The following is a 144179-nucleotide window of genomic DNA, read 5'->3' as shown; positions in this document are numbered from 1 at the left end:
TCCCAGGCTAGGCTTAAAACATTCCTCATCCTTCCTCACACTCCCAGAGTGCTGGGATTACAGGTGTACATTATCCTGCATTGGCAATTGGTAGCAATGCTTGTATTCATGGACTAAAATGTTCAGCTTGGTCTTTAGACACGTTGCAGAAAGAGTCCATCTAGTTAAACTATCTGGTCCCTTCCTAGCCTGCAGTTTCTTTCACAGAGAGTACGACTGAAAATCCCATTAAACCTGCTGTAGATTCTGTGCTTTTTAACTGTGGTCAGCACGTGCTTCAGAGCATCACTCCAAATGCCTTCTGCACTGGGAATGAGGCTTGGCGTCCTTGAAGTACATTTTCTTTTTCTTTGATCACTCTTGGAATTTGATGATTATTTGAATTCAGACCCCAGAAAAGTGTGAAAGTTATAGCTACTTGGGGCATACTGCCCTCCCGAAGGCCAGGCCAGTGTAAAACATTATTTTTCCTTTAGTCCTACTTTCCAAGGGTTTGTTTCAGTTTTTTGGCTTTTGGATATTGATTTTTATTTCTATTTTTTGTTCAGTTTCTAGGGATTTGAATACAGAGTTTTTGCACTTCGTTCCTTTGCCTTCTCCCTTTAAAACTCTTCTTACTTTAAGCCAGGTTCTAAGTAAGTGGCTAAATAGCTGAGGCTCTCCTTAAATTTGTGATGTTTCCAGGTCAGCATTTCAGACTGCTAGGCTGACAACTCCAGCATACCTGGTTTCATCATAGCGATGTAAAAAACTCATTGGCTGAGCAAGGAATGGTGAAAATGCCTGCAATGCCTTCACTCAGCCTGCTGAGGCAGCAGGATTCCTGGGAGTTCCAGACAAGCCTGCAACACATTCTGAGTTCAGCTCAGGCCTTAACCACACAAGGAGATCCTGACCAGAAAAAGAAATGAAAAAATATAGGAACAGAAAGAAGAAACAAACAAAACTCCTGGTGACTGAATGACTTGGTTTGTCTCTGGGGCAGATGTGTTAATCTGCAGCCATGTTCTTGCATTATAAGACCCTTTTGAGTGTTGTCACTTTATAATAGACCAGAAAACCATATACTTTGGTATCTCTACCTATAATGTTCTTTACATGGCTGTCAGAAGACTCCTTGTACTTCCTTGTGAATTTTCATTTTGTTTTTCCATTTCTAGGAAAATAGCATTGATATTTTGACAGCAATGGCATTGAAACACCTGGTTGCTCTGGGTAGCATGTACATTATAACAACATTAATCCTTCCCTCCCTCATCATTGTCTGTCATTTCTTCTGTTAGTGCTGCTTCACTCATTTCATCAATTTCTACAATTTTCAAAGAGTTTGATTAAATTTTATCTAAGCATTACCCATTTTTGATGAATCATAAAATGAAATATATTCCTTGTAATTGAGACTGCCGTTTGTTTGAAGTTCATAGAAATGAATTGATTAGGACATGTGGATCTTGTACCCTGAAACTTAAAATATTTGTGAGTTTGTTCTAAAAGGTTTTCTCTGGATTTTTAAGTTTCTTATATGAAAAGATGCAGCCTCAGGAAACAGAGACAAACCTCAAAACTTCTGTTCTGTTTTGTAAGTATTTGATTTCTTATTCTTGTCTGAATTCTATGTCTAGGACTTGTGTACTGTGTTGAAAAGAATTTCAAGCCTTGTCTCCTTTCTGACCTGAGAAGAAAAGCTTGCAGCTTGTCAGCCTCTGAGCACCATGTTCGGGATGGGCTCAGTGTTTTCTGTACTTGTTGCCATTGTGGTGATTGCCTTTGAATGACAAGAATTTCTCACTTCTCTCACAAAGTGGACTCTTGAGACATCTTTCACACCTGTAATAACAATCATCTATCTGAATATTGGTTGTATGGAAAGGTTTCCTGCTGTGGTCTCTACATTAGTCTTGTTTCTGTTTTTCAAATGTGATGTATCAGAACTTTCAATCTCACTTCTGTCACTGAAATCACTGGAAAGCTTTTCCAACATGAAAAGATAAGTATATACAAAATGGTCTCTACATTTTCCCTGTAGACTTTGTCTATCTGGTATTTTCTCTTCTATCAAAGAGCAATAACAGCCAGTCTCTTCCAGTAATGTTTGAACAGAATCTGATGCACTGATATGAAAGATTCAGAGTAGCAAATCACATTGAGCAAAATGTTAGAAGCACATGGGGACTAGCAGGAGAGTACAGGCCTATGGATGGGTCCAAAACTGAGCAGAAAGCTGAAACTCGACAGATGTGAAGATTGTACAAATTGGCGATGTGCTTATGGGCTACTGAGTTGAACATGTTGAAAGTAATGAAATATTAAATGTTAATTTAAATTAACTTAGAATTTAATGTTTAGCAGGATTACAGACATAAGAGTAGAAATGAAGTCTGAAAGAAGTACAAGGCATACAAGGGGAGGGAGGGAATGGCAAGTACTTTGCAGGACTCGGCCCCATGCAGAGCTCAGGACATCTACCGTGGAGCCAGCAAAAGCCCCAGCTCTGAAATTCATAAAGACGTGGTGCTAAACTGGGCATAGCTATCACATTGATCCCAGAGCTGGTGAGGTCACTGGAGGTGGAGCTGGCACAAGCTCAGCAAATAGGACTTGAACTCATTCAGGTACCAGCCCTGACTCAGAGGAGGGAGAAAAATCACCAAATGTCCTTGATCCTTGCAGGCACCAAAGCCTCCTAGGGCCACTCAGAGACAACTCTGTGCACAAATCCACCCCAGGAAAGCTTCCTGTTCTGCCTCACCCCACTCACTTGTGCATGCCTCAGTTGCAGAAGGTCTCAAGTTTGAGAGTCTTTCTCCATGTAAAGTGACACATGCCCTCCCCAGAGAATGATAGAACGAGGTCAAACCTTGCTTACTACAATTCTCAGCTTCAGTGAGCTCAGGTTGTTCCAAAAGACCCAGGTTAGTTTGGACTGGGTGTCCCAACTTGGCAAGCAACATCTGCAAGGAGTCAGTAGAGGAAGCGCTGGTCCTAGGGAGGACAGCTGTCAGCAGCAGTACAGGTCCGGGCTCCCTCCCAAACTGCCCTCCCAAGGCATCCTGTGGAGCTGGACACCAGCCTCTTGCTCCAGCTACAGAGAGCCCAGCCCCAGCCATCACTATGCCCTGAGTGGGGCAATGCTCACCCAGGCAGCCCTCATGTGCTAATGGAAGTCCCTGGCCAGTGCTGTGACCACCTGTTCTCCATTCTTTAGGAACCCTGAAATGCATCTCCCTTTCCCGACCTCATGGCATGTTGCCTCTGTGAGAAAGAGAGTGGGGTCTTCAATGTTACTCTACTCATAGATACTCTACAAGGTGCTGATCTCTAACTATCTGAGAGGTGATCTGATGCAGTGTGTCCTGCCTGCCTTTCATTCATCTTTAGTTCATATAGTGATGCATCACCCCATTCTGTGTGCCTTCCCATGACATCCCTCCTCTATTTTGTGTCCCCATGTACAGAGGCCAGGAACGTAGTCTATACTATTGGTAGCATTTGGTCCAAGTTGATTGTGTGCCTGGACAAAATGGAAGCACAGGAGAGCAGTAGTTGCATCTGCTCTTGGCATTACATCATGGTCAGTGCCTGGTACACTCATGATTTAAGGCACCCTCCAGCTCCTTCGATGATGTCTGTGTGGACCTGAGTCCTCTTATATCCCCCAGAGATTACTGCTCTGCATACCACAGAAACACATGGAATGACCCTCTGGTGTCCTTCACAGTGAAGAGAACAGCTTCACGGAGGCAAGGGCTGCTTGGTAGAAGGCAAAGCTTCCGCATAGGAAAGAAAAAAACAGCAGTGTAGCCAGGGTGCCACTTCTTAGGAGAAAGACCTTCGTTTAGACCTAACTCCTCCTTCTGACTTCCTGTGTAAACCTAGATAAGACATCATGCACTCTGGAGGTCATACTGTCATCTGCTTCCTAGGGGCATCATCAGAGGTGTGAGATGACATTTGTGTAAATTGGCAGCTGGTATCCCAGGTATATAGTGTATAGAAATAGAGGAGAAATCCGGGAAGGGTTGGGATGGAGGTGAATACAGTGCACTGTGGGCTGGTACCTCCTTGCTGGTGGTGGAAATGACACTCACCTCTGGACATGTTTCCCTGGTGGCATCATGAGGAGACAGAAGTTCATCAGTTTGGCCATCCTTATGTTCCCTAAGCAGTGCAATTGCTTCTATGTATTGGTATTGTAGCTTCAAGTGCAGAAAGTTATTGACATCTCATAGAATGACGCCTGGGTACAGCCTGGAGAGAGATAGCCATCAACCATGTTCTAAAGGTGGTCAGCCAGACTACAGCAGTAGATTTGGAGTTGGTTTTTAAAAAACTCCTAGAGAAACCAGTTGAGGACTGAGTCTCTGTAATCCTAATGCTCTACCAGACTAGGGCAAGAGGGTCACATATTTTGAACCCAGACTTAACAACTTAGCTGCACAGTGAGACTCAGTGTCAAATTAAATATCAAAAATTAAAGTGGCTGGGGATGTCGCTCTGTAGAGAAGCCCTCAGTTCAATCCTTTTATATAAATACAAAACTTATTACCTTGTGAAGAAGCTGAATCAAGAGGATTCTACAACTTCCTTGGGGCAATATGAAAGGAAATTCCCCTAGGAACCTTAAGCCCCGATTGTCCAAAATGGTCTGAGATTCAGTAATTTGTAAGAGAATGTGAGTCAAGTTGTAGGCAATGTTCATCCATCGTCAAGAAGCAGAGTTGAGACCACGTCATGATGTTGTGCTGTCTGCTGAGATGTCTTAGGGATGCAGTGTCCCCATGGGAACACCACAGCTTGTAGAGCTGCATTTGCCAGAGGTCACCATGAAGCTCTGTGCATGAACACTGTATATGCAGACCCATGGACAGTAACTGGTCCTATCCGAGCTTCTATGACTGTGACAGAAAAATTCCACTGCTACGAATCTAACATACAAAATGAGATTTACAAAGGTGGCTGCTTCACATGGGATAGAGTCTGACAAGACTCTGTCTCCACATCCTAGATGCAATCCGTGAGGAGCTGTTCCCTGAGACACAATCCCCACCCAACAATTAAAACACTCAGGCTGCCCCTAAAATGAGACCAAAAGAGTAGCACCTAGGAGGGAGGCCACTTTTCCTGGATGGAACAACAGCCAATATATCCTATATTATTCACTCATATTGCATTGTGTATTTAACCATAATATGTATTTCTTGCCCCAGAAAAGAATACTGGATAATTTACTGAATGTGTGATTGACTAACCAAGGACATTAGCTTAAGATTCTGTCTTCTCACAAAAAAAGCAACATTAAAAGTCAAATTTAGCATCCTCTGGATGAAGAGAAACTTGATTGCATAGATGTGGAAAATGTAGCAGAGGTAAATTATGAGGACATAAGATGAGTGGTGGCTGGGATGGAGCAGGATGGTGAAAAAAATGAAACACTTTTCTGTACAAAATTGAGGAGGAAAATGTTCTGGAGGTGGACAGTGATGAAATTTGCAAAACATTGGGAATACACAGAATGCTACCAGGCTGATTATTTTAAACATGACTGAAATCTTAAACTTTATTTATATTAGTTCCATTACTGCCATACCTCTGGGAAATAAGGGTAGCAATGAATACACTGATAAGTAAATCTGTAAGAGAGGGGAATTGCAGGTGTGGGGCAAGGGTTCCCTGCAGGTAGAACTCAAGAGATGACTCCTGCTGGGAAGCCAGCAGGAGGTCCAGCTCTGCAGCTGTTGGAAAACTGAATCCAGGTGCCAGCTCTTGCTCTGGGGCCAGAGCTGGTGAGGGAGCTGCAGGTGGAGCTGGCACGAGTTCTGTGGGTGCAACTTCAGCATGCACTGGAATTGCCTCTGCAGTTGCAGGAGGAGAAAACATCACTGACATTCCAGGGACCTCTCAGGACCAAACCTTGCCACTGCTTCTCAGAGGCAGCTGTGTGCATGAACACAGCCCCAGTAAAGCCTCCCAGACTGCACCCCCAAAATGACTGCTGAGGGGCTCATGTTCCTGGTCTCCCAACATCTGGACAAATTGCTGAGTTCCCTAGCACATTCCCTCCCCTCAGGGCCATAGCCCACATCCCAGGGCTCCTTATCCTGTGACGTAGGCTCCAGGGCCTTAGGAAGCTCCAGATGGTCCATGAGAAGCTTTTCCTGGGAATCCACCTTGGAGTTCAGCTCCAGTGAGGAGTCAAGGACAGGAGATGTGGACCTGGAGCAGCCCGGAAGGCAGCAGAGCTAGAGGTCTGGCCTCTCTTCTCACACTACCTACAAATGTAACCTTAAGGAGGGTGCATGGGCCACTAGCCCAGCAAGTGCAGTATCCGCTCCCACTGACACCCAACTAGTGTGGCACTGTGAACCTTGGGAGCCCTGAGAGGCTGAAAGAATGCTCCATAGGAGGCAGTCCTTGCTTAGTGACATGACACCACTCCCTTCTTCAGGGAAGCCTGACACAGTGTCTCCCTCTTCTTCCCCACTGCAGGTCAGCTCAATAAAGGCAAAGACTGATATCTGCCATGTTTTTGCACTCAAGGGCTCAGGGCTGATGCTACATGAATGCCTGAGAAGTAAGGGGTCATCAGTGTCTGTCCTGCTTTTCTGCAATGTCTAGGTCAGGCAAAGATCTCTTGCCTAGTTCTCTTTGCCTCTGTACAACTCCTCCTGCATGGTCCGTGGACACTTTGCCATCCCCAAGAATTCCTGTTCTAAGCACACCCTGAGCTCACTACAGTGCCTCTCCAATCTCCTTTCCAATGAACAGAACAGCTTCCCGCGAGTGTGGGTCAGTGAGAGGGGTGAAGGTCATCCCTGGGAATCAGCATAGCCTCTGCACTGGGGCTAAGGCCACAGCTATCCCCTTGCCATGGAGCCCCCATTTCCTCCTCAGTTACGCTGCACTCTGCATCCACTCAGAACCCCATTGTTCAGTGTTGTAAACAGGCTGAGGCGCTTGCTCATGTCCACAACTTGAATGCACAGGTAGCCAAGTTGCACGGGGATGTTCAGGTAAGAACTTACCTTTCCAGTATCTGAATTTGTCCTAGACTCAGTGTCTCTGAGTGGCTGGTGAGTGAGCCTGGGGATAACTGTCCTGGGCTCCCTCTTGTCTCTGGGAGCCTCTGGCCTGGGGCTGGTGAGTCCTGGCCTGAGCTGCCCATGATGGTTTGGTGTTTCCAGGTGAGCTTCCTGAAGCATCTGGGCCAAGTGAATCATCCTCTTATATGTTCCCACGTGGTTCAGTGACACAGGGTCCTGATGCTGGAGCTGTGAGGCCTGGGAAAGCAGCACAGCATGTTCCTTATTCACTCTCTCAAACCAACGGTCTGTGATGGCCAACTGTCACCAGAATAATGTGCCTGGTTACCAGAGCCTTCTGAGTTCTGTTTGGACCTGTCACCAAGGAAGTGAGGTCATGTGCTGGGGTCCACAGTTTATCCTCTCCCTCTGATGCCTCCTTTGTTTTTATTGTGAGTTCATTTTCTTAGAAATAGCAAGTTAAAAGACTAGAAAAATAGGTATGTTTTTAGACTTTTCTGCACTTTGAAGATTTTAATGCAACAACCATATAGATGTTTCAGATGTGGCAAGCAGGGTGCCAAACACACTTTTTTTATCCAAAAGATCGTTTCCCTTGAGGATAAGGTGCACAGGGTCTTCACTTAGAGATTTCACCAATTTTATTTTGACTGTGTTTTCTGGGCTTATTTTATTTTTATGTCAATTTCATTAAGGAGCATGGAGATGTTCCCAGAATGCCCACTATAATTTTCCTTGAAGGATATGAAATGTTTCATGTTATAACACCCATGTGTCCAGGGGAGGAGGATTCATAGCAAGTTTTACACTCACATGCCTATGAGTGATCACTTGTTCATCCTTAGATGTTTCCCTCAGCCACACACTCTAGTACTCTGTACTCTGAACTCCTGTTAGGAGTGACAGCAGGTGGTGAGTGCAAGGGGAGGCTTTGCAAGGTTGTGGACATCATCACCCAATGCTGATGAAGGACACATGAGCATCACTATTGGGGAACTTGTCTCCAAGCCACTGATTTCACTTTCTGTCCTCCCATCCCAAACATACCATGGATTTTGTGTCCCTGATGGGTAGTTTGCCTTTCCTAGCAGTAATGGTTCTGAGCCTGTTCAGTCTCGATGCCCTTGGTTGGTCTCCTTCAAGCAGCATCTCTGTACTGGGCTCCCCCTGTGCTGCTTCTTATTGGTTGTGGAACCACCACACACTCTCATGGAGCTGAACCAACCAAGTGTGGCTTGTTCATGCATCTGTCACCCATCTGCTGATCTCATTTGTTCTGTTTCTGGGTTGGACCTGGAAAGCCAGTTGCCATAGCCATTCTTATGCATGGTCTTCAGTGGACACAGACTTTTATTTCAAGAAAAATACTTAGATGTGAAATTGCCGATTATATATCCTGTGTATGGTTAACTTAAAAATTGTTAAGGTACCCTTGGAAGCATTTTTTTAAAATCAGAGTTAGGTGGTTGTTTTCAGTTTGGTACTGGGGATTGAACTTATGACCAAGTGGGCACTTACACTGCTGAATTAAAACTCTATCCTTGTTTTCTTATTTTGTTGTGCTTTATTTGGTTGTGTTTTTTATGCTATATTGTGTTATGTTATGTTATGTTATGTTACACTATGTTTTCTGTTGGTGAGGATTTTGAATTTCCTTCAGTGTATTTTCAGTCCTTTCTGATTTCATTTTGTATAACTCACCTGATAAACTATGAGAATATCACATTATCCTGGGTAATTTTATTTTGGAGCTAATTTAAAAAGGAAATGAGAGCCAGGTTGGGTAGTAAACATCTGTAATGTCAGAAGTTACAAGGCTGAGACAGCAAGATTGCTGTGAGTTGAGGTCAGCCTGGGCTACAACGTGAGTTCAAGGCAGTCTGAACTTCATAGCAAAATGCTGTCTCAAAAATAAAAAAGTAAATCACAATGAAAATACATTTAAAAATGTTAAAAATGAGACAAAAATCATCTATCAATCAACAAATCAAATCTTTGTGAATTTTTCTTACATATGTACTTTAATCAGCACACTGAACTTTAGGTTTACCATCTGCTAGGTATGATCTACTGCCAAGAAGTTGAACTGTTTCAATTTGTTTGACCTTTTAACTGAGATGAGTGTAAATATGCTACTAAATGTACCCTCTCAGGATTTGGAGAGCTTAGTATGAAGAAAATTTGATGGTTCTTTTCATTTTTGAACTAAATTTATATATGGAAGTAGGATTTGAGCAAAGGGTTACAATACTGTTTTTTTTTTTTTAAAACCTCCTTGTCTTATTTTAATGTAATTCATGTACATATAACTAAGGACCACATAAAATATGCTATTTTTAAGCCTATAAAAGGATAAAAAATTATACAAAATAATAATGAGAGAATAACATTAGCTAATGTATTCTGCACAATGATTTCTTGGATTTTTAAATGATCTATATTGTCATACATTTGTAAAATTTGTTAATGTTTTTAAAATTTCAAAGAATGATCTCACTAAGATTGTGAGTTTCCCAGGTCAGGCTTAAACCTTTCCTTATTCAGTCCCCCTCCCCTCCCAGAGTGCTAGGATTGCAAGTGTACATTATCATGAGTTGGTAGTCAGCAGTAATTTTGTGCATTCATAGAATGCAATAATTGGCTTTGATCTTTAGACACTTTGCAGAAAGAGTGGATCTAGGTAAGCTATCTACCACCTTCCTGACTGGCAGTTTCTTTCACAGTGATTATGATTGAAAATCCCATTAACACTGTTGGTAGATTCTCTGCTTTATAACTGTGGTCATCATGCACTTCAGAATATCACTGCAAATGACATCTGCACTAGGACTGAGGCTTGGTGTCCTTGAAGCACTTTCCATATTGTTTTTTATCCTTCATGGATTTTGATGATTGTTTGAAGTCAAACCCCAAGAAAGGTGTGAAAGTTAAAGCTACTTGGTAACACTGCCCTCCAGAAGGCTAGAACAGTGTAAAATATTATTTCCTCTACCATCAGGCTTTCCAAGCTTTTTGGTTTGCATTCAATTTCTACAGTTTGAATCCTGAAGTTTGCACTTAGCTCCATGACCTTTCACATTTAAAATTCTTTTTATTTTCATCCAGATTCTTGATGAGTGGCTATATTGCTGAGGCTGTCTTTAAATTTGTGGTGTTGCTGCCTCAGCCTTCCAGATTGCTGGCATTACAAGCCACACCACCAGACCTTGTTTCATCACAGTGCTCTTAAAAACTCATTGGCTGAGCAAGGGATGTTGAAAATGCCTGAAATGCCTGCACTCAGGAGTCTGAGGCAGCAGGATTCCTGGGAGTTCCAGACAAGCCTGCAACACACGCTGAGTTCAGCTCAGGCTAGAGCTACACAGGAAGACCTTGACCAAAAAAAAGAAAAAGAAAAATAAAGAAAACTAGTGAAAATGAAAGCAAACTAAAGCGGAGTGGAGGGAGAAAGGGAAGGGGGTGAGGAGAGGAGAGGAGAGGAAAAGAGAGGAGAGGAGAGGAAAGGAGAGGACAGGAGAGGAGAGGAGAGGAGAGGAGAGGAGAGGAGAGGAGAGAAGGAGGGGAGGGGATGGAAGGGGAGTGGAGGGGAGGGGGGAGAGGAGAGGAGAGGAGAGAAGGAGGGGAGGGGAAGGAAGGGGAGTGGAGGGGAGGGGGAGAGGAGAGGAGAGGAGAGGAGAGGAGAGGAGAGGAGAGGGGAGGGAAGGACTCAAGAAGCAAAGCTTGCAGCTTGTCAGCCTCTGAGCAGGATGTCAGGGATGGGCTTGTCATTTTGTTCTTTGCTGTGCTGAGATTCATTCCTCCTACGCATGGTGTATGAATGGTTCCTACCAAGAAAGGATGGTGAACTTTTGAATTTCTCAGAATGATTTTTACAAATCTCTTGAGAGGTTCATTGTGCCTCATGCTGTGAATGTGGCAAGTGACACTGAATGATTTGTGCAAGTGGAACCATTCTAGCACCACTGAGATTTAACCCAGTGTTTATTGTGGTGTTTGACTTTTGCATGTGCTGCTGAATTTAGCTGATGAGCATTTAGTTGAATATTTTTGTGTATGTTCATTAAGAATATTGGGCATGACTCCGGGAGATCATGGCGGACAGACAACAGCAACTACTGGAGGCTCTCTGAAAGGCTCGGCTCAGAGGCCAGGAATGATGCGGACTAAGGAGACACGAACCAGTAGAGATATGCTCTGCTGACTCAGGAATGAACTGGGCTGAGAGAAACCAACTTAGAATACAGTCCTGGCGCTAAAATAGGAACAGAAAAGACTCGGTGTAGAGGCTCGACCCCGCGCCATTGGAAACCGCGATTTGGGTTTCCCGCCACCCAGCGGCTGGCTGCCTCGACTGCAGCTCGGCAAGGAGAGAGACGCGCAGAGCTCTGGGAACGGGAGTCTGCAAACGGAGTCGAAAACAGGACGGACAAGGAGGTGTACACGAAAACTGACTGGTGGCGAGGTGAGTGAGAAACTGACTCCCTACCACAGTTTGACTCCAGCGGAGGACTTTCTGGGCTCAGGCAGTCCTGTAAGAGCAGGGCGCGGTGGCAACTCCAGCCACACATTTTCCTCTCGGATGGGATTGGTGAAAAGTGCCTGGCCTGAGTGACACTGCTGGCGGACTCCCTAGGCTGGCCTAACCCAGATCCCAGAGCCTGACGGTGGCCCGGAGGAGCAACTGACTCCCGCGTAGGCTGCCTCCTCCGCAACTCCCTGGTGCACAGCGGTGGGCGGGAACTCCTAGCCAGCGCAATTTGATCAGGCTGTGGATGACAGGCAGGGAAGCCGGGCCTCCTATGTAAGCTTGCATTTTATAAGGAACAGAAAATATGGGGAAGGGAAGCAACAAAAAAGGCTCCTTGGCCCCCAATCCTGAGAAACAGGCAATAGTGGACACCACACAAATATACATTAAGCGCCATATAGAGAGCCTCATAGACCAATTCAGGAATGAAGTTATCAACGACCTGAAGCTAGAAGTATGCAGAATAGTTAGAGAAATGCTAAGCACCACCCAGGAAAAAACAGATGGTGGAATGGAAGAACAGAAAAAGAGGGGAGAATTGCTTGATGGAGAAAACAGAGAAAGCATTGAGTATGTGAAGCAGGTTCAAAGGGACTATCAAGAAATTAAGAAGTCTATCCAAGACTGGCATAACAGCTTGAAAGAAACTAAGGACAGACTATCTGAACTGGAGGGCAGACTTGTAATATGGGAGAATGTAATGAAAAACTTCTTAAAAATAACAAAGAAACAAACAACAATAATACAAAGACAAGAAAATGATAAGAGTAGCCATAACTTAAGGATTAAGAACACAAAAGAAGAAGTAGGGACACAAACAAGTGAACTACAAAAGCTACTCACAGAAATAATCCAGGAGAATTTTCCTAATTTAGCAAAAGGTAAAGATACTCAGATGTATGAGGCATACAGGACCCCAGCTACCTACAACCCTAACAGAGAAACACCCAGGCATATAATAATAAAAATTCCAGAAATTCAATACAAGAACAGAATATTAAAAGCTGTAAGAGACAAGAAACAGATCACTTACAAGGGAACACCCATCAGAATTACAGCAGATTTCTCTTCACAAACCATCAAATCACGAAGAGCATGGGGGGAAATAATTCAAGCTTTGAAAGATAATAATCTCCAGCCAAGATTGAGATATCCTGCACAACTGTCCCTGGAAATTGATGGAAAAACGAGGTGCTTCCAGGATAAAGAGGAACTGGGGGAATTTGCAACCACCAATTCAACCCTACAGAAAGTATTGCAGGATATTCTAAAAAACGAAAAATACAAAGAACCCAGAAATAGTGGCGGGGAGGCCACAACGAATGGAGCAGAGAACAAAATGAAGAAGACAAACTGACAGCTACTGACAGAAAAAGAGCTCAACAGAAATGAGACAGAGAAGATTGGATGATAGGAACAGCTATTTTGGAGAAAATGACATCTTAATAGGTAATGCTGATTTAGTACCATCTTGTTTTGAAGTCTCATCTAGCTTTTGTTCTTCTGTCTCCAATGGTCTAAACAGGTTGTATCTTATTGGATTTTGTTATGTACAATAGTATAAGCAAAAACCTTTTAAAGACAAGGAGATTATACAGAGACCATTGTTCATTTTCTGTTAGTCGATTCTAAATACTCTATAATGCTATCATTCTCTTAAATGGTTTTACATTGTTTTGATATACTTAATGCTACAGTATATGAAGTTGTACTCAAGGACTTCAGGGAGGGAGTCAATATGGTAACTACTTTTGGGTCGGAAATATCTGGTGGTGAAACACTATTCTGCTTAAATGGTTATGTTTTGATCTGCCCTGTTTCGCTGTTATGCCCTCTTTTTTCTCAATCTCCACTCCATTATTTACTTTTTTATTTTTGTCCATTTAATTAAAGGGAAAAATAGCAGGATATAATATAGTAACCCACTTTGACTTTCTATTAACTCGATTTGAAGCCCTGTATTACTCTCACCATCTTGTTTTTGACTGAGGTTCCTCTATTCTGTTTTGCTGGATAGTATCAGGTTCGAAAGTTTAGGCATCAGCTGAGAAGATAATGAGATTCATTATAACGCCTATTCTCGTTGACTTTTATCTACTTTTGAAGACCTACAATATCTCCAATGTTTTGGTTTTGTCGGTTTTATTCTTTACTGTTTTGTTCAATTGTATTACAACTAATGATATAGGCAATTCTATTAGAAATAGCGGGAGGCATTATGGTAACCATTGTTGATCACCTTGTATTATGTTTTTATATTATCTATTATATCCACCCTTTTGACTTGACCGATTCTGTTCTGTTATGTCACATTTGGTTTTACTCTCTTCCAAAAAAGCAATAAGAACCGTGGGAGCAATGAAACCCAAAATGTGTAATAGTCACTGTACAAAAGAGAGGAAAAGAAAGTGCTCTAAACTATATAACTGCATGTATATTTAAATGTATAAGATAGAAAATGACATCACAGAGTTTTTTTGGATCATTGAACAGAACTGTTTGCAGTATCATTGTTGGAATGTCCACTCTACAAGCTTTAATTTTGTGACTTGAACAATTATTTCTAAGATGGCAATATGTAATCCATTAACTAGTGATTTCCTACTGCGCATTTTTTTCTACGGTAAATCTCTATAACTTGTACCACTTCACTGTTTTTTTTTCTTTCTTTTCTTTTCTCCTTAAATAAAAAAAAAGAATATTGGGCATTAGAATATTACCATTTTTTAATGCATAATGGTCTGGCTTTGTTATGAGGGTGACTTCATCATCTACAAGGAGTTGGGGGTGGTTCCCTTCCCTTGAAAGACATGAAAGATGATTAGTACTTATTCTTTTTGAAAATTTTATTTTGAAGTTAGTAAAGTACAACAGAGCAAGACAGAACAAACAAATGGAGACAAGGGGTTGGGGATTTAGCTCAGTGGCATAAGTGCCTGCCTTGCAAGCAGGCAGTCATGAGTTTGATCCCCAGTACTGATAAAAACAAAAATGACCAAAAAAAAAAAAACCCAAAAAAACAACTGGAGACAATTCAGTGAAATTGATACAGAACTTCACAACAGGGTACCATGATAACAAGTAAGAGGTAACATAGTATATCTCGTTATCTTCACAGTAATTTTCCACTCAATAAGTTATAGCATAATCAATCCAAAAAAGAACATTTAAAAACCAGTCAAAAGAGAATATTGAATAGAGCAAAACAATTAATCATAACAAAGCAAAAGATTAAAGATGACATTTGTTTTCAAACAGAAGATAAAATGAAATCCCCCATATTTTCTGTGTTGCACAAAGTCATATTTCTAAAACGTGCTCAGAACTCAGCCTCTTGTTACTAAACAGGGGGTGAGCAAGTGGGATGTATATTTCTCAGTCCCTGCACCAGTAGGATCACTGGAGATGGTGACTGGTTCTCCTCTTGGATCCCACCAGGGATACTTGCCAGAAAGGCCTGAGAATTTTTTTCTTATTCAGCTGCCTAAGTCCCAACATGGCCAGATCCAGTATTTATTCTTTAGTATACACTTCATAAAATTCAGTAGGGCATTTATGGTATCCTGGCATTTATTTTTGTTATTAACTGCTTAATTGCGTATGTTTGTTATAGCTCTGTGAAATGGTGTGTTTTCTCCTGGGGGTGTGGGTCAGGGAAACCAAAGGAGATCATGTACCCACTAAGGATCATGTCTCTTTTTACTTAGGGACATAGGCATTTATTTTGTATCTTCAAACTTCCCCTACAGTATATATTTTTGTCAGTAATATGTTAAGTTATTTAGTCTTTTAATGCATTTTGTTGCAGGGTGCAGTTACTATTTGAGGACACTGGGGCAAGCTAGGACAAGGTCTCTTATTTCAGGCTTTTTACCCTTACCTGCCTGAGGAGTGTCCCCACCTCCGCATTGCTCCATTTAAACACCTGTCCTGCTCCACAGCTGTGGTGAGTCCACATCGGCAGTTAAGATCTCACCTGGGTGGAAGATGTGCGGTCAAGGTGGGCTCTGTAACAGGCTGACCTTCTCATATAGAACTCCCCCGAGTGAGACAGGTGCTCTCAGGCCTGCAGGGAGTAACTCTGGCAGCAGGACCATTCCAGCCCTCTCTTATTCACCGTACTGTGTGTGCTGTCTTGCTGAGAAGCTGACTGATGGATCAGAAGGCCTGGACCTGGGCCTTTCTTGCCCATGATTACCTACTAGGTACCCGGGTGTCCTCCAACTCTGCCTGGTCCTTCTTCCCTGGACTTCAGATCTCCACAGAGACCTGAGCATCCTCGTGCTTCCCCTTCCAGGCTCCAACTCTGTGCTTAGTTCTAGTGTGAATTCCAAGACCAAGAAATTCAATTTACATACATTTAACCTTGAAATTCCACTTCTCATGCCTCAGGATAATAAAATGTGATTGACAGACACCTGTAATCTCTTCTTCCTCAGTTATGAGTGTGGATAGTTAGAAACCATGAATGCGTCACAGCAGAGCTGCTGGGTCAATTATAAAATTGCAGTTACAGAAAATGCTGAAACAAGGCCTTGCCCTAGGCTGCTGAAAATGTGGAAAGAAAGTCAATTCCTTGGCCATGTCCCCAGTCCTACCTGAGATGATAGAAGTGCTCATAGGGTGGCCTCTATCCACCCAGCAGTGAACAGACACAGACCCAAATTGCAGGCGAGGAGAAAAGAGAGGACCTCCTAGAGGGCAGCCCATTGATCTTGGGCCTTGGTGGAGTTTTTTCTATTTTCCATTCCATTGCATTATTTATATTGTTCTATTCAATATTCCTTTTATTCAATTCAGTTAATATTTAATAGTGGCTAATTTCTCGAATGGGTATGTGAAAATGGTTGATTTAATTTCATTATACATAATGAAAGTTATGCGCAATACAGACACTTCGAATACAACTATATATATGTATATATATATATATATATATATATATATATATATGTGTGTGTGTGTGTGTGTGTATATATATAAAATAAGGAGATTTGATATTCAGCAAGCCAACACATCGTTCATGACTAACTTTTAAAAATTCCAACACATAAAGCCATGAGGATCCCACTGTGGTGTGTGTTGCTGCCCTCCCTACCTTAGAAGCCATCGTGCTCACCTGTGCCTGCAACTGCCAGAGGACAGCAAGAGTTTTTTTCAGAGTCTGTTTTTCCTGCAAGGAAATCCTGAACCTTCCTGCTTTCAGGTAGTGCAGGGAGTGTGCAGCATGCAGAGGAGCCCAGCGCAGCCTGCATTATACCTCTTTCCCCCACCACATCCATGATGTAGCCCTGCAGGCACTGGAAGGCATAACAGCCAGGATGCAGCAAAGACTCTGCCACCTCAGCCCCAGGGGCTTCAGTTACGGGGTCCTGGTCTCAGCCTCAACCAAGATTCAAGTACTGCCCTGCATTAATCTCGCTTAGTGGGCTGGGCACACCCTCTAGCCTTCAGGAGAGGAAGACTACTGAAACAGTGACCCTTCCAATCTGCAAATTTTGAGTATCTCTTTCTGACTGAGGCCATGGCACTGGAACAAAGCACAGCATTGTCATTACATTTCTTTTTCTTCTCCTTTTTTTTCTGGTTTCTGTGTTTATTTAAGCATATATTTAGAACTGCATTTTGCCTGAAAAGCATTTCCTTGTCTTTTCACTCCTCAGTTGACAGAAGTTTTTACAGATTTCTAGTGTAGTTCAAACTCTATGTGCTTGAATACTGAGAATCCACTCTCCAGCTTGGTAGAATGAGGGAATCAAAGCAGAAACTAAACTTGGGGACATTGCTGTGCCTTCCAGCATTTTGTACAGCAAACCCTGACTCATACATGTTACCCACAAAATATGTGCTTCAGTAGCAACTGAATCTCCCACTGACAAATAATAAGTTTCCTGCGTTTACTTCAAACAATCTGACTTCCCCTCAACTGGCTATGCACATTGTGTAAGGTTTATTATGCCTAAACTTGAAAAATAATTTCCAATAAACAAGACGCTGTCACCCATCCTGAAATCATGATGGGATTTTATGTAAACAAAGTCTCATCCACATCCTGGCATCCATGAGCTGAGAGAGGCAGCGATGGCTTATGCAGATAGAAACAACCTGCAAATTGTCCACCAGCAGCAGCATCTAGCAGGGAGCAGAGCTAATGAGCCTTCACAGTTGTGTGATGGAATCATCTGGTGGGTTTTGCCCTGGATTTACTGAGATGGCTCAGTAAATCTAGAATGCTGCTTGGATTTTCCTTCCTATAGTGCAGTGCCAAAGGGAAATCATGTACATGTAGCATTTATTTGTAGTTTTTCTTTTGCAATTGTAAAACCTGCATGCATGTGATTTCACACATCTGCCATAGCAGACCCAACCATGGGCATTATTTTCTTGACTTGTAAAGGGTCAGTTTATTTATACAACATGCAGAATGCATGTTTTAGTTTTACTTAGACTTGTGCATTTTCAATCATTTCTTCAAAGAAAGCTAAATAATTTAGTCTGAGCAAAGTTCAGTTGTGTTGCTTTGCTTCTGTGTGAAATCCTAGGTGACAGACCTGAAGCAGGAAGTGAGGTGGAAGCCATCAGAGACATATTACTGAGTGTAGGAGAAGAATCTGATGTGCACAGTCAGGAGATGGGAAGTTTTAACTGTAAGTTCTGTCTTTTGAGTGATATATGGGATCTGTGTTATGATTAGGACCTGGGAGAGTATTAATCCTCAAAATGTGAACAGGGTGTCAAAAAATTGTCCCTGAATTCACTCATCTCTTCTGTCCAATTTATCATCTCCTATCTACTATTGAAAATATGTTTTAATATGCACAACACAAAATCCACTAATTTTGTCAGTGAGTTAAGAACATTTGCCTTGTGTAATTATCAGCACCGTACTGCTCCAAAACACTGTTTCTGAACAGAAACTGTGAACCCTCCCAACAATAGCATCATTTCGCTACCTTCAACTCCCAGAAATACCATTATACTGTCTGTCTCCATGAAATGGACTCTTCTGGGCCATCACATATTTGGAATCAGGTAACATTTCCTTTTCTCTCCGTTTTATTTCCCTTAATATAATATTACAGAATATATACCTAGCACATTTTTTTTCATCCACCATTTGGGTTTTTTTTTCCCCATGTTTTGGCTCTTAGGAATAATCCTATTTTGAACATGGGAATGCATATATCTGCTTGAGCTCCTGATTTCCGTTAAGCTGTATAAATATATTTAGAATTATTGAATCATAGAATGATTCTATAGAATTTGGAGAAGAAGGCTATGTTTTCTCTACAGAAGTCAGTCCATTTTACAACCCCATCAACAGGACATGTGGTTTGGGCTTCTCACTGAGATCCTCTGGGGCAGGGAGCAGTCACAGAATCTAATCAAGCTGCTGTCCCTGATCCTTGGTCTGGGGAGCCTCAGACTACACTCCACCTGATGGGTTTGTGTGGCACATGAGGCAGTAGGAACAAAGAGGGAATGGATCCAAGCCACACCCAATTTAGGGTCAGTTCTGCAGTGATGTGAACTCTTTAGAGACTGTCCCCTTCTACCCCATTGAAACCAGTAGCCTAGTGACCCACACCTTGCAGCTCCCCACTCCCCAATGAAGCCCAGATGCCCCACAAAGCTGACCCTTTGCAGGGTGAATGTGTGGATGCTCCACTTTCTGTGTTTTAGGAGAAAGACGTAGATGAATCAGCTGTTGCTCCTTCAAGTTCAGCAGAACTCTGATTGGCTGTGTCCCAAACTTAGTTGCTGACTCTCACAGTTTCCAGTGAACTGATGTTCAGGCTGGGATCTGCCTTGCATGAGCTGAGGAATCAGACCCTGTTTGAATGCCCTGTCCATGCCTGGGACCCCAGTGAGTGCCAGAGGCCAGACAGGAGACCTGGGCATAGAATCCTCACCCTTCAGGTCTCCTGGATCAGTTAGGGGAAAACTTTTAGAGAACAAGGGCCCACACTGCAAGCCAAAACCCACTTATTTATTGTACTGCCTACACTGCAATTAGATCTGAATACTGAACTGAAGTTTTAGTTTAGAAAAATCTGCTCATCCATTGACATGTTTTGCTTGAGAGAAAAACACAATCACAAAGCTTTCAATGATACAACCTTTTATTGAAAAGTGAAGTTTTGCATTTGGTATGCTTTCACACAATTAATGTTATCTTGCTGTTGCATGCACACTGATAGTTTGTCAAAGGTTGGCTCATACTGCATTCGTTTCAGACCAACACATGCAATACTCAAGTCATCTGTTGGTCTGTTTCATGTAACAGATTTAATACAATTCAAAACTGAAAACAGTGGCCCAAAAGCATTAGATGATCCACAGTAACAAATGCAATCCCCAGTGTTTTCACTGACTTAATGGTTTTTTGACTTTTTGAGACAGAGTCTCACTATACAGTTCAAAATGGCAATCAACCTGTGAGGAGAAGAGAACAGCCAGGAGAAGGAACAAATGAAGGTGAGAAACAGAGAGCCATGAGAAGAAAGACATCTACAACTACATGAAGCAGGTCATAAATGTAATGGCTTTGTGAATGAGTCAGTGTGTAAATCTTGCAAACATAAAGATAAATGAAAAAGTCAGATCCTCAAAAAACACAAACTGTAAGAGTACATATATGGATATAAATGCACATGCATATGTATAACTGATAAAAACAGGACAAACTAAGCACTGGATAGGATTTATCTTGGGGGAGGAGATGAGAAGAAGCCAGAAAAGAGCATAAAAGGTGAATGTTCATTTCATTTGTGAAAATTCATTGAATTCAACATTTTCCTTTATTATTCCTTGTTACCAAAGCTTCACTTTCCTTGCTGCCTTCCTACAAAACTTGTCAAAGTTGACTTGCTGCTCCGTCGCCACCTCCTGGCCATTCTGTGAACTACAATGCTGGACTAGAGAGGCCCCCGGTGCAGCTGGGCTGAGTGAAAGGGGTGCTGCTTAATACTTTTTGCAGAAGACAAAGCCAGCCAAACAACAAATTCCTGTCACTGTGCAAACATCACTTTAGGAACCTTGTGCAAACAGCATCTCTCTGACCCAAACCCTCATGTGCACACAAATGGAGTGTGACAAAGTCATCAACCTAATCACTTTCCTATGGTTGCCATCTCTCCTACGTACCCCAGATCTCACCTACAACTGTAGTTTAGAGTCATCAATATGATAAGATGTCTTTCTCACATGCTATATCATCTAAAACCCTACATCCTTGATAAAAGAAATGTATTTGATATTCCGTGAGGTTAGCAATAATTAATTTCAATGCCATATAAAAACTCTGTGTACATTTACTTAGATTTTACACTTTAGGAAAAATTTAGATTTTTTAACAGACATCTGTAGAAATCTAATAAATTTAGCATAGAGCATTAATGACTATATATATATATATAGTTATTAACTAATACAATTATATCTTATTTACGCAATAACAAAATGCTTATTTAATAAATTCCTATAGATGTAGATCAAACTTTAAGTAGCATGACCAACTTTAAAGAGATGTTGAAATATTTTACTGCTGTTTAACCTTTAGATGTACACTGTGTGACAGAGAGCACTTGTTATTTTTGTATGCTCGAAACATATGCAGTCTTAACTCTGTACCTGAGATTCTCCTGATCTCGACAAAAACTGTCCTGGGACAGGGACAGTACAACCAACCATGGAAGAAGTAGGCAGCTACACCCAGGGCTTTTCTTGACTTAGTTCCTTTAGGAAGTTGCCACAGTCTTCTGTGCCACCACTTTGGGCTGCGGTTGTGTTGTCAAGAAGTTTCTCACAATATAGGGACCTTCCTGAAAGAGGCAGGTGCCACTGTGAGGGGTTCACCAGTGGAGGACAGAGAACTCTACCTGCACCTAGCAAAATTAGGGATGTACAGCTGCAGGCCAGGGTCAGGTCAGGGAGCTGACAACACTAAGAGTGAGCAGCAGATGGAAGGGAGCTCTTTCCTGACAGCCTAATGGAATGCTTGCAGTGGGCAAGCCAGGCTGAACAGGCATGAGCTGCGTGATGGTTGAGGATGAGGAGCCAATCAGATTTTAAGGGTGATTAGACATCAGGGATGGAGGCTTGTGGCCAGCTGCCTTAGCAGGACACTTGCTAAAACCGGATAATGCAGATAAGAACACAGAAGCCAAAAATGAACTGAGAGTGAGAAATATGAAATAAATATAGGTGAAAAATTAAAACAACACTGAGATTCCACCTCACCTGAAAAGGATGTTTATATATAGAAATCAACCAATAAGAAATGCTAGAGGTGTTGTGGGCAAAAAGGAAGCTTCTCCACTGCTGGTGGGGGCATAGACTGGTGCATCCACTGTGGAAATCAGTGTGGAGATTCCTCAAAAAACTAGGATTGCTGGTCCCATTTGACCCAGATATGGATAACAGATTAACTTAAACTAGATTAACTTCTGGTCACCCTAGGGACTTTGTGCTATACTAGGCCATATGAGTGTTTGTTCTGGAGGAAGTTTTACAAATGCATTGTGTTTAAGGTATGCAGAACCCAGAGTCTCAATGGAATGCTGCTGGGACAGCACAATTTGGTTTGTGAAGATGTGTCCAGAGGACTGGTAAATGTGAAGGCCAGGTTTAGCCAGAGATGGTTCCTGGGTAATCCCAGCTTCAGGATACAAATGTATCCAAAGTTACAATGTCTTTTTTTCCTTCCAAGAAACTCACTGAAAAAAAATCCACTCTCTTAAAGATAAAATAAGGCCTTAAACAGGGCCTTCTTTTGCCTTTTACCTAGAAAATGGGCCATTGCCTGTTGCCTGTAATTTGAGCCCCTGCCTTCTATAGATTCACAAATTCCACAGATTTCTATCCCCCATAACACAGAAGCTGCCCAGCCCTAGACCATAATGGGCCTCATTCTCTGAGCACCTGCACTCTGTTCTGACTGCCTGCATCTTTGAATCTGCTCACTAAATTTACCTGAGCCTCTCCTAGGGATACATAGCAATTCTCCTCCATGACAAGACTGGAACCTCTGCACCAGTCCCAGGATGAGTGGAGGTTTCCATCTCCTCTTTGTGGAGTCTTCTCAGACACTGGCAGGTGACCAGAGGATCCTGACTAGGGTTTGGGCAAGGAGAGAATAGTTGTCAGACACGAATGCAAGTGACACATGTCACTACCCACTAGAAGCCTTAAGAGTAAGGGCTGTGAAAGACAATAAAACAAAATCAGGAAAGCTAAGACTTTCTGAAGTAAGTCAGGAAATGGCTACAGGACAGTATGCAAACCCGCTGAAGGTGAAACTGAAGGATGTTCCCTAGACTTAGAGAACAAATGAACATCTTTACCTCCTCCTCCAACACCTCTCACTCAGGAACATCCTTGTTAACTAAAAGTCAGATGCACATGTGACTCAGGAGTCTGTGTAATCATGGAGCTGTCTCTGAATATAACTCTGGGAATCCTCTACAACAAACTTCACTGCATTTGTTTTATGGGGCTGCTCTGAGGGGGTGCACCTGAATTGCAGCATGGTTTCCCATGTACCTTTTCTTTAGACATCTATATTTTGTAGTTGATATTGAATAATTAGTAAAAATTCTTTTTCCTCTGCTGTAAGAAGTGCAGTGTCCCACTGAGGGGAAGGAAGTGAAGGCAACATGAGTTGGACACCACTATTGGCCCCTGAGTGATGCACACATGAGAAACTCTTCTTGTTTGTGTGTGTGAGGCTTTGGATTATAATTGTCCCTCAGCAATCCTTAAGGTAGAGGTTTGGTCATCAGCCTGTGGCACCACTGGGAGGCCAGCATTCAAGAATGTAAACATAACAACATATACAGAGGCTGAACGATAAAGACACAACTCTCCCTGCCTGCTGCCTGCTGCTGCTGATGTGCTGAGGTCTGCCTCACTGCTGTCTTTGGGTCCTTCACAAGCAATTTACCCCTTACCCTCCTCCTCTCTGATAAATATAAAGACAAGGGAGTAAAATTCCCACCAGCAAGGAGGGGGTTCTGAGTAGGATACCCATGAGGGAGTCTTTATCTAGAAATTGTTAATGGATTTAGAAAAGAGCTACCCTATGGAAGACTACCTACTTTTCAGGGTTCAATCTATGTAGTGTTGTGGGGAACCACTCAGACTGCTTCACAGTTCAGGGACATCTAAAGACAACTGAGTACATGACCCTGCTTGTCTGCACAGGCACACAGTGGGGTACAGTTATGTAACCATGACTTAGCACAGATGAACTCCCATGAACAGGTTAAAACACTACACAAGAATGTAAACATGAGATAACAACCTGTGTAAGAATTATACATCAAGAACAGTGGTTTTCTGCTCTGTTCCACTCTGCCTACCACTGTTGTTGATGTCTACAACATGTACATTCTCTAATTTTGTGATCTCACCCAACAAAATCTTCATTGAGTCCACAAAACAGGCCAACAAGTGTTCACACAGTGCCCATGCACAGCCCATGTACCCTTCAGCCAATGTCCTGCATGATCATGCTCTGAACAGGTCCCAAAAAACTGCAGGACAGTCAGCAGATGTTTTTTGAAGGTCCCTGGAAGGTCCCAACTCAGAAGGCTCCATTTTGGACTTCCTGACTCCATTTTGGGGCTGCTGCCCTTAATGCCTGGCAGAATCCTAATTCGTATTTCACTGATTCCTGTTACAGTGATGTAAACCTAAATTAATCACCCTGGAACCACATGTACAATAAATCATTGACAGGAAAAGGGAGGCTAAAAATGTACCAAAGATAGTTACCTCTCTACATAGAAAAAGAGCAAATATTTCTAGATTTTTTTCCTTGTTTATTGTACTTTTTGAAATGTTAATATTACCATAATTACCAAAACAATGCTTGAGAGACAAACAGAAAAAGAAAAATTAGAAGATTCAATGATGAAACTTCAAAGCATGGTGACCTGATTTCGGGCTCTGCTGCCTCCTACTGCAAGACAACCCATTGTCCTCTTGTTTTCCTTAGGTAAACAAGAGCCTTGTTCTTCATCCTTGATGGCCAGAGATGCAAGGCTGAAGAAGATGCTGCAAAACAGTTTCCTCTGGCCACCTCTAACTCATGAACACCGTGGAAATGCTGTTTCTCACCTCCATTCTCTATACTGCTGCTAACATAAGTGATCATTTGTAAGTGAGAAAACTAAGTGTGGAAAAGTGACCAGACCTCTTCAAGGTCATTTCTACAAATGGAGAGTCAGCATGCAGACCCTGCTTCTGGTGTCTGACAGCTACCTCCCTGCCATATGAAGGCAGGTGATCTTTTTGCTATAGTACATGACTTGGGGGGAGGGGACCTTCTATCAAATGATAGCAAGCTTCTTAGCCTTGGGCCTCTTGATTCATGTTCCACATGCAAGTGTCTGAGCCTTGAATATGGCCAATGATGTTTTCCCAGCAATCACTGCACTCCTATTATCTGCAAACGCCCCAAGTTCATGGCATTAGCAAGGGGTTAAGCAATGTATGCATTAGCGTGTACCTGCCCACATGCTTTAAAATTTGTTCCATCTCTTTTCCTTTTTACACATTATAATTATTGATGCATATTAGTTGTATAGAGTAAGGGGATTCATTATGATATTTTCATATATGCATATACTGTGTGTTGGTCAAGTTTGTCAAGCCCTCTCCTATCTTCTCGCTCTCTCCTAACTCTCCTCCCAGGCCTATATAGCCCCTTTTCTACTTTACTTTTTAGTTTTCACATATGAGAGAAAACATGCAGTATTTGTCTGTCTGAATTATTTTGTTTAACATGATATCCTCCACTTCCCTGAATTTTTCTGCATATGATTGGATTTCATTTTTCTTTATGGTTGAATAGGGTGTGTGTGTGTGTGTGTGTGTGTGTGTGTGTGTGTGTGTGCCTGCATGTGTGCACATGTGAATGCCATTTTTGCTTTGCCCATTCTCTTGCTGTCACATACCTAGACTGATTGCTTGCCTTGGTTATTGTGAATAGTGCCTCGCTTGCTCCTATCTTGCTCATTAGCCATTGTTGTATAACAAAGCATTCTCAAACTCAGTGCCTTATTGCAAAATTTTATAATTGGCACTCAATTTTCTGGTTTTACTAGGCTCAGTTGGGTAGTTATTGATTACAGGGTTCTGTCAAATAACTTCAGTCAGCTTGGGGCTAAAACTGCAGTACATTCCCATAGCCTAAAGTCCAGCAATAAGAAAAGGAGGACTGGAACTTATCTTGAGGATAGAGCACTTGCCTAGCATGCAGGAGGTCCTGACTTCCATGCCCAGCATGAGATTGTATAACAGCTTACAATTTTTAAGACCATAGGGAGAATGGAACATGGACAGAGGAGCATTATTTGCTATAATAAAGCAAAAGAAATGACAAGCTTAGTGCTTACAGAGAGGAAAACTGATGAGACCTCATTTCAATGCAGAGCCTTGGAAGCAGTGAAATTCTGTGTGATACAAATCTATAATTGTTTTCTACTGCTGGTTTTCTTTCTGTCAACAAGAGTGCATCATTCTTGTGTCAGGCATTGAGTTGAGAAACACTGATTACCAGTTGTGTGAGTTACTTTTCATTGGTTGTTGAGACAAAGTACCTGACACCCAACATGCAAGAAAGAAAAGTTTATTTCTTACAGATCAGAGGTTTCATCCCATACTCATTTGGCTCCAAGGCAAAGTGACATGATTGAGGGGAAGCAGTTAATCGTGTCTGCAAACAGCAAGCATGAACAGCAAAAGAGTGAGACACGCCTTCTTCCTCTGGTACACTATATGCTGGCTCCACTCCTGGGCAGGTGTAGCACTCATACCACCTATGTGAGTGCTAGACAATGAACCAATCGGAAATACTGGATTTGGCCACATTCATTATTGCATGATGCTTGGGAGGGGCACCGACATATACTATGACACCAGTAGAGGCAAAGAGACTCCTCTCATACTCTCAGCATGAAGCTTATGGTCTACTGAGGTAGGGGGATACTTGTCAAATCACTATCCAAGTATAGGCTGAAAATTCCTAATCTGAAATCTGAAGTCTGAAATGCTTCAAAATCCAAAACTTTTGAGTACTGATGTAGTGCCAAATTCAGAAATTCCACAAAAAGAAATTTTGTTTCAAACACAAAATGTTATTTAATTAAGATTATTGGTACATTTTAGATGTAAATAATGATCATGTTAATCGTGGGAAATTTGTACCACACATGATATGAATGTTTTTTTTCCTCCATTCCTGTACCTTTCCTTCAACTCTCTTTCCTTCCTTATTTATGGAACGCTTGCTTCCTTCTTTTATCATCATTTTTTTCATTTCCCTTCTTCCTTTCTCCCTCCGCCATCCATAATTCCCCTTCTCATTAGAAAATGTTCAAATATCTATTTTATTTTAGTCCTTATCTACATTTTCAGTTTCCCACACCAGAGAAACAACACAATACACATGTTAACCACAAAATTAATACAAATATTGTATAAAATTATCTTCAGGCTTGGAGTATGAAGTATATATGAACTATAAATAAATTTCATGTTAGACCTGGGTCACATCCTAAAGACAACTTACTATTTCTATGCAAGTTCTACAATAAATAAAAAAATCAGAAATTTAAAACACTTCTTGTCCCAATCATTTTGTATAAATGACACTGAATATGCAGATGTTTAATTAATAACCTCAAGGAAGAAGTACAAGGGCTGATGAAAATATACAGCTAACATTCAAATTCTTTAAATTTTTACAATAATAGATACATACTCATTAATCCTCCTTAAAAAATACATTCTGAAAATAAATTAAATAAAATACAACTCCTTGCTTCAAACACACTTCTCCATTTGTTCTTGCAATTTTTGGAGCAGTTTGGAAGTCCTCTTTTGCGAGTGTCTTTACAAATTGAGAAAAAAATATAGTGAGTACTGCTGCTGAGTGCCATCCAGTGGGAAGAATGTTTCATAAATACGTTATGGTGTGCCCTTATCCACCTGATTCACCAGATCTGGACCCTGTGACTTCTGACTCTTCTCCAAAATCAAAATGATCATGAAAAGTAAATAGTTTGAACTGCTTCAAATATTGAGGCAGCCACAACAGCAAAACTAAAGATCCTTATAAGAGGACATCCAGGATTGATTCAGAAGAAAATGGCAAGAATGATGGAATCAGTGTATTCAAATGAAGGAGGAACTGGGTGTGGTCGTGCACAACTGTAAACTCAGCACTTGGGAGGCTGAGGCAGAAAAATCTGAGTTTGAGACTAGCTTGAGCAACACAGTGAGTTCAAGGCCAGCCTGAACTACAAAGAAAATCCGGTCTCAAAAAAGTAACAGCCAACAAGCAAAGAACACCTAGGAGATTGTTTTATCACAGTTTTGTGTTTGTGTGTAGATTACTGACTCATTGAAGATGGAAGACCTTCCCTGTGTGTGGTGGGCAAACAACAGTCCTGCATCCAGGAGGCAGTAAAAAGGGAAAGGAGAAAGTCTGGCTTCTGCCTCTTCAGAAGAGTTTGAGTCCTTGCCATCAACTTAGGTGTCATTTCCAGGATCCTAGCACAGATTCTTTTGCTTCCTGCAAGAGACTCTCCCAGGACTCTGCTGTGAGCTCCAGGTCTTAGACTTATGTGTTGATCTTTTGCATCTCAAATGAGCACCTGGCACTTTTGCGTTCTTCTCCACCAGGCTCTGCAGATGGCCTTCCTAAGCCTCCTTTGTAAATCCTTATCAGTCACACACACACACAAATTAATAGTGCACCTTGACACAAAATGCCTCTAGCTACCTGTGCAACCTCCCACGAACAATTTCATGCCTCACTCATGTGAAAAATCCAAAGCAGAACTGCAGCAGTGCTGTGCTAATTATGGGTTAGTTAACAGAGAAGTTGGTGTTGGGCCCATTGGGTTAAAATTCTGTCCACTGCTTTGTTATTGGAAAAGGTAATTAATGTTGGTGTCTAGGCTCACACAGCTATGAAAATGAAGATAATTCCTAACTCACACTCTTGTAAGAATTAACATATGTAAAGCATCTCAAAGGGGCCCTGGCCTGACACCTATAAGTGCTACATATGCTTATTAATATGTTATATTAACATGTAAAGATACTTTTTTAAAATTGGTACGGGTATCAAACTCACTACCGCCTACTTGCAAGGCAGGTTCTTATGCTGCTGAGCTAAATCGCCAGCCCCCAGGTAAAGATACTTTTAAGATATAAAGAAATCAGACGATGGATACTGAAAGCACTCATTTCTCTGTAATAAAAGGACAACAACACAAATAACAATTGTATCTGAGCACTTGCTATATGCTAGGAACCATGGGAAGATCTCTTCTTTGGATCTTCACAGCAGTGCCAAGAGATGAGTATTGCCTTTCATAACGCTTTGTTTTTTTAATGGAAAAAACCCCACAATATTTCAAAGCAAAACAATAGGAGAATAACAATAGTGGAAACTGAGGCACCCAGGGGAGAAGCAGTGTGCCTAAGGTGGCAGGCCTGGGAAGATTTGAGTCCAGACATCCATAAATTCCAAGCCTCAGACTCAGTCCACTGCGCTGCTTCCTGTCATAGCAGGCCTGGGGTTCAGAGTCTTCCACAAGCCTCATGAGAGACCTGCAACCACACCTCCCTTCAGCCTGACCCAACCCCCAAAACCACGCCCCTTTCCTCATCCCTCCCCCCCCCCCCGCCACAGGAGGACTACATACCTATTGGGTCCCAACTTTCTGGCCACACCCCTTGCCCCGCCTCCCAAGCCGCTGAGCCCTATCACTGGCCTCAAGCGAAGATTACACTCCACCTGGCCCAATCTGCGCGTGCCGCGCCCACGGACTGTCCCTCGCCTTGCGCCTGCACATCCCGCTCAGTCCCGTGCCGGCCCTGGCCTCGCCCTCACAGTGGATGCCTGTCTTGTGCACGGAGTCGCCATTTTGCCGCTAGAGAAGCTCTCAGGAGACCTGAACGCTCTTTCTTCAGTGGCCTAGCCTGCGACTGCGCCTGGACTGGGTCTGGGCCAGGTAGGTGGGCGGGAGCCGGCTGTGAGCTGCGGCGCGGCCCGGTGGCCCCGAGGTTAGCGGGCACAGGTGTCTCGGCGGGGAGTACTGCTGGCGGGGTCGTGGGACCAGGGTGGCAGGCGCGGCTCTGGAGGCGACCCGGCCTCAGCCCCCAAGGCCCCTCTCTCCCTTCCTCCCTCCTCTCCTTCAGGGGTCTGCACAGCCAGGACTGGCGCGCAGCCTGGAGTCCCTGGCCCCCGCCAGGCCCTAGTGTGGGACCTGCAGGAGGTGGCTCAGGTCTCACATGGCCTCTGCTGTCACTGAGCCTGGCTGTGCTGAGTCGGGGACATTTACCCCCAAAACGATGATTTCATTACATTCCGAGCTCCTCCCTGCAGAGACTGAGAGAGGACCGAGATATTACAGTAAGATAGCAGTTATTATTCTACCTGCACATGCTTTGGCTCAAGTCCCTTCCATTGATAAGGGTTTTCTGCTTCTTTTAATATTGGTGCCACTTGGGTGTTTATGTTTTGTAAACATAAGGAGACTGAATGCAGCATGGGGCTTTGACAACAAGGCAAAGGGTGATCAGTAGGGTTTAAAAATTTAAATCCACAAATAAAAATAATTCACACACATTGTTGAACCCTGCTACAGAATATCCAGCTTGCCCATATTCGGCTGTCTCTAACCACTACTACACAGTTCTGCTCATATGACTTATATATTTGCATAGTGTTGAATATTTATATGCATAGGAAGAGGTTTATTTAGTTATCCAGTTACTGACCATGTACAGAAGTCTAGTTCCTCTTAGAAAAATTGCATTGAGCATATAGCATTTTTTCTTGGGATAAGTTCCATAATTTGGAAATACTAATTCAGAGTTCTCTGTTCTTTCCCTGACACTTGACATGAACTGGTGCCTAAACAAGCCATTGTTACATCTTTCAAAATCTAGGTATTTGTCCAATTATCTTGGAAAATTTGGAGTTCAGCAAGATGTTGAGTCATTTTCTGTGCAGGCTGAGAGGAAGGCCACACAACCTACTGTAGGATTTTGTTTTTAAGTCATGTAAAATGTTCATGTTTTTGTTTTGATTGACTATTCTGTTTTGTTTCATTTGGTTTTATTCTCTTTAAAATAAAAAAATTAAAAAAAAACATTTTCTTGCTGGGCATGGTGGTTCATGCTTGTAATTGTAGCACTCTGGAGAGTTAGACAGGGGCATCACAGGGAATGCCATGCTAGCCTGAAATACTTGATGAGTTCAAGGTCAAGCTGCAGTACATAGAAGGACCTTGTCTCAGAACAAAACAACCTCTTTTTTGTCTTTTCTTATTTTAATGTAGCATAAGTAGATACTAATAAAGAAAATATGAAAATACTTTTATAAATAGATTAAAGTTTTCATACCATGCAGTTTATATACTATGAAACTATAATATACTTTATATAACTATGTAATATGAAACAGCATAGTAGTTTCATACTATGCAGTTTTCATGCTATGCGGTTTATATACTATGTTCCATTATCCTGGGGATTTCTGCATGAGCTATATGGCTCTGCAATTTAAAAAAAATTTTTTTTAAGTTTTGAGACAAGGTCTAAATAATTCACTCAATTCCCCAGGTTGGATTTAAATTTGTGGTCTTCCTTCCTTAGCCTCCCAGATGGCTGGGAATCTACAGGCTATCCTTACTTAGAAATTAGCAATCATTATATATGTTTATGGGATAAAATGTGCCTTTGATCTATGGCTCCTTTGTAGTAAGAATCAATCTAGTTAATGTGTCTACCACCTTCCCAACCTACAAATTCTTTCACAGTGACTGGGACTGTAAATCTCACTGTTTAGCAGTTTTGAAAGTTATCCTTCTTATTAACTGTGGTCACCATGCAGTTTAGTAGAGAGTTGAAAATTTGTTCTCCACCGTGCCTGAGATTTTGTATTCTTAGGTGAACATCTTCCTTTCCCCATCCCTCATGGAATTGATCATATTAAGAATCAGAGTGCCCAAGAAAGGTGTGAAAGTACTTGGGGCACACTGCTCTTCAGAACGACCAGGCAGTGGTACCCTGTATCACTTCACCTTGCTCCCAGTTTTTATTTTTTTGTTTTGTTTTTTTCTTTAACTCAGTTCTGGGAATTGAATGCAGGGCTGGCTTCATTACTTTTTCCTGGTTGCAGAGACAACATACCTGATGCCAAAAGTTGGCAAATGAAAGCTTTATTTCTTACAGTTTTTGGAGGTATCAGTCCATACTCAGTTGGCTCCAAGGCAGGCTGGCATGGTCGGGTGACAGTTTATGGCTGCTGCAAACAGCAAGGAGGAAACAGGCAAAAGAGCAAGACAGGCCTTCTTTCTACCATTACATCACACCCTGGCTCCACCCCTAGGTCAGTGTAGCACTCACACCCCAACCAGTCACAAATGCATAATATAAATGCATGAGGCCTGGGGGCCACAGACATAAATTGTGACAAGGGCCTTGCACTGAACTAGACTAACTTCTGTTTTTAAAATTCTTTTTCATTTTGAGCCAGGGTCACCACAAGGAACTACAGTGCTGAGACACCATTCTTGGACATAGATTCTTACATGCCTATGTGTGGATGTACCTTGATGTCATATTGGAATCTACTAGGAGGTGAAGCGGCTCTGAGCAGGATTTAAATTTTACTAATTGGCTTTAAATGTTTAGCTGTGAATCTGTCCTAGGCCCAGGCCCCTTGCCTGGAGATGGGAGCTGATTCATAGTAAGTGAACCTCTATGAATTCCATAGCAGGTCCTGACTGAGGCCTGTAGTGGCTTGTGAGGCCAGAGATACCTCAAAAGGTAAGATAAGGCCACACTGTGGACAGTCTAGCTCCAACACCAATTAACTAGGTAGAGACTGCAGCTGCAAAGTTTACTCCTACAGATCACTTCTACCATGTCTTCATGATAAGACAGTGCTACTGAATTGACTTGGTTCATTACTTGGAGAGATCCTTGAAGTGACTCCCAAGGTCCTGCTCATAGCTTGTACTTTCCTCAGTTTCTCTGCCCTTTGTCCTTGGTCCTAATGTAAGTGGACTGACACAGAGAATCCTTTGTCTTTTTCCTCACAGTGGAGCCCTACATATCATATAATTTCTCACTTTTTATTTAACCTCCACCATAAACTAGTTTGGGAGATCCAAGATATAGGACAGAACCCCATAATTTCAGAGACATTTCACTTTGAAAACTCAGATCCTTGTTCTCGTATTCATGTATTATTTCATGATCAGATTCTGTGGCTTCTTTTCCTGTGGACCCAGAGAGAACAACCTCAGCATCCCCCCAGCTTTCCCTATTTCCTGTGGCCCACACTGATGCCCCACACCCTTTATGTGGAAGATAGGGATGGTCCCAGGTCCTTCCTGCTTCAAACAGCTGTGAATCAAACTCCTGAAAAGAAATCTTGCAAAGTTGTGCAGCTCTCTGTCAGTTATAAACCTCTATTTTTAACCCTCCCAGGTCCAGGGACACCTGTGTAGTGCTCTGATGGGAGCTGCCAGAAGGGGCTCTGCTCTGCTCCCCTTGTTCTCCCCAGTGCTGTTCAGCACCTGCCTTTAAACCTGCCATCAGATGGAGACATAGCACATATCAGGGATGTGTGCCTGCATGAATCAGCTTTGGAGGCTCAGTGTTTTCTACCCTTGTTGGCCACCTGTGGTGATTCTCTTTTGATTTATAAGAATTTTTCATCTCTCACAGAATGGACTCATGACACCTCTTTTACACCTGTATCACAAACTATCTGTCTGACTATGGCGTGTAAGGAAAGGTTTCTTGTTGTAGTTTCTACAGTATTCTTTTTTCTGTTTTTGAAATGCAATGAATCAGACCTCTCTAGCTCCCTTCTATCACTGAAGTCATGGCAACACTTTTCCAACATGAAAAGAAGAGTAGATACAAAATGCTCTCTACATTTTCCTGATAAATTGTCTACCTGGGATTTTGTTTTCTATCAAAGAGCAACATCAGCCACTGTCTTTCAGTAAAATTTGACTGAACAGAGTCTCATAAATGATTATTAAAGACCCAGAGTTCTAAATCACAGTGAGAAAAAGGTCAGAGGTGGCTGGGTATAGCAGGAGAGGACAGGTGTATGGGCAATTCCAATACTGAGCAGAGAGCTGGAAATCAACAGATGTGGAAATTGTACAAATAGATGATGTACTTATATGCTACTGAATTGAACATAGTGAAACTAATGGTATCTTAACTTTTAAGGTAAATTGTACTAGAATTTAATGTCTAGAAGAATTAGAGACTTAGCAGTAGAAATGTAAACTGAAAATAATACAAGGTGTACAAGGAGAGGCGAAAGGAAAGGGAGGTGCTTTGCAGGAGTGGCCCTAACTGGAGCTCAGGATGCTTGCTGTGGAGCCAGTAAAAGCCTCAGCTCTAGAATTCCTCAAGACAGGCTGCCTGGCCTTAGTTTTCGCTTTGAGCCCAAAGCTGGTGAGGTCACTGGAGATGGATCTAGCATAAACTCTGCATGTGGGGCTTGAGCTCAGTTAGCTACTCCCCTGTGTCAGCAGAAGGAGAAAAACCACCAACTATCCTTGTTCCTTGCAGGCCCTAGAACTTCCCAGTGCCTGTCACAGACAGTTCTGTGCACAAATCCACCCCAGGAAAGCTTTCCATTCTTCTTCAACCCACTCATTTCTGCATGTCTCAGTGTTGCAGGAGGCCCCAAATCTTGGAGTCTTTGTCTGTGTAAAGTGTCCCATGCACTCCCCAGAGGCCCACAGACCCAGGCCAAACACTTCTGACTGCAGTTCTCATGTTCAGTGAGCTCAGGTTGGTCCAACTCAACTGGGCATCTTATAGATTTGGAAATCAACCTCCTGCTGCAGTTGCAGAGCCCTGCCCCAGTCTTTTCTTTGCCTTGAATGGGGTAGTGCTGGCCCAGGTGGTCCTCACATGCTGACAGAAGTCCCTAATAGTGGGGGCTGGGGATTTAGCTCAGCGGCATAAGCGCCTGTCTTACAAGCAGGCAGTCGTGAGTTCGATCCCCAGTACCGATAAAAAGGAAAAAGACCAAAAAAAAAAAAAAAAAAAAAAGAAGTCCCTAATAGTGCTGTGACCACCTGTTCTCCCTTCTTCAGGTAAGCTTAACATAAACCTCCCTTTCCAGCCCTTGTGGCCTGTTGTCTCTGAGCAAGAGTGGTGGCTGCAGTGTTACTCTACTCATGGTCACTCTACAGGGGTGCTGTACTATATATACCTGCAAAGTGAGTGGACAGAGAGTGTGGGTTCTGTCTGCCTTTCCTCCATCTTCAGTTTATATAATGATGCATCACTGCATTCTGTGTGCCTTAGGGGAAATCCCCTTACCCTATTATGTGTTCACATGTACAGAGGCCAGGAAGTTAGGCACATTCACAGTAATGTGGGTATTACATGGTGTTCTCTCCAGGGTGACTGTGTGGCCTGCACAATATTAAAGCACAAGACAACAGTGTTTATGTTTAATCTGGTCATTACATCTGTCAGAGCCTAAAAATTGATAATTAAATGCACCCACCAGCTTCCTGCATGATTTCTGTGTGGACCATGATATCTCACAGAAATTCCTGCTCTAGATAATAGGGAATCCCTCAGAATGACTCTCCATTGTCCTTCACAATAAACAACAGCTTTTTCACTCAAGTGATGGATCCTTGGCCGGAGGCAACGCTTTCCCAAGGCTAAGAAAAAACAGCAGTGCAGGAAGTGTCTCACCTCTGAGGCAAAAGTCAGGGATTTGGATAGAACTTGTTTTTCTGGTTTCCTATGTCAACCTAGACGGGACACCATGTCTCTCAGGACCTTCCCAATGTGTTAGTGTCCTCTATGGATCTCATCCTGGTATCTGCCACCTGGGAACTTTAGCAGTGGTGTGAGATGACATTTGTAAAATCTGTGGGCTGGTGTCATGTATACCTAGAGCAGAGAATTAGAAGTGAAATCCAGGAAAGGGTAGGATGGAGGTGGAACACAGTGCACAAAATGCTGGCTCCTGCTGTGTGGTGGTAGAAATGAGACTCACCTCCTGGACATGTTTGCCTGGTGGCTTCATGAGGATGTGGAAATGCATTGATTCAGCCATCCATATTTTCCCTAACCATCTCAATTTCTTCTATATATTGATGCTGTGGAATCAAGTCAGGACCTCACACAGGCTGAGCAAGCACTATGGATGGAGCTACATCCCCATATCTAAGTCCATAGTTCCTATATTCACACCTGTGTGAGCCACCAGGCCTATGGCCTGTGCTTCTACTCAGTAGCTGAAAGTTCATCTTGTGATGGTCATATCCTGAGTAGCCTGTTGCCTATATTATGGTCCTAACTTTTTTTTCTTGTCTTTTTCCTTTTTATCAGTACCAGAGATTGAACTCACAACTGCCTGCTTGCAAGGCAGGCGCTTATGCCACTGAGCGAAATCCCCAGCCCTATGGTCCTAACTTTGTGGCTTATTATTATTATTATTTTAATTTTGCATTAGCAGTGCTGAAACTGAGCCCAGGGCCTCATGCATGGTAAGCAAGTATTGTATCATGAGCTCTCTCCAGTTCCTGACTCACTCTTAAATAACTGAATATGGCAGAGGTTGTGTGATGGTACTACTAAGGTTCACACAAAATAACTGTGAGCAATCTCCTGATCTTTTCCTTTGTTCTCCCCAGTATGGTGTTGTTTTTTTTTTTTTTTTTTTTTTTTTTTTTTTTTTTTTGTCCATCTCTCTATCTCTGGCTCCAAAGAAGTTGCTTCTATCTCTGCAGCTTTCCTGAGGAGATACTGATGAACCTTGAGTGACAAAAGGGAAAACAGACAGAGGAGACATTAGGCTTTTGTCCTGAGTCCTTCCTGTAGACAAAAGACAAAGCCTGAGAGCAAATTCTGCCCTAGCGGAATGTTCACTGAGTATGTAGCTCTGTGCACCAAACTACTATGGTAGCAGCCTCAGAAAAGCCTCCTGGATTCCTGATCCACAGCAACTCTTATTAGAACAGAGTATTATTTCGTGTATCAGATAGGCACAGACTGACCTGCCTTGTATTTTTTAATATTTTGAAAATGTATGTAATGACTGGACAAAATTTGTCCTCTCTTCTTTCTTTCACCAATCAATCATTCTGAGGTTTTAGTACAGTGTTTTTATATTTTTATTAGAATTTCAAGTCATGGCTTGCTGTATTTTCTTTATTCATTTAGATGTTATTGGATATTCACATTGTAGTTTTCAGTTATTGAAAACAAACCTGATGTGAATATCTTGTGAAATTCTCTTCATGACATAGAGAGGACTGGATGCACAGAATGTTAAGGTAGTCAGATGTGTTACTCTTAAATTAACTACCAAATTGATTTCTAAAATGAATATACCACTAGCAATGCAAAAGGAGTCTCCTTCCTCACCAGTACCAGTATACTTTGACCTAAAAACAAAGTCGGCTCTTAGTGTTCTTCAATACATGAGCAGGGTTTTTCCTTGTGAGATGAATATTCACTTACCTGATTACTGATAATGTTGAGACTGGGAAGAGTCCATATGACTCCCAAGAGAATGTGGAAGGCCTTCAGAAGTGATAGACATGTGGATCCCACAGAGGCCTTCGAATCACTGCAGGCTCCTGCTGAAGTCACACTGCATGAACCAGGGAGCTCTGCCTCCTTCTGAGGTTAAGGTTCCATGACCAGGACAGTCTCTGTGAGTTCCCTCAGACCTGCTACTTGACAGAAGGAGGAGGTGGAGGAACCCCTAACCCAAGGAGGGGGACTTGAGGGACTGCTCCTCTCTACCCATGATATACATATACAATCTGTTTAGCCCTGGAATATGGGAGCTGGTGAAACATTTGAATTAAAATGTGAGTGAAACTGTCCCAACATGGGTGTTATAGCTATGTGAAAATGGGGCTGATAACAAAAAGTTGAGCTCACAGAAGATGTGCCAAATTTATTCCAGGCAGCACTGCTTCTATGTGACAAGTTCTACAGAATGTGAAAAGGACAACCTGTGAGCAGATAAGCATACTTTGATTACTTGTTGACAGCAGCAGCTGGGATCAGAGATGCCAGACTGGCAAGGTGCTGATATGGAGAGCATGACTGCACCACATGGCCTGGGGTCTGTTATGTACAGTGTCTGGGGTTGGATAACAGGGAACTAAGGAGCATAACTGGATGCAGCCCCACTTTTGTTCAACAGATAAATGCAGCGTTGGAGCACCCCATTGTGGTACGGATATGACTTCACCTGTGTAACTGTGTATCACTGAAAAATGATTTAGACATTTGGGGTCTCAACAAGCTCATCAGGGTGGTGCCCACTGATTGGCTTACTGTGGAAGCCTCTTAAGTCTGTGTCAGCTAGGGCTGATCATAACTATCCTACACTGACCAGGACACCACCTGGGTATTCCCATATATCCACTACACCATCAAACCCATTATTATGGACACACTGCAATATTGTGAAACTGTTCTATAGGTGACACCATATTGTACAGATGGCCTGGTGGTTTGCCCTAGTGGCTGTGTTGCTACCAGTTACAAAAATCATGGACCTAAACCCTTATTAATGCAGGGCCCACGCCATTAACTTTACTTGCTAGGCTTTGTGTTGCTCATGGATGAAAATTCTCAAATGTGAAAGGTGGTTTTGCAAAACCACATGAGCCTTGATTTGGGAACCACAACCCAACAAGGTACTTGTGTTGTCTTTCATTAGAATATGACATTTATATCTCTGACCAATAAAGATAGGAACAAGAGGCCCTCCAATAAATGGATGTTCAGCTGAGACTCCCGGACTGCCACCACGGGTCTGCCCCACAACCCAGCAACCAAGGACGTGCTGGACTGCCACTCAGGCCCACACAGTTGAAAACTCCCCCACCTCCTGGACCTAGTATTACAGTTGATCTTTGGCTCTGACTCTTTCTCTTAAAACCTAGGACTACAGTGGATTACCATGCTGGCTCAATGAGAGACTCAAGAACCCCTCACGCAAACAGAAGCTGTCAGCATGCTCCACCCAGTGTGGTGAGTGTGCCCCTAAAATAGAGGTTTGCAGTGGGTAAATAGGAACAGAAATGAAGCTTCCTCCAACTACAAGCCCTTGGCAAACCTGGCAAGAGAGTGAGTAACATTTAACACAGAGAACATCAGACAAGTTGAGGAGCACACCAATAAGGCCTCCCCTCGCTTGGAGAAAATTAAAAGAGCTTATAAAACACCCAGTGACACAATAGGGCCTCAGCTAACACAAACACTATAGACAGGGAGATCTGGTGACCTGCAACAACTTGAAGACATAGCAATAGCAAGAACTAGATCTATTCTTTTAGGCTAGTTAGTCCAGGAAGAATATAGAACTCACAAAACAGGCACTGCAGGAGGAATTCAGGTGACGGGCTCTCCTTTTCATTTTGGTACCCAGCAATTGCACAAACATCAACCACACAATAGGACCCTAAAATCCACACTGTGTTGCGATTGGAAGACCGAATATGTACCCAAAGGATGAAAATGACAAGGTGAAATGGCAAAATGCAATCTCAAACATCTAGTCAATCAGGAGCAAGTACAGGTAACACTGAAATAGAGGATCTTAAAAATTATATACCAGAAATCTCTGGAAAGATAGCAACTGAAGTAAAGAGAGAAATCCATGAGGCTGTAGCAGAAATCAAATTAGAAAGAATGTCCCATGTAAAGACAGAAATACCAACCTTATTAAACTAGTTGCACAACATAGCTAGAGAAGAAATAGATTTTAAAAAAGACAAGAGCATGGGAATTTGATTGAAACTTTGAATGAATAATGTAGAAAATAAGCAGAATCCATGAAACAAGTGGAAGGAGATATCCAAGACAAAAAACTATTGAAAGCTGGTAAAGCTATTTATAAGAAGCTGAGGATAGCTTGAGAACAGTGTCATACATAGTGATCATGATAGGGTAGAACTTCTAAAAACAACAGAGCAACATAAAATAACAATTCAGTAGCTTCAAGATGATGTGAAGAGAAACATAACAGTAATAGACATCAGTGAAGGTGCAGGAGTTGATACTAATGACGTAACTAAACTATTCAGAGAAATAATAGTAGTACATTTCCCAAAGGCAGTAAAAGTCTGATATACAAAAAAGTGATGCATACAGACTGTCAAACAGTCACAACCAACATAAATCTACACCCAGATATATAATAATTAAGATTGAGACACACAGCATAGAGACAGAATACTGAAAACTGTTAGAAAAAAAGACACAGCTCACCTACCAAGGAAAGCCTATTAGAATCACACCAGAATTTTCAGCACAAGTCTAAAGGTTAAGGATCAGCTTGGTGTGAAGTATTTCATGCCCTACAAGAAAACAACTTTCAGACCAGAATGACATATCCAGCAAAACTTTCATTCAAATTTAATGGAGAAACAAGATAGTTCCATGATAAAGAACAACTGAAAAAATTCAGGTCCACCAAACCAACCCTAGAAAGAATACTGAAAGACATGTTAGATAGAGATAAAAATGACCACAATTTGTAGAACAACAGAAAGAAATGACCAGGCTGGACAGAAAACTAACCAATGGAGGAAAGCAGGAAACCAAAAACAAGAACACGAATTCAAGCCAGTACATATCAGTGATATCCATAAATGTAAATGTGCTCAACTCACCCATCAAAAGAAACAGATTGATAGAATGGATCAAGAAATAAAATCCCACAGTATGCTGCATAAAAGAAACACATCTGACTCAAAAAGAAACTCAGATTAAAAATCAAAGCATGGAAAACAGTTTCCATGCAACAGGAAACCAGAAAAGAGCAGGGGTAGCTATTCTGTTTGCAGACAAAGTGAATTTCAAACCTAAAATGATTGAAAGAGTTAATGAAGGCCACTACAAACTTCTATATTGAAAAATACAACAGGAAATACTAACAATTATAAGTATATATGCACCAAATATAGAAGAACCCAACTATGTAAGACAAATCCTAATGGACAAGAAGAACTAAACAAATAAGAACACAGTTGCAATAGGAAACCTTAACACCCCACTGTCACAAAGAGATAGATCAACTAGACAAAAGTCAACAAAGAAACAACAGAACTGAATCATACCTATGAGTGAATAAACTTAGTGAATGTTTATATAGTATTGCACTCAACCACATCAGAACATACATTCTTCTCAGCTCTACATGGGATATTCTCCAAAATAGACCATATATTATACCATAAAATATTTTTAAGTAAATGCAAATGGAGCAAAATTATCCCATGTGTACTATGGGACCATAGTGCACTAAAATTGGAAACCAGTGGCAAAAAGTCTGCAAAACCTGCATAAATACGTGGATATTAAATAACAAACTTCTGAACAACCAATGGGTTACAGATGAAATTAAAGAAGAAATAAAACAATACTTATAAGACAATAAAAATGCAGAATAACATACCAAAACCTATGGGGCACAAAACAGTCCTAAGTGGGAAACACATAGTAATAAGTAGTCACATCAAGAAAATGGAATGAACACAAATAACCTAATGCTACATCTCAAGCTTCTAGAAAAGGAAGAGCAAATAAAACCCTACTTTCATAGAAGAGTGGAAATTCTAAAGATTAGAGAAGAAATTAATGAATTTGAAATAAAAAAACAGTACAAAGAATAAATGAATCAATGAATTGGTTTTTTGAGAGAATAAAATTGATAAAATTCTAGCCAAGCTTATCAAGAAAAAAACACACATTAAGGACTGAAAGGGAAATTACCATAGATCCCATGGAAATTCAAAACATCATGAACAGCTACTTTGAACATCTCTACTCACATAGGGTGGAAAACAGAAGAAATAGATTTCTAGAAACATGTGACCTATCAATGCTCAATCAAGAATATATACCAATTTTGAATAACCCCGTATCAGCTACTTTAATCAAAAGCATGATTGAAAACTTACCAACAAAGAAAAACCCAGATCCTGCTGGACTCAGGGCTGAATTACATAAGGAATTCAGAGAAGATCTGACTCCAATACTCCTTAAACTCTTCAATGAGATTGAAACAGAAGCAGTCCTCCCTAACTCATTCTTGGAAGCAAGTGTCACTCTGATACCAAAACCAGAGAGAGATCCAAACAAATAGTGAGCTATAGACTAATCCCACTAATAAGCATTGATGTAAAGATTCTCAATAAAATATAGGGAAATAGAATGTAGCAAATCATCAAGAAGATTTTACAACATAACCAAGTAGGATTTATTCCAAGAATGCAGGGATGGTTCCACATACACAAATCAGTGAATGTAATAAACCACATCAATAGAGCCAAAAATAAAAATCATGTAATCATCACAATGCATGCAGAAAAAGCTTCTGATAACATACAACACCTGTTCATGATAAAAAAAAAACCCTTCAGTAACTCAGAATAGATGCTATATCCTCAATGTCATAAAGACCATTTATTACAAACCTACAGCCAATGTTATACTAAATGGACAAACCTGAAAGGCTTAATTCTTAAATCAGGAACAAGACAATGATGTCCACTGTCACCACTCCTAGTCAATATAGTTCTGGAAATATTAGCCAGAGCAATCAGACAAGAGGGAGAAATAAAAAGAATAAAAATAGAGAAAGAAGAAGTTAAATTATCATTATTTGCACATGACATGATACTTTACATAGAAGACCCCAAAAACTCAAATGAAAGACTACAGAGTTTAGAAACAAATTAAGCAGAATAGCTGGATACAAAGTCAGCAGTCACAAAACAATAGCATCCCTGTACACAAAAAACTCCATGAGAAACAAATTACTGAAATGTAGCCTTTCACAATAGCATCCAAGAAATGAAATACTTAGAAATCAACCTAACTAAGCATGAAAAAGTCCTGTATGCTGAAAATTATACTACTCTGATAGTAGAGATTCAAGAGGATATTGGAAAATGGAAGGATATTTCTTGCTCTTGTTTAGGAAGAGTCAATATTGTGAAAATGGCCATACTTCGAAAACTGTTATACATATTCAATGCAATCCCAATCAAAATATCATTACATACCTTCAGATCTAGAGAAAATATTTCTGAAATTCATCTGGTAACAGAAGAAAACAAGAATAACAAAAGCATTTCTGGTCAACAGTGGAAAGACAGGAGGCATCTCAATTCCTGACTTGAAACTGTACTACAAAGCCACAGTAATAAAATCAGCATGGTATTGGCAAAGAAATAGACCTCAGGATCAATGGAAGGGATTAGAAGATGCAAACACTACTAGAAAGACACAGAGCCACCTTACATTTGTCAAAGGTGCTAAACATGTTCACTGGAAAAAGATAGCCTCATTAATAAATGCTGTTGGAAATATTGAGTTTACATGCCAAAGACTGAAACTAGACCCATAACTATCACCATACACTAAACTTAAGTCCAATGGATCAAGGATCTAAATATTAAAAAAGAAACAAAATCTACTGGAGGACAAGGTAGGTAGCAATCTTGGAGATATAGGAGTAGACCGAGAATTCATGAATAAAATGCAAAGTGCATAGGAAATATTTCAAAGAATCAACAACTGGGATGTCATATTACTAAAAGTTTTTATACTTCAAAAGAAATCAGACAAGTGAGGAAAAAAAAAACCCATCAGATTGAGAAAGCATCTGGATATAAGACACAGGACTTAAATGCAGAACATATAAAGCATTGAAAAACATCAACCCTTTCCAATAATGAACATCAGAGATGAGCACACAGTTCTAAGATGAAGATATACAAATGGCAAACAAATATATGAAGAAATGTTCACCATAACTGGTCATTTGAAAAATGCAAATTAAGACAGCCCTGAGGTTTCATCTTACTCTGGGAAGAATGGCTGCCATCAAAAATAAACTGAAACAAATGTTGGCAAGCATGAAGGGAAAAAGTAACTTCTCCACTATTGGAGGGAATGCAGACTGGTGAAAGCACTATCAAAATCAATGTGGAAATTCCTCAAAAAACTAGGATGTAAGTTTCATTTAATCCAGCTGTTCCATTCCTGGGTATTTTCCCAGAAAAATTGAAAATATCATGTCACAGTGATGTATGTGCACACATATGTGGAGCACAGTTGTGATAGCTAAATCTTGGAAACAACCAAACTGCCCATCAACCACAAGTGGATGAAAAAATTGTATTTTTACACAATGGAATACTACTCAGCTATAGAAAAGGATGATCCTGAGGCCTTTATAGGTAAATGAAGGTAACAAGAATATCCTCATTAGTAAAATAAATAAGACTCACATTAGAAAATCTCACATTGTCTCTCTAGTGTAAAAAATAATAAAAACTGACAAAGTAATGGGACCCAAAAACGTATAATAGATATTATAAAAAAGAAAGGGAAGAAAAGTGCTCTAAATGATATAATGGTATATATAGCATGTAAGATAGATGACCATATTGCTAAATTTCTGTTAGATCATTAAACAGGAGGGTTTGCACTGTCAATGTTTCAGTGTTCAGCGACTTTTTATGCTTTATTTTTGTAACTTTAACAATTATTTTAAAGACAACAATAAATAATATATCAATTAGTGATTTTATGATGTTAATTTTTTTGAATTCTATATTTTTTACCTTTTTTCTTTTTTGTATTTTGTTTTCTTTCTTTAAATAAAAAAAAAGAAAAAAATAATGGACCTGGAGTTTTGTGCCTTTTATTCCTTGAAGCAGGACCTGCTCATGCAGTGGTGGGAATCCTTGGGATCCACCTAGCTTTGCATTGCCATAACCTGCACTGCGGTGGGATTAGTGGTATTATGCTGTACATTTACTGTTGTCGTGTTCTTTGCATACGTGATTCCACCCTATGAGTTACTTATAATAAGCACATTTTCTCTGATTTTTGAGTTGGTGAAATGAGAAAAACCACTGCATATTGTTTCAATGTCAAAGGGTATGAGGACCTGTATGGACCTCACCCAACCGATTGGCATGTGCACACCATGGACATAGTTATATAAGCATGAGATAGCATAGATGGCCATGAATGTGCTTAGGCTTGTGACAGTATGCAAGAAATAATGCCTGAGGATGACTGATATATACAGGCTGGATAATAAAAATGCTTGCTTACTACTGTTGCTAATGTTGGCTCTGTGTGGTTTCTTCTCCCTGGGGATCTTACCCACTAAAATACCCACTCACCTCCCTAACTCTAAGAAAATATCATACCACAGACACAGGGCACTTTAATACCCCACAAAAATAAATCCCTGTGCCCTGTTCCAAGACAATCATCACATCCAAAAGCCCAATCCTCTGTTGGGATACAGCTTAAGAATGTAGACCGAGTTTTATGCCTGTGTCTTGGTGATCACTTCCTAAGCCCTGTGATGGACATTTGCCCCACTTCCATCCCTCCTCTGTACTGCACAGGGCATTAATATTCCCAAATGTTCTGACCTGGAAGTGGAACAAAGCTCCCCTAGCAGCAGATGTGCAGTTCTCAAGCAGCTTGGTCAGACCATGGTCTGAGGTGAGTCAGTCCCAGGCTGTAGGCCAGGACAATAGGGTCCATTGGCCCCTCTCTCACATGGGTGGAGCTACTTGCCAGCATATCTTAGACTCTCTTGATCCCTGAACACATGGAGACTCAGTTTTCCTTTGTATCATAGTGTGTTAAAACCAGGCCCAGCATTAACGCATGATAGGGAGAGCCCATGTCCAGCACAAACCCTTCTGAAGGCAGCTCCCCATGTACTCTGCAAGCCATCTGTTCTTAATATGTGGCACCCCGTTGTAGCTGAGTGCTATGAGGGAGAGCACAAAGCAAGGGCAGGATTGGGTGCTATGGAACCCATAGAGTTGGGCAGCCCTTCTCAGATATGTGTGGACCCCAGTGTCTGTCAGGATATAGGGATGGCCCTCTTGAATAGCTAGGGATATCCCTTTGTGGGAGTGTTGGGTCAGGGTGGCAGTGGACACTGGCTATGTCTGGCAGCCACGTTGGGCAACACAGAGTGTGTACCACTGCCACATGCCCAGGACATCCTCACACAAGGTCATTCTTTTGTCATTCCCCTACCAGACTTTGTATACCCAGGGCCGCCCTTTTCCACTCCAGTCTTCACTGGACCTTTGAATGGAGTCACAGGAGGAAGCAATGCACATTCAGCTGCCCAAAATCCATTGTCACTGGTGTCTGCTGTCACGCAAAACTTATGGTGGGTAACAAAATCACTGAAGGTTGTCCATCACTGAGTAATTTGGGGCCTTTTTCTAATCTTCCTTCTTCCATTCCCTCATTCCTCAGGCATCCCTCCCTCCTCCTTCTATACTCTATTCTCCTTCTAAGATCACATAGCTGGGCTTGTGCTAGCTCTGGCTGGCCTAGGAGCTGCTCTATGCCCCTTCCATCCTTTTTTGTCCCAGAGAGAATCCTGTTCCCACAAGTATTGGTTATCACCTAGAAAAAGCTTAATCCAACCTGTGTTGCACTTGGCCCAAGGCATAGGATTGAGGTTACTAGAAGCCCTTAATGTTGGCTCACAGCTCTAGAAGTTCTCAGAATATGGTGCTTAGAATAGAGGTCTGAAAGTCAGTCTGCAAACTCCAATCTGTGGATCATCGAAGGAGCTGATCTAAACTGTGAGTTGCCATGTGATGCATGTGTATCTGGATATGTGGGGAGATAAATGCAGATGCTCCTGTCTGGCACAATTCAAGTAGAAACAGTAACTTTGAAATAGCTCCTGTAGGATGAGCAGAATTGGATCTGGCCAGGGAACAAAAGCTGTGTGCACCAGACCTTGAAGCAAGACCCTGAGATCTGGACCATGCATTGGAAGGAAGGGAAATAAGGGTGCCCAAGCCCAACTGTGTCTGGGGACAAATTCTTCCCAACTGTTACAGTACATCTCTGTTCTGACCAAATGATCATGTTATAAGGCCTGGAATTGTCATCACCCTGTTATTGGTATATCTCAGGGCCCCTCAGGAGTGGACAGCACCTGGAAAGGAGATGGCCCAAGGCTCACCTGTGCATAATGTACCTCTCAGTGACCGACCTTCAGGTAAGGTGGTCATGGCCATTGTCATCTCTTTTTTTCTGTCTGGCCAGTTAGTTGCCAGGCACTGCTGTGTTCTCACTTTCCTGCTCATTGGATCATGAGGGAAATACCTAGTGTTCGAGTTCTGGTGTCCATGAGAATTTAGTCAAGTGTGGTGGGGTGTGATCAGCAATGGCACAGCTGAGTTTTGAGTGGCCATGGAGTGGGGCAAGAATCCCATACATTTCCTTCCCCACCACATTGATGTGGGTATCTTGGTGTATAAAGCAGGGTTCCTTCCAACTAACTGTCACTTTTTACTACATCTTTCCATCTCATGATAATTTACTGGAAAACTGACTGTATGTGACACAGTATGTCACATATAAAAGTATGTTGATAAAAGTATTGAAGGCCCTGCTGAGCATCTCTTTCCAGACTGCTGGGCAGCAGCTCAGCCTTCGAAACTTAGTGGGAGAGACAGGGGAGGAAGGAGGAGGAAGACAAGGGGCTTTCTGCTCAAAGATAGCAGTTTCAGAGGGGCAAGTGTCACCTCCAGCTGTCACTGTTAGACCCACTTTTGAGCCTGTATTCTGAGGCTAAAAAGGAAATAGCAGTTTTGACCACTTTGCTAGAAGTCAGGGGTCTGAACCGAGTTACAAAGGCAGGACTTGGGAGCCAGACTGAGGGCTCCTACAGAAGACTTTTCTGTGATGGTTTTGACTTTCTGTTCCATGACTCAGTCATCACCAGCTGTTGGCAGTATGGATTCACTTGTCTCCCCAAGATTGAGCTGCTTCTGTAGATCTCTGGTACTCAGCACACAGTGAGTCCTCTATGTGTCTCTGTTAGGTTGTGCATAGACAAAAGTATAAAAGTGCATATTCCTATGATAGGAAGGTTAGCCCCAGAAATTCCATTAGCGAGGATGTAGATTGAGGACAGCTGATGCTTTGCTCTACAGGTCTGCATCTGCATGAAGGACCCACTGCTGACCAGTTAGAGCATGTCCTCCCTGTGTGAGGTTTTTCATCAGTTGCTGTTTTTTTCCCACATGTCTGAATGGATTTTCTTGCATTGTGTTTTGTTTACAGATTATTGTATACTTTATTAGTACCTATATACCGTGTATGCTGATTACATTGGTGATAGGTCCATTGCAAATGTGATGCATAGAATGGAAATTAGGCCCCATCTTGTGCACAGTGGTACAATCCAACAACCAGTCACTGTTCTCAAAGTTTTGTGCATTGAGCACACATCTCAGGACTAAGACATTTGCAACACAAGGTGCTGCTATGTCTTGATTGTCCTTTCTTTATGACCAGTACTGTGGGTAATGATGCAATATTTGGGAGCTTAGCCCAACCCTAACCTTAAAAGTCTAGCTTAAACCCTAAACCTACTCTGACCCTAGAAAGTCATTACCAGCATTCTCTGGCCAAATTGAACTTTATGGCACTGATGTGGGACATGTAATATAGGTTAATTATGAGAGTATACAATCTGTGGTGGCTGGGATGGTGCAAGAGGGGAAAGAAAAGAAAACACCATTGTGTAAATATTTGAAGAATGTATTCTGGAAGTGGACATTGGGGAAATTAGCTTCAAATTGAGATTGCACTGAATGCCAGCAAGCTGATTTTAAACAACATTAAAATCTTAAATTTTATCTGTTTGTTCTATCACTAACATATCTCTGGTAAATAAGTATAGCAGTGAATATAGTAATAAGTAAATCTGGAAAAGAGGGGAATGGAAAGTGTGGGTCAAGAGCTGCCCACAGGTAGACCTCAAGAGATGACTCCTGTGTGGAGGCACCAGGAGGCTTAGATCTGCAGCTGCTGGACAAAATAATCCAGGTTCTGGATCTTGCTCTTGGATCACAGATGGTGAGGGAGTTTCAGGTGAAGCTGGCAAGTGGTCTGCAGGTGCAACTTCTTCATCGGCTGAACCTGGCCCTGTAGTTGCAGGAAGTGAAAAGATCGCCAACTGTCCATGGGCTTCCTGAGCAAAACCTTCCCACTGCCTGTCCAGGCAGCCATGTGCACCAACACAGCCTCAGCAAAGCCTCCCTGACTGTATTCACACACTGACTGCTGAGTGTGTCGTGCTCCTGGGCCACCAAGCATATGGGCACTTTGTTGAGTTCCAAACCATCACCTCCCAAAAGCCCACATACCACACTTCAGGACTACTTATTTTAGAGCTCAGTCCCTGGTGGTTCAGGAGGCTCCAGCTGTTCCAGGACAAGCTCAGCCTGAGGATCCACATGGGCATACATTTCCAATGGGGCATCAAGCACAGAAGACCTGGGGAGACAGGGAGCTAGCAGAGTGAGAGGCCTGGCCTTTCCTGCGACAATGTCAGCACAGCTCACTTGTACGGAGGGGTGCATGGGCCTCCTGTCCAGTCTGTACAACATCCATCCCCATCCTTACCCACCCATAATTGGTCAGTTACAGCCCAAGGAGCTCTTAGAGGCTGACAGAAGTCTCAGTGGGTGGGAGTTCTTGCTCAATTGAATCATACCTCTGCTTTGTACAGGGAATCCTGACACAGTTTCTCCCTGTCTGTCCCCAGTGCAATTCAGTGTGGTGAACACAGAGAGTGGAATCTTCCCTGTCTTTGCACTCAAGGGCTGAGGGCTGCCTCTGCATAAATATCTGAGAAGTGAAGGATCAATCAGTGTCTGTCCTGTGTCACAGCAGTCTCTAGCTCAGGCAGTGATGCATTTCCCAGTTCTCTTAGCCTCCATATAACTCCTTGTTTATGGTCTGTCCCCACATCTAGGGAGGCCTGGGGACCAAAACAATGGCCTTGAGGTGAGCAATATCTGTTCTGCTGCCAAGGGTGACTCTGTGGCCTCCAAAGAACATCAAAATTCAAAAGGGCAGTGGTTGCACAGGCTCTGCTTATAGGATCATGGTCAATGCCCAGAAAAGTGTCTGCACACAGTGTGTCTTCATGTACATTTGTGGGTTGATGACATCTATCTGCTCTTCCATGACATCTGACAGCCATGGAAAATTTGCTGTTCTTAAGATTTAACATGTTGAACAAATCCTGAAGTCCACAAAGTGACACTCCAATCTTTCCAATGAACTGCAACCACCAAGTATTGGTCAGTGAATGAGATGGAAGATCATCCATCAGAATCATCACAGCCTCCACAGTAGGTCTTCATGGGGCCAAGGCCACACTTGGCATGGAGCCCCCATTTCATCCTTAGTAACCCTGAGGTCTGAATCGACTCAGACCCCACCCATTCAGCATTGTAAACTAGGGTTGATTGTGGCCCTTGCATATGGCCAGGACCTGAATCCAAAGTGGCCAAGTCCCACTGGGCTGTTAAGGTAAGAACTCCCCTTTTCAGCCTTGGTGCTTGTGGGGTAGAGATGTGATCCTTGGAGGAGTCCAGGGATCTGGATAGATCTGGGAGATCTATCCAGAAGGCCAGCTCCATAGGCTCCTTCAGGCTGTGAGGCCCATCTGCCTGCACCGTGCTTCCTGTACAGACCTCTGCCAGGCTCTCTGCTGCCTGACTTCTGAGAATGTAGTGAGACTGTGGCTGGATATCGAATTGGTGTCCTGCATGTGGCTTCTCAGGAAGGTTTGGGGATGAAAGCAAAGCCCACACTCCAATTGGTCCACAGAGGCTCGTGGCAATGGGCTCACAGGATGGTCCTTGCAGAAAAGGAATTCTCATATTAAAAGTTACATTTCACAAGGGACACTTAGGAATACTAGTATGCTCAGATCACATCGATAGGTTGAAAAGAAGTCTATGTGTGAACAAAAGCTAGGAGTCCTAAGATAGCCCCCAATTTTAGAGATGAGAAAAAGAGACTCATTCTGGATGCCCAGGTCCATTAATGAGACACCACAGAATATTCTCAGTTTTCTGATGAAAAGTTCCCTGGAAGGAATTAAGTTCCTCTTCCATTGCCATGGGAGGCTGAGCAGCTGTGTTCACTGATCTCTTCTTGTGCTCATTTGCCCAGAGGCTCCTGCAATAGTAATTTCAGAGCCTGACAACTCCCATGAGACAAGTGCCAGAGAAATGGACAGAGTGGACTGACATTTGAGGTGAGCACATCTCTAGCAAGGTGATGCTGTGTAAGAGCTGGAGACAGCGGGGGAAAGACAGCTCACTGATTGTCCTCGAACACCAGGCCCAGGACTGACATTAAGGTGCAATGGCAGAATTCAATCATGACAGGAAATGAAATGACTTTCATCTGTCCCCTTTCTCCTGCTCCCACTGATATGTGTACAGTGACCTTGCCTGTGACAAGGTAGAGACAGAGTTGAGAGTGTATGGTATTTGAGCAGTTGGAGTCAAGATTCCTTTGGAGCAGGACCATGGGCCCAGTGTTTGAAAAACCCTGGAGGGAGGTGCTGGAAGGATTGATCTGACACAAAGTTCCTCTCAGTCATCTGTGGGTCTCCATACAGTCCCTTCTGCTCACACACCCTGCACCAGAGCCAATATATGTTGTTACTGTGGGTACCATGTCTGGATCAGGGATGTGGCCCACAGGTTCCAGGGTCCCTCTCCATGCTAATGTTCTGTATGCAGCTCGGATGGGGCAGTGCCCAGCCATCAACACGAAGCCTGAGAATCAGACACCACAGGTTTCACTTTGTGAACCCAGATAACCTTATGTTCCTTAAAGACAGACAGATCTGTACCAGACATCTACCCAGGAGGACAAGAGATGACTCTGGAGGCTGTGGATAAACATGAGCTCTGCCCTTCTCCTTGAGGCTGCTGGGTCCTGGGTGGGAACTTGACAGGAGCACAGGCTCATGCATCCCAGCACCTGCCCGTTCTGCAGAGCATCTGCCCTTGTTGTCTGTCCTGAGAGCCCTTTCACTGATGATTTAGAATGGGAAATGTTTAGGAGAACTCACAGAGGCGGCCAGGCTTTAATGTACCTATCCTGTACTTGGTGTCTCTGAGTGGCAATTGGCTGAGCCTAGAGACACCTGTCCTGGGCTCCCTCTTGTCTCTGGTCTCTTGGGAAGCCTATGCTGCCCTTGACATTTGAGCAGTTCCTGGTAAGCATCCTGTAGCACATTGGCCAGGTGAACCATCCTTTCCTTCATTCCCATGTTGTTTTCCTATGTGGGATCTTGAGGCTGGTGCTTCAAGGCCTTGGAAAGCAGCACAGTATAGTTACTGGTCACTCTCTTGACCCAAATGCCTGTGAAGGTCAACTGTTGCCAGAACAAGGTGCCTGGTGACCAGAGCCTTCAGAGTTCTGTTTAGACCTGTTGCCAAGGAAGTTGTGTCATGTGCTGGGGTCCGTAGCTGCCCTGTCCCCTCTGATGCCCCCTTTCTTTTTATTGTGTTCCTTAGAAACGGCAAGTGAAAAACTAGAAAATTGAGTGTACTTTTACACTTTTCTTCACTTTGAAATTTTTAATACAACAAACATGTAGATGCCTCAGATGTGGCAGGTTGGGAGCCAAGTGCACATTTCCATCCAAAAGTTCTTTTCATTGAGAATTAGGTTTCACTTAGAGATCTGTCAAATTTTAGGATGAGATTCTTTCCTGGCTTCATGTTAGTTTCATTTCAATTCCATTAGAGAGTATGGAGAAGTTTCCAGAATACCCATAATAATTTTCCCAAAGGATGTAAATGTTCCATGTGATTAGCCCATATGTCCAGGGGAGGATTCCTAGCAAGTTTTACTCTCACGTGCATATGAATGATTACTCATCCTTAGATGTTTAACTCGGCCACACACTGTAGTGCTCTGCCCTCTCACATCCTGTGGAGGGGTCAGCAGGTGGTGATTGCAAGGGGTGGCTTTCAAGTCCATGGACATCATCGCTCTGTGCTGAGAAAAGACAAATACACATGCCTCCTGGGGAACTTGTCTCATAGCAACTGATATAAATTCCTGTCCTCCCATCCCATATAGACCATGGGCTTTGTGTCCTTGCTAGGTGTTTTACTTTTCCTAGAGGTGATGGCCCTTAGGCTGATCAGGTGCCATGCTCTTTGGTTGATCTCCTTCAAGCAGTGTCTCCATGCTGAGCTCCCACTGTGCTGCCCGCTGGGAGGCTGAACCAAAAGCAGCTGTGACTTGTTCATGCACCTCTCACCCTTCTGCTGATGGCCATTTCTTCTGTTTCTGGGTGAACCGGTGAAAACGAGCTGCCATAGCCATTCTTATACATGGGTATGAGTCGATGCAGACGTTTATTTTAAAGAAAAACTACTTAAATGTGAAATTACTGGATCATATTGCTGGTTTATGGCTAACTTAGAAATTCTTAAATTATCATTGGAAGCAGTTGTTTAGCAGAGTTAGGTGGTTGCTTTTCATTTTATTTTGATTTGTTTTATTATGGTATACTGTGCTATGCTATGTTATTTTACATTATGTTATATGTTGCTGAGAATTTTGAAACTGTATTTTCTGTGGTTTCTGATTTGATTTTGTATAATCAACCTGAGAAAATACAAGAATATCACATAACTCTGAGTAAGTATTTTTTGGAGAAAATTTAAAAAGGAAGACACAGTCAGCAATGTTGGTACACACCTGTCATTCCAGTATTCAGAGGTTGAGGCAGGGGGATATTTATAAGTTTGAGGTCATCTTGGGATACAAGGGAAGATCAAGGCCAGCCTCAAATGCATAGCAGAACCCTATCTCAAACAAAGAATCAAAGAAAGAAAGAGTGGAAGAAAAAAAAAAACAATTAAAACTACAAAGTCCAATATTGCCTGTGAATTCTGAATAAAAACATATGTGAGTTTTTCTAGCAAGTGTACTTTAGTCAGCGCACCTAGCATAAGGTTTACCATCATGTAGACCCTGATGTGTTACCAGGTTTGCATTGTTTCAATTTTTTTGAATGTTTTACTGAGATGACTGCAGATATGCTAATGAATATACCATCTTAGGATTTGGGTAGCTCAGTACTAAGAGAATATGATCATTGCTTTTTTTCATCTCCTAAATTTATATTTAGAATAGAAGTTGATCAAGCAATTGCTATTTTTTAAAATAAAAATAAGGACCATATAAAAGACACTCTTCTTAAGTCTATGGAAAGATAAAAATAATTGTAGAATAACAGTGGTTAAAGTACCTTGCACAGTGATTTTCAGGATTTCTTAATGATCAATAATTTCATACATTCGTAAGTTTTTTTTTTTATTTAAGGAGAAAAGAAAAGAAAAAAAACAGTGAAGGGGTACAAGTTACACAGATTTACAGAAGAAAAAAATGCGCAGTAGGAAATCACTAGTTAATGGATTACATATTGCCATCTTAGAAATAATTGTTCAAGTCACAAAATTAAAGCTTGTAGAGTGGACATTCCAACAATGATACTGCAAACAGTTCTGTTCAATGATCCAATAAAACTCTGTGATATCATTTTCTATCTTATACATTTAAATATACATGCAGTTATATAGTTTAGAGCACTTTCTTTTTCTCTCTTTTGTACAGTGACTATTACACATTTTGGGTTTCATTGCTCCCATGGTTCTTATTGCTTTTTTGGAAGAGAGTAAAACCAAATGTGACATAACAGAACAGAATCGGTCAAGTCAAAAGGGTGGATATAATAGATAATATAAAAACATAATACAAGGTGATCAACAATGGTTACCATAATGCCTCCCGCTATTTCTAATAGAATTGCCTATATTAATAGTTGTATGTTTTTAAAAAAGATTTTAGGACATGGTCTCACCTGTTCGCTGAGTTTCCCAGGCTAGAGTTAAACCCTTCCTCATTGTTCCTCTAACTCCCAGAGGGCTGGAATTACAGGTGTACATTATCCTGAGTTGACAATTGGCAGTAATTTTGTGTATTCATGGAATACTTGGCTTTGATCTTTAGACTCTTTGTAGAAAGAATTCATCTAGTTAAGCTATTTCTTACCTAATCCACAGTTTCTTTCATAGTGAGTAAGACTCAAAATCCCATTAACAATATTAGTAGAGTCACTGCTTTTTAACTGTAACACTGGTCAGCCTGGGATTCAGGAGATCACTCCAAATGTCTTCTGCTGTGGGACTGAGGCTTGGTATCCTTGAAGCACAGTTTCTTTTTCTCTGATCACTCATGGCAATTGATGACCGATGTCAAATCCCAAGAAAGATGTGAACATTAAAGCTACTTGGGGCCCACTGCCCTCCAGAAGGTCGGGCCAGGGTAAAACGTTTTTGCCTTCCCCTTCTTCTTTCCAAAAAAAAATTTTTTTTTTGGTTTCTAGACTTGAATACAGAGATTTTGTATTTGGTTCCATTACCGTCCACTTTTAAAAGTCTTCCTTTTTTGAGGAGTTTCTTAATAAGTTGCTAACTTGGTGAGTCTCTCCTTGAATTTATGATGTTCCTGTTTTAGTCTTCCAGATTCGTAAGTTACAAGCCACACCACCAGATGTGGTTTCATCATGGTGTTCTTAAAAACTCATTGGCTGTGCAGGGATTGGTGAAAATGCCTGTCATGTCAGCATTCAAGCCACTGAGGCAGCAGGATTCCTGGGCTTTCCAGACAAGCCTGCAACATACTCTGATTTCAGCTCAGGCCAGAGTGACAGAGGGAGTCCCTGACCATAAAAAGAAAAGGAAAATATAGGAAAGGACAGGAATGGAAGAAAGATACAATAGCAAATTCCTGGTGATGCTATGAGTTCTTTTGTATCTGGGCTGGTCATTTTTAATCTGCGGTCCTATTGCAGTATAAGACCTTTTGGACTGTTGTCACTTTAAAATATACCTTGACACCAGGGATTTTGGTACTTCTAAGTTTAATGTTCTTTACATGGCTAGAGGATGTTGTACTTCTTTGTGAATTTTCATATTTATTTTTTCGATTTTTAGGAAAATATCAGTGGTATTTTGACAGGAATGCTTTGAAATGGCTGGTTGCTCTGCGATGCACATATATTATAACAACATGAATTCTTCCTATCCACCATCATGCTATGTGTTTTCTTCTGTTAGTGCTATTTCACTGATTGCATCAATTTCTACAAATTTTAAACAACTGGTGAGTTTCATTAAATTTATCCTAAGTGTTAATTCTATTTGATGAATTAAGTGAATTGTGTTCTTTGTATTTTAGGCTGCAGTTTGTTTGAAGCACATAGATATGAATTGTTTAAGACATGTGGATCTTGTACCCTGCACCCTATATGATTTGTGAATTTGTTCTAAAAGTTTTTCAGTGAGATATAAGTTTCTTATATGAAAGGTTGTGTCCTCTGGAAACAGAGACCATGCTTAATTCTTGCTTTCTGGTACAGAATCCTTTGATTTCTTATTCTTGAGTAAATTCTAGGGATAGGACTTGGAGTACTGTGTTGAAAGGCTTTGCAAGCCTTGTCTGGTACCTGATCTGAGAAGAAAATTTTGCAGCTCGTCAGCCTCTGAGCGCAATGTCTGGGATGGGCTTCTCATGCATGATCTTTGATGTGCTGAGGTCCAGTCTTCCAATACATGGTGTGTGGGTAGTTCTTACAATGTGAAAATGTTGAAACTCAGTAATTTTCAAAGTTTTTCCAAATCTATTGAGAGGTTACTTCTGTCTCATTCTATGAGAGTGACAAGTGACACTGAATGGTTTTTACAGTGAGACAGTTCTTGCATCACTGAGATTGAGCCGAGTGTTGTTCGTGGTGCTTAACTTTTGCATGTGCTGGCAAATTTAGCTGACAAGTATTTAGCTGAGTAATTTTGCTTATGTTCATTAGGAATATTGGTCAGTAGGGTGCTTTCATTTATTTTATTTTTCAATACATTATTGTCTGGCTACATTCTCAGGGTGACTTTGTCATCTAAAAGAAGTTGGTGTTGGATTTTTCCCTTCAATTTCCTGGAAGAATCCAAAAATGATTACTATTTATTTTTTATTATACACTAGAAAAAATTCATTGTGTCATCTGTCTTATCCTGGTTTTGTTGTTATTAATGAGTTTTGATTGTTGACCCATCACCTATATTAATTTTTGCTCTGTTCATCAGTGTGTTCCTTATGGGTGTGGGTCAGTGACACCAAAAGAGACCACATTCCCATTAAGGGTCACATCTCATTTTACTTAGGGATGCAGCCATTTACTTTTGTATTTTAAATATTTTTGTCAGTAACTCCTTTCATTTACTTAGTCTTTAATTCATACTGTTCTTGTAGGGAGTTTACTGCTGAAGGAAACTGGAGCTAGTCAGTGCCCATATCCTATTTCAGGCTTCATACTCTGGCCTACCTGCGGTGTCCCCATCTCCTGATTTCCTCCCTGCAAACACCTGTCCTGCTCCATAGCTGTGGTGAGTCCACATGGGGCAGTTGAAATCTGCACCTGGGTGGAAGACATTCTGTCAAGATGGGCTCTGTAACAGGCTGACCTTCTTGTATAGTGCTTCCCTGAGTCAGCCAAGGGGCCGAGGACCTTCAGGAAGGAGTTCTGGGAGCAGGGCCACACCAGCCCTCTTCTGTCCAGCGTGCAGTGTATGCTGTTTTGCTGGAAGCTGACTTGTGGATCAGGAGGCCAGTACCTGGGCCTTTCTTGCCCCTGGTGCCACAGTGCCCTCTACGTCTGCCTGGACCATTTTCCACTGACATCAGATCTCCACAGGGATCTGAGCAACCCCTAGACTTGCTCTTCCAGGCTCCAACTCAATGTGGAGACTTCAGGTGTGAAATCTGTCTCTATGAAATTCAACATGTATACAGTTTTCCTGGAACGCCCAGTGCTAAGTCTTCATAACAAAATGTGAGATTTACAGTTTCCGATATTCTATTCTTACTCAGTTAAAGTGTGAAAAGTTAGAAGCCATGAACCTATGACAGCAAAGCTGCTGAGTGAATTATAAACTTACAGGCACTGAAAATGCTGAAAGAAGGCCATGTCCTAGGCCATGTCCCCAGTCTAACTTGAGATGACAGGAGCTTGTGGCCTGGCCCTCTCTCCACCCAGCAGTGAAGAGACACAGGCCAGCACAGCAGGAAAGGACAGGAGAGAGGAGCTGGTCAGTGGCAGACCACTCATCCTCGGAGGGATGCTTTTGTGGTTTTTCAATTTTTAATTTCTGTTGAATTATTGCTAGTGTCCAACTCACTATTTTTTCTCTTGTACCCAATATAGTTAAGAAAAAAAATAGTATGTAATTTCTCAAACAGATGAGTGAAAATGGATGACTTAATTTTCCTTTATGTAAAATGAAGGATATGCACAGTACAGAAACTTCAAACGTCACCTTTTAGATATATAAAATAAGGAGTCTTGTTATTCAGAAAAACAACACATCATTTATGACTAATTTTTACAACCTTAACACATGCAGAGCCCTTCCATGGTGGGGTGGTGCTGCCCTCCTCCCCTAGAAAGCACCGGTTCACCTGTGCCAATAACTCTCAGAGGACAACAAGAGTTTTTCTTCAGAGTCTCTTTTACCAGTGAGGAGGACCTGAATCTTCCTGCTGCCAGACTGAACACGGAGTGCAGTGTGCAGAGGAGCCCACCACCACCTGCTTTACACTCCTCTCCCCCACCACATCCATGCTGCAGCCCTGCAGGGACAGCAAGGCAGAGCTGCCAGGTTGCAGGCAGGACTCTGCCACATCAGTCCTAAGTCCGCCTCCACCAGGTGCCTGATACTGCCTGGGTGTTGCTTGCATAGTGGGTCTACACACCCTCAGCCTCCTAGGCCAAGTGCGTTCACCACAGTGACCCTTCCAGTCTGCAAATTTCACTTGTCTCCTTTCTGACTATGGCTGCAGCATTGGAACAAAACACAGCATTAACATTACCTTTTCTTCTTCTTTGTTTTTTTTTTTTTTCATTTTGGGTTTTTCTTTATTTATTTAACCATATATTTAAAACTGCATTTTGCCAAAAAAAAGCTTTTCTTTTGTTTTTACTCTCCATTTGCCTGAGGTTTTACAGATTTCTACTGCAGTTCAAACCTTAAGTTCTTGGATGCTCAAAATCTACTCTGCAACTTGGTAGAATGAGTGAAGCGAAGCAGAAAGTGAACTTGGGCACATTTCTGTGCCTCCCAGCATCTTGTACAGCAAACCCTGACTCATGTCTTTTTATCCCCAAAATATGGGCTTCATTAGATTCAGTAGCTTGAATCTGCCACTGCAAAATGTGTTTCCTAGATTTTTCCAAATAATGTCATTTCTGCTTAACTGGCTAAGCACATTGTCTAAGGTTTTTTATGCTCAAACTTGAAAAATAATTTCCAGTAGACAAGAGGCTGCCACCCATCCTGAAATCATGATGGGATTTTATGTAAACACATAGTGCAATCCGTAGTCTGAGAGCATGGTGCCAGGGCAGGGTTCTCTCCAGCAACCGTGCACAGCATGCTCCACACACTCTCCTACTTCCACCTTACCCGTGGTCTGTGACTTGTGGGAGGGGCCACCCTGACACCTCATTATAGGAGTACTGAGGCTGGTAAACATTCCCAGAGCCACCAGAGCCTGGCTGTGCTAATGACAGAATCTTCAAATTCTCTTTCCCTTCCAGGAAAAGAGCAGACATTGTCTCTCCCCTGTGTCAACGCCATTTTCTCAGTAACTGTATTCAGCTTAAGTCCTCATATTTCTACACTGAAGGATTTTTAATGAGGGGAACCTACAGCAAGACCATTCATATCTGTGGAGCAGCTGAGTGGTACACGGCTTCCCACCTTTCCTACAGAACTAGCCAATGTCAAAACAGCTGACATGTAAATACTTTTTAAAAATTTAACATGGTTCTATTGTTCATATCTCTGGTGGCTCCTTTTACAGAGACTCTTCTCACCTGGTAGTTGTGTTGTTTTATGGTTAGTTTTTAACTGCAGAAGAAAAGCAGAGACAAAGTGGCCTGTAGGCATACTGTGATCCCCTTTCCCACAGCTGAGCACAGGTCTTCTTCCAACCCAGCCCTGTACCCTGTGCTGCGTCCCCGCCCTCCCCCCTACACACTGCAAGTGGTTGCATCTCTCTTTGATTTAAGTAAGGAGTCTCAGGTGACATTTTTTTCAACAAAGGTTAAACCCCATTTCCCCCTTTATATGGACCTCCCTTCCCTTCACTCACCCTTCTGTTTTCTGAGTCTGCTATGACAAGCCCATGGATGACTCTGCTACTGGAGAACTATCTGTATGTCATTAATATATTCTCTCTTATTGTAAATACCATATTTAGAAAACGAAAAACCACCTTGTTGCTGGAGTCATGATGTACCCAGCAAGATTCCTGCCACTCAGATATCACTTTTCACTATAACTTTCCTTCCCATGATAAGTTACTCAGAAGCTGTGTGCCAGATAAATATATGTTCAAGGCCCTGCTAAGCATCTCCACCCAGAGTGTCTGGTAGCAGCTCAGCCTTCAAAGCTGGGTGGGAAAGGAAGGGGAGGTTGCTGGAGGAAGACAAGTGGCTTTATCCTCCAAGACAGCAGTTACAGAGGGGCAGGCCTTCAGCTGTCACTGATACATCCACTTCTGAGACTGTAGCCTGTGGTCAGAGAAGAGAGAGCAGTTTTGAACACTTTGCTAGAATCAGTGATCTGAACAGAGCTACAAAGGCAGGACATTGCAGCCAGACTGAAGGCTCCTCCAGAAGATTTGTCTGCTTTTCATTTTTTGCTTTCTGTTCCGTGACACAGTCATCACCAGATAGTGGCAGTGTGGATTCACTCGTCTCCAAAAGAGTGGGCTGCTTCTGGGGATCTGGGGCAGTCAGCACACAGTGAGATCTCCATGTGTCTCTGTTAGGTTGTGTATATAGCAAAGTATAAATGTGCATATTTCTATGATAGAAAGATTGGTCCCAGAAACACATTTAATGAGGTCTTAACCTGAGGACAGTTGATGCTTTGTTCGTGAGCCTGCATTTGCCTGAAGGACCCCTTGCCTGATGCAATATATACTTTTTTGCAATGTATATTGATTACACTGACGATTGGCACATGGTTTATTTATTATGCAGAATGCATATTAGATCCTATGTGGTGCATGACAGTGCAACTCATCAGCTAGAGCCTGTTCTCAAAATTGTTTGCATTGATCACCCAGAACTGAAAAAATGTGGAAAAGTTTACAGAGAAAATCTTTCAGATACAAAAACATACTTTAAGTCAAATATATTAGAGAACACACAAATAAAAGAATAGATGAGCATAGGAAAACAATGAAAAACAAAGGTTGCCCAACATAGCGAAGAAATGGAATACATGAAAGAGATCCAAACAAGAGTTCAACAAGTTCAATGCTATATGAAAGAAATATAAAACCTATAAGAGATTAAAATTATATGCACAGACTGAACAAAAGTTAGGTTTAGAATTTCAGATCTTGAAGACAAAATTGTAGCTAGTTGTCATGAGAACAATGCTATCTTCAAAGTAGCAAGAGACTATGAGAGATCAATCCAACAGGCACAAAATGCATCAAAGAAGAATTGCATGATATTGATTGGGGTCAGTGATAAAGCCGGAGACAACACAAATACCATAAAAAAAGCTTAACAAAATAATGGGATACAACTTCCCAAGCATGATTAAAGAACTTGCCATACAAATAAGTGAAGCATACAGAACTCCAAACAGACATAACCAAAATAAAACTACACCAAAATATATAATATTCAAGATTCCAGAAATACAGCAAAGAACACAGTATAAAATGCTGTTAAGGAAAAGTCACAGATCACTTATAATTGAAAGCACATCAAATTCTTAGCAGTCTTTGTTGTAGCTTGGCATAACTGGCATCATCTTGAGCCCTGCTTTTAACTGGTGGCCTATATTTAACACAAGAGAATGGAAAGTGATGCATACTAGTCCTTTGAGAAAATCAGAATGAGCAGCATCACCTGGAGGAAAATTACCCTGCTCAATAAAAGAAACATGATACAGGTGTCAACTAAAAATTAATGTAAAAATCTAGCTCAATTGTTTCCAATAGGATGTCACTTTGTGGTTCTCTGTTTAAAAGCTTTGTAAGTCTCCAGTTCAGCCACTTGTTTGGAAACTGAAATTGGCAGGTAATCTATATGAGTGGTCCTGAACTCTATTAATCAAAGTTCGAATTTATCAATTTGTACACTTTGATTTCTTTATTATTGTTCATGAACCTACCTCAGTCTTCTCAACACAAATATCCAAATAAAGAAGAAAGCTGTAGTTGAAACAGAAGAACAAGTCCTGAAGTTGGACAGAAGTACAAGTCCTGAAAGGAAAGAACATTCAATCCAGATTGATGTATCCTGCAAAACTTTGAAAATTAATGGAAACATAAGATACTTCCATGACAAAAAACTGAAGAAATATATGAATGCAAAACTGACTGTAGAAAAAGTAATGAAAGTTATACTAGAGAGAGATAAAAATGGCCACAATTCCAAGAAAAACACAGAAACAATCAGGCAGGACAAGTAATTAAACAGAGGAGAAAAGCAGAGAATCAACAGCAGAACAATATTACAACAAAGACAAACCAATGCATATCATTGTTAATGGTCACACCTCATCAACCAAAAGAAATAGATGGGTGGAATGGGTCAAGAAAAAAGATACAAAAATATGCTGTATACAGAAAAAAATGTTTAATTCAAAAAGAAATTCAGAGACTGAAAGTCAAGGGACAGAAAACAATCTTCCATGCAACAGAGGCCCAGCAAAAAGCATGAATAGCTATGCTCTTTGCAAACAATATGAATTTCAAACCAAGAATGACCAAAAAGACAAAGAGCCTCAATGCATACATGTTAATGGAAAGTTTTAAAAGGATAAGATAAAAATCATAAATATGTGTGCATCTAATACAATTGCACCCAACAATATAAGGCAATTGTTAAAAGACATGAAAATAATGCAAACAAAAAATAACACAATTGACCCAAGAGACTTTAATATCCTACTATCACAAATATGTGACCGAGACTAATAATCAGCAAACAAATAAGAAAGTAGAATTGAATCTGTGAACAAATGAACTGAATAGATGTTTACTAAGTATGTGACACCACATATTCAGAATAAACATTCTTCTCAGCTGTGCAGGGGAGGTTCTCTAAAACATGCCATATGAACTAGTCCACAGAACATGCTGAAGTAAATGCAAAGAAACTGAAGTTACCCCATACATTTTACCTGATCATAGTGCAATACAATTGGGAAATAATAGTAAAATAAGATACAAAATCCTCATAAATATTTGGAAATTAAGTAACACTCAGCCAAACAATCAGTAGGTCACAGATGAAATAAAGGAAGAAACCTGAAATTATCTATAACACAACAACAATATAGATGCAAACCTTGGTTCTCATGGGATTCAATGAAAGCAGTTCAAAGTGGGACATTAATAGTACTCAAATTACTCTTCAGGGAATGGAAAGAGCATAAATAAAGATATATTGTTATAATTTATACATACATACATAGTTATCACATTCATCATGGAATTTGGACCTGTACATGGTATATCTCCTGATTCCTTTTTCCCCCTCAATTGTGTCCCCTCCCTTCAACCCATCTTCCCCTCCTTAATTTGTTTCTATTTTATCTTTCTTTTATCATTTTCTCTTTCATTCCTCTCTTCTCTCCCTGCTTGCCCTTCCTTTTGAACAGTTCCTTCCAATAAACTTAAGAATTTTTAAAAATCAATAACATCCCTGTACATAAATAGCAAACTCACTAAGAGAAAGAGTAGGGAAACAACACCTTTCACAATAGCACCCAAAATGAAATATCAAAGAGCCAATCTATTGAAGGAAGTAAAAGCCTGAAAACTATAGTACTCTGAAAAAAGAGATCAAAATAGATATCGGAAAATGGAAAGATATCCCTTGTTCTTGAGAAACAGAACTAAGAGAGAAAGAAAGAAAGAAAGAAAGAAAGAAAGAAAGAAAGAAAGAAAGAAAAAGAAAATACACAAAGTGAACAAAATCAAACACAAAAGACATATATAATTCCATTTATATGACATGCCTATATGGTACAGATCCATGGAGACAGAAAGATTAACTGGGACAGGGATAAAGAATAAACTCTAAAGGTATGATGTGTCCTATAGAGGTAAAAAAAAATTCTAGTATTTCATAAAGATGAAGGATGCACAACTCTGTGAATATACTAGGAACTACTGAAGGATATATTTTGTGAAAATACTAAAAACTACTAAAGGATATACTTTAAAAAGGTAAACATCATGTAAACGAAGTACATCTCAATTTATTAAAGCTATATGACAAAAAAAAAAAAGATATATTGTTGTGCCTCACACTTCCAGAAAAAAAAAATGCATGAAAGTCCCAAAGCCAATAAAAGGGAGGAAACTATAGTTTTGTTGTTGTTATTAATGAGTTTTGATTGTTGACCCATTGCCTATATTAATTTTTGCTCTGTTCCTCAGTGTGTTTGTTCCTTATGGGTGTGGGTCAGTGACACCAAAGGAGACCACATTCCCATTAAGGGTCACATCTCATTTTACTTAGGGATGCAGCCATTTACTTTTGTATTTTATATATTTTTGTCAGTAACTCCTTTCAGTTACTTAGTCTTTAATGCATACTGTTCTTGTCGGGAGTTTACCACTTAAGGAAACTGGAGCTGGTCAGGTGCCCCTATATTATTTCTGGCTTCATACTCTGGCCTGCCTGCAGTGTCCCCATCTCCTGATTTGCTCCCTGTAAACACCTGTCCTGCTCCATAGCTGTGGTGAGTCCACATGGGGCAGTTGAAATCTGCACATGGGTGGAAGACATTCTGTTGAGGTGGGCTCTGTAACAGGCTGACTTTCTTGTACAGTGCTTCCCTGAGTCAGCCAAGGGGCCTAGGGCCTTCAGGAGGGAGTCCAGCCCTCTTCTGTCCAGCGTGCAGTGTATGCTGTTTTGCTGGAAGCTGACTTGTGGATCAGGAGGCCTGAATCTGGGCCTTTTCCTGGTGCCACAGTGTCCTCTACATCTGCCTGGACCATTTTCCACTGACATCAGATCTCCACAAGGATCTGAGCACCCCCTAGACTTGCTATTCCAGGCTTCAACTCAATGTGGAGACTTCAGGTGTGAAATCTGTCAATATGAAATTCAGCATGTATACATTTTTCTTGGAACATCCACTGCTAAGTCTTCATAAAAAAGTGAGATTTACAGTTTCCCATATTCTATTCTTACTCAGTAAAGTGTGAAAAGTTAGAAGCTATGAACCTATGACAGCAAAGCTGCTGAGTGAATTATAAACTTACAGGCACTGAAAATGCTGAAAGAAGGCCATGTCGTAGGCCATGTCCCCAGTCTTACTTGTGGCCTGGCCCTCTCTCCACCCAACAGTGAAGAGACACAGGCCAGCACAGCAGGCAAGGACAGGAGAGAGGAGCTGGTCAGTGGCAGACCACTCATTCTCAGAGGGATGCTTTTGTGGTTTTTGAATTTTTAATTTCCATTGAATTATTGCTAGTGTCCAACTCACTATTTCTTCTCTTGTAACCAACCTAGTTAAGAAAAAAATAGTATGTAATTTCTCAAACAGATGAGTGAAAATGGATGACTTAATTGTCATTTATGTAAAATGAAGCATATGCACAGTACAGAAACTTCAAACGTCAGCTTTTTATAGATTTATTTATCACCTATTTATAGATATATAAAATAAGGAGTTTTGTTATTAGAAAAACAACACATCATTTATGACTAATTTTTACAACCTTAACACATGCGGAGCCCTTCCATGGTGGGGTGGTGCTGCCCTCCTACCCTAGAAAGCACCGGTTGACCTGTGCCAATAACTCTCAGAGGACAACAAGAGTTTTTCTTCCTTCTCTTTTACCAGTGAGGGGGACCTGAATCTTCCTGCTGCCAGACTGAACATGGAGTGTGCAGTGTGCAGAGGAGCCCAGCACTGCCTGCTTTACACTCCTCTCCCCCACCACATCCATGCTGCAGCCCTGCAGGGACAGCAAGGCAGAGCTGCCAGGATGCAGGCAAGACTCTGCCACATCAGTCCTAAGTCCGCCTCCACCAGGTGCCTGATACTGCCTGGGTGTTGCTCGCATAGTGGGTCTACACATCCTCAGCCTCCTAGGCCAAGGGCATTCACCACAGTGACCTTTCCAGTCTGCAAATTTCACTCGTCTCCTTTCTGACTATGGCTGCAGCATTGGAACAAAACACAGCATTAACATTACCTTTTCTTCTTCTTTGGTTTTTTTTTTTTTTTTTCATTTTGGGTTTTTCTTTATTTATTTAACCATATATTTAAAACTGCATTTTGCCAAAAAAAGCTTTTCTTTTGTTTTTACTCTCCACTTGCCTGAGTTTTTACAGATTTCTACTGCAGTTCAAACCTTAAGTTCTTGGATGCTCAGAATCTACTCTGCAGCTTGTTAGAATAAGTGAAGTGAAGCAGAAACTGAACTTGGGCACATTTCTGTGCCGCCCAGCAGCTTGTACAGCAAACCCTGACTCATGTCTTTTTATCCCCAAAATATGGGCTTCATTAGATTCAGTAGCTTGAATCTGCCACTGCAAAATATGTTTCCTAGATTTTTCCAAATAATGTCATTTCTGCTTAACTGGCTAAGCACATTGTCTAAGGCTTTTTATGCTCAAACTTGAAAAATAATTTCCAGTAGACAAGAGGCTGCCACCCATCCTGAAATCATGATGGGATTTTATGTAAACACATAGTGCAATCCGTAGTCTGAGAGCATGGTGCCAGGGCAGGGTTCTCTCCAGCAACCGTGCACAGCATGCTCCACACACTCTCCTACTCCCACCTTACCCGTGGTCTGTGACTTGGGGGAGGGGCCACCCTGACACATCACTGTAGGAGTACTGAGGCTGGTAGACATTCCCAGAGCTGCTAATGACACAATCTTCAAGTTCTCTTCCTTTCCAGGGGAAGAGGTGACAATGACTCTCCCCTGTGTCAATGCCATTATCTCAGTGACTGTATTCAGCTTAAGTCCTCATATTTCTACACTGAAGGATTTTTAGTGAGGGGAACCTACAGCAAGACCATTCATATCTGTGGAGCAGCTGAGTGGTACACGGCTTCCCACCTTTCCTACAGAACTAGCCAATGTCCAAACAGCTGACATGTAAATAGTTTTTAAAAAATTTAACATGGTTCTATTGTTCATGTCTCTGGCGGCTCCTTTTTCAGAAACTCTTCTCAGCTGGTAGTCGGGTTGTTTTCTTGTTAGTTTTTAACTGCAGAAAAAAAGCAGAGACATGGTGGCCCTGTAGGGATACTGTGATCCCCTCTCCCACAGCTGAGCCCTGGTCTTCTTCCAACCCAGCCTTGTACTTTGTGCTGCATCCCCGCCATCCCCTCTACACACTGGGAAGTGGTGGCATCTCTCTTTGATTTAAGTAAGGAGTCTCAGGTGACATTTTTTCAACTAAGGTTAAACCCCATTTCCTCCTTTATATGGACCTCCCTTTCCTTCCTTCACCCTTCTGACTTCTGAGTCTGCTAATGACAAGCCCATGAATGACTCTGCTACTGGAGAGCTATTTGTATGTCATTAATATATTCTCTCTTATTGTAAATGCCATTTTCAGATCCTTTGTGAGCAAAGAAAAAAGAAAATCTTGGTATAATTATCTATTTCTCCAGGTTCCTGATACTTCCCTGTGCCACTTCCCCACCCAAAGATGTCATTGTACAATAAAGAACATTGAGTGTAAAACCAAGAAGAGCATTCACATTTTCCATCCTCTGCAGCTGAACTTCATTAAGTGATGGGCAAGTCTCCCAGGCTCTGCCTCACTCTCATCTGTCACTCTGCCTCACACACATCTCTGTGTGTATGCACATTGATGTCAGAGGTATTTCATTGTAAAAACTGAGACCTTCCTCACACACATCCATCTTGCATCCATGGTTATTTCATGACCAGATTCCTTGGCCTCTTTCCCTGTGGGCACAGAGAGACTGAGCTCAGCATTCCTGCAGCTTCCCCTGGATCCCATGGCCCACACTGGTGCCCGCACCATCTACCTGCAGGGTAGGGAGGGTCCCAGTTCCTTTCTGCTTCTAACAGTGCTAACAATCTTGAAAGGAAAGCTAAGAAGTTATGCAGCCTTTTCATTATTTTTTGGTGTTGTTGTTGTGTAGCTCTCTGTGTGGAAGAAGCCTCTATGCTTAGCTAAACGAGGTCCAGGGACCTGTGTAGAGGTCTGATGGGAGCTGAGGGAAAGGGCTCTACTCTGCCCCTCCATTTTCTCCTCACTGCTCTTCCCCACCTGCCTTTAAAACCTGAAGTCAAATGGGGACACAGCACATCTCAGTGACATGTCCGTGAATGTATCTGCAGTGGGATACTGTGTATTTTATACACTTGTTGGCCATATAAGCAGATCCCCTTTTGAATTGTAAGAGTTCATCTTATATCTCACATAACAAATGGAAAGGTAATTCCAACCTCAAAGATGAATGTATTTAATTTTTACTTATACCCTATAGTCTATCTAGGATAGTCACCTTTATCAAAGACAAATATCAGTAAATCTCTTCCAGTACTGCTTGGCCAAACAGAGCTGTGATGCACTGATGTGAAAACCTGCGGTAATAAATCACAGAGGCAGAAAGATTAGTGGTGGCTGGGATGTTCAGGGAAGAGAGGGAATGGTGTCCAAATGGGAATGGAGTTGGGGAAACATTCTGGAAGTGGGCAGAAATGAAGGCTGTGCACATTGAGAATGTGATAGTGCCAATTCCCTGAGGATTTTAATTAAAATGAATGAAATCCTATAGTTTGTTTAAAATTAATTCATGCCATAATATTTAAAAAGAGTATAGAGGTAAGTGCAAGAAAATGGAAAAAATAGTGGAGGAGATTGGAAAGTCAGGTTTTCAGCAGGAGCTGGCCTCAGTGGAGTTGAGGAGCTGACAACGGCTGTGGAGCCACTGTTAATCATACATCTGAGATGACAGAGAAGGGCTTCCTGGTGCTGCCTCTTCCTGTGGTCCCAGAACTGATGAAGGCACTGGAAATGAATCAGGTACAAACTCTTCAGCTGGTCCTTGAGCTTGGTGTCCAGCCGACACTTCAACAGCAAAAGGAGGAGAGATAATCAATTTCCCATGTTCCTTGCAGAGCAAACAAACTTCCCAGTGCCTGTCAGAGACAGCTCTATTCAAAAATCCACTATCAGGAAGTTTCCCACACTGCATCCACCCACTGACTGCTGTGTCTCAGAGTTGCAAGGTGGTCCCTTCGCTTTGTCCTCCTCACATACCCTCAAGCCTATACCCAGTTCTTCTCACCCTTGTTTCTGCCTCAGTGGGTTCATAGTGCACCAGCTCAGAGAAGTGGAGTTGCATTGGAGGGTCCATGTGTGTTTGCAGCTGCTGCTTAGAGGTAAGAAGCAGGGCTGTGGTTCTGGAGGAGACAGGTGTGGGGAGCTGAGTGTGAGGTCTGGTCTTCCCTCCCAAACTGCTCACCCAAGAAAACCTGCTGAGTTCAACACCTGCCTGCTGCTCCAGCAGTGGAGAGCTGACTTCACTCTATCTCCACCACCAGTGAAGCAGTGCTGGCCCAGACAGCCCTGAGAGACTGACAGATGACTCCATGGCAGAGTATGTGGACACTGGGGTGACCATCTCTCCCTTCTTCAGGGAAGCTGTACACACATCTGTCTAGTGCTCCCCAGTGGCATGTTGCATTCATTAGGGATGGAAAATGTCTGCTCTGGAACAGGGGTTGTCTTCCATAAAGATGTGAGAAGTGAGGGGACAGAGGGATGTGTCCTGTTCCACCTTTCCTCATTTGTTAGATTGCGCAGTGACTTGCCACCCAGTATTCTGTGCTTCCTCTGGGCTCCTCTTTCAGTGCTGTACATCCTTGTCTAGGGAAGCCAAGAGGGGGTCTCATGTACCATAATGTCAGTGATACATGATCTGCCATTCAGGGTAGCCCCCACTAGTGTGAAAGGTCAAGAGAGGAGTAGATACATATTTCCTGGTCATTGGATCATGGTCAGTGCCTGGAAAAGTGTCTGTGCATGGTGTAGCTCTATGTATATTCATGTACTCATGGTACCAACTGGTTCGTGCCCTGATGTCTAAAAGGGCCTGATGCCTCTGCCAGTCCCCAGAGAATATGGATCTGAATAATACATCCCAAAGCCCATAGAGCAACTCTCCAATCTCCTCTACAATGAAGAGAGAATGTTTATTCAGTGTAGGGATCAGTGCAGGAGAAACAAATCTTTACCCTGGAGAGAGCAGCTCAATGGAAAATAAACATGGCTACTCAAACAGGCCTTCCACAGAGCCTTGGCTGGGGTCAGCAATTGCCTGGAAACCCCATTTTGTTCCATAGCGACCCTGTAAGATTGGCCTTAGGTGCAATTCACTGTTGTGAGAATTTTACTGCTACTGGATGCAATTCTCAATTCTCAGTGAACTGAGGCTGGGAGATATAAGCACATTTCAAAGACTCAGCTCTAGGTGAGGCTTTGGGGGTACAACCAGACACAAAATGTAATGTGTGCAATATGTACTACCATTGAGAGATGGTACAGCCTTCTGACCTGGCTCTAATGCAGAAACTTCAATCCAGAATCTAGGGACTCACTGCTTAATTTCTAAAGAACCTTCCTGTGTACATAAGAAGCTCAGTTACCCAAGTGCTCACTCAGGTGGCCATGAGTCCCCAGCAGGAAACAGGAATAGAGATGGGTTTTTTCAGGCCTCAGATTCAAAGCAGAGGCCAGGCAACCCTGTGCACCTGAGAGCAAACTCACCTTCCCACCTGTGGGGTGGAAATGTTGGCCCTTGAGGGATCTGGGAAGGAAGAGCTGTGGATAGGGCAGCTGTGCAGAAAGTCCTGCTCCAGGGATTCCATCAGGCTGTGCAGTCCTTTTGCCTGTGTCACCCTCACTGTGCAGACCACTGCCAGCTTCTCCACTGACTGATTTCCAGTCTGTGATGAGACAGTGGGAAGCCTGAAGTTACTGGCGGAGCCATGCCCCACCGTGAGTGCTGGAAGCTGTAGTGATACTCAAAGTTAAATTTCATAAGGAGCAGTTAGAAATAATAGCATTTTCAGTTTAGTTGTGAGCAAATACGTCATTAGCTTCCTACATGAAGAGTATCATCCCACAGGTCCTGTGACAACCACACATTCGGGAGATGAGAAAACAGGATTGTCCTGGGTGTGGAAATGTGGACCTGTATGTGATGACAGAGTAACTTCCCTGTGGTGGCTTCTGAAGAAATTGGGTCCAGTTTCCTTAGCCATGAAAGGCTGAGTGGCTGAGTTCACTCTCTCCTTGTACAATGTCATTTAGCCTAGTGGGGCCTCAACCTCTGACCTGAGGGGCCTAGACCTTTTCCCTGAGACATGGACAAAGTAGCAAGGGCCTAGGTTTTGGGGGAGTGCACCCCTGCTGATGTGATGATGTGTCAGAGCTGGGGACAGGGTAGAGGCACAGTCACACCAGTGCCAATGGGATAAATGGGCCCAGGCGTTACAGTGAACTAAAACAGCAGAAGTAAATCATGACAGGAGGTGAAGTGACTTAGTGTCCATGTCCCTATTCTGATGCTCCCACTAATGTGTGGACAGTGACCTGGCACCTGGCTGAGTTGGCTGAGCAGAGAGGAGGTGATAGTTTAAGACTTAGACCCCAGTTTCCTTTGGGGGACAGGACCACAGGCCTGCTCTTTACACACCCTTTTGGGAAGTGCTGAAAATGTAATCTGACCCTGAATATCCCTTCCTCTTTGTGCCTTATTACAGAATCCCCTTAGCTCACTCTCTCCCTCTGCTGGCATCTGCTGTTATTGCGAGGCCCCACTGTGGTACAGGTATGTGGATTGCATCCCTGCAGGGACCTGCTCCAGGCTGATGTATGGGGCAGCACTGTTGGTGCAGTGACTAGTAGTGTGCAAGAAGCTTCTGAGATCTCAGACAAGCAGAGAATGTGGCCATCAGGACTCGCCTAAAGCCTCCCAGAAGTCTGAGTGTAGCGCAGAGAGACATGGGAGCTTCTGGAAGCACAGGCTGCACATAAAGCTGCAGGGTCTGCCCTTCACAGTGAGCTGGGAGAGGCCATGCCCTGTTTCATAAGCCTGCTCCCCCATGGTAGGGATGATAGGGACACCCAGGCCCACAGAGCAGATAGTCACTAAGGGGTGTTCACCAGCATTTATGATCCAGGAAATCCTCAAAGCCACCAGACAGCCAGGACAGAAACTAGAAGGTCTCACTTTGTCTGTTTTGGGATTGCCTAAGTGGGAAAGGATTCACCTTTCTAGTGACAGCACAGAAGCCACCAGCCATGTGATGAACCAGGTCCTTTAGTACAGTTCCCCATGACAGTCTTTCAGACAGCACCTGGGGCTTGCTGGCCTGGTGGGGAAGCCAGGCTGGGTCCTTCTGGAAGCTGATCTCACCCACCTTCCCCTCCCCATTTAGAATTTATTCTCACCCTGTGGTTACCCAAACCCTGGACCAGCTTAGGCTCACTTATCAGCCCCCAGATGGCCTTTCTCAGAGCACTAGTGAAACTCCCTCTACCTGGGTTGCCTGGCCTCTGCTTTGCATCTGAGGCCTGAAAAATCCCATCTCTATTCCTGTTTCCTGCTGGGGACTCATGGCCACCTGAGTGAGCACTTGTGTAACAGAGCTTCTTATGTACACAGGAAGGTTCTTTAGAAATTAAGCAGTGAGTCCCTAGCTTCTGGATTGAAGTTTCTGCATTAGAGCCAGGTCAGAAGGCTGTACCATCTCTCACTGGTAGTACATATTGCACACATTACATTTTGTGTCTGGTTGTACCCCCAAAGCCTCATCTAGTTACAGGAGAAGGGTTTTTTCAAAAGTTGCTGAAACTAAGTTTGTGATGGATTCATGGTCTAATGCTGAGATTAAGGGTGTTTGTGGCACACCTGCCCTAGTGTTGTTACCTGCTTACATTGTAAGGGATGGAGGGAGACTTCCTCTGCCCTCCTCACCTGCTGTTTTTACTGTTTTCCACTGCAGTGGACTGTTGCCCTCTGCCATGTCCCACCCTGCCTTGAAGCCAGCAAGTAATGGACTGAAACCTCTCCAAACTGTGAACTAAAACACCCTCCCCTTTTTAAATTTGGGTGTCTGTTATTTTGCCTCACCAGCAAGAGAAAAATAACTAAGACAGCACACAAGAGACCCAACCTGCTATATGGTCCCATGCTGTTAGCCTCAGGAATTCTTGCTCACATTGCTGAATTCAGCTGAGTATAACCAATTTCCCTTATAGACCACGCATCTGATACCCAAAGGTGCAGTGCTGGCCCTGTGTAATTAGAGATCTGCACTTGACCTTGTGTCTCACAGGCCACCTTTTGAGCCTTGTGCCATCTGAGACCAGGCCTTTCACCTGTGAGATCACGGTGAACCTGGACTGATGAAATCCCACACCAAAAAAATCCAGGCTAAGGGCTGCTCAGCTCCAAAAATTAAGCTTCTGTCAAAGTCAGACTCCTGACTTTGTGTTTGGGGTTGATTATTAGTAGGAAAAGTCCATTCAGAGAGTGAGCTTCATGCTCCATGGGAGCTATGCTGAGCAAAAGAGAACAATATGATGCAGTCTGCAGCCAGGAGCTGGGCAGTGGCTTCTTCCCCACCACAAGGCTCTGTCTACACAGGAAGGAATCTGCCCTCATCCTGGGTGCACAGAATAGAGTGTTGGGATCAGCAACCAAGACACTGCATGTGATCCTCTCAAACCGTGCTCTCTATGGCTGCTCAAACTGGTGACCTAGCACTTGGTCATGGCCAAGGCCATGACTGTCTGTGTTGAAGCTGCCTCACAGTCTCAGAATAACAGAGCAGCACTTAATGAAGGTTCCAACAGGGGAGGGGTGAACCTAGGCCCCAAGAGGCAGAGGTATCTATAGAAGCTGTGCTCAGTGGGAACCATACCCTAGGGTACGATATTCTGTCACTTGGAGCGTGAACCCCATGTCAGGCAGGGTGTGGTGGGTCCCAGGCACAAGATACTGTGGATTCCAGTATGTGGTCAAGGTTTGGGAGGGAGGTAGCGTGTCTGCCCAGGGAGGTTACTCTGCACCATTTCACTTCCTGCCAGGCTCCCATGGACAGGCAGAGAGACCTGGCAGATGTCAGGAACCTCCCTTTCTGTTCTGTGAGCCTCAGGCCACAGACAAGGGAGGCAGCAGCATCCCACCCCCTGCTCTTCCAGAGGGCACTAATTTCATGGACTAGTGGCTAAATGACCTCATGACTGGAAAGTATTTGACTGAGAGCAGAATCATCATTGGTTGGCATCTGCCTGCATTTTCAGAATTCCAGGCTGCCAGTTGACATCCTTGCACCTGGCCATCAACCTAGTTGGTTGATTGTTCCCAGCCCAAGAGGCAGGATTATGGAAGGCTCATCTCTCAAAAGAGTCTTGACAATCATGATAAATGTTCAGTATTCCATATCTCTGGGCCCTTTGTTTTGCTGACACTGTTTCCTAACTACTAAAGGAACAGCGTTGGGGGTGCACCCTGCAGAGTTCAATGCCAAAAGCATACACTGCCAGAGAATAGCAGAGTGAAGACAGATTCGTGACTATTGACAATTAAGAGAGCTGCTGGGGTAAGTGTCAAAACTGCCTCCCCAACACAAGGGCAGCTGGATTGTACTGGAGAGACCTATCACACCCATATGGGGAGGACTGGTCCTCACCTCTAGAGGGAGACACTTTCCTGTTCTCCTGGAATCACATTTTAGATCCTGCTGCATTGTGCACTCTGCATCAAAACTGGTGGATTAGGTGGCTCATCTCTTTGAGCACCCACATTCCACGCTTGAGTACATTTTGTGTCTCCCTCTAGCAAACCTTTCTGAAGCCTGTGCTTTAAAAAAATAGTGGAAGCAGGGCATGGTGTTGCACACCTGTAATTCCAGCACTCAAGAGGATGAGTCAGGATTCTTGAAAGTTTGAGACCAACCTAGGTTACACAGTGAGCTCAAGTCTAGCCTGAACTGCAAAGTGAGACCTTGTTTCAAAAAGACAAAATTGAACTAAACAAATGGTGGATTAGAACACTTCTGAGTAGAGATTTGGGTATTATAATGTGTGCATAGCTTCTTTTTCTGTTTAACTTCTCTCTCTCTCTCTCTCTCTCTCTCTCTCTCTCACTCACTGTGGATTGAACTCATGGCCTTATGAGTCTTGCAGTCTTGCTTCCTTCCTTGCTTTTTCTATCTCTGTCTCTGTCTCTGTCTCTGTCTCTGTCTCTGTATCTGTCTCTGTCTCTCTCTCTCTCCATTTTTTTGACTTTCCATATTCTTCAGCCTAGGCTTGAACTTCTGATGTTCCTGTCTCAGATTCCTACAGTATGGGAATTGCCGCTGTGCACAACTGTGCAAGTTTCATAGGGTGATTGTAACAAAAACTGTTTACTCTAGATGACTTACAAGAGTGTGTGTGTGTGTGTGTGTGTGCTCTTTTGGTTGGTTTAAAGTAATTTCCCATTTTTTGTTTTGGTTTTTTCAGTAGCATGGATCAAACTTGCAATGTTGCATTTTCTAAGCAGGTGCTGAATCTGCTGAGTGAAGTCCTCAGCCTAAAGCAGAGACTTCTGTGGTTCTCATTATCTTGAGGATGTCATCTGAAATAAGTAAACAATTTAAAGGGGTGTTTGCAGTTACTAGTAGTATTTTCCTTAACCCCACCTTCCCAAAGAATGAATGCTTAACCCTATCCCCTCCTGCATAGCAGCTAACTGCTTTGGGAATGTCTCCTCCTGGGCCACCAGTAAACTGGGAGGGCTGGAGGCTTTTCTTGACTGAATTGTCCATTGAGGCAACTGCATCCTCTTTGGTCATTGTTACCAAGTGCCTGCAAGGACTGTCATACCTCAGACACAGTGAACAAACCCAAATGCCCTGTGCCCTGATCCATGGCATTGATGACTAACTAAAGCCCAAATCCCTGTTGAGTACACCCTTTGAGAGGAGACTGAGTTTCATTATTCTTCCCTGGCATCATTTCCTAAACCCTGTGATGACATTTACCTCACTTCCATCCAGCCCCTGTGCCACACAGGTTACTGAGGGTCTCAGCTGTCCTGACCTGGACTGGAACATGGTTCTCCAAGCAGCAGATGTGCCGTTCCCCTGCTTGCTGCTCTGACCACCTTCTGATGGGCATCATTCTTGTGCTGAAAGTCCAGGGCAATAGCATCTCTTGGCCCCACTTTCACACATGGCAGCAATATAACTGGGAGTGTGGCCTCCCTTACTCCCTGAGCCTGGGGGGAGTCACTTGAACTGGTACTGTGCACAGCAAGCTGAAGCACAGGATCAGTGCCAGGTAGCATGGAAAAATCCAGGCCCCTCTGTGTGGCACCATGTGGGAGCTGAGCACCATGAGGGAGAGCACAAAACAAGGGCAGGGACAGGTTCTGTGGAAACCACAGAGGTGGGCAGCCCTTCTCTGATGTGTGGACCCCAGTGCAGGTGAGGGCATCAGGATGGGCCTCTTGCATTGAACAAGGGAGTTCCTGGCCGGCTATTTCTGGATCAGTGTGGCAGTGGACATTGGCTCTGTCTGGCATTGAATTTGCACAACACAGATTGTGTGACTGCTTGACTTTTTCTACCCAGGACATTCCTTGTACACCCCAGTCTTCTCTGAACCTTTCAGTGGAGCCACAAGAGGAGACACTGCATGCGTAACTGCCCAAAATATAGCTGGTGCAGTTTGACGCTATCAGCCAAAAGGGTTTCACACATGATGGGTGACAAAATGAAGGGCCAACCATTGTGCAGCTCAGGGACTTCTTAGCCTTCTTCTTCCAGCTTTCATTCTCTCTTTCCCCAGGTATCCCTCCATCCTCCTCTTATACACCCTTCTCCTCTCAAGAGCACACATCTGGGCTTGTGCTATCACTGGCTGGACTGGGAGCTGCTCTGCACTCCCCAGACACTTTTGACAAAGAGAGAATCCAGTACCCACAGGTATGGCTGATTTGTTGTCACCCACAACAAACTAGAACCAAAATGTGTTGTCCTTGATTCACAATGAGGGACTGAGGCTACCAGGAACTCTATTCTTGGCTCTAAGCTCTAGAGTGCTCCTCAGGACACGGTGGTCAGAACTGGGGGATCAAGATCAGTCTGATTGTGGAGCAACCCAGGACCTGACCTAAGGTTTGGATCCCTGTGTGATGCATGTGTTCCTGGATATGTGGGGAGACAAATGCAGGTGCTCCTGTCTGGCAGAATCCAGGTAGATACAGTATGTTTGAAATGGCTCATATGATATGGGCAGAATTGTATCTGCTCAGGGAACAAAGGCTGGGTGAACCAGACCATGAAGCAGGACCCTCAGATATGTGCTACACTTTGGAATAAAGGCAAATAAGTGTGCCCCAGCCCAAATGTGTCTGCGTGCAAATTCCTGCCCCCTGGGCTCATGCATTTTGGTCCTGTCCTAAGAGCAATGGAAGGTATTATAAGGTGTGACAGTGTGGTCACTCTTCTAATGGCCCAGCCTCTGGGCCCCTGAGGAGCTGGACAGCACCTGAACAGGAGCGAGGTGCAAGCCTCACTTATGTACAATGGGGACCAGCCTCAGGTTATGGCCACCATCAATTCTTCTTTTGTTTTGGTTGCCTAGTTGCCAGGCTTCCATTGTGTTCTCACCTGAAACACAGCAGAATTGATTTCCCAAGTCCTGCTGCACAGTGAGGTTGTAGGCCAGTGTGCTGGTGTGAGGCAAGCACCTGTGCCACCAGCAATTCTGTGTTGTGAAAAGCTGTGGATTGTGGCAAGAACCCTATGAGTTTTGATCTCCACCACATCATTGCTGGGGTCATGATGTACAGAGCAATATTCCTGCCACTCAGATGTCACTTTTTACTATAACTTTCCTTCCTGTGATAAGTCACTCAGAAGCTGTGTGCCAGATAAGTATATGTTCAAGGCCCTGCTAAGCATCTCCACCCAGACTGTCTGGTAGAAGCTCTGCCTTCAAAGCTGGGTCGGAGAGGTGGGGAGGGAGGCGGAGGAGGACAAGTGGCTTTGTCCTCCAATACAGCAGCTACAGAGGGGAAGGGGGCACCTTCAGCTGTCACTGTTACACCCACTTCTGATCCTGTAGCCTGTGGTCAGAGAGGAGACAGCAGTTTTGAACACTTTGCTAGAATCAGAAATCTGAACAGAGCTACAAAGGCAGGACATTGGAGCCAGACTGAGGGCTCCTCCAGAAGATTTGCCTACTTTTCATTTATGCTTTCTGTTCCATGACTCAGTCATCACCAGATATTGGCAGTGTGGATTCACTTTTCTCCAACAGAGTGGGCTGCTTCTGGGGATCTGGGGCAGTCAGCACACAGTGAGATCTCCATGTGTCTCTGTTAGGTTGTATATACAGCAAAGTATAAATTTACATGTTCCTATGATACAAAAATTGGTCCCAGAAACTCCATTTAGTGAGGTTTTAACTTGAGGACAGTTGATGCTTTGTTCGTGAGCCTGCATTTGCCTGAAGGACCCCTTGCCTGATACAATATACACTTCTTTGCAGTGTATATTGATTACACTGATGATAGGCATATGGTTTATTTATTATGCAGAGTGCATATTAGATCCTATGTGGTGCATGACAGTGCAACCCAGCAACTAGAGACTGTTCTCAAAATTGTTTGCATGGATCACCCAGAATTGAAAAAAAGTGGAAAATTTTACAGAGAAAATCTTTCAGATACAAAAACATACTTTAAGTCAAATATATTAGAGAACACACAAATAAAAGAATAGATGAGCATAGGAAAACAATGAAAAACAATGGTTGCCCAACATAGTGAAGAAATGGAATACATGAAAGAGATCCAAACAAGAGTTCAACAAGTTCAATGCTATATGAAAGATATATAAAACCTATAAGAGATTAAAATTATATGCACAGACTGAGCAAAAGTTACGTTTAGAATTTCAGATCTTGAAGACAAAATTATAACTAGTTGTCATGAAAACAATGCTATCTTAAAAGTAGCAAGGGACTATGAGAGATCAATCCAACATGTACAAAATGCATCAAAGACGAATTGCATGAGATTGATTGGGGTCAATGAGAAAGCCAGAAACAACACAAATACCATTAAAAAATTCACAAAATAATGGAATAAAACTTCCCGAGCATGATTAAAGAACTTGCCATACAGATAAGTGAAGTATATAGAACTCCAAACAGACATAACCAAAATAAAACTACACCAAGATACATAATATTCAAGATTCTAGAAATATAGCACAAGATCACAGTATAAAATGCTGTTAAGGAAAAGTCACAGATCACTTAGTATTGAAAGCACATCAAATTCCTAGCAATCTTTGTTGTAGCTTGGCATAACTGACATCATCTTTAGGCCTGCTTTTAACTGGTGGCATATATTTAACCCAAGAGAATGGAAAATGGCTTAGAGTACAAGTCCTGTGAGAAAAGCAGAATGAGCTGTGTCACCTGGAGAAAAATTACCCTGCTCAACAAAAGAAACATGATACAGGTGTCAACTAAAAATTAATGTAAGATTCTAGCTCAATTGCTTCCAATAGGATGTCACTTTGTGGTTCTCTGTTTAAAAGCTTTGTAAATCTCCAGTTCAGCCCCTCGTTTGGACTCTAAAATTGTCAGGTAATCTATATGAGTGGTCCTGAACTCTATTAATCAAATTCCAAATTTATCAATTTGTACACTTTGATTTCTTTATTATTGTTCATGAACCTGAAGAGACGAAGAAAGCTCGTTCCATCTGCTGCTTCCCCTCCCCTTCTCCCTTCAAATCCAACTAGGTTAAGTTTTAACTTCCTAAAGGCCATAAAACAAAGGCCTGAGGTACTAGCTCCTGACATCCTGGGTCTTCCCTATCTGGTAGCCCCGTCACAAATTGTGTTAATTGCATCAGATTGTATTAGATTGTACATTCTTCACAGAAATAGCTTCGTTTATATCATAGTAATACCTGTAACTGTAAATGTGTGTCTTCCTTTTTCCCTGGGTAAAAGATTGATATGTTAATCAATGCTCTCTTCTGTAAAGAATTGTAAAATCTTACCCAATTGATATGTTAACCATTGTTGCCCTCTACAAATAGAAAGGTTGTGGTGCTAAAGTAAGGTAATTATGTCAGGAAATTCAGAAATAAAGTCTGCTGACTATGCTAATCAAGATTGAAAAGTATGTCAAAACCAAGCCACACAGGAGCTAGGTGACCTAAAAATAAGCTGTACAAAACAAGACAGTTAATCAACTCTGACCCACTGGTCGCCCCTCATGATCTGACCAATCACAAAAGGACAAATCACCAACTGTTCTGCTCTAACTGCTATGATTGGCTTCTGTAACAATGCTTGCTTGCTTTGCGGTTTTCATCCTTAAAAACACCAGCCTTGCCCCAACTCAGGGTTCTCCGTTTCCACCTGTTTGGAGGACCCCGTGTACACGGAATAATAAAAACCCCATTGTTTTTACATGAGAGCGAGGCCCTTGGAGTCTTCCTCGCGACACCGGTCTAACAAACCTACCTCAGTCTTCTCAACACAAATATCCAAGTAAAGAAGAAAGCTGTAGTTGAAACAGAAGAACAAGTCCTGAAGTTGGACAGAAGTACAAGTCCTGAAAGGAAAGAACATCCAGTCCAGATTGATGTATCCTGCAAAACTTTCAAAATTAATGGAAAAATTAGATACTTCCATGACAAATAAAAACTGAAGAAATAGATGACTGCAAAACTGACTGTAGAAAAAGTAATGAACGTTATACTATAGAGAGGTAAAAATGGCCACAATTCCAAGAAAAACAGAAACACCCAGGCAGGACAAGTAATTAAACAGAGGAGAAAAGCAGAACAATATTACAACAAAGACAAACCAATACATATCATTGTTAATGGGCACACCTCATCAACCAAATGAAAGACATGGGTGAAATGAATCAAGAAACAAGGTACAAAAATATGCTTTATACAGAAAACAATGTTTAATTCAAAAAGAAATTCAGAGACTGAAAGTCAAAGGACAGAAAACAATTTTCCATGCAACAGAGGCCCAGAAAAAAGCATGAGTAGCTACTCTCTTTGCAGACAATATGAACTTCAAACCAAGAATGACCAAAGAGATAAAGAGCCTCACTGCATACATTTCAATGGAAAGTTTTTAAAAGGTTAAGATAGCAATCATAAATATGTGTGCATCTAATACAAGAGCACCAACAATATAAGGCAATTGTTAAAAGACATGAAAATAATGCAAACAAAAAATAACAAAATTGACCTGAGCCTTCAATATCCCATTATCACAAATAGATGAACTAGACTAATAATCAGCAAACAAATAAGAAAGTAGAACTGAATCTGTGAACAAATTAACTGAATAGATGTTTACCAAGTATGTGACCCCACATATTCAGAATAAACATTTTTCTCAGCTGTTCAGGGGAGGTCCTCTAAAACATGCCATATAAACTAGTCCACAGAACATGCTGAAGTAAATGCAAAGAAACTGAAGTTACCCCATGCATTTTACCTGACCATAGTGCAATACAATTGGGAAATAATTGTAAAAGAAGGTACAAAATCATTATAAATATATGGAAATTAAGTAACACTCTACCAAACAATCAATAGAATCACAGATGAAATAAAGGAAGAAACCTGAAAGTATCTACAACACAACAAAAATATAGATGCAAACCTTGGTTCTCATGCAATTCAATGAAAGCATTTCAAAGTGGGAAATTAATAGTACTCAAATTTCACTTCAGGGAATAGAAAGAGCATAAATAAATACTGTTGCACCTCACACTTCCATAAAAAAAATGGCATGAAAACCCCAAAGCCAATAAAAGTGAGGCAACTATAGTGATCAGAGAAGAAAGTAATGCAGTGCAGAACATAAAAACAATAAAATGTTTTAATGAATCAAAGAGTTTGTTCATTGAAAGAATAAATAAAATTGATAAACCTTTAGCCAACCACATGAAAAGAAGAAAAGAACCACTCAAAACAATTCATCTAAGAATGAAAACAGTAAGATAACTACAGATTGTGTAAAAATTAAGAAGATCATCATTTTCTACTTCAAAAACTCATGCTTCCCTAGGTTGCATAACAGAAATGAATCAATTCCTAGATTCATATGAATTGCCAGAGCTGACTGAAGAAGATATAAAAGTTGTAGATAATGCAGTATCTGTCAATGAGACTGAAGATCTAATTAAATTTTATTGGGTACTGGCCGGGTGGTGCATGCCTGTAACCCCAGAACTTGGGAGGCTGAGGTAGAAGGATTGTTGTGTTTGAAACTAACCAGGGCTACAATGTGAGCTCAAGGTCACTCCAGTGCATAATAAGACCCTCTGCAAAACACATTAAAATGAAACAAACAATGACAAAAAAAGGCAACTGACCAACATATAGAAGTCCAAATCTTCAGGGATTTACTGCTGAATTTTATAAGAAATGTACAGAAAATTGAAGGCCCCTACTCTTTAATGAAATTGAAAGAGAAGCAGTTCTCCCTATCTCTTTCCTGGAGGCCAGCATTACACTGATACTAATACCAGAGAAAGACACAACCAGAAAAAGAGAACTACAGGGAAGTTTTCCTAATAAACATAGTTGCAAAAATCCTTAATAAGATACTAGCAAAGTGAATGTAGCAAATTATCAAGAAGACTTTAAAACCTGACAACTTGGATTCATCCCAGGAAGACAGGGATGTTTCAGTACATGCAAATCAACAAATTTAAATGTTGTATCAACACAGGTAAAAACAAAAGCCACATGGTGATTATCTCAATAAGTGCATGATAAGCTTTTGATAAAATCAAGCACTGATTTGTAATAAAACCTGCAGTATTTAACAATAGAAGTCTTTACCTCAATCTGATAAAACAAGCAAGGACAAAAATACACCCAGCATCATACTAAATGGTGAAAAACTAACAACTTTCACACTACAATTAAGAACAAGAAAAGGATGATTACTATCACCACTCTTATTCAATATAGCTCTGGAAACACTAGGGAGAATAATTTGAGATAAGAGACAAATAAGAATAATCATATAACAGAAAGTAAACCATCATTATTCACAGATGACATGATATTCTATGTGGAAGATGTCAATTACTCCACCAAAAGACTTCTAGACTTAACCAAATTCAATAATGTAGCTGGAGACAAATTTGATAATCAAAAATCAAGAGCATTCCTATACACAATAAACTCACTAAGAGAGAAGTTACAGAAAACACACCCTTTACAATACCCTCCAAGAAAATGAAATACTTGGAATGAACCTAACAAAGAAAGTCAAGAACTTACATATTGAAAATCACAGTACTTTGTAAAAGGATACTGAAGAGATTATTAGAAAGTGGAAAGATATCCCTTGCCCAAACTGTGCATTGTCTTTTCACTGTGTTAGTGATTCATTTTTGATGTACACATATTTTTTAATAAGATGGAGTCCCAGTGATTGATTCTTTGAGTTGATTCTTCAAATTTTGTGTTTTGTTCATGAAGCCTCATTAGTGTTTCTGTTGTAATATTTAGATCTCCAAGATAGTTTGACTTTAGTCTATTTCATGGTGATAGGCGTAGACCCAGTTTAAGTCTTCAGTATGGCAAAAGTCAATTTCTTCAGCATTATTGAAGAGGCCATCTCTTTTCCAGTGAACATATTTGGCTCCTTTATCAAAGACATGGTAGCAGAGCGTGTTTGCAGTCATATCTCCATCTCCAGTCTGTTTGATAGATTATTGGGTCTGTTTTTCTGCCAGGACTCTGGTGATTTTGTGAGAGTAGCTTTCTAGTATTATAGCAAGTGAAGAATTGTGATGCCTCCTGACTTGCCTCTGTTGCCCAGGAATGTCTTTGGTATTCTAGATCTTTTCTATTTCCAAATGAATTTTAGAAAAATTTTCTCTATATTTGTGAGCTATACTAATAGTATTTGGATGGGCATTGCATTAAATCTGTATAAGAGTTTGCAATATGATATTTTTTGAGTTTCCATATCCTTAAACATATTCTTACTGGTTTTTATACTCACCTGATGTATTCTAAAAGGTATGATCCTAAGAATTTCAATCAATTGAGTTCTTCTTCTCAAGGATATAAGCAATAATAGATACTTTTTTCCTATTTGTTTCAGACAGGGTTTCCCTATGCAGTTCAGGCTGACTGTGGACTCACATCTTAGTCCAGTAAATTCACACTGCTAATCCTACCTCAGCATTCCAAGTTTGGGATTACACATGGGCACCTGACACCTGAAAGAATTCCTGGTGTTATTTGAAAGATGAGAAAACAGTCATGAGAAACACATGTATTCATTAACTGTCATTTGCTTAAAGGAAAAGTGTTCAAATTAACACATAATACCATTGGAGTGTAGGGAATCAGAAGACGTGTTTCTATCTCTTATGGTCTGAGGATAACAGACTACACTACTGCAAGAATGGGAGACACCACAGCTAGGAATATGTGTCAAATTTGAGCACCAGTATTATGAATTAAGAGAGTATTTATGGAAAATGAGTGAAAAGACCAGTGGAAAATAATGGGAGACCTGGTGACTTTAGCCTTTCATGACTCTAGATCAGGCTTTATTATAATGCTGACTGTCACAAATATTGAAATAGTCAAATATTATGTGTGTTTTTACCTAGAAAATATTAAGGCTTGGCACTGTATCCTAGCTGTCTTGTAGCCTGGCATAAATCATACAATCTTCAGCCCTACATTTAATTAGTGCCTTGTATTTGAGCCAGGAAAATGGAAAATGACTCAGCATATAAGTACAATGAGAAAAGCAAAATGAGCTGTACCCAAGGATAAAAATTTAACCTGCTAAAAAAAAAAAAAAAAACAAAACAAAACAAACAAACAAAAAAAAAAAACAGTATACAGTTGTCAACCAAAAATTAACTTAAGATTGTAGCTACAATGTTTGCAATAGGATGTTCTTTGTGATTCTCTCTTTTAAAAACTCTTAACATTCCAGTCCAGGATCACTTGTTTAGATTTTGAAATGGGGGAGGTTTTGAAATGGGAGAAGTGGTTCTGAGCGCAGCTACTTAAATTCCAAATTTATAGTTTGTCTGTGTGGATTTCAATATTGTTGTTCACAAACTGACCTCAAGCTCCAGAAAGGTTTACTGACACAAGCAGGAACCTAGATTAAATACAGTGTCACCTTAATGAAAGAATAATAGTGAAAAGGAGGGAAGAAAAAAGACAAACACCACGTGTTATGATACCCACCTCTTTACCCGGCATTTAAGAGGCTGAAACAGGAGAATGTCCATGTATTCAAGGACAGACTACCCGACATAGTGAGTGCAAGGTGAGCCAGAACTACAAAGTGGGACTATGTCTTTAAAAACAAAAAACAAATATGAAAAAATATAAAAACCGAGGAACAGAGAAAGACTATTAAAAGAAAACAAAAATATTAGAGCTGAATGAAAGTAGACTTAACTAAAATGGGAATTATGGAATGATATTGCAAAGGAAAGCTGGTCATGAAGTGGCACCAGGAGGCAGTGTAAAATACAGTTATGAATGGGGCCTATTGTGCTACATCACAATAGTGACCTCCTTCCTCCAATACATCTGCAGTCTACTAGACAGGAGGTCCAAAAGTTCATGGAAATGTCAAACTCAGAGCAAATAAGCAGCTTGAAATCAAGGCTTTGAATCATGGGCTTTAGCAGATGTTTGATATTCAAGTTGAAATAGGAGAAATATAATCCTACCTGGTTTGATGGCAAATTCAGCAAGTTGGTTGGCTCACAGCATTGAAGAATGAAGTCACAAATCAAAAGAAGTTCAAAAAGTTTTCTTGGAAAAAAAAGACAGAATAGCCCTGCCTTTGCAGGAGGGGTCTTCAGTGTTTAGCCCACAGATCTATTGTCAGGGGTCATTTATACAGCAAAGTCAGAATGTGAGTACAGTGTGCGTCTCAAACTACAAACTACCTATAAGTGTATAGCTGCTTAACTAATATTATTCAAAAGGTCAGCAAGTCACCCAGAAAAGGTATGCAGAAAGAGCCAAGGAATTTTGTGGGAACAATAGCCCAGGTGTTCATTGAGTATGGTAATAGATGCCTACCTGGACTTCCTGGGGAAGGTGGTGGTAAATGTAGTACATTTCAAGCTATTGTTTTTCTCTTTAAGAGGCATGTAGACATGGTCACTGCATCTTCACCTTCAGGTCTGGATTTCTTCAGCTGTGCCTCTAGCAGGGATTGTTGTATTTAGTTTTTTACATTTATTACTTTGAGGTTCCATTTCCTCTCTTACTGTATATCAATTTCTGTCTACCTTGGCCTCCTGTAGTAAAATCACAGTACTATTTGAATGGATAAAGTGATATTTATACATTTAAGAAAATATTATTTAATAGGAACCTGGGTTTTAGCTCAGCAAACAAAAGTACCTGCCTGGCAAAAGTCGGGTTGTGATTTTGATCCCCAGTACCTAAAAAAAAAAAAAAAAAACAAAAAAAAAAAAACGTGATTTAAAATGCAAGGAAAGAAAATAATTTCATTTGTGAAGATGTAGATGAACAAAATTTTCAATTAAATCTGTCAATGACAAATTAAAGAGTGATAATAGTCATATTTAGAATCTAAGGTTCTTCAGGCTGGGGATTTAGCTCAGTGGTACAAGGACCAACCAGGCAAGCACAAGGTCAGGTGTTCAACCCCTGGTATGAAAAATAAAATTTCTAGAGTTGTCAAACATGAAATGCTGTGAGCACAATTATTGAAATTGACAGATGTTCATTCAGTAGCTCAATTTTTCTTTTGTGTTCTACAAAATATCTACAGATAACATGGTAAATACAGTGAACGATATACTGTCCCCTATACCATGAGTATTTGCTGAGAGTTGTTTTTTAGTTTTTATTTTTTCACTTGAAACCTGAAAATATTTGGTGATGCTAGATAGAGAAACTGTGATAATTATTTTTTCATTTTAATCATATATTTCACTATATCCATTAAGTACATTTTATTTGCTGCAATTATGCTAAGAGAAGTTGACAAATGATTCTTAATGTTATGAGCAGCTGAGTTAGTTAGAAATATAAGCAGTCAGACAGTGATATAGGGGAATGCAACTCCTGACCTACTATGTTGGGTGTGAGTTTAGGTTCTCTAAAAGTGAAGAATGAATAATTAGGAAGAATGGAGGTAAGAGCAGAATATATTTTTGAGAGAAATAAATTGACAGGATTTTGCTCTAGATGGGACATTTCAGCACTGGGAGGTGAGACCAGGGGACATTTACCTTGAGGTCACTTTCCCCTCTCCTATGCAACTTACCTGTGGCATGAAAAAAGTCCTAATCAGCTACTTGCACATAAGCAATGCCACCTTTAAGCACCATCACACTGGAAACTATATGTATGCCCCTACATGACATTTTTACTGTGTATTCTCTCTTTTACCATGCCAAAAATCCTATCATTTGGTTCCGTGACCAGTAAGGCAGATTGAATGTCTCCTGGGAATCCCTCCCATTTTGAGTCCCTTTGCTTTAAAACCACCTGTTTCTTCCTCCTGGATGGTTTACTTGCAACTGCTAATATGCATGCAACAGCAACCTTACTCACTGAACATGGGTGAGATACCGTCTATTTTTTTGTGTTTTTGTTTTTGTTTTGTTTGTTTCTGTTCCTTAGCAAGCTTCTGACAGAAAACACATCCTGCCATCCCCAAACAGGGTTACTAGTTTCCATACTCCTTAGGCCACACAGCTGGAGGTAACGCTGAGATTTTTAATTGCTGGGACCACACCCTGCTCTCTTTGGCTACCTGCCAAGAAGAATTGGTGTTGGGACTTTGCCTGTCACACTTTCAAAATAGATTACGATCTCTTATGCTGTGTGTGACCAAGCACAGCTTCCATGTTCCTTGGGGGAGCTACAGCTCTTAGTTCCTAAGGTGAAATTGTTCTTTCAGCTCCCTTATAATTTGGTCATGGGGACCACTTCCTGCCCTTAAGAAAACACACCTCTGTGGTGCCTGGTTCATAACCTTGATGCTTTTGGCCTCTAAAAGGCTACAACAACCAAAAAGCTGATCTTTTATTAATGCTCTTGTAACAATGGTGACAAGTTGGCCCAAACCCTTCATCTTTAGGCCTTCTTCACTTTAAGGACGTGGTTTTCTCTCACTCTGTCTTCTGTGATGGCCCAAGTACTCCTGACTCACTCTGCTCCACCAGGATCTCTCCCTTCCCCTCTCTTATGATGCCGCTCCTGTCTTTATAGCTTCTCCCCATATCTTTCATACCAAATCCCACTGCTTTCTCAGCCAAAGGTTTCTTCACCCCCTGCATCACCCCACCTCCTCCTTCACTCCCCAAAGTCTTCAATCCTCCCTCTAGGGTCTCCAGTCTTTCCCCTAGGGTCTCTAATCCTTCCCCTAGCATTTCTCACAAGGCTCTGACTTCTCAATCCCCCTGCTCTAGCCGTCTGGCCTGCTGAGGGTTCTTTTTCTCCTTCCCCTGCATCACCATTTTCTCTGCCTGCCCACCATACTGGGTCTCAGGGATTGCAGTCTTTTGGCAGGCAACATGGTTGCCAGCAGCCATGTTGATTACACACATGCCCCTGCTGGGCTCATCTCTACTGCTGCTTTGGGAACAGGCTGGACCTAAAAGATTAACTAATGGTTGTGTTCCTTCTTTTTAACTTTCTGAGCTACCTCAGGTTAACCATCAATTAGGTTCCTTTTCTGGTATTCTTATTTCAAGAGATCTCTATTAATTGATCTATAAGAAGGTTCACTATATTCTATTTATCATAGTTCAAGTTGGGCAAATATATTTGAGTGCATTCTAATTTTATAAGATGATTGTCAGTTTATATATCTGTTGTCCATTTGTCCAATTGTCTGCTCTGTTAGCAGCTTTTTCTTTTTACTTGAGCTCAACAATGTTTTCCTCAACATTTATATTTTCAGATCATGTAATAAAGATTTATTTGGGTAACAGATTTAAAAGACATGCTTCCACCTAAGTTGCCAGCTGGTCAAAATGATGCTAAAATTGGTTAAACAAAATCCCTTGGGATGAGGCAACATTAGACAGCACTCCAAGTGATAAACAAGAAAGTGGCCACCTGGGAACTTTTTAAAATTTTATTTTAATTTCAAAGAGATTAAAATAAAAGAGGACTTAACAAATGAAATTGGAAGGGGCTGGGATTTAGCTCAGCGGCATAAGCGTCTGCCTTGCAAGCAGGCAGTCGTGAGTTCGATCCCCGGTACCGATAAAAAGGAAAAAGGCAAAAAAAAAAAACAAATGAAATTGGAGCACAACAATTTAAGCAACACAGCATTTCAACACAATACAACCTGACATATCAGTAGCTACCTTAGTGTCTCTTTCCTTGAAGTAGTTGATTATATCTTCATACACAATAGTATGAAACATAACAAAATATTATAAAACCATTAAAGAGCATGAAAGTATTACAGGTTATTTAGAACCAAATAACACAAAATGAACAGTGGTTACTATATTATCTCATTGTCCATAAAATATTTGTTTATACTATCACACATAATAGAATCCAATAAGATATAACAAGATAGAACCAAGGAAACAAGATTAAAAGCATGTTAGCACTTCAAAACAAGATGATATTAAATCAGCACTAGCTATTATAATGTCTTATTTTCTTCAAAATAGCTGTTCAAATAATGATAGATAATAAAATCAAACAACTCAGGATAGAACTATTCTGAGTAATGAATGGGAATATTATAAGGCTCCAAAGCAGTGTAATGGGGAAGCAGGATTACCGCAAACTCTTATATACTCTTACCATTTCTCACACTAGGAAGACAATATGGTATTTACACATGAACTATCAGGTACTTTAACCAGGTCAGGTTCACTGAGGGGAGGTCCAAATAAACTCTTTAGCTTCATGGGAAAAAGTTCAAGTAAAGTTCATATTACTAAGATAATTCATTGTTGCTGATCTGATGGTATATTCATGCCTTCAAATATAAAATTGCGATTGTTTATGATGACAAATGTTTTCTTTCATATCTAGATGTCTTATGCCTTTTTCTTGTGTTCCAGCCTGGTGATTTAGATCAGGCCAATAAAGGTCACCAGTCAAATAATAATTTTTAACAAAAATTTATGTAATGTAATAGTGAGTAGTCCAAAATATGTCACAAATTTTTTCAGTGTTCAAATGTCAAAACACCCATGGTTAATAGAAAATAACACTTCCATTTAACGTTCTATATTAACTTTTCTGCTTGTCCTATACTATATCTTATTAATCTTCTGGATGTTTAACAGCTACAGTTAAGAGATAATTATAAATTATCTTTGGATTCCTTTTGCTATGATCCACCAGTATTTCTAGAAAAAAAAAAGGTTATATGATGTAGCGGGCAACAGAACAATGAGACCAGAAGTGGGGCTGAGACTGGGGCAGCAGCAAGGTCAGAGCCAGTCCAAGACTGTCTGTCACCTCTGGCTCAGCCCTTAGGATAGGGATGCATTTGCTTGATGTTTTGTCTTGAGGCCTGACCCACAACAGGAGGTTTCCATCTCCCCCATGGTTGCAAGGTATCTGGGCTTTTGCATAGGCAATTTCTAGGACGTAGTCCTGTCACACTGCCTATATATTTCTAACTAACTCAGCTGCCTGTAACAACAGGGCTGGGACTTCAAAGGAGCACGAGGATAAATTCAGATTGCTTATAGCCTTGGAAGAGACAATCACCTCTGGGCCAAATCTCAAGACAAATGCCAACAGAAATACAATCAAGTGCTAAGAACCAATAGTCCAAAGAGTTCTGTATCACCCTGAAGAAGTCAAGAGTCACCATCCCAACCCCCTACAGGAAGACTCCCTGCTGTTAAGCAAGCCCACTTATTATGTGACATGCTCCCCCATTTGTTCCTAAGTGAATCAATTTTACCTGAGCAACTGACCCTATTGGTTGAGCACAGTTCTATCCCACCTTATGCTCACCTTGCAAATTCCCATTTCCCCCCTATTTTGACCCATCTAACCTCCTGTTTTTACTCTATAAATACAGTGTCTTTGGCAACCCACTCAGGACCCCTTCTGTCTCTCAGACAGAAGCTTATTTCTCTCAATAAATATATTCCATTCTTAAACTCCATCATTCTAAACATTATTCTTCTATTTTAGAGAACACACACTCATATCAGACATATAGTAGGTCAGGAGTTTCATTCTCCTCTATCATTAACATGAGCCAAATTAACATAAATATCTTTATGATTTGTCTGAATGCTTTTCCTTTTTCATGCAGTTTTAAGTGATCAATACAACTCACAGTGGTTGTATTCCTGGCAATGTATAAAGTTGTATATATCAGTCATTATAAATGTAAAGTAATTGGTTTGAGTGTATAATTTAGCAAGAACTAGATATTGCCATTGCAGTAGGTTATCTCATATAAAAGTGAATGTTCAAATAAAATAGTTACGAACAATTTCTACATTACTGGCTGCTTCAACAATTTTAAGATACATGAAGTATGTATTTTTTCCTTTTTGTAGAAGGCTTCTATTATGTTATTGAAAGAAGTCTGTACATCTGTAGGACCCTGTTTATATTTTGATGCTTTTTCTGCATTTAAGTTTATATGAAGATTTATTTTTATCATAGGCTTAAACTCAATGCATTGACACTGATGGAGTGAAGCAACATTCCACTACATTAATTTCAATTATATATTCATGGCATTGATCATATGAATTACGGAGGAGTTAAATTAGATACATACATAGACAAGAATCGGTACTGTTAGGATTTTCTGGTGCAATAGAGAAGCAGAATATAAGAAAAAGTAAAAGTGGCCTTTCTATTTAAGGAATGTGAGGAGGAGCCCAAAAAAAATCAAGTTTTTTTTTTTTTTTTTTTTTTTTTTTTTTTTTTTTTTACTATGGGGTTAGGGGTATGTGTGACTTTTGCCTGGATGTGGAGATTGGATCAGACATTTCTGTCATGTGAGGAGCTGATTGGAATTTTCTTCAGGCCCCTGGGAAAGGAATGAGGAGGTTGTAATCAGGGAAAAAGAGGAAGTGGACATATGGTTAGCATCCCTGATTGTGCCTTCCACCCGGTTCAACTACAACCAGGAGGTCCTGTAACTCATTCTAGGGCAAAACTCTTTCAAGTACATCCCTCAGTTTGAATGACGAAATGAAAATAAAGAAGTTTTGCTATGTGTCTTCCTCCAAGGCTGGTGGTAACCATTCACAAGAAATATTTTAAGTCATAGCCTTAATAAATTGTAGATACCATAACCAAAATTACCGATCAGTTCACTTTCAGAAAACAGAAGCAGCACTTAAATGCAGGCATAAAGGCCTTCAATGAGAGGTGAGATCCCTGAAGAGGTGAGATCAACTTTACAGAACACAAACTACTACTCATTTATCTGAGTTCACTAAAGAGAAAAATTTACAATGGTATTGCTACAGGGGAAAGAAACTCCTGACCTACTATGTCCAGTGTGATTTTGTGCTCTCTAAAATTAAAGCATAAATTTTAGGAACAACAGAATTTAAGAGTAGAATATATTTATTGGGAGAAAGAAAGCTGTCTGAGAGAGAGAAGGGGTCCTGAGTGGGTTGCCAAAGACTGTCTTTTCTAGGGACTTCTATAGAGTAAAATCATTTTGTGGGATGGATTTAAGGTGGAAATACTGGGAGCTCACAAGGCAGATAAACAAAAGATGGGACAGAAATATTGGAGCCAATAAAATTAATAGTTCAGGTAAAAGTGTTTAAATTGGGATCAAATGGGGAAGCCTGTCACACAGAAAGTAGGCATTTATATGCAATACTGACTTTTCAATTAAGGGGTTCAGAAGGTGACTCATGACTTCACCAGGATGATAGAAATTATTTGGAATATCAGGCTTTAGTGGAATGGTAACTGCTGACTTCCTCAGAGTGCTGGAGAACCATTTCAAATATCAATCCTTACAATATGAATACATTTGCTTAATCTTTTGTCCTGAAGTCTGACGCTTAGCAGGAAGTGTCTGCCTTCCCTATAGTTGAAGGTATCTTGGCTTCTGCATGGGATCCTTGGGGAACCCAGCCCTGTCTCACTGCCAAAATTATTTGACTAACTCAGCTGCCCATTACGGTATTGTTTGGAAAATTGAATACAAATGTCTTGTGCTCTGGGTTAATAATCTGGCGATGAGAGTATGCAAAATATTTACCATTGTTGTCCCCTGATTGACATGTTTTGAAATTTAGTTTTAGTTTATTTTTATCCTTGGAATCAAATGGAATTGGAAATAAAAACCCTGAGGTAAATCTCTTTGGTACAAGCACTTCTCTGTGGATATCAGCACTGTAGAAGACATTCAGCTCCAGAAGTCTACACTACAATCTATCATTTGGAATCCACTCTTGCAGGGAGGGGTTCTTTTCCCTGTTTATTCTTGACTCAGAAGGAGAGCAGTAGAGCAAGACAGAATCACTGATGAAGAGGTGGGCTATATGAACTGTCCAATCAGATGGGCCACAGCAGGCGGTCTCTTAGGTCTTCCTATCTGGGCATTATTGACCTGTTGTGAGCACAGTACTGGAGCAGAATGTTTGCTGGATCTCATTTAGTGGTTTCAATGTCATATGGCCTGATTAGCAAATAACCTGGGAGATCTTCAAGCCACAGAATGCTGAGGTTGTGGATGGGAGCCCAGAAATACGGTGCAAATGGGCTAAACCAGTTACAAGTGGTTACAAGCAGTTCCGGTGTCTCGATCCTCAGGTATTTGGTTAGCTTCAGCTCCCGAGGTCCTCCAGCATTGGCTGTGGGTCATCCATTGTGCATTTTGCCTCTTTCTGGTGTCAAGAGTGACTCTATCTTCAGTTTGACAGCAGCAGATTCCAGTATCATTTTTGAAATTCTCTGCTGCCTTGGCACCTCCATAAGCTCAGCGAGGGAAGGAGCTTGGGGACACCCTGACTCTGATGTATTTTGTAGCTGCTGCAAAAGTACTGAGGAAGGTCTCTGCCCTCATTGCTGTGAGAAGCAGACCTGGAGGGTCTAATATTTATTAATGTCTGTGATACAGGGTCTCATAGCCACAACTGCTCTCCTTAAACTTGTGTGTTTTTTTTTTTTTTTTGTATTTAGAGTGATCTCCTAAATTTATAGTATGTTCTTGTGTTTCCATCCTCATGACAGGTGTTGACAAAGGTACTGAGTATTTGAAGATGTGTAGTAATGTGACTCAGTTGAGAAAGGCTTCTCAAACACCTGGTGAACTCCTGTATATCATACAGGACAATACAAAAGAATTTTGAACATAATTATTTAGGTGACACCTCTGCTCACAGACTGTTTGTGAGAACAGCCATGGATTTTTGAATTCTCAGAAAAATGAGGCATATATGAAAGTGTTATCAAGGGTAGGGTAAAGTGTGCTTGCTAAAGACAAATTCCAGAATCACCTGCCTGTTAAACCCTCAATGAAAAATGCCAAAATTATGCATTTGCATGGACACATACACATGGTATCCTTCTGAATGGAAAGGAATAGGCATGTCATCTCTGAATTAACAGCTGATTTAACACCTTGGCTGATAATATACATTGTTTATCTATAGAAATTCTCAGCAATGGACTTTACTAAGTGGAGTAAAATAGAATCCCTAAATAGAAGTTGTGCTGCAGGGATATCCATAGTTAGGCATTAAGGGTTTTCTCTGTAGTGTGCAAGTGATTGGCATGATACAAGGTGCCAATAGCAGGATTTACAAGTGAGAAGATCTTCACTGAAAATTGAGTAGTTCTTAGGGTAAGCATGAAGTTAAATTTGGCTTCTGATTTCTTACTTGAGATGAATAACACCAACTCTGTCAATATTCAGTATTCCACATACCTGTTAACCCATGAATTATGGGTTCCAAACTTGAGATCTAATTTTGATTTTCTCTAATTATGTGGCATTGTCATGATGCAGGAATTTGAATCTTTTTTTTATTTTTTGTACCAATGATTGAACTCATTAGCTCATGTTTGCCAGACAGGTGTTTATGCCAGTGAGAGAAATACCCAAACATGAATGTGTTTTCTCTATATTACGGAAAGTATCAACATTCTTCCTCAGAATGTCTTGAATGTTCTTGGAATGTTACTATATTGTATGGATATAATTTTTAAAACAAACCAATGGTGTTTTATGCAGTCAATTTTCAAGTTTCATTTTTTGTGGGGTTTTTCAGTCAAGGTTTTTCTCTCTATTTCAGACAGCTCTGTAACTGAGGCTGACCTCTAACTCAATGCAGTTCTCTTGCATCAGCCTCCCAAGATATATTTCTTATTTCTGAGTGAAAGTTGATCACTTTGTGACACTGAGCTCTAATTTGCAACTTGTGCCTTGTTTCATTGTTTATACATTGTTTGCATACTCAGTTTTCCATTATCATTTGAGTTATTATGTATGTACCAAACTTGATGTTATTTATGTTTTGTTATATGAAACTAAATTCAAATTTCAAAATGCTGCTTACGTATATTAAAAACAAAGGACTCAGGGACCTAAATGAGATTTGAAGAGATGTCATCTGTAGTCTATCAAATTGATTCACGAGATATTTGCCTACCCCTTTGCTTTGTGGATGCTGGTCCAGCAGGACCCCACTGTGAGCTCTGCTTTAGAGACAGTGGGGACACAGAGACCATTGCAGTGACTCAGCACAAAAATCAGTGCTCCCATTTGGCTGTGAATTGCAAATTGCATCCAAATTGCTTTTTGAAAAAATGTGTCTATACATAAAATTAATCACCAAGACATGGAATTAAGCTTTGAAGAATTCAGTCTCCATTCAGCTGTGATGTTTGGTTCTACTTGTTTAGTTTAGTTTTGTTTTATTGAGACAGGATTTCACTATGTATATCATGGGATTTGAAACCTGTATGGTGCTTACAATTTCCTTGACTTCACAATAGCCCTCCTCTCTCAGCCTCTTGAGTCCTGGGATTATAAATATGCACTGACTCTGCTTTTGATTCAGATTTTTATGAGAGAATTTAAGATATACCAGGCCGTGAGTCTCACTCTTCCTTTGAGAAATATATGTATGAATTTTTTGGATCGTACTTTTATCACTTGTCCACTCAGCAGTTATCCCCCTAACATCACTTGGGAAGCACATTTGCTTATGCACTGACTATACTGAGCGTCACCGGGGCAGTTGTCATTTTAACCAGTTGATTCTTGTATTGAACACATTACAATAGTCACTTTTATATTTGTTATTTTAGAAAAACTAACAAATGTATGCAATTTTTAATTATCTTTTATTTAAATAATTGCACTGGTAAGGACTTACATATAAAGCCTTAGGCTAAGTGTGATTCCTTTACTCCCAGCATCAGCAGAGGATGAGATAGAACAATCATGGCTTTGAAGCTGACTTTGGGAGGAAATTTTGCTAGATGATTTAGCAGAATGTGTGGTAGTTGTTTTTATACCTGCATTTGAAGTTTAAGGAAACAGGTAAGTTTAGGTCAAGAATATAAATGTAGGATAGGATAGCTGAATCATGAAAATCATGATTTCTTTTTTTTTGGCCCAGGAAATGTGCTTTTCATGGTAATTTGTGCAGCAGTCTTAAATATGCCTGTATTAGAGTTAAACATAGTGAAACACGAATGAGGCAGACATTTTAGGTTCTGAAAGTACAGGCATTATCAAAACATTTTTACTCAATGCTATTGCTGGTGCTTTTTATAGAAAATAAGATTGGGCAACAAAACACAAAAAAATGATTATATAATATTTTAATACTTGTGCACAAATGAAGAGACCAAAAAACAAACAAACAAAAGAAAATCAAATAAAAAAGGATGAAGAAACCATCTACAGGATAGGAGAAGATTGCATGTTTCTCCCTGACAGCTAACATGTAAATCCAATAGAAATGTGAAATGAATACACACTTTTCAGAACAGGTACAAATTGTCAAGAAATACCTGAAGAACTATTGAGCATTTATGCACAATAGAGAAATGCAAATCAGTACACCATCTCATTGCTCAGACAAATCACCACAAGATCAAAAGAACACTCAAGAGACAGCAGGAGAAAAGAAACTATATAACTTTGTTGGTGGAAATGTTAGCAAGTACTTCAACCACTACTGAAGTCATTTTTTAAAGTATTGAAATGATTAAACATAGTAAGTCCACTAAGTGCAATGCTTCCTTTAATGGGTCTCATACTCAAAGATCTAAGGACCCATTGCAGTGATTCATGCATATTCCTGTTTACTGCAGCAATAGTCATTTTTCTGTGGAGAGCAGCAGCAAGCACTGCTCCATCACCACCAAATGCCAATGATGAAGAACAAATAATTACCAGTGTACTCTGTTTAGTAAATGATATGGTATTTTATTATGAAATGGGCTCTAAGTTAGGTTTTCATAGTGTGATAAGCATGATATAAGCATGATAGTCATGCTAATGTAACAAGGCCATCACTATTACACTCGTGTTCATTAGATTTGAACTGTTTATCTTTTGGAGGCAACATCTTGGTATGAAGTCCAGGTTGGCTTTGAGATCACTTTATAACCCAGAGTGCTCTCAAACAGTTCTCCTGCTTCAGCCTCTCAAGTACGTGGCTTACACACACATGCCATCAGGCCCAGTTTTGATTTGGTATGTTAAATGCATATTCAGTATTTTTTTTATCTCAACTGTTTTGGTTGTTAAATTATTTCCACATTTTACCTCCAGCATCTATAACCACTGTGACCTTATTGAGGTGGTAATGTACATACCACCAGCCTCATGGCATTCTCTCTTGTGTTCAGTGCTGTCAATGTACTACAGTGAGACTTATGTATACAAATGTATATAACTGTTTGTTTTTTCCTTCAAAAAGATTTTAAAATTGCCTTATATAATCAATAACCTTGCCTAGAGTTTGATGCAAATGTCCACAATTAAGCAGAGTGTAGCACACACACACAGGAAATAGACCACATAGTTCCCATGAGAGGTTTGTCAAGGAACATGAGATGAAAACTCTCTGGAGGTATGTGTTCCTGATTATTACAGTTGAATTCGCCTCAGGTTTTCTCACTGTTGTTTATGTGAGGTAGACCAGATGACTACTTTAAGATATGGAGTTATGTAATGTCCCCCCTTTTTTTTAGTACAGAGGTTCAAACTCATGACCTTAAGCTTGCTAAGCAGATGCTTATGCCACTGAGATCAATCCTCAGCACCTCATAAAGTCTGTTTTGGAATTTAAGTATCTAAAGATCTGCTTTGGTGGTGTGGCCCACTTAGTAATGTCAACTTGCATCACCCAGTGCACTGAGGCACCATGGTTTTGGGCATAGAGCATCCATTGAAGGGTTGTTGCAAACACCGTCAAAGGAGAAATGGAGGGGAATGCACTGGGCTGTTAATTCTCATGGAGAAGCTGGTATCAATTTTCCAGATATGAGCACAGAAATCATCATCATCAGAGGAGGAGGAGCTCAGGACCTCATTAGTACTGTGCATGGTTACTGTTTTCTTTTGCAGATCTCTGGCCCTCATCCTGAGCTTTTTGTCTTGGCTCCAGTATTGATCACTCAGTCTGATGGCACACATGCTGTGCCCAAGTGCACAGACTTTGTAGTTTCCAACACTGAACTTTGACTCTACCTAGTACACAACCTTCATAGAGACTTGCATGAGACATTGGCAGTGCCTCTAGGTCTGCAGGTAAACTTGTGGTGGTCCTTGCCATGGGCTCTAGATGTTCAGCAGGACTTAAGAAGTATATTGTCATAGGATTCAGATTCTCAGCTGGATTCTTTAGGTATCTAGTATGTGGACAGATCTACACCTGTCTAAATCTGACTTTTTGGGAGTAAATATTTTAATACAATCTTATCAATTATAAGTTGCATATTAGATCTCTTTCCTTGCAAACCCTGACTAGAACATATGGGAAAGGGTAAGAGGTGACATTTTTCAGACATGACAACATTCTTTAGTTAGCCAATGTTCCATGAGAATTTTCTCATGTGGAGAAGCCCAGCTATATCAATAGCTTGGTTTTGAAGACTGTTGTAGATTCTCTACGGATATTAAGCCATTACATTCTGTGTTGCATGATCAAGAAGCACATGGTTTAGGAACCCACATGGTGCTTCCTGTCACCTGAACCTACCTTTCTGGCCTATGCTGTCTGGCCTTTGTGTGCCTGAATTGCCAATAAAGGATGCACTCACAGATGCAGTCATTTTATATTGACAATTAATTTGCAAGTCTATTGACATGTTATATCCTCCTGTTGCATCTTTAACTTTCATGACAAAGAACATCTAAAGAAATTTATGACCACCAACCTAACCCTGCAAATAATACTGAAAGACAGTTTGGACACTCATGAATAAAACTACTAAGCAAGCCAGACAATTAACCAGTACGGAAAGATAACATGTCAACAGTAAACCAATATATAACAGTTATAAACTTTAATGTGAGTGGCCTCAATTCACCAATTAAAAGAAACAGACAGGTAGAATGGATCAAGAAACAATGACCAATCACATGCTGTCTACAAGAAACCCATCTAACCCAAAATGAAACTCACAGACAGAAAGTCAAAGGATGGAAAACAATGCATCAGGCAACAGAAAGTGAAAAAAAAACAAGGGTAGCTATTTTTTGGCAGACAATGTGAACTTCAAACCAAGAGTGATTCTAAGACATAAAGAAGGTCACTACATACTGGTTAGGGGAAAAATTCAAGAGGAAGAGATAACTATCTTAAATATATATGCACCAAATTTCAAAACACAAAGTTATCCAAAGCAAGTATGTATAGAAATGAAAAATCAAATAAGCCATAACACAATTCTAACAGGAGAACTTAACACACCATGGACACCAAGACACAGATCAACCAGACATAAGTCAGCAAAGCAATAACAGAACTGAATCATACCTGAAAACTAATGTACCTGCTTGATATATACAGAGTGTTCCACATGACAAAATCAGAATATATATGCTTATCAGCATTACATGGGATATTCTCTAAAATAGACCATATACTAGCCCACATAACATTTTAAAATAAATGCAAAAAAGTTGAAATTATCTCATGCATGTTATCAGATCATAGTGCCATAAATCTACTAACTAATGATAAAAGAAACTGCAAAAATCACACAAACACATGGAAGTTGAATAACACACTCTTGAGCAATCTGTGCATCACAGGGGAAATTAAAGAACAAATTAAACAATACCTAAAAGCAAACAAAAATACAGATACAACTTACTGGAATGTGTGGGATGCAATAAAGCAGTCCTCAGAGGAAAATTTATTGCACTGACTTCCCACGATGTAATGAATACAAATAAACAACCTGATGGTACACCTCAACCTCTAGAAAGACAAGAGAAGTGAAACCCAAAGTCAAAAGAAGGGAAGAAATTATAAACACCAGAGCAGAAATTAATGCTATAGAGACTAAGACCACAACCCAAAGAATCAATGAATGAAACAGTTGGTTCTGTGAATGAATAAACAAAATTGATAAGCACCTAAACTACCCTATTTAAAAAAGGGAAGAAAAAGCTCAAATTCATGAAATAAGGAATGCAAATGACAAAATCACACCAGACTCTTGGGAAATACAGAAGATCAACATCTATTTTAAAATTGGCTACTTTCATTGGTTTAATAACATAGAAGCAATGGACAGATTCCTAGAAACATATGAAGTGACAAAGCTTGATCAAGAAGATGTAAGACTACTGAATAACTCAATCTCTATTAATGAAATTGAAAATGTAATAATTCTCCTTATGTACAAAAAGAGCCCATGCCCAGATGGATTCACTGTGGAATTCTACAAGAAATACAAAGATATTTAATGCCAGAACTCCTCAAACACTTCAATGAAATCAAAAGGAAAGCAATTTTTCCTTAATCATTCCTGGAAATCAAATATTATTCTAGTTGCAAAACCTGAGAAAGACCCAAGTAAAAAAGAAAACTATAGGTCAATCTCCCTAATGAACACAGATGCAAAAATCCTCAATAAAACATTGGCAAACAGGATGGAGCAAATCATCAAGATGATACACCACAACCAAGTGCGATTCATCCCAGGCCTGCAGGGATGTTTCACCATATGTAAATCAATCAATGTAATGTACCATATCTGAAAGAGTTGCTGGCCCAGATGGAACACTGTAACCAGAAAATGCTGCAGCTAAACTCCCCCCCCCGCCCCCTATGGACTTGATTGTAACCCTATATCCCCATCCTTAAGAATCTGTGCCCAATGAGATACCTGTGCATCTCTAATGGCCTTAGGGCACTGCCCTAAGATTAGGCTATTTAGATTCCCCCACGCCACGTGTCCGAGAGAGTTCGCCAGAGAGAGAGTTCACCAGAGAGAGATTGCCAGATTCCAGTGGCCAGCGCACTAGTCTCTTATCCCCGTGTTAACCACGGCCCCGGGTGCAGTGGAGGCTGTGCCCGGGGCCGGCGGCGGGGGGCCCCCTCCCCGCATTCCCAGAATAAAGTCACCGCTGCCCACTATTTTCACGGCCGTCCACTCCGCTCCATTCCTCCCACGGACTTCTTCCTCCCATCCTCCGCCTTCTCTCAGACCTAACAGATGGTGCCCTGTGACTTGGCGGCAGGTGAGAGACTATAATTTTCTCAGTTTTGTTTTATAGTCCCCTGCTGATCAAACTTCTTCACTTCTACAGTCACAAATCCACTACCACTCTGGTGAGTAAGCCCCTTACAATGCTTTTAAACCAGCTCTCTTTCCCAGCGCAGCTCCTCTCCCTCCCTGCCGCGTGCCGCCTCCGTGTGCCGCCTCTGTGCCACTGGTCCCACAGTCATGGGACGGCCTCCCGCATGGCCTGAGAGGCCTAGTCACCCCAGGGGGGGCCCCCCGTGCCCGGCGCCTGTCCCTCCCCCCCCCCCAACCACGTTATAGCTCCCTTTCTTTCGCCGGTGCAGCGGCTCTGGGCGCGAGCCCAGGCCCTTCCCACAGATCGCCTCCGCCCGCGCCTGGCTCCTCTCCCCTTTGTTTCCCACTTTACGCCAGTCCGTCCGCCACCGCCATTCTCCCGAGGTTCAATGAGACTGGACAATACCAGAGATTTACATAAAACTGCTTTAGATTTTAAAAACAGCCTTTTTTTTCTTTCTTTTCGCTCTCACATTGCTTTCCAATTCTGTGGGCCCTGTGGCTTTGGCCTACAGCCCAGCCCATTTCCTGTTTCACCACCCGTGCGGCCACATGGCGGCAGCGTCCCGCAGCAGTCCTGCGCCATACCCCACCCGCCGTAGCCACCCTAAAGCCGTTGCTTTCACAGTACGCCCAGCTTTGGCGCGGCCCGTGAGCCTTTCAAAACAAAGCCCGCCTAACTTCACGCTGTGCCTCTCCCGCGGCCACAGCATACTACTCGCCCCGCCCCACGCGTGGGGCTCCGCGCGGCAAGCAAGCTGTGCCTCTGACTGCCTCTGCCACCGACCTGCCCCTCTGGGGACCGAACGCGAGCCGCAGCTCCCATTGGTCTGGCACAAGGCGTCACCTGGGATCACCACTCGGGGCCTCTAAGCCCCACCCCCTTACACGGTCGCAACGAAACGACGTCATTTCCCTGTGCCGCTTAGTGCGTCGCAGTAAGCCTCCGTTCTCTGCTTATGGTGTCCTGCGTTCGCCCCGCCCACTCTACACGTTCCTTGCCTGCCCCTCCGCGACACCGCGCACACAGGCTGCCACTTCTGCCTCACAACCAAACACGCGCTGGGCGCGTGCCACAGATCTCAGTGTTTCAACCTGCCTTTAACACTACACGTTTCCAAAGTCTCACGGCCCTGCCCAATTTTTTTTACAGTTCAGTTCCACTCGAGAGAGGCTATTTTTTTTCCTTTTTTTTCTTACAGTTTTTCTACCATTTGTTCACTATTGCTGGCCACCTGATAATTTTACCAACCTGCCTGCCTTATAATCTTAAATGCTGATGTTAAATTCCTACATACTTACTTAATTCTACTATAGTAAAAATCCCAAACAAAAAGGCAAAACTTGACCTTCAAACCTTATAGAGATCTTAATATGGTTTTTCATATTTTTAACACTTGTGACACTTGGAGTTCTGAGACAGGTAAACCTACACAAGGTGGAGCTGCCTGCCCCCTCCATGGACCACGTTCAAATGCAGCAGAAGACGCCCCATCCTGGCATTCTTTGAGACCTTACTCCAGGGCTACTGGACTGTCCTAGCCACCAGAGAGTGGGTAAGTCATCCTAAGTAATAGCCCTTACAGAAAATGTCGACATTGCCAGATTCGTCACCGACAGAAAATCGCTGCTGGAGGCTGAGGGGGTTCAGGGCAACAACAGCCCCCTTTAAGGTATCCATCTCAGATTCCAAGTCACACTACAGTCTCAGGTAAGATATTCTCTATATTTGTGGACATAGAGGCCATATATACAGGATTCTTCCTGAGTATTCAGGTTGCTATATTAAATCAATCTCTATGTCATGGTATTGATGGTCAACCTATGCCATTTACAAACAGGCCCATTTTTATACAGGTCCCAGTCCTAAATCATAAAATGCTTTTATTCCCTTTTAAACTGCCATTCTGGTTTCACATCACTCAGGCCCTAGATCTAACCATCCTTTTGATGCTCATCTCTGCCTTATGACTCACAGGTTGTCATGTTTTGTTATCCAGTTTGATTCCTAATTTCTTACATTCTGTTAATGATCATTTCTATAGCAGGAGTCCCTAACACGATTGCCTACAGACTCCAACATCATATATACCAGAGACAAGCCTTACCTACCTACCTTTTAACTTTTATGCTTTCATAGGGGGGAGTAAACACCTCTCATAACTTCACTCCACCTAATCCCACGTTTATTTTTCAGAATTCTGCCTTGCCACCTCAACGTCACCCTGATAATATACCATCTCAAAACCAAAGTCACCTTCCTATCTACCTCATCTGGGTCCTTAAATATAATAGTGCCATGCCTCCTAATAACATTATGTCTCTTTGTTTTTCCAGTCTGACACACGTACATTCACCAGTAAATGTGTCCTGGCTAAAACACCTGGCATCAGTGTCTACCTGGGCATCAACATTTATCCCGTCAAACTCCCCTAGACCCCCAATACAGTGCCCTCAGCCAGCAGGAAGTAGTTACAGAGAGAGATCTTCGCCCCTTTTCCTAATAACCATAAGATGGGATATGAAAGAGTTGCTGGCCCAGATGGAACACTGTAACCAGAAAAGGCTGCAGCTAAACTGCTCCCCCCCTGCCCCCTATGGACTTGATTGTAACCCTATATCCCCATCCTTAAGAATCTGTGCCCAATGAGATACCTTTGCATCTCTAATGGCCTTAGGGCACTGCCCTAAGCTTAGGCTATTTAGATTCCCCCACGCCACGTGTCCGAGAGAGTTCGCCAGAGAGAGAGTTCGCCAGAGAGAGATCGCCAGATTCCAGTGGCCAGCGCACCAGTCTCTTCTCCCCGTGTTGACCACAGCCCCGGGTGCAGTGGAGGCTGTGCCCGGGGCCGGCGGTGGGGGGCCCCCTCCCCGTATTCCCGGAATAAAGTCACTGCTGCCCACTATTTTCACGGCCGTGCACTCCGCTCCATTCCTCCCACAGACTTCTTCCTCCCATCCTCCCCCTTCTCTCAGACCTAACAATGTCAATAAAACCAAAGGTAAGAATCACAAGAGCATTTCTGTAGATGCAGAAGAAGCTTTTCATAAGGTGCAACTTCCATTCATGAAGAGAACCTTACAGAAAATTGGAATAGATGATCTTTACCTCAATATGATAAAGGTCATCTATGACAAACCAACAGCCAGCATCATATTAAATGGTCAAAAGCTGAAGGCCTCTACCTTAAAATAAGGCACAAGACAAGGATGCCCCTCATTACTGATCCTAGTCAAAATAGTACTGGAAATACTAGCCAGAGCAGTGAGATAATAGACAGATATTAAAGGGGTAAAGACAGGAAAAGGGAAAGTTAAATTATCATTATTTGCAGATGACATGAAACTCTACATAGAAGACACTCAAAATTCCATTGGAAGTCTCCTAGATACAATAAATTCAGCAAAGTAGCTGGATACAAAGTCCATACTAAAAAATCAATAGCATTCCTATATACTAACAGCAAAATTATTGAGAGAGAAATAGGAGAAGCCACACCCTTCACACTATCACCCCAAAAACTGAAATACTATGAAATTAATCTCATGAAAGAAGTAAAAAAATCTATATAAGGAAAATTAATATCATGAAAAATACATCAAAGAGAATCTCAGAAAATGGCAAGACATTGCTTGTTCATGCATATTAAGACTATATATTGTGAAAATGGCTTTTCTCTCAAAACTGTTATACAGATTCACTGCAATCCCAATGAACTAACATAGATCGAGAAAATCAACATAGATGGAGAAAATCAACATACCTCATAGATCTAGAGAAATCACTCCTAAAATTATTCTGGAACCAGAAGAGACCTAGAATAGCAAAGACAATTCTAAACAGCCAAGGAAAGTCAGGAGGCATCACAATCCTTGAGTAGAACTTGTACGGATAAGCAATTATAGTAAAATCATCATGGTGTTTGAATAAAAACCTATCTGAAGATCAGTGGAATAAATTAGAAGATACGACCACAACTACAAACAAACTCAATCATCTTATCTTTGATAAAGGGGCCAAACATGTTCACTGGAAGAACCAGTCTCTTTAATGAATTGTGCTTGAAAAACTGGCTCACCATAGGCAAAAAACTAAAAATAGACCCATGCCTATCAAAATGTACTAAACTAAAATGTAAGTGGGTCAAAGTTATGAATAATATAACAGAAACACTAAATCGGTTGGGAGATAAATAGGGTAAATTCTTGAAGACATAGGAATAGGTAGAGAATTCATGAACAGGAATCAAACCACATGGGAAATACTTCCCAGAATCAACAATTGGGATCACATCTTATTAAAAAGTTTGTGCATGTCAAAAGAAATCTCCAGCACAGTGAAAAAAAAAACCACAAACTGGGAAAAAATCTTAGTGAACCACCCCACAGACAAAGGATTTCTGTCTAAAACATATAAAGAATTTTAAAAAATCAGACTCCCAAAATTCAAAGCTCTAATCCAAAAATAGCATTTGAGATGAATACAAAATTGTCAGATGAAGAAATACAAATGGCAAATAAATACATGAAAAAATGTTCATCATCATTACTCATTAGAGAAATGCAAATTAAAACCACTCTGAGATTCCATCTCACTACAGAAAGAATGGCCAAAATCAAGAAAACTACCAACAACAAATGCTGGAGAGGCCATGGGGAAAATGAAGCTCTCCTGCACCATTCATGGGAGTTTAGCCTGGTGAAACCATTATGGGGTCAGTATGGAGATTTCTCAAAAAACTGGGATAGGAAGGCCTACTTGATCCAGCTATTCCACTTCTAGGAATATTCCCAGAAGAACTGAAATCATCATACCTCAGTCATATATGTACACCCATTTTTATAGCAGCAGAAATTTTAAAGCAGCCAGATCTTGGAAATGGCCTAAGTGTCTATAAACTGAGGAATGGATAAAAATCTGTGGTATTTTTATTCAGTGGAGTAGTACTCAGCTATAAAGAATGATCATATTGATATACTTATAAATAAGTGAATGCAACTTGAGACCTCATACATGAAATAAATCAAACATGATTTATTTACTCATACATGAAATAAATCAAACTCACATGCATAAATACTGTATACTCTCCCTAGTGTAAGAACCGGTAAGAGTACATAGAGTTTATGGTAATCACGATTACCCATTACATTGCTTTGGAAACTTATAATGTTCCTATTCATTAGTTGGAATGGTTTTATACTTGGTTGTTTTATTTTATTGTTTGTGATGGTATGAACAGCTATATTTAAAAAAACAAGACATTATAATAGTCACTGCTAATTTAATATCATCTTGTCTTGAAGTGCTGCCATGCTTTTGTTCTTCTGTTTCCATTGGTTACATCATGTTTTATCTTACTGCATTTTATTATGTGTGATAGTATAAACAAATCTTTTATAAATAATGAGATAATATGGTAACAGTTTTCCATTTTCTGTTATTTGATTTTGAATGCCCTGTAATTATTTCATTCTCTTTAATGGTTTTATAGTATTTTGTTATGTTTGATACTATTGTATATGAAGGTATACTCAGCTATTTCAAGGAAAGACAAATTATGGTAGCTACTGATATATGGGGTTGTCTTGTGGTGAAATACTGTGTTGCTTAAATTGTTCTGTTCTGAAAAAATATAATTTGCAAGTCTCCCAAATCTTTTACTGATTTTGCTGATGTGAAAAAATGTAGGATGCACAATCTGAGTTCCCAATAATCAATTATTACAACTCTATAGACCTACCTGAACTCATGGAAATTCAACTATAGACTTCCCCTATTCCATCTAGAATCGACCTTGAACCTAAGTGGTTCTGCAACATGTTACTAGACTTTTACAAGCACAAGAGGGATAAGTTTCTTAGAGCCTCTCTTCTCCTTTTTAGTTTACATTTAGACAGTGTGTAACAATGCCATGTCTCTATGGTCAGGAGAGCCTCATGTCTTTCCTTCAAACTACTGTTTCTGCAATCAATGCTATTTTTACATTGTCTGCGTAACCTATTTGTGTTAATTCAAGCAACTCTAGGTGAAATGCAATTTTACTCTTCATTTGCACTAGTGAGTTTCACACTGCTTTTTCTCATTTTCTTACAGCATCTTGCACTTTTAATTTTTCCTTATCACCACTGTGAGTTTCATACTCACTTGGTCTAAAAATATTATGCACACCGAGAAATAGTATTTATAAAAAAAAAAGTGTTACTCTGTCCTCAGCATCTCATGGCTCAGACTGACAAATTCTCTCCTGTTGAGCATGGTGACTAAGCATAAATGTGATGAGATAGGGCAAATGTCTATCAGCATTCAGTAAAACTGAAAGGCCACATCTGTGAGTGAGAGAAAGTGGCAGTGATGAATGAGACCTGAGTGATGTTTACTTGTCATTGATGTAATTATATGGAAAAATGTTGGAGCCATTGAAGCTGTATACACATGTAAGCCTGTGGCATGGCCTGGGCATGATTGAACTGAGAATGAGGAGACATTACAGGGGGCAAGATAGGGCAAAATAGTTTTCCTAAATTAGCATCATCTGTTGCTCTCAGGGTTCCTTGAAACCCTCCCAAGATCCTGCTCAGGTTTCCTCCATTGTCCACTAAACTCCTTTCTGGTTCTGATTAAATACTTGCTACCCAGCATAATTCAGCCAGGTGGCTAGCAGACTTATGAGCTCTGCCAAGAATTTTACTTCTCCTGCAGCCCTAAAGATTGTGTCACTTTTTTCATTGTTTTGGGCCTTTGCCGGTAACCTGTCTGAGGGGCTGGGGATCCAGGAATGGAACCCCAAATCTTGGTGGCTGAAAAGGGACTCTCAGTGGAGATGTCTGATGTAGAGTGTAACTTACTGTTGCTGAATTCCTGGAGTGGAATACAGCCCACAGAACATGTGTATTTCACTTTCTTCGGAAAATCCTTTTATTTTCTTTGAAAAAAAATCCCTTCTCCCATTAAATCATGTAGAATTCTGTGTCCGAAGTGCAACAGAAACATAATGCAGAACTGCACTTCATTAGGAAGGCGGGCCATGTGACTTCCAAGGATAGTTTGATGCACCTCTTGTGGGAAATTCATGTTCATTCTCCTTGTTATTCTGAGGATGGTGTGGTCACTGTGGCAGATTGGGAGAAACATACATAAACTGCTGCATTGAGGAACCTTGAGCTCTGTTCTCTGTCTTGCACACTTGGTATCTTTGCTGGGATGCGGTGACATTTGGCAGGCAGGCACATGAAACAACACACGGTTGACTTCCCAGTTTTCCTGGATGCCTCATTTGTGTTGCTTCTCCACCTCCTCTTGCTGCTGCCTCCAAAATATGCAAACCCTATAAAACCTCTGGGCAACTCTTCACCTCTTGGACCTCCCAGGCAAAAGATGGCACAAGAAGGTAAACAACATGGAGAATTAATTGCTTGACCTGTTTTGTATCAATAGGAAAAGAGCCCCACTTTGAAAGTTTGCATTACTCTATTTAAAGAGTTAAAAGGAGCAGGGGTAATCTTCGAGGCCTAAGTAGCTGCCTGACACACTCAGATTTGTGAGTTCAATCCCATGTTTCAAAAAAAACAAGAAAGATCAAGAGTTTAAAATGGCTGTCAAGGAATTTGGACTTAAAAGTACTTTTGTAATTGGCATTATTGAGGGTATCGTTCATAGTTGTGAAATGACCCCTTTGGACTGGAAACTCTCAGTGCATACTATTATCACTCCAGCCCAACATCAGGTGTGGCTTAAGAACATACTGGTGCTGAGGACATGTAAGCTATTATTAATTTTGATTGCTATCTTCCTATAGGAGCTGCTGAATTATGAGGGGAGAGAGATATTTCAGACATTTGTCAACAAGTTCATTGCCACCCTCAGGTTATTATCCTCAAATTGCTTTAAAACCTTGAAAAAGAATCCCTGAAGCAGTAGACACACAAGGTTTTTAGTACTATCAAACAGGAGGACACTGAACCTTGCCTTACCTTTATAGAAGTTTAAATAAAGCTATTGAATGCCAGGTGAACAACAAGGCAGTAGCCTCTATCTTTTTTTTTTTTTTTGTCTTTTTCCTTTTTATCAATACCAGGGATCGAACTCAGGACTGCCTGCTTGCAAGGCAGGCACTTATGCCACTGAGCTAAATACCCAGCCCCACTAGCATCTAGCTTGTTAAAAAAATTCACATACAAAAATGTAAACCAAGGCTACAAAAATGCTTTAAAAGATGTTTCTGTGATACCTGACACTAGCTTGGAATTCCCTGGTATGTTCTAGAAGGTTCCTACTACTTTTCATGATCCTTTACCTCATGGGACAGCTGGCTAGTTCTTTCCTGTACACCTGCATCAAAAAAGAGGCACTTTTCCATGCTTGGCATCATTGTTGCTGGGTATACGGGCATACTGTTGCTTGAATTGTGATCTCACTTATCCATTCAATTAATTTTTTTTTAATGTGTAGCCCAGCTAATTGTCTTGCCTTGTCTCCTCTAAAACATGTGATGTTACTCATGGAAATCAAGCATTTGGTTCTACTGTGGTGGCTACTGCTATTCCCCTGGGAGGTGAATGCTGAAAAATCTCTGTAACTATTGACAACCTTTCCTTTTCAGGTTTGCCACACACTGGAGATGACGGTTTTGTTTTACTCCACTTACCTGGCAATATTTTATTTCCCATTGCCAATGCTAATACCCTCTCATCACTTGAGGATGTACTAGAACACCTATAGTCCTTGGAATTGATTTAATCAATACCGTCTTACCACTTACCAAGGCTGACTTTTCCTTTTTGCTATCCTCTGCTGTTCCCTCTGCAAGATGCAGGTCTGGGAATTTAGCTCAGTAGCATGAGTGCCTGCCTTACAAGTGCACAGTCATGAGTTTGATCACTGGGACCAAAAAAAATCCTCTGCAAGTGACTTTGGCTGTCTATTTTGGTTCCATTTTTATTGATATGACCCAGGATCACATTTTGTCTCTATTTACCCTACTTCCCTTTTCTACTTTTTTGGTTAGCACCGCTTTAAATAGCGCCCTCACTGTCTTCACTGATGGGACCCCCCATCATGAAGCTGTAACATATGTTCTTATAATACTTGGAAACACCTGTGTTCATTACCACAAACCTCTTGTCAAGGCAGTGAGCTCTCTGTGTTATCCTTGCTTTGCAATTTTTTTTTCATACCAAGTTCTTAACTTAGCTACTACCTGTTTTTGTGTACATAATGCTATCCCACACTGATCTTCTCTTGTTATCTCTCCTGTAACAATAGACTCACACTTAATGTCTCATTTTTGCATCTAAGGGCTCCTCTTTGCCTTCCCCATGCCCCTCTTTTTCTTTGACATGTAGGTAGTCATTAAGCCCTACCTGTTCTTTGATATGATAATGCTATTACTTATTATCAAGCACTGAATATTCTGTTATCTCTTTTTTGGGCAGGGTCTTTTGACACAGTGTCTCTATATGCAGCTCGGGCTGCTCTTGAGATTAATTTGTAGTCTATCCTCATTTGATAACACTAAAGAAAGCCCCACCTTTTTTCACAAAGCAGCATGTTCCTTGCACAAATTGTTTCACATTCCACCGTGTGCAGCTAGAGCTTTTATTTCTACTGATTTCCATTGTGCTGCCATGCCTCACCCTTTTCCCTGTGATGCTGTCAACTCTTGTGGCCTCTGTTCCAATGACCCTTGGTAAGCATGCCACACACTGTTCCTTGATTTCTTTTTCATTTCTTCATGTTTCTGTTGATACAATTTCTGGTTTTATTTGGGCTTCACCACTGCACGGTGAATCTGTCCAACATGTAGTTCAACATCTCCTGACTACATTTGCAGTCATGGGTGTATCTTCTTTCCTTAAAACTGACAGTGGTCCAGCATATACCTCACAGGCTTTGGCTTCCTTTTGTTCCACATGGAACATTTCTCATGTAACTTGTATCCCCTATAATGCCACTGGACAAGCAATCATTGAACAAGCTCATTATACTCTCAAATAAGCTTACTGCCTCTAATATACTGTGTTGTTATCAGTCCTTTCTTCTGGATGTCCAACAGCTAAGGTTTAGAGACCCAAAATGAGAGACACACATGGGCTAAATGGATAGCCAATATTTTGGCCTCAGTGCTTAAGGCTTGGAGGAGACCCAAGATGTAAAAGAAATTCTGCTTACCCTGCTTGCCCTATCAAAAGATACTCAGTGAGTACCTAGTATTCTGATGAGGAAGATGATGAGACCACAGTTGAAAGTGAACTTTGATGCAAGGTTTGCCTAAGGAGAGTCATGAGTCACCAGAAGAATCTCCTAAGCTTTCCCAGAAATCAACGTTGTTAAGCAATGGCCCTAACTCTTCGAGGTGGCTGACACTGACAGAAGAGATATGAGGAGCTATGCATGGTTATAAGATTGTTCATGAGTAGACCTAACTGGCCTTGATAGGACATAATGAACCAATTGTCCTTAGTGCAGTCTTCATGTTAGCTTGGTATTGAACCTTCTGCAGAAAAGTCTGGCCTCTGGAGGTACAGTGCAATGTAAAATGCAATGAATCTCGGATCACCCACATCCTCTGACAATTGCTGGCTATGCTGGTAACTGACTACCATTATGAACATATGGACTGTGCAGTGGTGGGAGCTCTACCACAGCCTCTCCATCTTCTGCTGGTCACCCATCTGTGTATCAACCAAACAAGAAGGAGGGATGTGTTGGAGCCATTGAAGCTGAATACTCATACAGGGCTGTGATGTGGCACATGCATGATTGAACTGAGAATGAAGAGATGCCTCAGGGGGCAAGATAGGCCACAGCTGAGGCCACCTAGACACTTTGTGTGGGATAGTTCTCTGCAGTTGGGATCCTCTATTGCTCTGAGGGGGTCTTGAACCTCTCCCAAGATCCTGTTCAGGATTCTTCCATTGTCCACTCAACTCCTGCCAGCATGAGTTGGCCAGCTCATCACTAGAAGAGTGATGAGCTCTGCCAAGGATCTCTCTCCTCCTGCAACCCTGAAGACCATGCTGTATTTCTCATTTCTTAGAGCCTTTTTGGTACACCATTTTGGTGTCTTGGTTTCTAGGAAAAAAACCCAACATAAAATGTATCTATTTTAAAGACTCAGCACTGAAATAGGGTATTGTTGGATGATGACAAGACCAACTATCAAATCTGTTTAAGACAATTTAAGTATACAGATGCTGTTCTATTCCACTGTATTTTTTTGGTTCACCAATGCCAAATCCTCTTACATGACACAACTTTCCTCAAGACATTTCCACTTCAATCAATGACCTACATATGAATTATTTCCTGTAGGACATACACATAAATATGCACGTTTTATGATATGTCTCCACTAAGTCATGCTCATGACAAACTTAACAATCCTGAGCCATTCCAGGCCTGAGAGGAGAAATAAACAGCTAATCTGCCCTTTCTGTGAGCTGGTGGAAGTCATGTGGGGAGTAGCAGGGGAAACCAGCCAATGTGTCCATGTTGTGATTCTGTGGAAGTGATTCTGGTTCTCAGAAGAAAAGCACGAAAATAACTTACACTTCCTGTGAGCTAACTCACTGCATTGGCTGGGAGAGGAGCACCACAATCAACTCCTCCCACCACCAACCATCTGACTGGCTTAGAGGACATGCTGAGTTGATAGCAATGGAGGTATCAAAACAACTTAATCCTTGTGTTACTTGATTGAGTTTGCAGCCTAAGGCTAGTATTCTTAAGCATGCATTTAAATTGGGAAATAATGGTAAAAGAAGTTGCAAAAACTTCATACATTTATGGAAATTAAATAAAACTCTCCTAAAAAACCAATGGGTGACAGGTGAGATAAAGGAAGAAACTTAAAAATACCTACAACCTAAGAAGAATATAGATGCATAATCCTGTACCTAATGGGATTCAATGAAAGCAGTCCAAATAGGGAAATTTGTAGTAGTCAAATCTCACATCAGGAAATAGAAAGAACACAAACAATAATGCAATGTTGCATCTCAATCTTCCAGAAGAAGAATGGCAAGACAAACACAAATCCCATACAAGGGAGGAAATTATAAGACCAGACAAGAAATTCATGCAAAGAAAACAATTCAAATAATTAATGAATCAAAGAGGTGGTTCACTTAAAGAATAAACAAAATTGATAAACCCTTGGACAACCATATCATAAAAGAAAAAAATAAAGACTGAAAACCATGCATTGATGAATCAGAAGAATAAAATAACTACAGATCCTGTGAAAATTCAGAAGAGCATCAATATCTACTTGAAAAGCTTATGCTTTCATAGGTTAGAAAATATAGAAATGCACTGATTCCTAGATACATATGAAATGCCAAATCTGATTCAAGAAGATATAAAAATTCTAGAAAACATAGTATCAGTTAATGAGAATGAAGATCTAATTAAAAATGTATCAGCTGCTGGGCATGGTGGTGCATTGCTGTAATCCCAGAACTTGGGAGGCTGAGGTACAAGGATTGTTGTGAGTTTGAGAGTAAACAAGGCTACAAACTGAGCTCAAGGCCAGCCTGACCTGAATAATCAGAGCCTGTCTCATAGCACATTAAAAAAAGAAAAACAATGTCAACAGAAAAGCAAATGACCAACATAAAAAAGTCTAGTTCCTGATGGATTTACTGCTGAATTCTACAATAAATGTAGAAAAAAATTTAAGGCCACTGCTGTTTAATGATTTTGAAAGAGAAGCTGTTCTCCCTAACACATTCCTGGAGGCAAGTATTACCCTGATACTAACACCAGAGAAAGACCCAACCAGAAAAAGAAAACTATAGGACAGTTTTCCTAATGAACACAGATAAAAAAATCCTTAATAAGATAATAGCAAAGTGAATGTAGCAAATAATCAAGAAGATTTTAAAACCTGATCAACTTGGATTCATCCCAGGAAGGCAGGGATGTTTCAGTACATGCAAATCAACAAATTTAAAAGTCATATCAACTCAGGCAAAAACAAAAGTCACATGGTGATCATCTCAATAAATGCACAATAAGCTTTTGATAAAGTCAAGCACTGATTTGTGATAAAAACCCTACACTAAAAAACAGCAGATGACCTTTATCTCAAGCTGATAAAATCAAAAAATGATGGGGTTGGGGATGTAGCTGAGTGGAATAAGCACCTGCCTTGCAATTGTGTAGTCATGAGTAGGATCACCAGTACCGATAAAAAGAAAAAAACAACAACAACAAAAAATCTAGACAATGACAATGAAAATCCAGCATCATACTAAATGGAGAATAACTGAAAACTTTCATTCTACAGGTATGAAAAGGACATGGATGACTACTATGACCACTACTATTCAATATAGCTCAAGAAACATTTAGACAAAAGAGAAAAGAATAAGTATATAATAGAAATTAGTTAAATTATCATTGTTTACAGATGATATGATATTCTATATAGAAGATGCCAAAAACTCCATCAAAACTGTCCTAGAATTAATAACCAAATTCAATAATGTAGCTGGAGACAAAGTTGACAATCAAAAATCAATAGCATTTCTGTATACAATCAACAAACTCACCAAGAGAGAAGTTACACAAACCAGACCCTTTGCAATAGCCTCCAAGAAAATGAAATATTTCGAAAGAACCTAACAAAGAAAGTAAAGGACTTACATATGGAAATTTATAGTACATTGGAAAAGGATATTGAAGAGATTATCAGAAAATAGAAAAATATCCCTTGCCCATTCTGTGCATTGTGTTTTCACTCTGTTAGTAATTTCTTTTGATGTACAAATATTTTTTAATAAGGTGGATTCCCAGTGGTTGATTCTTTAAAATGTGTGTTTTGTTCATGAAGTCTAATTAGAGTTTCTGTTTTAATATTTAGATCTTTCATCCACTTTGACTTATATTTATTTCATGGTGATAGAAGTGTCCCGTTTAAGTCTTTAGTATGAGGAAAGTCATTTTCTTCAGCACAATTTATGGAAAAGGCTATTTGTCTTCCACTGAACCTATTTGGCTCCTTTATCAAAGACAAGGTAGCAGAATGTATTTGTAGTTCTATTTACTTTTTCTACTCTTTTTGGATGATACTCACATCTGTTTTTCTGCCAGAACAATGCTGATTTTCTGATAGTAGCTTTCTAGTATTATAGCAAGTCAGGAATTGTGATGCTTCCAGACTTGCCTTTGTGGCCCAGCAATGTCTTTGGCAATCTAGAGCATTTTGGTTTCCAAATGAATTCTAGAAATGTTTTCTCTACATTTGTGAGCTATCCTAATGGTATTTTGTTGGGCAATTAATTACATCTATATGACAGTTTGCAATAAGATTTTTTGAGTTTTCTCCATATCATTGAAGGTAGTTTTACTGGTCTCTTATACTCACCAGATGAAACCTAACATGTATCATCCTAAGAGTTTCAAACTGTTGAATTCTTCTTCCCAAGGATATTAACAATAATATGATATTTTTTTTGTTTGTTTGAGGCAGGATTTCCCTATGCAGTTCGGGCTGACTGTGGACTCATTTCTTAGTCCAGTAAATTCAAACTGATTGTCCTACTTCAGCCTCTTAAGTCCTGGGATTACAGGTGTGCACCTAACACTTGAAAGAATTACTGGTTTTTTTTTGAAACATGAAGAAACAGTCATGAGATACACATGTATTCATTAAGTGCTATTCCCTTTAAGGAAAAGTGTTTAATTTAACACATAATATCTTTGAGGTGTAGGGAATCACAAGATGTGTTTCTATCTCTTATGGGCTGGTGATGCCAGACCAGACAACCAACAGAAACAGGAGATGTCACAGGTAGGAATATGAATCAAATGTGAGCATTAGTATTAAGAACTCAGAGAGTATTGTATTTAATGATGATGAGGAAAAGACCAGTGGAAAGCAATGGGATACCTGGTGGGCTTAGCTTGTTCTGACTATAGATAATTCTTTATTATAAGAATGAATATCACAAATTTTGAAATATTCAAACTATGTACTTTGTACCCTTGAAAATATTGAGGCTTGGTACTGTAGCTCAGCTGTTTTGTAGCTTGGCACAACAGATGCCATCTTGTGCCCTGCATTTATCTCATGCTCTGTATTTGACCCAGGAAAATTAAAAATCACTCATGATATAAGTTCCATGAGAAAAGCAAAAGGAGCTGTACCCAAAGAAAAAAAGTAACCTGCTAAAAAAGAAGCAGGATACAGGTGTCAAATAAAAATTCATTTAAGATTCTAGCTAGATTGTTTCCAAACAGGATGTCTTTTGTGATTCTCTCTTTTAAAAATGCTTAACTTTCCAGTTCAGGGCCACTTGTTTTGATTCTGAAATGGGGAGTGTGGTCTGTATATAAGTGGTTCAGCTATTTAAATTCCAAATTTATACTTTGGATGTTTGAATTCCTATACTGTTGTACAAACTCACCTCAAGATGCAGAAAGATTTACTGACACAAGCAAACATCAGGATTAAATGTCAGTGCCCCTGAAATGAAAGAATAATAGTGAAAAGGAGGGGAAAAAATTACAAACACCATGTGTTATGATGCCCAATCTTTTCCACAGCATTAAAGAGGTGGAAACAGGAGAATGGTCACATATGCAAGACAATCTAACCTACATGGTGAGTGAAAGGCCAGCCAGAACTACAAGGTGAGACTATGTCTTTAAAAACAAAAATAAAAATGAAAAATGAAAAAAACAAGGGAGAGAGAAAGACTATTAAAGGAAAACAAAAACAATAGAGCTGAATGAAAGCTGACCTGAATTGGCAATTATGGAATGATGTTGCAGAGGAAAGCTGGCCATGTAGTAGCATCTGGGCAGCAGTGACAAATACAGAGCTAGAAATGGTGCCTATAGTGCTACAGCACAACAAGGACCTCCTTCCTCCAATAAATCTGCAATTTGCTAGAATGAAGAGGTCCAAAAGATCATGGAAATCTTAAACTCACAGCAAGCAAGTAACTTCACACAAAGGCTTTGGAACATGGCCTTTAGCAGATATTTCATGTTCAAATTGAAATAGGACAAATATAATGACGCCTTGTTTGATGTCAAATAAACCAAGTTGGTTGACTCACAACATTGAGGAATGAAGTCACAAATCAAAAGATGTTCAGAAAGTTTTCTGGGAAAAAAAAGAGAAGAATAGCCCTGGATTTTCAGGAATGTTCTTCAGGGTTTAAGGCACAGACCTATTGTCACGGGACATTTTACAGGAAAGTCACAATGCGGGTACATTGTGGGTCTCAAACTACAATCAACCTATAAACTTGTGGTAGCTTAACTAATATTATTCAACCCTCGAAGAAGTCACCCAGAAAAACTATGTTGAAAGAGTCAAGGCATTTTGTGGGAAAAATAGTCCAGTTGTTCTGGGCATTGAGTATGGTAACTGATACCTCTCTGGTCTTCCTGGAGGAGGTGGTGGTAACTGTAGTACATTTCAAGCTGTTGTTTTTCTGTCCAGGAGGCATGTAGACATGGTCACTACATCTTCACCTTCTGGCTTTCTTCAGTTGTACCTCTAGCAGGGATTGTTGTTTTTAGGTTTTTACACTGACTCCTTTGAGTTTCCATTTCCTCTCTGACTGTATATAAATTCCTCTCTACTTTGACCTCCTCTAGTAAAATAACAATACTATTTGAATGGATAAAGTAATGTTGAAACATTTAATGAAATATTATTTAATGGGTGCCTGGGATTTAGCTCAGCCGGCAGAAGCACCTGCCTGAGAAGTGCTAGGTTGTGAGTTTCATCATTGGTAACCAAAAAAAAAGTGTTTAAAACTGCAATGAAAGTAAATAATTTCATTGAAGATGTAGATTAACAAGATTTTTAACTAAATATGTCAATGGCAAATTAAACATTGGTAAGAATCATATTTAGAATCTAAAGATGTTAAGCTGCATATTGAGCTCAGTGGTCAAAGCACCTGCCTGGCAAGCACAAGGTCAGGAGTTCAATCCCTGGTACCAAAGAAAAATCTACAGTTGTCAACCCTGTAGTGCTCTGAGCACAACTATTGAAATTGATAGTTGTTCATTAAAAAGCTCAATGTTTCTTTTGTTGTGTATGAAGTACCTACAAATAACATGATAAATACAGTGAATAATTCACTGTGCACTATACCATTGCTATTTGCTAAGAGCTGCTCTTATTTTCCCCACATAGTTGAAAGATGAAAATGACTGGTGATGATACAGAAACTGTGATAATATTTTTTTCAATTTTATCGGATATTTCACTACATCTGCTAAGTACATTTTATTTGCTACAATTATGCTATGTGAAATAAATAAATAATTCTTACTGTTAGAGGCAGCTGTGTTAGTCAGAAATATAGGCAGTCAGATAGTTATATAATGGAATGAAACTCCTGACCTACTATGTCTGGTAGGTGTTTGTGTTCTATAAAATAGAAGAACGAATTTTAGGAACAAAGGAGGTAAAGAGCAGAATATACTACTGAGAGAAAAAAGTGAAAGGTTTTTGCTCTAGATAGGATATTACCACAGTGGGAAGCAGGCCAGGGGCCATTTACCCTGAGGTCACTTACCTTTCCCTTAGGCAACTTACCTGTGGCAGGAAAAGAGTCCCAATCAGCTACTGGCACATCAGCAATGACACCTTTAAGCACCACCACAGTCAAAAAGTAGATATAAGCCCCCTCACCATGTATCCAGCAGAAAAAGTCAGACATCTAGTGGTCATGTGATTCACCTTCTGAGAATAAAGGCCATTTTTACTTTATATTCTCTCCTTTACCACAGTGAAAACCCTATCAGAAAGCTTCTGTCTGAGAGAACAGGAGGGGTCATAAGTGGATTGTCTAGGACTCTGTATCTTCTAGGGTCTTTATAGAATAAAATCATGGGGTGAGATGTGTTTAAGGTGGGGGAAATTGGGAACTCACAAGGCAGATGGGCATAATTTGGACAGAGCTATGTTTAGCCAGTATAATTAATAGTTCAGGCAAAATCATTTACACTGCAGACAAACAGGGAAGTGAGGTCATAGAAATCAGGCATTTTACAGAGCAGTTACTCTCCTCTATGGGATTGGGAGGATGACTCCTGACTTCAGCAGGGTGACAGGGAACAATTTAGAAAATCAATTCTTAGAACATAGATGCATTTGCTGGGTATTTTCTCTTGAGGCCTGTCCCATAACAGGAGGTATCTGTCTTCACATAGCTGCAAGGTATGTGGGCTTCTGAGCTGGCTACATCTGGGACCTGATCCTGTCTCCCTGGCTATATATTTCTAACTAACTCAGCTGCCTGTAACAACAAGGCTTGCCCCTCAAAGAAGCCAGAAAATAAGTTCAGATTGCTTGCAGGATTGGAAGAGACAATCACCTCCTGCTGTGGGCCAAATCTCAAAACAAAAGGTAAATTAAATACAACCAAGTGCTAAGGACCAACAGTCCAAATAGTTCTCTGATCACCCTGAGGAACTCAAGAGCCCCCATCCCAGCCCTCTAAAAGAACAGTCTCTGCTCTTAAACCTGCCCACTTACTATGACTTGCTCTCTCCTTTGCTCCCAATTTAATCAATTTTACCTGAGCAATTAACCTTATTGGTTGACCACATTTCTATCCTGCCTTATGCTTAACTTTCAGATTCCCATTTTTCCCCTCCCCTGGACCCATCTCACCCCATGATTTAACTCTATACAAGTTTCTCAAAAAGACAGAGTCTTTAGCAACCCACTCAGAACTTTCCTGTGTCTCAGACAGAAGCTTTCTTTCTCCCAATAAATATATTCCACTCTTAAACTCAATCATTCCTAAAATTCATTCTTCAATTTTAGAGAACACAAACTCATACCAGATACATAGTAGGTAAGGAGTTTCATTCCCCTATAGGCCCATTAACATGAGCCAAATTAACATGACTATACTTTTATAATGTCTGAAATTTGTCCTTTTCCTGCAGTTTTAAGTGATTAATACAATTCACAGTGATTATTTTCCTGGCAATATCTAAAATTGTATACAACAGTCATTATAAGTGTAAAATAATTGATTTGATTGTATTATTTAGCAAGACATAGACTTTTCCATGACACTAGTTTATATCTTACAAAAGAGAAGGTTAACCTATAATTGTTCAGAAAAATTTCTACATTATTGGCTGATTGAACAATTTTTAATTAGATAAATTGTGTATTTTTTCAGTTTCTAGAAGGCTTCTATTATTAAAAGTTGTCTGTAGGCCTCTAGGACCTTGGCTATATATATTTTGATGAATAATTCTGTTTTGAAACTTGTATGAAGATTTATTTTTATCTTAGGATTAAATTCACTGCATTGACACTGATAGAGTGAAGCAAAAGCCCACTGCATTAATTTCCATTGGATACTCATAGCATTGAGCATGTGAATTACTGAGGATGTAGATTAGCTTCATACATAGACAAGAATCAATACTGTTAGGATTTTGTGGCCCAATAGAGAAGCCCAATGATAGGATTATTTCCACAAGATAAAAAATATTTCCAAAAGATGAGAAGTATAAAACAAAAAGAGGCCTTTATTCTGAGAACATGGAGAGAGATGTCTGGCACCCCCCTCCCCCACTGCTGGAGTCCAGTGATCTCTCTGGTGGATATGTGGGGTGGGCGTGTGTAAGTAGCCTCGGTTTTGGGTGGAACCTATGGAGGGCATTAGGGATGCACAGGTAGCCCATTGGTCATAGGTTTGGCACCATAGGTAAATTTCCAGGTCTGGAAAGATGGCGTCACAGGTAAATTCCTAGGGGTGGGGGAGATAGGGTCTTCCTGCTTCTGGTTGAGTCTTTCCCAGCTACAGAGTCTTGTCTGGGCCAAAACCCTTTCACAGAATATAAGAAAAATTAGCAGTGTCCTTTCTATTTAAAGAATGTGGAGCAGAGCCTAAAGCCACCAAGGGTTTGCCTTTTTTTCTGATGGATTATGGGATTATAGGTTATATCTGAAATTTGGTGGTGCTGGCATGGAAACTGATATCATGTAAGGAGCTCATTGGAATTTTCTTTTGGCCTCTGGGAAAGGAATAAGGAAGTTGTATTCAGGGAAAAACGAGGAAGTAACCATATGGGTAAGCATCCGTGATTTGACCTTTTACACTGATGAACTATCACCATGATGTCCTGTAATTTATTTTAGGGCAAAACTCTTTAAAGTACATCCTTCAGTTTAAATTAAGAAACGAAAATAAAGAATTTTTGGTATGTGTCTTCTCCCATGGTTAGTGGTAAGCAATTCCTAAGGAAAATTTCCTGTCATTTCCTTAATGCACTATAGATAGCATAAACAAAACTACAGATCAGTTCACTTTCAGAAAACAGAAGCAGAACTAAAAGGCAGGGATAAAGCCTTTCAATGCAAATGTCCCTTAAGAGGTGAGATCAACATTTAAGAATACAATCATTTACTGATTTCTCTGACTTCAAGAAAGAGAAAAATTCACACTGTTATTGCTGTAAGGTAATGAAACTCCAGGTCTACTAAGTCTGGTATGAGTTTGTGTTCTCTGAAGTCAAAAAATGAATTTTAGAAAAAACAGAAGTCAAGATAATATAATTTTTGGAAGAAACAAAGCTCTGTGTGAGAGAGCAAATGTGTCCTGTCTGGGTGGGCAAAAACTGTATTTTCCAAGGAATTTTATAAAGTAAAATCATGTGGTGAGATGGTTTGAAGGGTGGGAAAACAGAACTCACAATGCAGATGGGCATAAGATGGGACAGAGCTATGGTAGCCAATAAGATAAATAGTTCAGGTAAATTTGATTAAATTGAGAACAAAAGGGAAAGGGAGTCACATAGGAAGCAGGCATTGTTAGGCAGCTGTGACTTCCCTTAGGGGTTTGGGAGGGTGACTACTGAGGTCATCAGGATGATAGGAACTATTTAAAATGTCAGTCTTTAAAAGGATACATTTCTTTGAATGGTGACTCCTGACTTCATCAGAGTGCTAGGGAACTATTTAGAATATCAGTCCTTAGGATATGGATGAATTTGTTGATCTTCTGTCTTGAGGCTTAGCCCATAGCAGGAGTTGTCCATCTTCTCCATAGTTGTAAGGTATCTGGGTTTCTAGATGGGCTCCTCAGAGGACCCAGCCCTGTCTCATTGCTAATCATAATTAACTAACTCAGCTGCACATAACAGTACTTTTAGGAAAATTGAATACAGATGTCTTGTGCTCTAGGTGAATGATCCGGGATGACAGTGTGCAACGTATATACCAGTGTTGCCCCACAATTCATATGTTTTGAAATATAGTTTTAGTTTATTTTTTCTTTTTATCCTTGAAATGAAATGGATTTGGAAATGAAAAGCCTGAGGTAAGGCACTTTGATACACATATTCCTCTGTGTAGTTGAGATCAACACTATTGAAGACAACCAGCTTCAGAAGACTCTGACTACTGTCTATCATTTGGGATCCTCTCTTGCAGGAAGGAGTTCCTTTCCATGTTTATTTTGGACTTGGAAAGAAGACAGTAGTGCAGCAGTCAATCAATGATGAAGAGGCGGGCCATATGAAATGTCCTATCATCTGAGCTGTGGCAGGAGGTCTCTTGGGTCTTTTCCGGTGTGTAGACATTGTTTACCAGTTTGGAACACAAAACTGGGAGCAGAATGCTTGCTGGATCTCATTTACTCATTCGATGTCCTGTGGCCTGATTAGCAAAGAACCTGGGAGACTCTCTAGCCATGGAATGGTGAGGCTTTGGATGGGAGCCCAGAAATAGGGTGGAATTGGGAGAAACTAGTTACAAGTGGTTAGAAGCAGTTCTGGTGTGTGAAGACTCAGGTATTTAGTTAGCTTCAGCTCCTGAGCTCTTGTAGCATTGGCCTTGGGTCATCCACTTTCCCTTTTTCTCCTGCTGGGAACAAGGATGATTCTGTGTCCCCAGAACCCTGAATTAACTATGATAGTACCAGACTGGAGTATCATCTTTGAAATTTTCTACTGTCCTGGCACCTCCATCATAAGGAGCAGAGGAAGGAGCTTGGGAAGCCCCTGACTCTGATGCATTTTGTAGCTGGAGCAGCATTACTGAGCTTGGTCTCTGCTCTCATTCCAGGGATCAGCAATCTTGATGTTCTAAAGTTTCTAAATGTATGTAATGCAGGGTCTCATATCCACAACAGCACTCCTTAAACCTGTACTTTTTTGTATTTATAGGAATTGCCTAAATTTATGGTATGTTCTCGCATTTCCAACCTCATGACAGGTGTTGGCAAAATCAAAAGAATTCAGAGAGGTGTAATGATGTGCTTCAGTGGAGGAAGGCTTTACAAACACCTGGTGAACTCCTGTGTATTATAAATAACAGTGCAAAGAATTTCTGAACATATTTCATGTCACACACGTGCTCATAGACTATATTTGTGAGAACAGCCATAGAGGTTTGAATTTTGAGAAAAATGAAGCAGATATAAAAGTGTCATCAAAGTCAGGGTAAACAGTGCTTGCTAAGGGCAAATTCCAGAAAGGTGTGCCTGTTAAATTCTCACTGAAAAATGTCTAAATGTAGTCATTTGCATGAACATATAAATACATATAAACATATAAACACAGATATCCTTCTGAATGGAAAGGAATATGGGTGTTAAATCTGAATTAAGAGCTAATTTAATAGTTTGGTTGATAATATACATTGTTTAAATATGGAAATGCTCTGTAATGGACTTTACTAATTCCTGTAAAGGAAATGCCCTAAATTGAAATTGTGCAGGGATATCAATAGTTTAGACATGAAGGGTTTTCTGCTTAGGGTGGATCAGACGAGCATGGAAAGGATGTGGAAGTGACTGGCAGGATACAGTGTGCAAATAGCAGGACATACAACAGAGAGGGTCATCACTGAAAGTCAGGTAGTTCTTAGGGTAAGCATGCAGTTAAAGTTGAATTATGATATCTTCCTTGAGGTGAATAACACCAGCTCTGCTAACAATCAGTATTCCACATCCCTGTCAACCCATGAATTTTGTGTTCTTCACTTGAGATCTAGTTTTGATTATCTCACATTATGACCCAGTATCATGAAGGTGAAATTTCAATTTTTTTTTTTGTACCAAGGATGGAACTCATGATCTCAAGCTTGCAAGTTAGGTTTTCATGCTGCTAGCTAAATACCCAGCTCTGAAAGTGTTTTCTGTATATTATGGATGATATCAACCTTGTTCCTCAGAAAATGTTGAACATTGTGGAATTTTTCTATATTGTATGGCTAAAATTTTTAAAACAAACCAAAGGTGTCTTATGCAGTCACTTTTCAAGTTTCACATTGTCTGTGGGGTGTCTCAGTCAGGGTTTCTCATTTTTCAGACAGTTCTGTAACAGGCTAACCCCAAACTCAAGGCATTTCTCCTGTATCAGCCTCCCAAGATATATTTCTTCTATCTGAGTGGAAAGTGATCACTTGTTGACACTGAGCTATAATTTGAAGCTTGCACTTGGTTTCATTGTTTATATGTTTTTTACATACAGCAGTTTTCCATGAACATTTGAGTTATTATTCACGTACCATATTTGATGTTATTTATGTTTTGTTCTGTGAAACCAAATTCAAATATCAAAATGCTACTTAAGTATATTAAGAACAAAGGACTTAATGCCCTAATTGAGATTTGAAGAGATATCATTGGTAGTACATCAGAGTGATTGATGAGATATTTTTCTGCTTCTGTGCTTTATGGATGCTGGGCCTATAGGTTCTCACTATAAGCTCTGCATTACAGACAGTGCACAGGGACTCTTGCAGTGACTCAGCACAAGAATCAGTGCTCCTATTTGGCTGTTACATTAGCTGTGAGTTGCAATATAGTATCAAATTTGCTGTCTCAAAAAATGTGTATATACAAAAAATTAATCCCCAAAATATGGAATTAAGATTTGAAGAAATCAGTCTCCATTCAGCTGTTTTGTTTGGTTTTATGTGTTTAGTTTAGATTTGTTTTATTGAGACATGTTTTCTCTATGTATGTCAGCTAGATTTGAACCCCTTATGGAGTGCAGAATTGCCCTAACTGTTGTACCCTAAGAAGATAGCTTTGTTATATGTGTATTATAGCAAACCTGTATAGGGGCTTACTAAATGTGTTTGTTTTATCCTTTTTCCCTAACTGATATGTTAAGGGACCTAATTGATCTGTTGAACAACACTCTCCTCTGTAAAGAATTGCAAGAATCTCATCTAATTGATATGTTAACCATTGTTGCTCTCTACAAACTACAGAAGCTGTGCTAAAACAAGCTAACAAGGGTTGTTAATCACTGCTAGGAGCCTCTATTCTCCGCTAAAGAGCTAAGGAAAACTAGAATGGCAATTAATTTACATTTGTTTAAAGTAACCTGCTTGTGTGCAGAGAGATTTGCATGTGAGTTTAACCCTTTACCCTGACCTTGACACATTACCGCCGTTTTCTGTTCTGTATGGCGCCTTATTGCCTCCCTCTCCCCTCACCTATCTATCTAGGCCATAAAGAATTTGGGTTTCTGGTGACCTCCCCCTGACCCGGTGATGATCTGTTGTAAAATGAGCCTGCCCCAATTTTAAGAACTGCTTAGCTTAAAGAAATTACCGGGTAATACTATGGCCCAAACCCCAATCGGTGCTTTCCTTTTGTTCTGTATGTATCAAATGAGTTAGATATCAGGTCTTCGTAAAACTTAAGTTCCAGTGTCTCATAACTTGTGACCCCTTCGCACTCACTAGCGAAGACAAGCTGTCCTGAGATAATTAACTGTCCACTTTCTTCTCCAAATATTGCTGCAGACGTGCCACTCTGAGATAATGTCAGTCTGCAGGATGGAAATAATTTTTAAAAAACACCAGAAACTCCCTAGATTGTCAGAGCTAAGTGGACAGCAATACAGTTTCCAGACTCGGGTCAACAAGTTTGATGGCTCTACAGGTTTCTTTGTTTCTCTCCCCCCGCCCTTTCCTCCAGCCCCTTTTTAAAGTCCTCCCTTCAGCTTCTAGGGGACAGTCTCCAAATTGGCTCCCGGAGACTGGTCGCCAGGCCTGGAAATAAAGCCTTTGCCACTAAATTTTCGGTCTCTTGCCTCCTTGGATTTTATACCGGGGCTCAAGTTATAACACTAACCTCAAAGCAGCACTCCTGTGTCAGGCTCTTTAGTGCTGGGATTATAGATATGTGTGTTTTTACCCTAGAAAATATTGAGGCTTGTAACTTAGCTGTGTTGTAGCTTGGCATAATAGATGCCATTTTGAGCTTTGCATATAACTAGTGCCCTGTATTTTACCCTGAAAAATGGAAAATCACACAGGGTAGAAGTCCCAGGAGAAAAGCAAAATGAGCTATATCCAAAGAAAAAAATTGACCTGCTCAACAAAAGAAGCAGAATACAGTTGTCATCCAAAAATTATTATAAAGATTCTAGCTACATGATTTCCAACAGGATCTTTTTGTGATTCTATCTTTTAAAACATCTGTAACTTTCCATTTCAAAGCCTGTTGTTTATATCTTGAAATGGGTGTGGGGTTCTGTGTACAAGTAGTCCTGAGACCATCTAATGAAATTCCACATTTCTCAATTGGGTTGCTTGGATTCCTGTATTGTTGTTCACAAACTCAACTCAAGCTTCAGAAACCTTTACTGACAACAAGCAAACATCAGGATTAAATGACAGTGCCACTGAGATGAAAGAATAGTAGTTTAAAGGAGAGGAGAAAAAGACAAATTCCATGTGCTACAATGCCCACCTGTTTTCCCCAGCAATGAAGAGGCTGAAACAGGAGAATGGCCATGTATTCAAAGACAGCCTAACCTACATAGTGAGTGCAAGGTGAGCCAGAACTCCAAAGTGAGACTATGTCTTTAAAGCAAAATACTAAAATGAAAATAATAAACAACCAAGGTGATAGAAAGACTATTTAAAAAAATCAATAATAGAGCTGAGTGAAAGTTGACTTATGCAAAATGGGAATTATTGAATGATGGTGCAGAAGAAGGAAGACCATGTAGTGGCATGCAGGAGGCAGTGACAAACACAGATTTAGGAATGACACCTATAATGCTACAGCACAACAGTGACCTCCTTCCTCCAATACATTTGTAGTTCACTAAATGGAGGACTTATAAAAGCTCATGGAAATGTTAAGCTCAAGGCAAACAAGCAGCTTGAAATCCAGGCTTTGGAACATGGCCTTTATCAGACATTTCATATTTAGATTGAAATAAGAGAAGTATAATCCTGCCCTGTTTGATGTCAAATGCACCAAATTTAATGGCTCACAACATTGAGAAATAAAGAAGTTACAAAGCAAAAGAACATCAAAAATTTTCTTAGAAAAAAAGAGAGAAGAATAGCCCTGAATTTTCAGGAGTGGTGTTTAGTATTTTGGCCACAGACCTATTGTCAGGAGTCATTTATACAGGAAATTCACAATGTGGGTACAGGGTGGGTCTCAAACTACAATCAAAATATAAGCTTAAAGCTGCTTAACTAATATTATTCATCAGCCAGAAAAGGTATGTGGAAAGAGCCAAGGCATTTTGTAGGAACAATAGTCCAGTTGTTCTGGTCATTGAGTATGGTAATTGATGCCTATCAGGGCTTCCTGGAGGGGGTGGTGGTAACTGTAGTACATTTCAAGCTGTTGTTTTTCTCTTCAGGACCATGTAGACATGGTCACTGCATCTTTTTCTTCAGGTCTGGCTTTCTTCAGCTGTGCCTGTTGCAGTGATTGTTGTATTTAGATTTTTGCATTGACTCTTTGAGGTTCCAGTTCCTCTCTGATTGTATATCAATTTCTCTCTACATTGACATCCTGTGCTAAAATCACAATAGTATTTGAATGAATGAACTTATGTTTATACATTTAAAAACATTCATTAATACAAGCCAGGGATTTAGCTCAGCAGGCAGAAATGCCTGCCTGGAAAGTGCTAGGTTGTAACTTTGATCCTTGGTACCTAAAAAAAAAAAAGTAATTTAAACTGCAAGGAAAGAAAATAATTACATTCGTGAAAATGTAGGTTTACATAATTTATAACTAAATATGTCAATGGCAAATTAAACATTGTTAATAGTCATATTTAGTATCTAAATAGTTGGGGCTGGGGATTGAGCTCAGTGATACAAGGAGCTGCCTGGAGAGCACAAGGTCATGAGTTCAATCCGTCATACAAAAAAAAATTCACAGTTGTCAACGATGCAGTGCTGTGAGCACATTTATTGAAACTTATGCTTGTTAATTAAGAGGCTCAATGTTTCTTTTTTGGTCTATGAAATACCTGCAGATAACATGGCAATTACAGTGAATGATGTACTGTCCCCTATAGGATTGCTTTTTTCTGAGTTGTTTTTAGTTTTTGTTTTCCCACATATTTGAAAGTTGAAAATGTTGGCTGATGCTAGCTAGAAAAACTGTGCTAAACAGTTTCTCAATTTAATGATATATTTCCCTATATCCATTAAGAAAATTTATTTGCTACAATTACTCCAAATCAAATTCATAAACAATTCTTAAAGTTACAGGCAGCTGAGTTAGTTAGAAATACAGGCAGCCATACCATGATAAAGTGGAATGCAATTCCTGACCTTCTATGTCTGGGATGAGTTTGTGTTCTCTAAAGTGCAAGAATGAATTTTAGAAACAACAGAGTTGAAGAGCAGAATGTATTTATTGAGGGAGAGAATGTGAATGTATTTTGCTCTAAATAGGATATTTTGGGAGTGGGAGGTGGAACCAGGGGACTTTTTCCTTGAAGTCACTTTCCTTTTCCCTATTCAACTTACCTGTGGCCAGAAAAGAATCTCAATCAGCTACTTGCATATCAGCAATGCCAACTTTAACCACCACCCAACTCAAAAACTATATGTATGCCACCCACACATTTCCAGAAGAAAAAGCCAGACCGCCAGTGGTCATGGGATTCTCTCCATATTCTTAGAATAAAGGCCATTTTGACTTTATATTCTCTTCTTTACTACACCAAAAATCCTATCAGAAAGCTTCTGTCTGAGAGAAACGGGAGGGATTCTGAGCTGGTAGCAAAGGACTCTGTCTTTTCTAGGGAATTTATAGAATAAAATCATGTGGTGAAAATCATTTAAAGTGGGTTAGATTACTGATGTTACTGAGGAGGTAGCTTAGCACAATAGAGAAGCCGAATATAAGAATGTAAAAGTGGCCTTTTATTTAAAAAATGTGGAGACAAGCCCACAGCCACTAAGGGCTTGGCTTTTATTTTTTTCTGACTGACTATGGGGTTATGGGGTATATGTGACTTTTGACTGGATGTGGTGCTTGGAGGGGACATGGATGTCATGCTAGGAGTTAAAGGGGATTTTCTTTATTCCCCTGGGAAAGAAAGATGATGATGTAATCAAGGAGAAAAGAGGAAGTGGCCATATAAGTAAGAATCCCTGAGTTCACCTTCTTCCACCTGGAACTACCACTATGAGGTCCTGTAATTTTTGTACGGCAAAACTCTTTCAAGTACATCCTTTGGTTTGAATGAAGAAATCAAAACAAAGAATTTTTGCTCTCTGTCTTCCTCCACGGCTGGTGATAAGCCATTCATAAGAAATATTTTGATTCAATTCTTTAATGCATTGTTGATAATATAACCAAAATTACAGATCAGTTCAGTTTCAGAAAAAAAAGCAGCACTTAAAGTCAGGGATAAAGGCCTTCAATGCAAGTATCCCTGGCAAGGTGAGATCAACACTGTGCAATGTAAACTACAACTGATTTCTCTGACTTCCAGAAAGAGAAAAGTTTATACTGATATTGCTATAGCAAAATCAATCTCCTGGTCTGCTATGTCTGACACGAGGCTTTTGTTCTATAAAGTCAAAGACTGAATTTTAGGAACAATAGAAATTAACAGAAGAATATACTTATTGAGAGAAAGAAAGCTGCCTGAGACGGAGAAGGGGTCCTGAGCAGGTTGCCAAACACTGTCCTTTCTAGGGATTTTTATAGAGTAAAATCATGTGGTGAAATTAGTTTAAGGAGGGGAAAACTAGGAACTCACAATGCAGATGGGGGCATAAGATGGGACAGAACTATGGTAGCCAATAAGATTATAAGTTCAGGTAAAGCTGATTAAATTGGGAACAAAGAGGGAGGGGAGTCACATAGAAAGCAGGCATTCTTAGGCAGCTGTGACTTCCCTTAGGGGTTTGGGAGGGTAACTACTGAGGTCATCAGGATGACAGGAACTATGTAGAATGTCAGTCTTTAAAAGGATACATTTCTTTGAATGGTGGCTCCTGACTTCCTCCCAGTGCTAGGGAACTATTTAGAATATCTATACTTAGGATATGGATGAATTTGCTTATCATTGTCTTGAGCCTTGGCCCATAGCATGAGGTGTCAGTCTTCCCCATAGTTGCAAGCTATCTGGTCTCCTGCATGGGCTCCTTGGGGGATCTAGCCCTGTCTCCTGCCAATACTATTTAAATAACTCAGGTCCCTGTAACAGCACTGTTTGGAAAATTGATTATAGATGTCTTGTGTTCTATGTGAATGATCCGGTGATGACAATGTGCAATGTATATACCAGTGTTGCCCCCTGATTAACATGTTTTGAAGTTTAATTTTAGTTGTGTGTTCTTTTTTCCTTGAAATCTAATGGATTTGAAAATTAAAAGCCTGAGGTAAAGCTCTTCAGTACAAACACTCCTCTGTCGAGCTGAGTTCACCACTGTAGAAGAATGGCAGCTCCAGAAGTCTCTGCACTACAGTCTATCATTTGGGATCCTCTCTTGCAGGGAGGGGCTCCTTTTCCTGTTTATTCTTGACTCAGAAGGAGGGCAGTAGAGCAGGAGTCAATCAATGATGAAGGGGCAGGCTACATGAACTGTTCAATCAGATGGGCCATTGCTGGCTGCGACTTCTGTCTTTCTGATGTCTCATCGTGATTTACCTGTTCTGAGTACAATACTGGTAGCAAAATGCTTGCTGGATCTCATTTAGTACTTTTGATGTCCTGTGGCATGATTAACAAAGAACCTGAGACATCCTGGAGCCATGGAATGGTGAGGTTGTGGATGGGAGCCCAGAAATATGGTGGATTGGGCGAAACCAGTTACAAGTATTTTCGTTCCGGTGTCTGGGTCCTCAGGTATTTAGTTAGCTTCAGCTCCTGAGGTCCTCAAGCATTGGCGATGGGTCATTCACTGTCCCTTTTGCCTCTTGCTGTTGGCAAGGGTGATTTGGGGTCCCCAGAACCCTGGCTCCACTATGACAGCAGCAGATGCAAGTATCATCTTTGAAATTCACTGCTGGCCTGGTAACTCCACCATCTTAGGCATTGGAAGGAGCTTGGGAAGACCCTGACTATGATGCTTTTTGTAGCTTGTAGAGCAGTAATGAGCTAGGTCTCTGCTCTCTTTCCTCAGAGTAGCTGATCTGGAATGTCCAAAGTTTATTAATGTCTGTAATGCAGGGCCTCATAGCCACAATGGATCAAGTTAAACTTGGGCTTTTTTGTATTTATAGTGATCTCCTCAATTTATAGTACGTTCTCATATTTCCATCCTCATGACAAGTAGTGGCAAAGTTCCTGAGAATTCAGAGATGTGTAGTAATGTGCCTCAGTGGAAAAAGGCTTCCCAAACAACTCGTGAATTCCTGTGTATTATACAGATCAGTGCAAAATAATTTCTGAACATACTTAATTATTTAGGTGGCACCCTTGCTCACAGACTAGGTTTTTGAGAACAGCCATAGAGTTTTGAAGTCTGAGAAAAATGAAGCAAATATGAAAGTGTTATCAAGGATGGGGTAAAAATTTGTGAAGGACAAATTCCAGAAAGGGCTATTAAGTTCTCATCAAAAAATGCCAAAATTTAGGCATTTGCATGGACATATACGCATGATATCCTTCTGAATGGAAAGGAATAGGGGTGTCATCTCTGAATTAAGAGCTGATTTAGTAGCTTGGTTGTTCATAGAAAGTTTAAATATGGAAATGCTCTACAATGGAATTTACTAAGTGGTGTAAAGGAAAAGCTCTAAAGAGAAATTTTGCAGTGATATCAATAGTTTGGCATGAAGGGTTTCCTGCTGAGGATGGATCAGAGGAGCATGGAAAGGATGTGCAAGTGACTGACAGGATGCAGGAAGCCAATAGTAGGACATACAACAGAGAGGGTCTTCACAGAAATTCAGGTAGTTCTTAGAGTAAGCGTGAAGTTAAAGTTGGGTTCTGATTGCTTCCTTGAGGTGATCAACACCAGCTCTGGCAACAATCAGTATTTCACATCCCTGTCAACCCATGTATTTTTTGTTCCATACTTGAGATCTAATTTGGATTATCTCTAATTATGCCCCAGTGTCATGAAGGTAAAATTTGGATTTTTTTTGTACCAAGGATCGAACTCATGACTTATGCTTTCGAGGAAGGCGGTCATGCCACTGAGCTAAATACCCAACTATGAAAGTGTTTTCTGTGTAGTATGGAAGATATCCACATTGTTTCTCCGAAAGTGTTGAACATTATTGGCATTTTTCGGTATTGTATGGATATAATTTTTAAAAACAAACCAAAGGTGTCTTATGTAGTCTGTTTTCAAGTTTCACTTTGTGTGTGGAGTGTCTCAGTCAGGGTTTCTCTATTTTATACAGCTCTGTAACTTAGGATAGACCCAAATTCAAGGAAGAACTCCTTCACCAGCCTCCCAAGATATATTTCTCATATCTGAATTGAAAGTGATCGCTTGGTGACAGTGAGCTATAAATTACAGCTTGGGCCTGGTTCCATTTTATATTCTTATTTTTTAAAAACAGTATTTTCCACTAACATTTGAGTTATTAGTTGTGTACCATATTGGATGTTATTTATGTTTTGTTCTATGAAAACAAATGCATGTTTCAAAATGCTGCTGAAGTATATTAAGAACAAAGTACTCTCTGGCCTAAATGAGATTTGAAGAGACATTATCTGTAGCCTATCAAAGTGATTGATGAGATTTTTTTTTCTTTTTTTAAATTTTGAAAGTGGTAAAGTACAACAGAAAAAGGCCAACTAAGATCATACAGTGAATTTGGTACACAACTTCACAACAGATTACTGGGATAACAGTAATAGGTATCACAGCATATTTTATTATCTTTATAATAGTTGTTCTTTCAAACACATATATCAAAATGAGATGAAATACAGAACATTATAGTAATTATCAAAACAGAATATTGAATAGAGAAATACCATTAATCACAATAGAGCAAAACAGTAATAAAAATATTTGCCTTCAAAGAGATAGTAGAATGAAGTCCCCCTTATTTGTTATGGTCTGCTTCCCAGGAGACGCTCAGATTTCTGGTTCCCATTTGATAACGGGGGTTACAGGAGGAGAGGGGTAGGGAAGAGGGATGTTTGATTCTAGGCCGTGCATCAGTAGGTTCACTATTGCTTAGTAGGGAGACAGGCTGCTTGTTTGGTTTCACAGCGTACTAAGTTCCCACATGGCAGGGATCTCAGGAGCTGCTGCTGGTTCTCCCCCTGGAAGGGCAACATTCTGCCAGACTGCCACCACTTATCAGGGAGAAGTGGTGCTTGCTTGCCTTCCAAGTGTCCTAAATTCCAGCATGGCATGGATCTCAGGAGCTGCTGCTGGTTTGCCCCCTGGATGGGCCACAGTCTGCCACACCGCCACCACTTACCAGGGAAGGGAGGTGCTTGCTTGGCTTCCCAGTTAATTGATGGGCTATTTATCTGCCTCTGTACTTTGTGGATGCTGGTCCTGCAGGCTTCTCACTGTGAGCTCTGCTTTAGAGACAGTACACAGGGAATATTGCAGTGACTCAGCACAAGAATCAGTGCTCCTATTTCACTGTTACATTAGCAGTGAGTTTCAATCTATCATCAAATTTGTTGTCTTCAAAAATGTGTATATACACAAAATTAATGACCAAAACATGGATTTAAATTTGACAAAATCAGTCTTCATTCAGCTGTTTTGTTTGGTTTTATTAGTTTAGTTTTGTTTTGTTTTATTGAGACAAGCTTTCTGTACGTATATCAGCTGGATTTGAACACCCTATGGAGCCTATAATTGCCCAAACTCACCTAAGCCATCCTGTCTCAGCCTTTTGAGTGCTGGGATTATAGATACGCACCACCACACTTTGCTTTTCATTCAGATTTGTAGGAGAGAATTTAAGATATCGCAAACCTGGTGTCTCAACCTTCATGTGAGAACCATATGTATGATCCTTTAGGAGGTGGTGACCTTTGAGGATGTGGTCATGAACTTCAGCAATGAGGAGTGGAGTTTGCTGAGTCCATACCAAAAGAACCTCTACAGAGATGTGATGGGTGAAACCTTTAGGAATATGACTGCAATTGGTAAGGACAAAATACTTTTGTCACTCATGCTGTCAGAATGTTGTATGTCGCTCATCAGTGCTGTTTCATTAAAAACAATGTGAAAATATTTTTAAAAATAGCTCAGACCTGTATACATTATATCATAACTCTAAACAAAATCTATTAATTTGTATGTATTATTCTAATGAATGCTGGTATTTCTATGTCTACAATTCAGGAGGACTTGGGGATATCCAGGAAGCTGAAAAAGAATGCAAAATTTAATGGAGATACTTAAGGTAATTCTTACTCACAAAGAGAAGGAATGTTCCTGAGTAACTAGTGAGTCAGCAGAAAAATGACTGCCAAAGAAATGAGGCACCATTGAATCTATTGTCAGTAATATTCTACGAAGACGTAGAAGCTAGGGTATGTATAATGAGTGAATTAAATCATGAAAATATATGACACTGCATATAGATATGTACGAAAGGCATACACTTTGAGTTATGACATTCTTCCTTCAGTTTTTCTATCCATATATACATGTGAATACAACACATTCATTATCTAAAATTTTCTACGATTGCAATAGAATTTGAAATAAAATGGAGTACTTGTGTTTGCAAGCCATGCTCTAAAGAATCAGCCATTCTGAGTAAAATTCTTAGAAGGCTAGTGGAATGTTAAGTGCACTCATTCTGAATATCAGTGTGCAGTTGTCTCTAGAAATTGATCCCCTCATATTGTCCTGGATATATTTTTAAAAATTCAATGTCCATGTAAATATTGATACATGCTTACTCATATACAAAGCAGATCAAGTTATAATAGATCATGCCTTGAAGAAGCTTAGCTATCTATCACTGGATTTGTGGAGAAGGAAAATGTTAATAGCCTCTCTGTGATTGTGCATTCTTGTAAATCCAGCACACTAGGAATCAGATTTTGCAGAAGTGCAAATTCAAGTTCAAACTTCACAGCTTAATGATCAGGGAAAATCTCTTAAAACAGATTTAAAAAACTATAGATTTTATGCAAATACCTGTTGTTCATTCCCAGCATGGAAAAAATGTGTTATATAATGTCAAAAAATAAAGAATATGACATCATTTCCCATAAGAAATAGGTGGTTCTTTCTCCCTTCAATTCGGTGAAATAGCTCAGCTATAAAACCTAAAATGTCACAGGGTTTCTTTTAGATGAGAAACCAAAATATAAATTGTGGAATGAAATGAAAGCGAGTTGATAGAGAAAAGTAAGACTGACCATATGGAAAAGGGAACTACAGGTTAAGGACAGAAGGGAGATTGTGATGGGGAAACATATCAGAATGATCTGTATGTGATACACATATGTACCCATGCCCAAAGTGAAGCTAAAGTTTCTGCATTTCAAAAGGTACCAAATTTTATGATTTACAAATGCATACCAGTCTTTTGGGAATGGTTATTTTCAACATGTCTTACAAGGCCATTCCGTTACTTCATGGTCAGAATTTCTTAGCAGGCATTAAAAACAGCACGTGACATTAATGCAGTCATTAAACTGAGACCCATTTCACTGTGAATTTTTCTTTTTTTATTTAATGTAAGGAAAGATTAAAAAAACAAAATAAGTAGAAATAATACCACTGTCAAAGTGAAAATAAACAGTAAGAAATCTAAAGACAATGATTACATATGCTGCTCATAGAAATAGTTAATGAAACACAAAAGTGAAACATATGAATTGGGGATTCAAACAGTGAGACTGCAAACAGTTTTGTTCAACTCTTCAATAAAAACTTTGTAATATGGTTATAAATCCTATATGTGATTTTTTTTTTACAGAAATGAAAAGCTAGGGAAATCCTGTGGTCATACATCTTGGAATCAGTGTAAAGAAGTATTCCCTTGTACTGCAGAAGGTAATGTGAATGTGAAAGAAGCAGAAACACACCACAATGTTCAGATCCATGAAAAATATTGCAGTGGAGAGAAATCCTATGTATGTCAGCAATGTGGAAAAGGTTTCACCAAATCTGGACATTGTAAGGAACATGAAAAAATTCACACTGGCGAGAAACCTTATGTATGTAAGCAATGTGGGAAAGCTTTTACCCAACATGGATGTTGTAAGCAACATGAAAGAATTCATACTGGAGAGAAACCATATGTATGTAAGCAATGTGGGAAAGCTTTTAACACATGGGCAGGTTGTAAAAATCATGAAAGGTTTCACACTGGTGAGAAACCATATGTATGTAAGCAATGTGGGAAAGCTTTTACTCAACATGTACATTGTAAGCAACATGAATGAATTCACACCTGCGAGAAACCATATATATGTAAGCAACGTGGGAAAGCTTTTAACACATGTACAAATTTTAAGGTTCATGAAATAATTCACACTGGAGAGAAACCCTATGTATGTAAGCAATGTGGAAAAGCTTTTAACACACATGCAAATTTTAAGGTTCATGAAAGAATTCACACTGGAGAGAAAGCATATGTATGTAAGCAATGTGGGAAAGCTTTTAACACACGGGGACATTTTAAGAATCATGAAAGAATTCACACTGGAGAGAAACCATATGTATGTAAGCAGTGTGGGAAAGCTTTTACCCAACATGGACATTGTAAGCGACATGAAAGAATTCACACTGGAGAGAAACCCTATATGTAACAATGTGGGAAATCTTTTACCCAACATGGACATTGTAAGCAACAAGAAAGTTCACACTCAAGATAAAACCAGTGTATATAAGCATCATGAAAATTTTTTGAGCACAAGTACATATTGCATAATGCATGAAAAACTTCACACTGGGCAGAAACCTTATATATGTAAGGAATGTGGGAAAGGTTTCAGCAGAAATGCTCATTGTCCAGTACATAAAAAATTTACACTGCTGAGAAGCCCTGTTTATGTGTAGAATGTGGGAAACCTTTCACCACACATGGATTTTGCAAAATACATCAATGACTCCACACTGGTGAGAAACAATATGCATATAACAATGTGGCAAAGCTTTTAACACATACAGTCATTGCAAAACACATGAAACAATTCACACTGGGATGAACCACTGGCTATGTAAGGAAGTGGAGACACTTTCAGCAGCCAGATTGTAAGTGAAATACATGAAGAAACTCACACAAGAGATAAATCCTATGTGTTATGGGAATACTCTCAGCACACATGATCATTGTTACATATCTGAAAGAGCTCACTGGATCCTATGTGTATTAACAGTGTGAGAAATATGGCAATCCATGTTTGTTGTTAAATACATAGAAAAAGCAGCACTCTTTAGACAGTTTAGATCTAAGTTTACTTTAAAAATTCCAAGTAGACCTGAAGAAATAATCAATACAGAAGTTTGATGTTAATATTTCTTCACAGTTTTCCAGAAACAACAAATCTGAAATGCAGCTCTACTCAAGTACACATTTTGTATGGTTTTCAGTTAATCATTTATACCTCTTTAGATTTTTTAATGTGTCTTTGTGCTTCAACATGGCATCTTGTAATTAAACATTTTAAACTGAAATGGGCTTTTCACTTTCAAGTATGGATAGTGTCTATGTACTTAATATATTTTGTCTTTAAAACTTAATTTTCATATTTTTGGTGAATTAATTTTATTTAAAGAAAAAAATCAAAAAGTGTAGAAATACTACAGAATTTCTGAAAAATAAACAATAAGAAATCACTAGTTGATTAGTTATATATTGTCATCTTAGAAGTAATTGTTCAAGTTACAAAATTAAGCATACAAAGTGATATTCAAATAATGACACTGTGAACAGTTTACCTCAGTGATCCAACAAAAACTTATTAATATGCATATATGTTCTAAAAACTTGTTTTTTATCTTAAATATGGTAAGATTAAACATGACAAAACAAAACAGAACAGTTCATAAGCAAACAAGTTAAGGAAACACAGGTTTCAAAGCAAGTCCACTGAGATGTTCATTGTCTATCTTACTGTCTCTAGTTTTCTTCCAAATAGTTGTTCCCATCTTCACAAGCATTGAATATATACTTAACATTATAGAACTAATCAAATAATTACAGGATGATGCAGGCTTTTTTGATATTCAAGACTGATTTTGGGGAAGTTGATAATGCTTACCATAATGTGTCTCATTCTCTTCATAGTTGATGTCTTTATTTTTATGTATGCTGAAACTGAACATAAGAGACTAAACTACTATCACTCTGAACAGTGAATAATAGTATCCTGAGAAGGAGAAAGGCGAGGAATTGCCTAAAAAAGGAAGGCAGAGGACATTGTTAAAAGTGTATAAAGATTTAAAAGCTACAGCAGTTCTGTTGCTCTGTTTGTTTTGATTATATTTTGTTCTGGTCTGTCTACTCATATTAGATTTGAGGGCACAGAGAGGTAACCCAAAAATAGCAGGTTATAACATGATGGTAACTGTCCTTAATTTCCTATTAAGTAAAACTGAAACCCTGTATTACTTACATTGTCTTACTATGACTGATCTTATTGGAAGCTGGTTTGTTTGAATGTAATTTGGCCTTGACTGATTTTATTCACATTTGGTATGCTTGCTGGTATCAAGTCCAAGAGTAGAGGCCACTAGTCTGAAGATGATAATATGTGAAAGATATATATTGGGGGGGCTGGGATTTAGCTCAGTGGCTTAAGCACCTGACTGGAAAGTGTGAGGTCATCACTCTGATCCCCAGTACCAAAAAATAAATACAAGATATAAATTCCAGGTTTATTTTTTTATTTAAAGAGAGAAAAAACATAAAAAAACAAAGCAGTAAAGGGTACAAGTCATACAGAATCTCAAGAAAAAAAATACAGTAAGAAATCACTAGTTAATAGGTTACATATTGTCTTCTTAGAAACAGTTGTCCAAATTATAAAATTAAAGCATATAAAATGAACATTCCTACAGCAAGATTGCAAACAGTTCCGTTCAATGATCCAACAAAGCTCAGTAATGTGGTTTTCCTTCCTACACACTCAAACAGGCAATTATATCTCTTAGACCACCTTCCTTTCCTCTCTTCTTCACAATAACACACTTTTGGGTTTTTTTTTTATTCCCATAGTTGTTATTACTCTTTTTGAAGAGAATAAAATCTCAAGTGAGTTAACAAAACAGAGTTGGTTAGAACATAAGGATGCGCATAGTACTTGATGCAAAAATAGAATATCAGGTGATCAAAATGGTTACCATTGTGCCTCTTGCTATTTTTAAAAAGAGTTTCTATATCATCAGGTATAATAGAATTGATCAAAACAGTACAGAACTAGAGCAATAAAATCTACACTGGAGACCTTACAGGATTTCAAAAGAAGATAATAGTCAAACCATAATGGGCATCATAGTAAATTTTATTGCCTACAAAGTGGTTGCCTATGCCCTCAAACTTGATACTATCAAACAAAATAGAATATAGTAAAATCAGGCAGAACAAGATGGGGAGAGCAATACTGGGGTTAAAATCAGGTTAATAGGAAAACAAAAATGTTACTATAATATATCCCGCTATTTTTTAATTTAGTTTTCCTTTAATTGAAAAAAAATAAGAAAAAATAGAATATTTTTTAAAAGGGTGGAGATCGAGAAAAAAGAGACATTGTAATAGAACAACACAGGTCAGAACTGAACAATTAAAGCATCATTTTGTTTCACCACCATATAATCTAACATAATATTAGTCGCCATAGTGCCTCTTTCCTTGAATTGTTTGAGTATAATTTCGTATACTATGGCATCAATCATATCAAGACAGTGTGAAGCCATTCAAGAGAATGAAAGAATTACAGGGTATTTAGAGCCAGTTAACAGAAAATGAACAACAATTTCTATATTATCTCTTTGCCTTTGAAAAATTTTATTTATACTATCACATACAGTAAAATATATTAAGATACAGCATGTTAAAACCAGTGGAAACATGTATAACAGCTTGATGGGAGTTCCAAAGAAGATGATATTAAATCAGCACTAGCTTTTATGATGTGTTATTTTCTTCAGAATAGCTATTCGTACTATCACCGATATTAAATCGAAAAACCCAGGGTAAAACCATTGCACTTAATGAGTGAAAACATTATATAGATTCAAACCAATATGATTGGGTATCATGATTACCACATACTTCTATGTGTTATCATTTCTTATACTAGGGAATATATTTGGTATTTATACATGTGAGTTTGATTTATTTCACTTATGAGTATGGTCTCAAGCTGTGCCCATTTATTTATATGTCAGTGTGATCAATCTTCATAGCTGAGTAGTACTCCATTGTATAAAAACACCATAACTTTTTTATCCATTCCTCAGTTGATGGACACTTAGGTTGTTTCCAAGATCTGGCTATTACAAACTGTGCTGCTATAAAAATGGGTGCACATATATCACTGTGGAATGATGCTTTAAGTTCTTCTGTGAATATGCCTAGAAGTAGAATAGCTGGGTCAAAAGGTGCTTCCAGTCCCAGCTTTCTGAGAAATTTCCAGACTGATCTCCACAATGGTTGCACCAGTCTACACTCCCACAAACAGTGCAGAAGAGTTCCTTTTTCCCAACAGCATCTCCAATATTTGTTGTTGGTGGTTTTCTTGATCTTGGCCATTCTTTCAGGAGTGAGATGAAATCTCAGTGTGGTTTTAATGTGCATTTCTCTAATGACCATTGATGGTGAACATTTTTTCATGTATTTATTTGTCATTTGTATTTCTTCATCTCAAAATTGTTTATTCATCTCAGATGCTCATTTTTGGATTGGGTCTTTGAATTTTGGTGGTCTCATTTTTGAAAATTCTTTATGTGTTTTAGACAGAAGTCCTCTGGCTGAGGGGCAGTTCACTAAGATTTTTTCCCAGTGTGTGGGTTTTCTTTTCACTATACTGGAGATTCCTTTTGATGTGCAGAAACTTTTTAATCAGAGGTGATCCCAATTATTGATTCTGGGAAGCATTTCCCATGCGATTTGAGTCCTGTTCATCAATTCTCTACCTACTCCTATGTCTTCAAGGTTTTTACCCAATTTGTCTTCCAATAGATTGAGTGTTTCTGTTTTAATATTTAGACCTTTGATCCATTTAGATTTTATTTTAGTACATGGTGATAGGCATGGGTCTAGTTTTAGTTTTAGGCATATGGAGAGCCAGTTTTTCACCACCATTTATTAAACAGAATGTCATTCTTCCAGTGAACATGTTTGGCCCATTTATGAAAGATAATGTACTTGAGTGTGTTTGTAGTGGTGGTTGTATCTTCTCATCTATTCCACTGATATTCGGCTTTGTTTTGTTTCCAGTACCATGTTGATTTTACTACAGTTGCTTTGTAGTATAACTTCAAGTCAGGGATTGTGGTACCTCCTGCCTTGCTTTTGCTGCTTCTAACTGTCTTTGCTATTCTAGGTTTCTTCTCATTCCAGATGAATTTTAGGGGTGATTTCTCAAGTTCTATGAGGTATGTTGATGGTATTTTTATCGGGATTGCATTGCATCTGTATAAAAGTTTTAGGAGAATGGCCATTTTCACAATATTTATTCTTCCTATCCATGAGCAAGGGATGTCTTTCCATTTTCTGAGATCATCTTCAATTTCATTTTTCAGTGTGTTATAATTTTCCGTGTATAGGGCTTTCACTTCTTTCATGAGAGTAATTCCTAAATATTTCATTTTTTGGTTGCTAGTGTGAAGGGTGTGGCCTCACTTATTTCTGTCTCTGTGACTTTGTTGTTAGTGTATAGGAATGCTATTGATTTTTTAGTATTGATTCTGTATCCAGCTACATTACTGAATTTATTTATTATATCTAGGAGTCTTTCAAAGGAGCTTCGGGGATCTTCTATATAAAGTATCATGTCATCTGCAAATAATGATAATTTAACTTCTTCTTTTCCTATCTTTACACCTTTTATTTCTCTCTATTGTCTAATTGCTCTGCCCAGTATTTCTAGTACTATATTAAATAGGAGCTGTGATAAGGGACATCCTTGTCTTGTGCCTGATTTTAAAGTAAAGGCCTTCAATTTTTGACCATTTAGTATGGTACTGGGTGTTGTTTTTTCATTGCTGGCCTTAATTATATTGAGGTAAGGACCATCTATTCCAATTTTCTGCAAGGTTCTTATCATAAATGAATGTTGGACCTTATCAAAAGCTTTTTCTGCATCTATAGTAATAATCATGTGATTATAACTTTTGGCTCTATTGATATGGTGTATTACATTTATTGATTTACATATATTAAACAATCTCTACATGCCTGGGTTGAATCCCCCTTGGTCATGATATATGATCTTCTTGTTGATTTGCTGCATCCTATTTGCCAATATTTTAATGAGAAATTTTGCCTCCTTGTTCATTAGGGAGATTGGTCTGTAGTTCTCTTTTTCAGTTGGGTCCTCCTCTGGTTTTTGTACTAGAGTAATATTTGCTTCTAGGAACAATTTATGAAGGATTGCTTCCCTTTCCATTTCTTTGAATATTTTGCGCAGTGTTGGCATTAGGTCTTCTTTATATTTCTTGTACAATTTTTCATTGAATCCTTCTGGGCCTGGGCTCTTCTTTGTAGGTAATGATTTTATTATGTTTTCAATTTCATTAATATAATTTGGGTTATTCAGTAGTTTTACATCTTCATGACCTAGCTTTTGTACTTCATATGCTTTAGGAATCTATTTCCTCTGTGTTATAAAACCTTTGAGAGTAGAGGTTTTCGAAATAGGTGTTGATGATCTTCTGTATTTCAATAGGGTCTGTAGTAATTTCACCTCTTTTATTCCTTATTGCATGGATTTGAACTTTTTCTTCCATTTTTTAAATAAGGTTGGCTAGGGGCTTTTCGATTTTATTTATTCTTTCACAGAACCATGTCTTTGATTCATTGATTTTTTGGGTTGTTTTTTTAGTCTCTATTGCATTGATTTCTGCTCTGATTTTTATAATTTCTTCTTTTCTTTTGGTTTTGGGCTTGACTTACTCTTCTTTTTCTAGATGTTTGAGGTAAAACATCAGGTTATTTATTTGTATTTGTTCTGTTTTCCTAATGTGGGAACTCGTGCAATAAATTTTCCTCAGAGGACAGCTTTCATTGCATCACACAGATTCTGGTACGTTGTATTTGTGTTTCCATTTGTATGTAGGTATTGTTTAGTTTCTTCTTTAATTTCCTCTGTGACTCACTGATTACTCAAGAGTGTTATTCAGTTTCCATGTGTTTGTGGGATTTTTGCAGTATCTTTTATCATTAATTTCTAATTTCATAGTGGTATGGTCTGATAGCATGCCAGGGATAATTTCAAAACCATTTTGCATTTATTTAAATATGCTCTGTGAAATAATATATGGTCTATTTTAGAGAATGACCCATGTAATACTGAGAAGAATGTGTATTCTGTTGTTGTTGGGTGGAATACTCTGTATATGTCTATTAAGTCCATTTATTCACAGATGT

At 40.3% G+C, this 144179-nt stretch overlaps 1 long non-coding RNA gene across 2 annotated transcripts; it reads left to right on the top strand.

Moving 5' to 3' along the window:
- The first annotated feature begins 29392 nt into the window (after nt 1-29392).
- Nucleotides 29393-143335, top strand: LOC134474918 (uncharacterized). 2 transcript variants are annotated; one of them, XR_010045850.1, is made up of 4 exons: nt 29393-29600; nt 134640-134766; nt 134966-135026; nt 136560-143335. It is a non-coding gene; the product is annotated as an uncharacterized LOC134474918 (long non-coding RNA). The 2 variants fall into 2 exon arrangements; XR_010045851.1 differs by having other exon boundaries at nt 134966-135156.
- Nucleotides 143336-144179: the final 844 nt, after the last annotated feature.

Source organism: Cavia porcellus, unplaced genomic scaffold (genome assembly GCF_034190915.1).
Source record: "Cavia porcellus strain 051 isolate PalLab524CR breed Dunkin Hartley unplaced genomic scaffold, mCavPor4.1 scaffold_43, whole genome shotgun sequence".
Classification (NCBI taxonomy): domain Eukaryota; kingdom Metazoa; phylum Chordata; class Mammalia; order Rodentia; family Caviidae; genus Cavia; species Cavia porcellus.
The sequence above is the reverse complement of the archived record's forward strand: the minus strand, read 5'-3'. Positions and strand labels throughout refer to the sequence as shown.